At 46.8% G+C, this 139,252-nt stretch overlaps 9 protein-coding genes across 18 annotated transcripts in view; 3 read left to right on the top strand and 6 right to left on the bottom strand.

Annotated features, from left to right (window-relative positions):
• Positions 1-11,915: 11,915 nt before the first annotated feature.
• Positions 11,916-23,990, bottom strand: LOC310851010 (protein RoBo-1-like). Its single transcript, XM_083753036.1, has 5 exons — positions 23,605-23,990; positions 17,080-17,199; positions 16,245-16,400; positions 14,601-14,744; positions 11,916-13,533 (listed from the first exon to the last, which is right to left on the bottom strand). The coding sequence occupies exons 1-5, from the start codon at positions 23,648-23,650 to the stop codon at positions 13,331-13,333; spliced, it is 669 nt and encodes a 222-aa protein (XP_083609162.1). The 5' UTR covers positions 23,651-23,990; the 3' UTR covers positions 11,916-13,330.
• An 8,614-nt stretch (positions 23,991-32,604) lies between these two features.
• Positions 32,605-63,329, bottom strand: LOC310851585 (urokinase plasminogen activator surface receptor-like). 6 transcript variants are annotated; one of them, XM_083754148.1, is made up of 10 exons: positions 62,396-62,548; positions 60,855-61,436; positions 43,485-43,941; positions 41,166-41,279; positions 40,265-40,300; positions 39,820-39,966; positions 38,667-38,804; positions 37,368-37,544; positions 36,053-36,184; positions 32,605-34,025 (listed from the first exon to the last, which is right to left on the bottom strand). In XM_083754148.1, exons 3-10 carry the CDS (start codon positions 43,564-43,566, stop codon positions 33,823-33,825), a joined length of 1,029 nt encoding a protein of 342 aa, XP_083610274.1. In that variant the 5' UTR covers positions 43,567-43,941; positions 60,855-61,436; positions 62,396-62,548; the 3' UTR covers positions 32,605-33,822. The 6 variants fall into 6 exon arrangements, with proteins under 6 accessions (XP_083610274.1, XP_083610276.1, XP_083610271.1 ...); XM_083754150.1 differs by lacking the exons at positions 60,855-61,436; positions 62,396-62,548 and adding an exon at positions 63,308-63,329; XM_083754145.1 differs by lacking the exons at positions 60,855-61,436; positions 62,396-62,548 and adding an exon at positions 60,549-60,845.
• Positions 45,777-59,864, top strand: LOC310851602 (urokinase plasminogen activator surface receptor-like). The gene is made up of 7 exons (XM_083754173.1): positions 45,777-46,845; positions 49,928-50,056; positions 52,187-52,324; positions 53,373-53,516; positions 54,704-54,850; positions 55,708-55,839; positions 57,370-59,864. The coding sequence occupies exons 1-7, from the start codon at positions 46,797-46,799 to the stop codon at positions 57,585-57,587; spliced, it is 957 nt and encodes a 318-aa protein (XP_083610299.1). The 5' UTR covers positions 45,777-46,796; the 3' UTR covers positions 57,588-59,864.
• A 671-nt stretch (positions 63,330-64,000) lies between the features above and the next one.
• LOC310851601 (phospholipase A2 inhibitor NAI-like) lies at positions 64,001-82,974 on the bottom strand. Of its 2 annotated transcripts, XM_083754171.1 has the most exons (8): positions 82,499-82,952; positions 81,040-81,236; positions 79,303-79,422; positions 77,945-78,079; positions 75,676-75,816; positions 74,177-74,320; positions 73,410-73,547; positions 64,001-64,945 (listed from the first exon to the last, which is right to left on the bottom strand). In XM_083754171.1, the coding sequence occupies exons 2-8, from the start codon at positions 81,086-81,088 to the stop codon at positions 64,740-64,742; spliced, it is 933 nt and encodes a 310-aa protein (XP_083610297.1). In that variant the 5' UTR covers positions 81,089-81,236; positions 82,499-82,952; the 3' UTR covers positions 64,001-64,739. The 2 variants fall into 2 exon arrangements, with proteins under 2 accessions (XP_083610297.1, XP_083610298.1); XM_083754172.1 differs by lacking the exon at positions 77,945-78,079 and having other exon boundaries at positions 64,118-64,945; positions 82,499-82,974.
• A 2,149-nt stretch (positions 82,975-85,123) lies between these two features.
• LOC310851447 (interferon-inducible GTPase 5-like) lies at positions 85,124-93,761 on the bottom strand. Of its 3 annotated transcripts, none has more exons than XR_014567746.1 (4): positions 92,517-93,501; positions 91,147-91,774; positions 86,881-89,432; positions 85,124-85,776 (listed from the first exon to the last, which is right to left on the bottom strand). XR_014567746.1 is itself a non-coding variant. In XM_083753887.1 (3 exons), exons 1-3 carry the CDS (start codon positions 92,629-92,631, stop codon positions 88,229-88,231), a joined length of 1,947 nt encoding a protein of 648 aa, XP_083610013.1. In that variant the 5' UTR covers positions 92,632-93,761; the 3' UTR covers positions 85,124-88,228. The 3 variants fall into 3 exon arrangements, 1 of the variants encoding a protein (XP_083610013.1); XR_014567747.1 differs by having other exon boundaries at positions 86,859-89,432; XM_083753887.1 differs by having other exon boundaries at positions 85,124-89,432; positions 92,517-93,761.
• Positions 93,762-94,487: 726 nt separating this feature from the next.
• On the top strand, positions 94,488-102,607 carry LOC310851454 (interferon-inducible GTPase 5-like). The gene is made up of 3 exons (XM_083753897.1): positions 94,488-94,550; positions 96,522-97,224; positions 99,484-102,607. Exons 1-3 carry the CDS (start codon positions 94,526-94,528, stop codon positions 100,649-100,651), a joined length of 1,896 nt encoding a protein of 631 aa, XP_083610023.1. The 5' UTR covers positions 94,488-94,525; the 3' UTR covers positions 100,652-102,607.
• Positions 102,608-104,148: 1,541 nt separating this feature from the next.
• Positions 104,149-109,862, bottom strand: ZNF576 (zinc finger protein 576). Its single transcript, XM_083754280.1, has 3 exons — positions 109,645-109,862; positions 108,510-108,735; positions 104,149-107,148 (listed from the first exon to the last, which is right to left on the bottom strand). Exons 2-3 carry the CDS (start codon positions 108,727-108,729, stop codon positions 106,631-106,633), a joined length of 738 nt encoding a protein of 245 aa, XP_083610406.1. The 5' UTR covers positions 108,730-108,735; positions 109,645-109,862; the 3' UTR covers positions 104,149-106,630.
• A 2,786-nt stretch (positions 109,863-112,648) lies between these two features.
• On the bottom strand, positions 112,649-117,865 carry ZNF428 (zinc finger protein 428). 2 transcript variants are annotated; one of them, XM_083754254.1, is made up of 4 exons: positions 117,637-117,865; positions 117,083-117,196; positions 114,508-114,606; positions 112,649-114,010 (listed from the first exon to the last, which is right to left on the bottom strand). In XM_083754254.1, the coding sequence occupies exons 2-4, from the start codon at positions 117,168-117,170 to the stop codon at positions 113,445-113,447; spliced, it is 753 nt and encodes a 250-aa protein (XP_083610380.1). In that variant the 5' UTR covers positions 117,171-117,196; positions 117,637-117,865; the 3' UTR covers positions 112,649-113,444. The 2 variants fall into 2 exon arrangements, with proteins under 2 accessions (XP_083610380.1, XP_083610381.1); XM_083754255.1 differs by lacking the exon at positions 117,083-117,196 and having other exon boundaries at positions 117,637-117,784.
• A 20,209-nt stretch (positions 117,866-138,074) lies between these two features.
• The window catches only part of LOC310851605 (basal cell adhesion molecule-like), a 27,980-nt gene continuing 26,802 nt past the window's right edge, over positions 138,075-139,252 (top strand). Inside the window, exon 1 of the mRNA XM_083754177.1 lies at positions 138,075-138,198. The gene's annotated coding sequence lies outside the window, so the exon portion shown is untranslated. The remainder of the gene's footprint in view (positions 138,199-139,252) is intronic.

Consider the following 139,252-nt stretch of genomic DNA (forward strand, 5'->3'; position numbering starts at 1 on the left):
AGATACTGGAAGAGAAGGTGGGGGCTTCCGTGCTGGGGAAGGGGGAGGAGCTTAGTCCGGGCAACTCCATCTTCTAGAGAGGACGATGAGTAGAGGAGCTCCGACCTAGTTTGTTGTTTAAGCAATAAATCTGAAATAACTAACAGCCAGAGTAATTTCGTGTTTGTGAGAGAGACGAAGCCATAACAATTACTGATTTAAATTCTTCATCCTTTGTATGCCATTCTAGCAACAATTTATACATTCTAGACAGTAACTTCTCCTTATTTCCCAATAATTCCTTTTCAAACCTTGAATATTCTGTACTAAATCCTATTTTCTTACCTGCTTTAAACACTTCAATTGATCATACTGCAACAAATCTGTGACTAACTGTCTTATATCTTCCATGTTTTTTAATTTTAATTGTTGTTCCCCCTCAATGAGCAACTCTTTATAAATTACCCAATCCGCTTTTGCATTAACCTTTTTCAAGGATATTGTTTCTATTGGGGAAAGCCACCATGGGGTTTTCTTTTCCAACAATTTTTTATATTTTTCCTATACACCATAAATTGCTTTTCTTATTACATGATTCAAAAAACCTGTATGTACTTTGGTCTTTTCACACCACAAATATGCATGCCATCCGAATCTGTTATCATGACCCCCAAGGTCTAATATCTCTGTATTTTTTAGAATTATCCATTCCTTTAGCCAGCAGAGACAAGACACCTCATAATACAATTTTAAATCTGGCAAGGAGAAGCCCGCTCTTTCTTTATCATCTGTTAATAATTTATATTTAATCCTTGGTTTCTTCCCCTGCTAGATAAATTTAGTTATATCTTTTAGCCATTGTTTGAAGTGTCCATCCCCACTGGACACAGGTATTGTCTGAAACAAAACTGAATGTATTCTTGGCAATACATTCATCTTTATAACAGAAATTCTTCCCCCAAGTGATAAGTTTATACTTTCCCAAATTTCCAAGTTCTCTTTCCAATTTGTATCTCTTTCCAATTTGTTTCATAATTATCCTTAAATATATTTACGTTTTTAACAGTTAGCCATACACCCAAATATTTCACCTTTCTTCAATTGTTAGTTGTGTTGCTAGTTGTAATTCATTTATATTTTCTTCAGTCATATTTTTTACCAATAATTTCATTTTATTTTTATTTAACTTAAATCCCGCTACCTGTCCAAACTCATACATTTTGTTGAGTACCCTTGGTATGTTCATAAATGGATTCCAGAGCTACCATTTCCATGAATTCTGGGAAGAGGGTTTGATAGTTAAACCACTCTGAGAATTAGGCTTAGCCAAGCAAGGATAGTTAATGATACTCTGCTGAGCAAGACAAGCTCTTGTGACTCACAAAGCTTAGGCAGCTTGTAATCAGGCCCAGGCTACTGCTGTCACCCCCAAAGCCAGACCAAGGTTGGGAGTTTGTAATCCACAATCCTAGTTCTCCATCACTCCATCACTAAGAACTAGACCATAGAGTTCCACTCAAACCCAAAGTGTAGCTGAAAGAAAAGACTGCTGTGTTAGCAAGTCTAGGGTGCCCCAGGGTGGTGGACAGCTGCCAGGAACATACTGGTGACAGTCAGTTGCATATGAAAATAAAGCATCCTTTATTTCCCTCGTGGCTGGGACAGCTGTATATTAGAGGAAAGTGTGCACAGAAGTGCATCTATTAGTGAAGAATAATTTACAAAATACAATTAAGTGGGGAATCCTAAACATAAGGAACCAGTTTCAAGCAGGCCTTCATAAGAAGTTGGCATAAAATACACCAGTTCCAAACTGCATTTAGTTGGAGCAGATTAGGGAGGAAGGACATGAAAATTAAGATTTCAAGATTCTTGGAGTCTTCTTCTCTAAAAAGCTGGCGTTGGCATTGCCAAGACTGCCAAATAATCATGCTGGAGTGGAGGGTTCTTTCCCTTGGAGAATTTCCAGAGTGTCACTATTTTCAGTTGGGATTGAATCACACACTGCCAAATTCAGGTTGTACAATTAAGGCTGATCTGGAGCTCATGTACAACCAACCCACTTACAAAGAACAAAACAAAACAGGAAATGCACTGCGAAGTGTGACATAGCAATTGCTTTGCACAATGTTTTTTAACTTCCCCACAAACAAATCAAAATAAATGCTCAGTAGATAGCCAATGTTGCCTAACCTCCCTGCAAACATTCTGCAACCAAATGAGAGTGGATGCTCAAGCAAGTTGCCTGGAAGCTACCCTAGAGCAGGCATTGTTAGTATTTTCCACTGCCACTATTGCAGAGGGTCACGTGATCCAATGATTTCATTTCTTATCACTGTGTGTGTGAGCGGAAGTCAAGCCGACAAACTTCCATTTTTGCTCTCTGCCCAGCTAAGGGCTAGAGAGGATCTGTGAGAAGGAGCTCACACAAAATGCCATGTTTCTTTTGTTTCTTTTGCTGTAAATAATAAAATACTTGATGCCACAATTCCGGCACAATTTTGCTTTTGCTGGCTCTGCTACTACACTTTATATCGTGCACATGTCTTTTGGATGTGTGCCGATGCTTTCTACGGGACTCCAGCAAGAGTCACCTCCCATCAAGCATGTCCAAAGTCCGGCCCGCGGACCAACAGCAACCTGTGTTCCGGTTTAAAATGGCCCATGCAGGCTGGCAAGAGGGGAGGTATCACTTGCCATGCGTGCGTGTCCTGCCTGAGCTGATTCTGGTGTGAGGACCAAGGGCAGGCAGGCAGGCAGGCAAGCCAAGGACATCTTTACCATTGGGCATAGTGGCGCAGCGAGCCAGGGCACCAAGCAGTGTAGGGCACCAGGTGGAGAGTCCGGGGAGAATCTGGGGAGGGGAGAGCAGGAAGGTAGGTGAGGCGGAGTGGGGGCTTGGTGCCTGCGTGCCTCCAATGCCCATCGGAGGCAGGAGGCTCTGGGTGCTTTCCCGCAGTCCGGAGCTCTCTCCACTGGCTCCGAGACACACCACCTCCTCAGCTGTGTAGTGTATGCTTGCATCCCAAGTTCTGCGCATAATAAACGTGACTCTACCACCGCTCCTCCCGTCCACTCTACCTCGAAAGATCCCGGTGCTCAAGGCTACATGCTGCAACTGCTGCCCCCAGCGCCCCTCTCTCCTTCCCTAGCTTCTCCACCGCCTTGCTCAGAGCCTGCCTCCTCCCGCTGCCCACACCACCTCTGCACTCCTTCACATGAAACTCATTTCCTTCCCCTGCCCAATCCCTTCCCAGTCAGGCTCTCTCCTCCCCCCCCCCCCACTTCCTCCCAAAGTAAGGATTGCGAGACTGCAACTGAGTGAGTGCGCTTCTCTGCTGCGGCGACGCAGATGGCCCAGCTCGCTTCGCCTGTCCCTGCCCGGACGAGACCCCCACCTGCCTCCCCCATCGCGCCCGGCTGCCCAGCCCCACACCAAGATCCTGTTCGTTTCTGTTTGCCACTGAGCAGCTGCTTAGAGTCACAGGACTCTGTTTACATTCCAGACATATTCCATACTATTGGAAGTCTCACGGGAGACGGGAGACAGGATGTGACGTTAGTGGTTTCCTGTTTCCTTTGTTCCTTTGTTTCAGTTGCTCTCTGCTTTCATAGAGAGGGGATGTGTTTTTTGTCTGTGTAGCTTAGCAATGTAGCCCAAACCTCTTGTCTCTTTCCTGTGCTGGAAACTCTGCTGAAGAATGTGCCTGAGGCCTTATCAAAGGCTCAGGTTGTTAAACACGTCGGGAAGTGATTCCGAAGCACAGGGCAGCAGTGTGAGGGCAGTAGCAGCCTTTCCTAAAAAGGGTAAACAACGTTAAAAAACGTCAACAATTCTGGGAAACAAGGGGGGCACTGGAGGGATCTTTGCACCACGGCACCAGATATGCTTAGGCGGCATATGCCCTAGCCTGAGTTTTGTCTCCAGTGTGTGTGCAAAATTCCCAGCACTGGGTAATCAGCAACCAATCATGCCATCTTCTCTCCTTTGAGCCAAGCTGGCTGTGCGCGAGAAAGTCGAGGGGTGGCGGAGGAGAAATGACACCACCCAAAAGAAACACACACCTGTGTCTGCCAAGTCGAGCGCTCCCCTGGATGATATCCCTTGCCGCAGGTGGCAGCAGCAGGAGACAAGAATTGGAGGGGCGGGGAGGGGGAGGAGCAGGGGAATGGGCTGCTTCTCTCTTCTCGATCCACTTGGTTCGTTTCTTATGGGGGGGGGGAGAAGAACCCTGAGAAAATATGCTGGAGACGAGAAAAGTTAAGATGCCTTTGTTTGAAGCGAGTGGGGATAGTTCCGTCTTCTGCCCAGATTTTCACCCTGCAGGCACATTTACACAAGAAAGGACCCTGAGATACGCCTTTGAGTTGGGATGTCTCTTTTTTATGGATCGCTGGTGAAGTAGAGAGGAAATGCAAGAGAGCAACTTTAGAATCAATAGCATGTTTTTTGTTTTTTGTTTAGCAACCAGGTGCTTTCATATGACTTGCAGGGTTCGTTAGAAATTAGGCAGTTGTGAATAATCCCCTGGAATGATTGCTACCATCAGCACAAATTGCATATTCTCTTATGCATGCATGTTTCAATTGTTCAAAAATTATCAGGAGTACCCTTCACAAGAGACCTGCGAAGTAGGTTAGGATTTGTCCCAGCCTACTTCACAGGACTGTTGTGAAAGGTACAACAGTACAAATTTTGAACACTAGAACCATGCATATTTAAGGGAATGTGTAATTTTGCAGGTGGGACAGGGAACTAGGACTAATGGAATGGCTTGCTTGATGACATAGTGTGAACACGACATGTATACCTGGTGTTATGTTCCTGTTAATATTTTTTGAACTTAAAAGTTGACAGACAACCTTTATTACAGTGGTACCTCAGGTTACATACGCTTCAGGTTACATACGCTTCAGGTTACAGACTCTGCTAACCCAGAAATAGTGCTCCAGGTTAAGAACTTTGCTTCAGGATGAGAACAGAAATCATGGTCCGGTGGCACGGCAGCAGCGGGAGGCACAATTAGCTAAAGTGGTGCTTCAGGTTAAGAACAATTTCAGGTTAAGAACAGACCTCCAGAACAAATTAAGTACTTAACCTGAGGTACCACTGTACCAATAATGTGTAATGTATTTTACAGTGTTCCTGACATATATTTCAGCTTCCTGGATATATTTTTTTCATCCGGCCTTCAGATATGAAAGGCAGAGTGATTTGTCATCCATGTGACGAATGAAAAGTATGCCGTTCGCAATGAACTTTGCATAAAATAGTTAATTTGCATTTAATTTTAATGGTTCAAAGAATGTCAGGCAAAATGGTCAGCCCTCATGCATATTCACTTCATCAGATCTGGCCCTCTTTGAAAAAAGTTTGTGGACACCCCTGCCTTAAAGATTTGGAGATCCTTGGTTCTTTTGGAGGAAGGGTCTGGGGGGGGGGGTGCTGGAGCAAGAGAACAGAGCCAGGACTCCTCTAACAGAGGTGGAAAAAGTGAGTTTCAGAAGATCGGGAAGTGAGAGCCAAAGCTCGTACATCCTTTCTTTCCAACTTGGGAGATTGCAGAGTCAGGATAGAAACATTTCTATCTGCTTCCTGTGTTTTTAGCTGGGTATCACTGCTAGCAAGACTGCCAGGCACACAAGCTGAAATGCATAAAATACTTCCAGCCAGAATAATAAACCAAGTTGGTTTCTTATGGTGCTACAGCACCCTCTGGTGAATGTCTTGGGAGGGTTCTGAAAAACCCTCCCATCATGATTCCCAAATTCTCTATGGATGGTTGTGCTGAAAAAACTAAGCACATTTTAATTTAAAAATATGATATTGTGAAATGGGCTTGATTAAAATGAATTGGATGGAGCTGAGGCATTATTTTAAAATTGTGTGCAACTGTCAGCGATGTTAAGAATTAGCACAGGCTCATTGTCCTCTGCTCTGAGATCCCATAAATATCGTAACTAATTCAACCTGTCTGAACGGACCCAGAGTCAGTTTCTCTCAGGGACCTGGTTGTTATTACCTACTTATTTCCTCTCACTTTTTTATTTTCTTAGTGCTGCTTGGCCTCTTCATTTTTATTTTTATTTTATAATTTTTATTGAATGATTTTATGTTACAAAAAAAAAATACAGCCATACTACCACTAAATATAATTAAGAAATAAAAATTACATACATCAATATTTAGTTTGTTATTTGTTATTTACTGTCTTATTTCCTCCCAATCATTCCATACAAAAACACACATATGTGCAGACACCCACACACCCACACCCACACCCACACACAAAATGATAATAATGAAAGTAAATATTTTTTCCCCTTTTATCTTCCAAAATCTTTTCTTCAACTTTGACTTCCTGTCAAGTCCCTTTGCATATATTTTATCTTGCAATCGAATGTACACAAAACAATAAACCTTTCTATATAAATTTTCTAATACATTCTAAAACCATAATAAATCCTTAATTGTTGTCCACCTCCTTTTAGTTCCTTTATCACTCGAATGCTAACACAGAGTCAAAACTATTATTATATTTCTGAACATATATTCTATAACCATCCCATTTTTCCACAAATTTTTGCTTTGAGTTTCCTCTGAGTTTACTAGTCAGTTGAGCCGTCTCCACCAATTCCTGTAATTTGATTTGCCAATCTGTTATTTTTGGAGCCTCGTGATCTTTCCATCCCTTGGCCACAAGTATATGAGCCGCTGAGGTTGCATACAAGAATACCTCTCTTAGATTTTTTGGGATCTCTTTATCTAAAATACTTTATAGAAATGCCTCTGTTTTTTTAGTAAAAGTTTAGCTTGGCCTTTTCAAACACAACAAATGAGAGAAAACCCATAATTAAACCCCTCCCTCTTCTCTGCCTCCACTCCACTCAGGAGGAGAAAGTAGCAGGAACGACTTAGAGGCTAATCCCCTGGCCCAGATTAAGGAAGTAATAAAATGAACATAACCTGCCACTTAGAAAGATATTTTGCTGATTGGAACTTACTTTTGTAGGTAAGCGTTGCAAAAGGATCTTGTCCAAGGTATGAGTGGATAATTTATAGGATGTTTTAAGTGAAGCCAGCACTTTAATTCTGCTTTGAACTCATTCCACACACACACATGGAGAGATGGAGAGAGAGAGAGAGAGAGAGAGAGAGAGAGAGAGAGAGAGAGAGAGAGAATGGAAATAGCAGGCAAGATGACTATGAAATCCAAGAGATATCACATGTGACAGTTCTTTGTAAAGCTTAAGTATATAGGGTGATCTGAATACACATTCAGAACTGGTAGCATAGTGGCAAATTCAGAAATGCAGGGTCCCTCCATGATAGTCATAGCCACGCCTACAGGGAACCAAGCAGAGGGCCTTCTCGGTAGTGGCGCCCACCGTGCGGAACACCCTCCCACCAGATGTCAAAGAAATAAACAACTATCTGACTTTTAGAAGACATCTGAAGGTAGCCCTGTTTAGGGAAACTTTCAATATTTGATGAAATGTTGTATTTTACTATTTTGCTGGAAGGCACCCAGAGTGGCTAGGGAAACCCAGCCAGATGGGTGTGGGATAAATAATAAATTACTATTATTGTTCTAAGATTATACAATAATCTTATGGAATAATAATAATTAGGAATGTATTACAATCAATGCAGATCTCCATGTCTTAGCTTTCAGCTAGATCTTCTCTTTTCTGTGCACCTATCTGGGCAAAAGGTTTGATATGCTCCAATATCATCTTTCAGAGTGGTTTAAGTTGCGTTTTTCTTGAAATTCCATTGAACGTGACAAAACGTACATGTCATTGTCTTCAAACGGAAGCACCTTGCATTGTCAGTGTTCTTAAATGCTTAGTTTTGGAGTGCACAGAACAACAACTTCTTCATACTTCCTACATACCTTCTCCAGAGTGACCCTTGAAGCCAATCCTCAGTGGCTGACGCACCTCTGGAAAGGCTTGAAGGATCGGAGATAAAAATGGATATAAAAACATTTGTTACAGAACAGCTTAATAAGCAACTCCCAACCCTTAAAATACATCCAAGTGACGTAGATAAGAATATACAGGGTCCCCACCTGTCAATCATCTGTATAGCAACAACTGAGGGGTATTATAATTAAGACAGCATGATTGTCTTTGAAGAGGAAAGCTATAAACACTGTTGAGATTCTTCTGACCTGCCTATGGAGGGACACAAAATCTTCATTTTTAATGACTAAGGCTGCTGCCTTTGAATAAGCCAAGAGAAGATAAAATGGGTGTGGGAGCCTTGTAACAACAGCTTTTGGCATCAGCAGAAGGATCCCAGCATAAATTTTTGACTTAGTAGGTTGCTCTATACTGAGTCAGACCTCTGCTCCTCCATCTCGCTCAGAGCTGTCAATACTGTTTGGCAACGGCTTTCCAGGGTTTCAGATAAAGATATTCCCCAGACCTATCTAGAGGTGCTGGGAACTGAACCTGGTACTGCCTGCATGCAAACTGTGTCCTTAACCACTGTGCCAAGGAACTTCCCCCACCCACAGACTTAACAAACTTTTTGGATTTGAAATCTGAAAAGCAAGGCCCACATATTGAAGGCGGGGGCAATTTCCGATATATTCGTTGTTTTATACTCTTTGTAAACCACTTTGCGTTTCTATTACAATCAAGTGGAGTATAATTTTTGTGAGGTAATAAATTTAAGTGGGGGGGAGGGGGAATTGTCGGAGGTTGTATATAAATTCAACAAATAATAATAACAAATGCCATGCCCATTGGAATTGCCATGTCACATGGCATAGCATCATTCTGAGGGGGGGTTTCTGCAGAAAAAATGGTGTACCTTTCACCTAGGAAGCATGACATAATATGGCTCCTACTGAAAAGAGCTCTGCTGTTGCTGTTCTTACTTCAAGATGGCCGCTGGTTTGTCTTACATCCAGCTGGGTGGTGGGATGTTTAGCTGTGGTTGCCTCGGCTTCTTGTCCCTCTCACCCACAGCTTTGTTTTAGCTATAATTATATTTGTACACCACTTAGGGGTGGCAGTTCATAAATCTTTAAAGATTTTTTTTTAAGGCTTACAAATCAATCACTATACAGTGGAACATTGGTTCCTGAACTTAATCCATTCTGGGAGTCCATTTGATTCCTGAAACGGTTCAGGAACCAAGGCATGGCTTCCAATTGGCCACAGAGCTTCCTGCAGCCAATGGGAAGCTACGGAAGCCACACCAGACATTCAGCTTCCAAAGAATGGCCCAAAACCGGAACAATCACTTCCAGTTTTCGATCGTTCGGGAGCTGGAACATTCAGCTCCCAAGGCATTCAGGAGCCAAGGTTCTGCTGTACAGCTTTGGGCAAATGTTGACAATGCTCTTCTCTATGCCTTTGAGACCCATGAGGTGTCTCAATGTGTCTTTGACACCTGTGAGATGTATTTTCAGGGCCCACCTTACTCCTGTGTAATTTTTCGGTTATGAATTTTCTGAATTTCACACTGTTAATTGTTTAAATTTCTATGTTGCTTCACCTGGCTTTGACCCTTCCCCACAACAGCCTCACCTTCTCCACAGCTCAGAGAAACACCATGCAAGAGAATGTTGGCCATTTGCTGCTTCATTGAAGAAAATCCAGCCAATCCAATGGAATAGACAGGAAATGGCTTCCCTCCAAGAACTTTATTAATTATGACATAGGCAGCAATCGGTTTTCGCAAATGTCAGCCAAATGTCACGTTCCACCAGGTGAACAGAGAAGAAGAAGAGAAGAAGAAGAAGGGTTTGGACTTGATATCCTGCCTCTCACTCCCCTTAAGGAGTCTCAAAGCGGCTAACAGTCTCCTTTCCCTTCCTCCCCCACAACAAACACTCTGTGAGGTGAGTGGGGCTGAGAGACTTCAAAGAAGTGTGACTAGCCCAAGGTCACCCAGCAGCTGCATGTGGAGGAGCAGAGACGCGAACCCAGTTCACCAGATTAAGAGTCTACCGCTCTTAACCACTACACCACACTGGGCAATCATGGCTGCCCCACAGGAGAGGCGGGGAAGCAGCAACTCCAAAGGAAGTAGGGAACAGCCCTTAGTCCATTCCCAGAAAAGCAGAACGACATATTCAGATCTGTAAGAACAAGTGGAGCAGTGGCCAACCTGTAGTTCCAACATCATCATGGGTGGCACAATTCCCATCATCCCTCACAATTGGCCATACTGGCTGGGGCTGCTGGGAGTTGGAGTTCAACATCATCTGGAGGACCACAGGCTTCCAGATCACTGCACAAGAGGAGCCTCAGGCCCAGGGACCAAATGCAGCCCTTTGGGCCTCTTTGCCTGGCCCTTGGGATTCTCCCTAGACCTTTCCCTAGTCACACCCCTCAATGGCCTTGGTTCACCTCCAACTTGAATGTTATGGCCTGGCTGGAATATGCCCTTATACTAACACCAGCTCCCTCGGCCTGAAAGTGAGATGAGCACCACAACCCCATAGTCGCCTTTGACTGGACTTAACTGTCCAGGGGTCCTTAACCTCTCAGAATGACTCTTGCTTGTCTGAATGGACAACAGAGAAGGCTGTGCAATTGTACATTGAAACTACCCTTCCATACAATGGCAATGTCAAAAGAGATTCTGTAGAGCACATCAACCAATTAACACACCGTTCATCCAAAGTGTGGGGGGGGGTGCATTAACTTCCAACTGGTGCAGAATTAAACTGTCTCACAGAATGTGAGCTTTCTTGTTTTATTTGTATTCTGCAATGCTTTTGGGAGGCTGGTGTATCAGGAAATACACACTGGCTCTGCAGGTTTGAGAGGCTTTTGGGGCGGAAATTGTTTGCTATGTTTCCAGTAGATGCACAGCCTTTCAAAACAGATTAACTTAGGCCAATAAATTTACCATATGACAGGCTGAGAAGCCATTCTAGTGAGTGGTGGTTTTCCTTTCCTACAGACTGATTTCACTCGGTGTAATACCAGGTGTAAGGAATCGGTGGCACTCCTGGTATGGCAAATATGAGGTATTATCCAACAACACCTGGTGGGTCATAGGTTTCTCATCCCTGATCAGTGCCCCACCATATACATAAAATGCGCATTTGACAGATTTCTGAGAGAACAGAATCTGGCTGGTATTTCTTTTATTGCTTAAAAAAAGTGCAAGTTAACACACATGTAACTTTGACATACACAGAGAAGAGAGGGACAGCATTTCTGCAGTACTGAGTGTGATTTTTAAGCAAATGATTTTTAAGCAAAGGGTTATATGGATTCTGTTCTTTCATTCCTGCATATCACAACCTTGTGCTGCAATAAATCTACCTTCTGTATAGCCATCCCTTTTTTTAGTCATTGCTTTTAAAAAAAATGCAAATATATATATATTTGTGTATATTCTGCCGATAGCTGAGTTTATGAAAAAGAAGCAAACAGATGCAAAAAGTGTGCCTGATATATATATATATATATATATATATATATATATATATATATATGCTTTCGTAGATTTTCACGGGTACAGGAATGCAGGTTTTGGTGTCCTCGGGTGTCTTCCCGTGTAAAAGTTGGGGTGTCTAGGCGACGTTTCGACGAGGTCTCACTCGTCATCTTCAGGCTGGTGCTTTCGGCTTCTTGTTACTGGAACAGAGCGGGATCTCAATGTTTGAGTTCCTATAAATACTGTAGAGGGGGTGTGGTGTCTAGCCTCCAATGTTCTGAACATTGGAGGCTAGACACCACACCCCCTCTACAGTATTTATAGGAACTCAAACATTGAGATCCCGCTCTGTTCCAGTAACAAGAAGCCGAAAGCACCAGCCTGAAGATGACGAGTGAGACCTCGTCGAAACGTCGCCTAGACACCCCAACTTTTACACGGGAAGACACCCGAGGACACCAAAACCTGCATATATATATATATATATATATTTCCGCCTGATTGGCCAATTTCTTTTATTTCCTTGTTACTAACATTTTGTCTGGGGGAAGGAGGGGCACAGAGCATGCACCACTTTTCTCATGGGAATCTAGTACTAAGTGGAATCTAACCCACTTTTATAGCTTTGCACTTCGTTGGCTGCACATATTGATTTTCATTATTTGCCCCACCCAGTGATGCCATCAGGGCAAGACATTTGGGGAAGAAGCCCGGGGCCTCATGCAGTAAAATGAGCAGCAGGGTCCCCAAACACAGTAGAATTGACTGACTTTAAAATGTGGTGATTCAAATGATACACATTTCCATTAAATCCAAAGCCTATACCTAACTGAACCAACCAGAGATTCTACCCTTCCTCCAAAGGTTTCTCAAGAGGCCCTTTTCCTCTTCGTGTTATTGGTATAGCAACCCTGAGAGCAAGTGACTGGCCCAAAGTCACATTGTGAGTTCCATGGCTGTGCAGGGATTTGAACCCAGGTCTCATAAGAAAAGCCCCTACTGGGTCAGGACAAGGGGTCATCTACTCCAGTGTCCTTTTCTCACAGTGGCCAGTCAGGTGCCTATGGGTAACCTTGGTCCATGTCCTATGCTCTGTTCATCACACTGGTGATGGCTCTGATATATGAGATGAGTTTGTTGACCTTCCGTAGGACTAAGGTCTCCCCCCCATAGTCATTAGCAATACACCCTTCATACAGGGGATAGGTGGAGAAGGCCTGGACACAACACAAAGCTCCTTCCTTCAAGGTGTGATGGGCTTAGGTTGAAGTCAACATTGGCAGACGTTGTGGGGCTGTGAAGAGCTTTCTGACTGTACTCAGTCCATAGCATCAGTGAAAGATGTAGGGCAACATGCAGAAATATTCCGAGAGGGGAGATATAAGTAGGGGTGAGCAAATATGTCGGTTTCAGTTTCTCTTCATTTCTCATTTTTCCAGCCTTAAGTTCAGTTCTTCACATCAGTTCATTGTTGTTGTTTTTAAAAAGGCCTTGTGAAAATTCAGCTACATTTTATTGCAAATTTCATCCAAATAGACCCCCGTTTGTCTGCAATTCTGCATAACGTACACATTTTTGCAAAGCAATTTTCCCTTACGTGATGCATTTTGACTGATGTTTTTACAAACAGGTGCATTTTATGCACATTTTACCTGAGCGCATGCATCTTGGCACACATTACTGGGCTGGAGAACTTCACTGCAAAATTCAGAGAAGTGCAAAAGCTCGCAGAATGGCTGTGTTTTGGTGTGCTTATTGTTTTGGAATTTGCAAATCAAGTAGGATCGCCTCTAAATGCAAAATGGATTGAATTCCTCTCCCGTTCCTGGCTGGAATGGATGTCTGGGGTGGAGAACTGAAGGAAAACTTACAGGAGAGGAAGAAAAAGCAGGAGAGGACCAACAGAAGAAAGTTGTGGGAGGGAAGATATAAAAAGAATCAAGACCAACGGGCAAGAAAGAGTAACCCTGCCAGGACAGACAGGGCCAGACTATATTGGGAGGGGACTCCTGGTGCACTGCTGCACAGGTTGACCTTGACTTTGACATTGCGGCCAGCAACAAACAGCACTTCGGCTCCCATTTCGCACATGGTCTTGGTGGCGCATCCTGTGAAGGCGACCTGTTGGTGCTTGGATTCCTCTGTAACAAAGGAGAGAAAAGTAGAGTCGCGGAATTGCCCGAGCAAAAAGGAGGGTGCAGATTTGTATAGAACTTCCATGTGCTAATTTATAAGTAATGCCTATTTAGAAATCATTCCTATGGCTATGTACGTGCAACATTTTGTTCTAGAATCAATGGGGAGCAAGTTCTCTCTCTTCCCCCCCCCCAACCTGGTCAACACAATCTAGAGTTGCTGCACATTGCTTGCTCCTGAAAAGAGCTTCCTGAGAAACTGGTTTCATTCCAAAAATGAAAGCTTGCTGCAATTGACTCTGTTGCCCCACGACGTGTACGTTTGAAAACAGCCGTAGGCGGTCCCAGCAAATTGGAGGGGTATCCACACCTGCCCAATGGCACTGTGGGTGGGAGTATGCAAAGATTGCAAGGGGAGAGTTTTCGAACACATACCAAGTAACCACACCCACCTGCATGGAGAGCAGGATCTACACTCAACCTAGACTGAAAGCAGCATTTTGGGGATGAGCATGAATGACCCTGTACTGAGAAAAACTGTGTTTTTGTACTACAAACAGCTAAGTGTGTACGCAGCCTCAAACTGAAATAGAAATACAATATCACTGTTGTGGGGTAAACTGTCCCCAGGTGACCTCTAGGTTCCACTCAGTCTGCTGTCCTGGTGCTAATTTTGTTGATGGGCAACTTCATGTGAGGCACAAGGAGCTCAGCGCAGTGCGGATACAGTGACAGCAGCAACACACCTACCCTACGTTGAGCTCCCTCTCAGGAACCAGCAGCAACACTCAGCATTGGGAAGCCAGGTAAGCAACACTGCCCTGCCTTGTGTCACCCTGCCAACCAATTACTCTACAATTAGGGTGGAGCGAACCTTTCTGTCATCATCTAACCATGGGATACAATAGGGTGCCCTCTGAAGGCTGCACTCCAACTCCCAATAGCCCTTGCCATCATGGCCATCAGTCAGAGATTATGGAAGTTGTAGACTACTGACATTTGGAGGCCATTGCATTGGCTACCCCGATCTAGCCCAATACCGATTACCCCTCCAGTATTACTTCTTCACTTACCGTTTTTGGCAGTGGTGGCAAAGTGCATGCACTGTGTCAGAGTCCCAGTGCAGGCCAGCTCCGTGTTGTTCAGACAAATATCAGAGCCAAAGACAAAGCAAGAATTGCAACGAACGCCGTTAGGCTGCTGTGACGCTTTTTGTACTGTGGATAGAGGAGAGAAAAGGAATGTGATCTCCTGCCATGTTCAACATCTCTAAAATCTAGTTTCCTTACATATGATAGAGTAGAGGGAAGCCTTCCTCAAGCTCAGGATGTTTTGGAATACAATTCCCATCAGTTGCGCTGCCTAAGGCTCATACAGCCGATGGGAGTTGTGGTCCAAAACATCTGGAGGGTGCCAGGTTGAGGAAGGATGGAGTTCATGGCACCCTTCTCCACACACAGAAACGTTAGGTTTAAATAGGTTCTACATATAGTGGCGCTGTGGGTTAAACCACAGAGCCTAGGACTTGCCAATCAGAAGGTCAGTGGTTCGAATCCCCATGATGGGGTGAGCTCCCATTGCTTGGTCCCAGCTCCTGCTAACCTAGCAGTTCAAAAGCACGTCTAAGTGCAAGTAGATAAATAGGTACCGCTCCAGTGGGAAGGTAAACGGCATTTCCATGTGCTGCCCTGGTTCGTCAGAAGCGGCTTAGTCATGCTGGCCACATGACCCGGAAGCTGTACGCTAGCTCCCTTGGCCAATAAAGCGAGATGAGCGCCACAACCCCAGAGTCGGCCATGACTGGACCTAATGGTCAGGGGTCCCTTTACCTTACATACATATTGGCCACACTTCATGAAAAGGGGCAGAGAAAGCGTAAGACAGTACACGCATTAGTGTTACCACAGTCAGTATGTTGTCAGTCTTAATATGTAAAACTGTGTTCTTGCCCAGTAACTCTTCAAAGCCAGTGAATTCCAGATTATGCCTAGTTCTGTCCACAATCCACATGGCTTTCAGATTTGGACACGTATATACTGCATTGCAAATACTTTCATATTTCCCTCAAAAAAAATTTTTTTAAATAACTATTTAATAAAAAGCAATTGGAAGGGACCTTTGCCTTGCCCGTGTTTTCACCATTTTGGTCAACATCTCTAAAGTTAACATAAGAACATAAGAGGAGTCTGTTGGATTGGGCCAGTGACCCATCGAGTCCTGTTCTCACAGTGGCTAAGCTATGGATTCGAGCGCAAGAGCACTCTCTTCTCCTGTGGTTTCCAGCAACTGGTTCTCAGAAGCATTGCTGCCTCCGACTGTGAGAGAGATAAAATCTTTTCTCCATCAACTTTCTCCATGCTATTTGTAAATGGAAAAGTCCCAAATGCTGCAACCGTTCTTCCCAGAGGAGTCATTCCATCCCCTTTATCATTTACCTTTTCTTAACCTCGTCCAATATCCTTTTTGAGGTGGGACAAACATCCTTGGAATGGTTTTAGAGAACCTCCTTGTGGTTTTCTTTCCAAGGGTGTGCGCCTACATCTGGACTCTGAGCATGACCACATTCTACACAAAAGGACTCAAGATATTCATAGCCTAGAAGGCTTTCCAACTATACTAGAACTCTGCTCCAAGGTTTAGTAAGCATACTGATTAAACCAGCCCCACACGGAAGTCCTGACCAGTTCCTTTTACACGAGACAACCCCAGTTCCTTACCAATTACTTTGTTGACATTACAGCGGTCAGCCCGGCAGCAACTGGAGTTCCAGCGCATGCGAAAATCCCCCGCCACCAGCCCATAGAATTTGTTGCAGAGGCGATCATCCGAGTTGCATTTCTTTTCATAAGTTGGGTTCTCTATGTCCTGGGACCCTAAGAATGGAAAAGTCTTTTAGACCGAGAAGCCATCCCCTTATCTGTGCATCTGCTTCTCTGAGGTAGAGAAGGATTTGGCCCCTTACTGTAACAACTGGACATGGGGAAATAGTTGCATGTGGTAGTCAATGCTAGTCCTACTCAAAGTAGAGCCGTTGAAATCAATGGACATGGCTTAATCAGATCCGTTAATTTCAGTAGGTGTGTTTTGAGTAGAATTTAGCTGGATGCAACCCAAAACTTTCTTTAAAAGGTGGGTCAGGAATCTTTGGACCTCCAGATGGTTCTGAACCACAACTCCCATCAGCCCGAGCAAGTATGGCCATTGACCAGGGGTGGTGGGGATTGTAGTTCAGCAGCATCTGGAGGGCCTAAGTTTCTTCACACCTGCTTCAGAGCCCCACAGATGTTCCTAAAGACCCTGCACATTGTCGGTAATGGTACATTGCTGGAGCAGAGCAGAATCTCAGAATGTTTAACTTTAGACAATAAATACTGGGACTTCTCACCACTCGAGAAATTGGGGTGAGGATCATGATACATTTTAAAAACAGGAGAATCAGCCCATCTGCATGTTTAAAACAACAGAGGGACTAGATGTAAACTTTAATGGTTTGTAGCTCTCAGAAGTCTGGCAGCAGAGAAAGGTTAAGGCGCAAACTAAAAACCACCCTACCTGTGTCTTCATCCCGGGCAATGGTGATGCAGCTGTTGACTGTGTCAGTGCATTTTTGTGGGGTTGTACTGCAGTTGTAACCTTCAGTGCTGGTGCAGTTGAAGCAGTAGATAGCATCACCTGTGGAAGAACAGAGAGGGGAAAGTGCAGCCATTAGGGCTGAGGCTGACAGCAGAACCATTCAATCACATGCCAACTTCCCCCTGAACCAAAAACCATAAACCAGAAGTGAAACTCAGGGAGGGCTCAAGTTTGTCTGAAAATCACACCCTCACAAATCCCAAAGCCTTTCCTTTCTTAGATCCAAAATATATAGGAGATATTATATTAGATCAAACAGGGTCGTCTTAAGCATATCCAGCGCCGTGGTGCAAAGATCCCTCCCCCCCGCAACTCTAAAACAAAGGAGAGGGTGGTAGAAAATGTCCTCCCTCCCCCACCACCCTGATCCCCGGCTATGGCGGTTATCAAGCAGGAAAACGTGCTGGTGGACATGCTCTCCAGAGTCTGGGCACCCGGGAAGGCTGCATGCCACCTTTTGGTAGGAAGCAGAAGGAGGACAACGACCAGGAGCAGGGCCGTCTTTAGCAGATGCAGAGGCTTGGGAGGGAAGCAGCTTCCCTCCTAAGCCTCTGCGGGGATCGCTCTCCTCCTGTGAAGGCTTGGGAAGGAAGCTGCATGCCCACCAGCCATATAGTTGGCGGGGTGCAGCTGGCAGGCATGCAGGGAAAGGGGAGGCTTCCACTCGCTAGAGCGACCCTGAGAGACCAGCACCCTGGCGCAACAAACCATTAACACCAATGGGAAAGACGGCTCTGAGATCAAATACATATGGGAGATATATATGGCACACTTATGTGATGGCGTTGAAATATGCACTTTTGACATATTCAGAAGCATTCTCTTTCACATTGTTTCACAGTATCCAGAACTGAAATTGACATTCCAAACCAAGCCTTCTCACCACAGAATAGTTGGCTTCTCTCTCTCTCTCTCTCTCTCTCTCTCTCTCTCTCTCTCGGCTCCACACACCAGGATAAGCTTTATGTGCTGAATTTCTGCTCATTCATCCAGCTATTAAAGGATCATGGACTTTGGCGGAAGAAAGAAGTGTCCTCCCTTTTATTCTTTTTTGAAAAATAGGATATGCCTGAATGGATGACTTGTCGGAGAGGTTAATCACACTAATTAAGCAAGCACACACCCATTCCTTTGCTGCTCAGGAACTGGGCCAAGCCCTGTACCAGGCTGCCTCACCAGCCCCCATGGCTGAACCAAGGATTAGACGACTCATTCTGGATTGAAAAGTTCAAAGGACACGATGGCAGAAGGTCCCATGCAACCTTCTCTTCGCCTTTGCAGCATCTGAAGATGAAAAGAAGCTGTATTCGGTCAGTATTAGCCCTTGTATAGATCAACTTGGGTTGCATATCTAATTCAGGGCCTGATCTGGTGCTTGGGATTGGCCCCATTCTGACCCGGGATGGGTTTTTGGAAGACACCTGTGCGTGAATTTGTTTTATGTGTGAAGATCAGTGTGCGCTGACCAACGCACAGTCTTTGCATTAAGGCTCTATTCCCTTTTTTAAAAAAAAATACATTTTTATTAAATTTCCACTATAAACAACAAACAATAAATTTCCACATTCATCTATGCAACTCCTTTTCCACCACTCTGCTGAGCAATGACTTCCCTCCCTCCCAGCCACAGGATTTCTTTTTCAATCTAGATCTCAGTTTCCTGTCCTTTCCAGAAATCCACGTCGTAAGATTTATTTCAGTCCTGCTAATGTCTTCAAACTTCTACAGTTATTACTTATATAGTCAATAAATTTACTCCAATCTCTTTGGAATTTTGTTTCTTCCAGGTTTTGGATCAGTTTTGCCAGTTCCGCATAATCCATCATCTTCGTCCGCCACTCCTCCAACTTTGGTAACTCCTATAATTTCCAGTTTTGGGCTAATAAAGTTCTTGACGCAGTTGTTGCACACATAAATAATCTTTGAATTGCCTTTGCAATTTCCTCTCCCATCAAGCCCAGCAGTAAGGCTCTATTCTGATGGTATGAGTGTCACAAGGACGGGTAGATTCTTATCTGCTGTAGCCTTCATCCATCTTCACAGCCATTGTAACATAACGCTTGTTATCTTTCACCTGTTCTGCCATTGATGACTTCTTGGATCATTCTTTGTCTAGTTCCACCCTTTTGACCTTCCCGCCTTGAGTGACCCTGTTGGGAGTATGAGACTCCCGACAGCTTCGCTCACATGGGCCATAGGAATATGCAAGCCCACTCACCATGACAAGGTGATGATCGAGACCCGGGATAATCCACTGAATTCTGGGTCAACCTGAATCAGCTTGATTTGATTCAGGATCCAAGCTTTGGCCGGAGAACTTGCACAGCTCTAATATCAACACAGGAGGAAAGAGCAGGCCTGCAAGAAGTAGCACTGCCCCCAAAGTTTCCTGCTCCTCTTATTCTCACACCTGCAAATGCAGGTTGGCACTGAGGGATGGCAAGGGGCTTAGTGCTTTTAGCAGCTGCGTGGCAGGCCAAAATTCAACAGGTTCAGCCTTTTCTAGTTCGGAAATACAAACTGTGTGGGAAGCTTCACCCATTTCATAGAATCATAGAGTTGAAAGAGACCACAAGGGCCATCGAGTCCAACCCCCTGCCAAGCAGGAAACACCATCAGAGCACTCCTGACATATGGTTGTCAAGCCTCTGCTTAAAGACCTCCAAAGAAGGAGACTCCACCACACTCCTTGGCAGCAAATTCCACTGTCGAACAGCTCTTACTGTCAGGAAGTTCTTCCTAATGTTTACATTCTGCCTGTCAGACACTTTGTTACCTGTAAGGCCACTGATTTGGTTTTGGTGCCCTCCACTCCACCCAAATAAGAGGACGCTGATTTGCATCCTATGGAAATTTTATGCGAATCTATGCCCTCTTTCATAAGGGGACTGGAGGACCCAACCCACAGTACTGGACCCACAGAAGTTTATGCCACACAAAATCCAGTTGCCTTTAAGGAGCCGCAAGGTTGGCTCCAGATTTTGGAGGCTCCTTCAGCAAAAGACACACTGTGGAGGACTTCACAGGCTCTCAAATTTCAGCAGTGCCTTGAGTGGTGCTAAAATTCAGCATGCGCCCACCCCACTGCCTCTCGCATTCTACAGCATTGTTGTGGCACTCCCTGTAGCACCCAGTGTGGCCCAAAATGTCATAACACCCTAAATCCACCTCTGACACCCACCCATGTGGCCCTCCTTGATGCAGGAAGTACAGAGGAGGTCTCTCACCAGTGAGGCCCGTTACTGAGGCATGGACCCTCTCAGATGCCTGACCATCAGCCACAGGTGAGAGTCTTCATTGCATTTGCTGCTGCAGCTTAACGCTGCTCCCCATCTAAACTCTGATAAGGTGCAGCGTTACTTAGGCTGGGAGCAAAAAGTTTTGCTTCGGTGGAAAAGTCCATGAAGCCAGAGGCTGAAACATGGCAATCTTTGTACCTGCATGTGTATAGCAGATCTTATCTGTTCTTAGTTTTAGAAATTCTTCTACCCTGCAACTGAACCGGGATGGAGGTTAGAAAAAGAGCACGTAGAAAGCAAGGGGAGGCCTGCTCTTTACACAACAGGAAATGTACAGAGAGGTAAGAAAGAGGATAGGGTGCCACCATATGCTCCATGTCATAAAAATAGTGGAGCCAGCACCACACCACCACCACCACTGACTTCTATGTGAATTGAGCTGATATGTGATTGAAATGTCTATACATAAGCCCTTGTCGGTCTGTCGCCTTGAGGAAGGGCCATAGCTCAGGGGTCAAGCAATTGTCACTGAGCTATGGCCCTTCCTCAAGGCTCACTTGCAAGTTCAATCCCTGGTATCTCCAGGCAGGGCTGGTAGAGAACCCTGTCTGAAATCCTGGAGAGCCTCTGCCAATGGTCTGACTCCTATGTTAAGGTGGATTCCTTCCCAGGATGCAGGGAGGAAGAAGGGGGACCCTGCACACTAGCCATGCCCCAAATGCCTCCATCCCAGCTGACAGCACTCTTGACATTTGCCCATAAAGCAGGAAGATCTGATAGGGGAATCTTTGGGCACCTACAGACTGCCAGTATTTTGTAGGAAATATGCAAACACATAGCAGGAAATTTAGAACCAAGCAATCGAAGAGGAATAAGGTGCTCTGTCACCCTAGCACATGGGTAGGCAAACTCAGGCCCGAGGGCCAGATCTGGCCCAAGTGCCGCCTAAATCCGGCCCATGGACGGTCCAGGAATCAGCGTGTTTTTACACAAATAGAATGCGTCCTTTTATTTAAAATGCATCTCTGGGTTATTTGTGGGGCAGAGGAATTTGTTCTTTTTTTTTTTTCTTTCCAAAATATAGCCCGGCCCCCCACAAGGCCTGAGGGACAGTGGACCAGCTCCCTGCTGAAAAAGTTTGCTGACCCCTGTGCCAAGCACAACATATCCACATTCAATCAATCCTTCTCCACAGGGAAAGCTGGGAACTGTAGCTCAGGGAAGGAAATAGGGGTCCCCTTGCAACACCCTTAACAAGCTACAACTCCCTGAATTATTTTGGGGGATCCACAACTGTTTAAAGTAGCATCATAGTGCTTTAAATGTGTGGTATAAATGTGGCCATGGTCAAAGCATTGCTTAAGCTTTGTGCAAGTAAATCAGTATGAAAGCAAAATAAATGGTCCTTTGCACATCCTGATAAATGTGCAATCCATCATGCATACAGGAAATCCACCTTCAAACATCCCTGTTCAATGCACAAAGGTAACCTGCATTACAACACTTCTCCCACCATATGCTAAAGGTGAACACATGAATAAGGCCCTAGTGTTGGAAAGTTACCAGTCCCTCCTTCTGTGCATTTAATAGCTCCTTGGTCTGCAGGCAATAGCAGCTGATAAGCCTTATCCCTTTGCCTTCAAAAGCACCTGCTGGATTCTGTTGAGCAGATAGCTGTTAATGACACAGTGTATTCTCCCTGGTTAGTTGGCAACCCTCTCTCTTGAATCTTCACAATTTTTTAAAATGTTGGTGTGGACCCCCCCCCCCCATTTGCTTAGAAATGATATATCGTTTCTTGCAAACAAATGCTGAACAACTCTAAACCTAAGAAACCTGGGAACTGCAGTTTGTTACAGGTGCCAAGAGTTGCCAGGAGACCCCTATTCCCCTCACAGAACTACAATTTCCAGAGCTTCCTGGAGAAAGGGATTGATTGTTAAACTACTCTGAGTACTGTATTTCTGTGAGTGAAATAGGAGTCACCCCTACAATTCCCAGGATTCTTTGTGGCGAAGCAATGGCTGTTTAATGTGGCATGATACTGCTTTGAATGTACAGTGCAGACGGGACCCCAATGTAACTTAAATAAAACAAGAATGGTTAAGTTCTTTTTTTTTTCTTTTTCTTTTTTGTGGCACCGGAGTGTTTAAAATGTTTCACAACTATTATCGTAATTGTCCTTAAAACACCCCAGCATGGGAGGGCTGCCAGATTTTCCACCAGAGCTGCTCCTGTCCCTTTCAACATTAGCCTGACATTGATAAATTAAACAAACGAAGTCTTTCCTACTTGTTTGGCTCCGTGCCAGGAAATAAGCTTCACTTAGTAAATGTCTGCATGTCAGGCTGTTACTACACCTTGCTAGCACATTTGCAAAGCTAAGCAGGGTCCGGTAGGGTTTCAGATTGGATGGGGGACTGCATGTGGAGATTCCTGCACTGCAGGGGGTTGGAACAAATGACCCACAAGGTCCCTGGTGATTCTATAAGGCATGGCAGAAAGCCAGATTAAAAAGATGGCAACTCTTTCCTTTTCTGTACGTCATTATGCCCATACTGAAATGGAACTGAGAGCATGGACTCTTCCACACTCCTAGACAGCTGCCTTAGACAGCTTCCTTATGGCTAACTGTGTTGAGCCACAGCAGACAATTACCACTGCTATCGCCCATTCTGTTCCATCCCCACAATACTTCAAGCAGATTACTACCTTCACCCGCTAAGCCTGCATCAAAAGGACAGGGTCAAAGTACAACCTTTCTCAACTAGCGTTGCCAACTGGCCGGGGGAAACAACTCTGGCTTGCTCCTACGCCTTCAGGGGGAGGTTCGACAGATGAAATCAGGAGGTGAAGCTCCCCACTCCCCACAAACATTCAACACCTTCTAATCACTAAAGGGGGAGCCAGTCCAAAAATAGGCAACCCTGGCCAGGCACTCGGTAGGCAGGTACAGCGCAGGCACACATTTTGAGAAACTAGAGATGGAAATCTGGAACCCACCTGCAGCTGTAACAGAAACTTGCATGATCAAATTGCATGCTACCGAACTCTTAACGGTGCAGGAGTCCTGCAATAGCCAACTTACAACCCAGAGAATTCACACTTGGAGGAAACTGGGGTCCTTTAATTTTGAGGGGCCAGTAGTAACTCCTTCACCGCTAGGGGAGACACTCTGCAAAGATCAATCCAGACCGTGACTTACCTGTAGCCAACAGAGCCAAGAGGAAGGAAAGAGCCAAGAGAGACATGGTGCCGCAAAGTGGAATCGCCTCTGCTTTCGGGAACCTGAGCCAGAAGCCACCTGTCCTCTGGGGAGTTTATACAGCTGGGACTGGGAGGGACAGGGTTGTGTTACTCCAAGGGCACAGAGCTGGGTTGAGCAACAGTGTGCTTTTGTGATGCCCTGGGCAAAACCAGCCTTGGCCTTTCAAGTTGTCAAGCTGCCCCTCCCATCTTTCCTCTTCACTTCCCTGAAGGCTTCTCTCCTTTTAGATGCCAGCATCCAATGTAATTTCTGTAAATCACACCTCCCTTCTTAAATCCTTTACAGCCACCCTCCTCCCCATAATGCGTCACTCTAAGGAGGTCACATTTACTATCTGCTTCCCCCTCCCTTCAAAAAGTCACAGATTAAAACAGAATGCATGCTTAATGCTTGTCCTTTACTGCATAATGCTGTTGTGTAACACCCAGGGAATGCCTTTTTCATTATTGTCTTATTAGACAAGCTGTTGCAAGTGAGTAGAAAGAAATCTTCCTTCTTAGGCTTTCCAAAATGAGTGCTGGTGTTTGCAGCAGTGCCACACTCTCGCACAAATCAGTGGGTTCCTGAGACAGCACAGCACCAAAAGATGGATATTCCAATTTACATCAGAGGAATGCTGCAGAGTATGACATAGAACGTGTAGACGTGCCTCTAAAAGCAGCTTGACATACAGACCTTAGCAGGAGCCATTGGGCTACAATAGTCATAGTTTTGTGATTTCTCTGAGCCGCTTGAGTTTGTTTGGCCCCTCTCATTTTCATTTTTTTAAAAAAAAAATCTTTATTAATTTAAAATAAGTACATTTATGAGAAAACAGATGTACATACAAGTAAAGAAACATACAGTCAAACAAAAAAATAACAAAAAAATGAAACAAACCACCACACTATAAGATACAAGATTAATATAATTATCATCATATATACACCTGATACTGAACACAATTATAAAACTTATAGAGAAGAAATTTAAAACTGACTTCCAATTAATCTCACTGTACTTTATCTATCCATTACTTTATACCGCACAGTTACATATTTCTTATATAATTTCTTTTTACCTCCCTACGACCTCATATTTATACAATACAGGGATCAGTCTAATTCTGCCAAGATGTTTCCTTTTATTCCATAGTTTTCTAAATATTCTTTAAAGATTCCCCAATCCTTACAGACTTTTTGTTTTGGTTGGCCTCCTACGCTTCCTGTCGCTTTCGCTAGCTGCAGATATTCTATCATTAGGATCTGCCAATCTTCTGTGTTGGGTATTGTTGTGTTTTTCCAATTTCTTGCTACTAAAATTCCAGCCACCATTATTCCATACATGAACGATGTTCTTTTCGATTTCCCGATTTCTTTTGGCAAAACGCTTAATAAAATTATTTCTGGCCTCTTTTTGAATGTTAATTTAAATATTTTTTTAAGTTCTTCATAGATATTACAGTGGTACCTCGGGTTAAGTGCTTAATTCGTTCCGGAGGTCCGTACTTAACCTGAAACTGTTCTTAACCTGAAGCAGCACTTTAGCAAATGGGGCCTCCTGCTGCTGCCGCGCCACGGGAACACAATTTATGTTCTCATCCTGAAGCAAAGTTCTTAACCCAAGGTAATATTTCTGGTTAGTGGAGTCTGTAACCTGAAGCGTATGTAACCCGAGGTACCACTGTATTCCAAAAAACACAAATATCTGTACATTCCCACTACATATGCAAATAAGACCCAATTTCTTTATTACATCTCCAACATAGAGGTGATCTGTTCTTATACATTTTAGCAAGTTATTCAGGAGTTTGATGCCATCTATACATCATCTTCATTGTGTTTTCCCTGAGATTGTAGCACGGCCCCTCTCACTTTCAACTCTGCAGACACAGATGGGCAGTCACTGCCAAGCTGCATTTCGTACACCCAGTTCTTCTCTTGGGAAAATAAATCTTGCAAATTCCATGCACTGCACGGAGTCATGAGCCAAAACAACCAAATCATGTTCCCATCACCCAACATATTAATCTCTTTTAATCCACTGACAAGGCACTGAATCAGAGTCCCCCAAAGCTGGCACCACTCCTTTCTGAGACTCACATTCTTCACTGCACTGTTTATGCCAGCTCACTGCAAAGAGCTTGGATTAGAGAGCGCACAGCTAAACAATGGAATGCACTCCTGCAAGTTTGACATGAGGAGGATAATGTTATCAGCGGCTACTAGCCACAATGGCTATTCTCTGCCTTCACAGTCAGAGGCTGTAATTTTTCTGAATACCAGTTCCTGGGAATTGCAGGTAGGCAGAGTGCTGCAAAACCATCAACTGCCCCAGAAAAACCGGAACATCCCATTTTTGTGTGAGAGTACAATGGCCACTGGGAGTGCCTTACTCTCACATGATTTCAAGCCGAGATCTCACCCCGAAGAAAGCAATTTTGGGTCCATGATCTTACATGGCACCCCAGCACATGTGCTTTAGCGCACCATACCGCACCCGCCAAAAACTTTTTCTGGGTCCACAATTTTGTGCAGGTTACATGACACGTAGGATTTTGGACCTGGAAGACGGTGTGCCAGATTCGGATTGTGTCGTGTTGGAGGGTATGAATGCTGTTGTGCTGTTCCGCTTGCCGGTATCTGATTCACCAAAGTGATTGGCACTTTGATTTAATAAAAAATACCTTCATGGCCAATCAAAACATCACAAAATACTGAGCAAGCTTTTTGGGACAACCTGAACTCTGGTTTTCTATTGAAGGCATAACGTCTGCCTTGGTCAACCCAGTTTTGTTTTGTTACATAGTCTTAAAGCTTATCCCCACTTACCTTTTGCCCCACTCTTTCTGTGCTTTAATATTTCCATGTCCAAGCAGCGTTGTTGGTTTGTTTCCTTTTGATTTTGCCCCAGAGATTTCCTCCACAAAAACCTGCTCTTTAAAGCTGAATTGATGCAAACATTTATTCGGGTTTTTAAATTGAGCTTTAAAGAGCGGGTTTTTGTGGGGAAAGCTCCAGAGCAAAGAAAGAGGGGTGCTTGGACACTGAGCTTTAAATCTGTGCCTGGAAAAAGCAGAAGAAAGGTAAGAGGTAAGCATGAGCTCTTTCAAAGGGCACAAGACAGCATATTGGTGCTCCCAAATTCGAAGGCTGCCCTGCAACGTGCCCCAATGAACAGACTGTTCCATCGGGGCTCAAGAGAAGTCTGAATTCTTTTTCAGATGATGAAACATAAGCCTTTCGTCTCTGACAGCTCCAGATGAAGCCACCCCTCCCCAATAAAGCAGCGGTGCAGAAGATAACCGAGAATCTGGGTGGACCAGTCCAACCAGAAAGATTATTCTATACCAGTCTGGGCAAATCAAGGTCGAGTATGTAAGGTGGGTGGAAGAATCTGATTCCTTGGGGTTCCTATGTTCTATGTGGACTTCAATGGAAAGTGGGGGTGTGCAATCCACTTTTAAAAGTTAGAGTCCCATATTGTCAGGGGTTCAGAAGGAGAGACACAGGAGGGGGAGCAAATGGAGAGTGAGGAGGAGGAGTACGAGGGGGGCGCAGGCAGTGACAGTGGCCAGAGTTATTCCACAAGCCTCTCTAGCGAATCGGAGGACTCACAGAAGGGAGCGCCGGTGGCCAGAGCGAAGGGGGGTCCAGGGGGGAAGCCCCAGGAGGAAGGGGCCAGCGGGGAGTCCCTGAGCAGCAGCTGGAGATCAGGACCAGCGTCTCCACCAGAGCGCAGTGGGGAGGGGGAGTCCCAGGAGTCGGGACCAGTGTCCTCACCACCAGAGGGAGGAGAGGAGTCAGGTTTGGCAACACCCACATCAGGAAGCGGGGAAACGGTCAGAAGGAAAGTCACCGGCTGGGCGCGCGCGCCAAGTTCAAATGTACAGGAGCGCGGCACAGCGGGGAGCCCGGGAAGGGAGCCAGGTCCTAAAGCCCGTCGGAGGGAGGGGCAAGACTCAGGAGGCTCAGCGTCAGAGGAGTCCAGGAAGGAGGGAACCCCAGAGGGCAGAAGGACCCAGCGCAGGAAAGAGCAGCGCAAGAGGTGGAGCCGGGCTAGAATCTTAAACTGGTGTGGGTGGAGCAGTGAGTCAGAGGGGACTTAGCCGGTCTAGCGTAGAGACGTGGGTCTGCGCACCCAGAGCTTGGAAATGGAAACTAAACTTTAATAAAGACTTTTGTATATAACATCCACTGGGCGTTGGTCCTCTGTGAGCTGGGACCTAGCGGCAGTCCTGACACATATGCTGGGACATGACAGAAGAAAGAGACTTACAGAACCTTGGTAGGCTTTTGAACATGCAGCCCTGCTTTCCCATGCATTTGGAATAGTCTGTGCTCACCAGAGCTTGGCAGGAAACTGTGAGTTGGAGGCGAGTTTCTCCCGTATGCTCAGAAAGTAGATTAGTTCCAGCAGAAACTCCCAGAGTGCAAGAATATAATTCAGCCCAATCCACCTTTCTCATCTCACATGCATTACAAACCTTCTCTCGCCCCTTTTGGCTAGAAGCTATTGATGAGGCTGGGTTAACCTCTGGGCAAAAAAAGAGCCCATCGTTTTCCTGGCTTGGGAGATGCAAACTATATACACCTGTGACATCACCTTGAGTTGCTCAGGTATGTTTTCCTCTGGGCAGCTGAGAAGTCCCCCTTTAAGAAGAACCTAAGACTAGCAATGCTGGATGAGGCCATGGAGCATCAAAGTCCAGCATCCTCTTCGCAAGGTGACCACCCAGATGCTTGTGGATAATCCCACAAGCTGGACCTAAGCAGAAGAGCCCTCTCCCTTCCTGCGGTTTCCAGCAACTAGTATTCAGAAGCATTTTCATCCGCGTTATTTTATATGTGATGCAGGTGGCACTGTGATCTAAACCACAGAGCCTAGGGCTTGCCGATCAAAAGGTCAGTGGTTCCAATCCCGGTGACGGGGTGAGTTCCCATTGCTTGGTCCCAGCTCCTGCCCACCTAGCAGTTCAAAAGCATGTCAAGTGCAAGTAAATAAATAGGTACCGCTCCAGCAGGAAGGTAAACGGCATTTCCGTGTGCTGCTCTGGTTCACCAGAAGCGGCTTAGTCATGCTGGCCACATGACCCGGAAGCTGTCTGTGGACAAACACCGGCTCCCTCAGCCTATAGAGTGAGATAAGCTCACAACCCCAGAATCGTCCATGACTAGACCTAACAGTCAGGGGTACCTTTACCTTTACTAGATTCCAGCCTAGTATCCCTACAGCTCCCTCCTGTGGGAGTGAGTTCTGCAGTTTAAATTTGCACTCTTCCCTCATTTGATCACTGAGACAATGCCACCTTTGGGTGTCTGCAATGTCACCTTTCGGTGCCTGTATTAGGCTAGTTTCCTTCTAACACCCCTCTCTATCCTGCATCCAAGCAAGCAAAAGTTCAAGGATACCGTACTTTTCTGTGTATAACATGCCTGTGTATCATACACCCACACACATACGATTTTTGGGGGCTCAAAATTAAGAAAATGGGGGGGAGGAGATTCCCCAAAGTTGTTGAGCTTTTTTGGGGGAGGACTGCACAGAATTTTTGAACTTTTAGCTTTTTTTAGAGAGAGGATTGCCAGCAGTTGTTGAGCTTTGGGGGGGGGGGGCAAATCAAAAACAGCCCTGGCAGATTGAATTGATGGACTATGCAGAATTGGATAAGATGACAGGGAGAATTTGAAACCAGCAGGGCCAGAAATTCTTGAAAGATAGGAGTAAATATACGAGTTATTTGAAAGACAATTGTAACCAACTGACTACGCTTGTAGGACTACAAGAAGTTTTGTAAGTAGAACTATATGAAATATTGCAGAAAAGATTTATGAGAATGGGTTTTAAGTTATGGATTATTAAAAATAATAGGATAATAAATGTAAGATTAAGAGATGAGGTTTGAAAATCATTAGAGGCGGTTGATGGAAGTCTCAGGCTAAAATAGCCAAAATATTGTATAAGATGAGATGAGATGAGATGAGATGAGATGAGATGTTCTGTTTGGAAAATATATGTAAAAACTAATAAAAATGTATATAAAAAAACCAGCCTTTGCAGCAGCCACCAATAACAATCTCCAACTCACAGCAGCAACCTATCCCACAATGCACTACCCATGTATAAGACGACCCCTAATCTTCAACATGATGTTGAAATTAAAAAACATAGTCTTATACACGGAAAAGTACGGTATACTCTGAACAGGTAAAAAAAGAACTCAAGCAGGGTGTGAATTAAACCAGTGAGGGATGTGGCCTGGGGAAAGACCAGGGCTGGATTAATGATTAAGCAAAATAAGCCTGTGCTTAGGGCATCAAGGGAAGGGGGGGCACCACAGAAATTTTCCATTGCCAGATTTTTAACATCAATGGTCACAAATTGTTCATTTTCTCAGTTGAAGTATATTTAAAGAAAATCCTAACAGAATAACTATGCAGCAAGGCAGGCTTGGTGCCTTATCTCTACTCAGTATAGAAGCAGGTGTGTTTTATAAGATTAGCTTTGAGGATCTGACCAAAGACTTTGCGATTAGAAAAAGTAGGAGAGAAAAAATTCAAGTATAAAGAAAATGGAAGTATACCAAAACAACATTACTTTCCATCATGCTGTAAGTTTTGTTTCATTTCGAAAAAATAAAATTTTATTTGAAGGTTTGTCATTCTTTTATATTTTGAATTAGATATACATGGAGGCACCATGTATTAAGTGCTTAGGGACTCTAAAGGTCTTAATCCGGCTCTGGGAGAGACCCAATGGCCAGACAGAGAGGCATTTGGCTACATTTGGGGCCAAGGCCTGAAGTTCCCCACCCTGGTTATGGCTTAGGAGTAGAGTCTGATGTTCTGAGTAATTCTTTGCTGAAACCTGTGACTCCTTAAATATGACGCAAACACACACACACTCCCTACAGCTCACAACTATTCCTATGCATTGCTCTTCCTACAGATTCAGCAGGATTTCCCTTCCTTAGCCAAAGAAATAAGAAAAAAGTAAAACCTGAATCCTTCCTGTTGTGTAGATGGCAGGCTAGTCCTGCGACAATAGCAAGAGAGACAGAATTTTAAAATCTTCGTTCTCCTCTTGTAGCAACTTACCTTACCCACCACAAGGGGGCAGAGAAGTTCCATCAGAGCAGCCCATGCCCAGAAGCTTTAAGCAACAAATTTCAAAGGGGATATATGATGCAAATCAGAATCATAGAGCTGGGAAGAGGAAGCCTCAAAGGTCATCCAGACCAACCCTCTTCGGGTGCAGGAAATCTACTACAGAATTCTTGCTAGGTGGCCATCCACCTTAAAGACTTCTAATAAAGGAGAATCCACCATAGAGTTGTCACCCATCCCATATAACACAGGATTGTCCCGTATTTCAATGTAAAAGGCCATGTCCTGTATTGATTCAATACAGTAAGTATTTTTTTCCTGTATTTCCTCTCTCTCTCTCTCTCTCTCTCTCTCTCTCTCTCTCTGTCTGTCTGTCTCTCTCTCTCTCTCTCCTTTTCCCCCCCATACCCTCCAATGCTTTGAAGCCAAAATCCGGGATGCCATCTTGCCATTTTTTGTGGCGAGAGCATGCCGCCCATTTTGGTTGCCATGATCATGTGCAATTTTGTTCCCCCCAAAAGTGCTTTTTCATGTACGGTGCCCACAAATATGCGTTTTCAGGGCACTGCATGAAACTGCGGTCCTGAGAAAAAAAGACTTTGGGGTGGTGAAATGCACTGCAAAATTGCGTGAGATCATGGCAACCAAAATGACTGCCATGCACTCATAATTAAAAAGTGGGGTGTCCCAGTCTAAGACACTTGTGGGGTGTGCAATCCCCCACCCAGTCCTGTCCTGTATTTTGGCAGACCAAAGGTGGCAACTCTAATCTACCACCTTCTTAGGGAAACTGGTTCCAGTGTCACATACTACTGTCACAATTTTCTTCCTAATGTTGAGTCAAAACTCCCTTGTCATTTTGTGGCAGTGGCCCAGAGGGCCACAATAAATGTGATCCCTGTGAATTGTGCTTCTAATAAATGTGATCCCTTGAGTGTGCTTCTAATAGAGAAGTTATGGTAGCCTGTTACTTTATGAAACTGATGGTTTTGCAACTTACCGTCCCATTGGGGCAGAAATACAGCTAATATATGAATCACAAAGATACAGCTCAAAACTGGAACATATGTTGCTACACGGTGCAAATGGCTACATGTAACACAGGTTCCCAACATGCCCACTAACACAATGTAACAGAAAACGGTGGGAATCAGAACTTATTCAGCAGAAATTGCCAGTGCTTATTGCGCATGCGTATTAAATATGAAATGAGGTAATGATGTATATGATTGGTGAAAATTGAAATGCTTTGTTCGAAATTTTATAAATACCGCTGCCTGGATTACTAGGCGAGGTTGCAGTTTTGCGGAACGATCCGACTGTAACCTATTGCTTTGCAATAAACAACATTGGACTCCTAACTCCTCCCATTTCCGAGTTTTATTGACATAAACTCAGGAGATATGCTATTTTTGGCTTACAATAGTTTGAAGTGAAACTGTGAAGCCATCAGATTCTATGCTTTGGAGCCAAAAGGCTTCACCAGCCCGGTTTGCCCAAAGGTGAAGTCCAGTGCCCAGGTGGAGGGTTTCCCTTATTAATCCCCTATTATTAATCCCAAGACCTCTTCACTGCTGCTGCTATGGGCAGCCTCCACTGTTACTCGATCAGTTCCTGCTGCTCTCAGGAGGAAGGACATTTAGGTTTGTGCAAGTATTAAAACACCACTGTCCTGGGGCAGCGAGATCCAATTAAAAATGAAAACAGACTTTCTGTGGTTAGGAATATGACGGGAAAAGCAAACTTCAAGCGTGGGATGAGGAAAAGATGAATAAGAAGACGCATAGGCAAGCAAGTCAGGATAGATTGCTGTTTGTTGTCTAACCTCCCCACGAGCAAATCAGAACAAATGTTCAATGAAGACGCCCCAGTTTACTGTGCACTTGCTGCATTTCCAGGGCTGGATTTTTAATGGATTTCACACTCCCTTGTCCAAAATACATACCCTGTACTTTGTAATAGAACACTACTGTTTGATGTGTTACTTCTCAATTGAGCTTCACTCCGACTGGAGTCCTTAAGCTGGTCCTTATTCATCTCTAGCCAAGGTGGGACCACCTTTGCATAGTGTAAAGACCACCCTGCCCTTTCAATACCCCCGGGTGTGTACAGAAACAGAAACGAATCTGACATTAATGAAGCTGTGCTGATGTGGACAATGCCTGGCGGGAGAGAACAGCTGTATACACTGTGGGGGACAACTTCACCGCACTCTAAGGCGCTAATGTGAGCACACTCATCAGGAGTGCCAACTTGGCCCCACGACCGTGGGTGCCTGGAGCAATGGGTGCCATGCAGCATGCATGGCCCTGGCACAGAAATTTGTGGGTGCCCAGCCCCTTCATGGGGAATTTTGTGAGTCCTCGGGCACCCAGATCCCCAGGGAGTATGACACCCATAGTCTAACTTCGGCATTAAGCTTTACGCAAGCAAATCAGGATAAGTGCTCAATAACCACTCCACTCTTCTTAGGCTTTAGTGCAGCAGGCGAGAGATGGAGGTGACTGCTTAAAGGTCTTCCATGGACAGTAGCCATGCCAAGTCGCTGTTGTTTGTGTCCTGCCACCACACCTGGAATGAAGGAAACAGTTCTCTAGTTTCAATCAGGGCAGCGAGAGAGAAGGAAGCCAGGGCTTCTGAGGTTGGCAGACAAGAAGCAGTTGCGAGGGTGTGTGGTCACTTTGGGGAAGACTGACATTATTTCAGGACTGGTACTACAAGTCTGGGTGTCTCTGCCAACCTATTGCCGCCATCCTGGCATTGTTTGTAAACAGATCTCTCTTCCCTCGCAAGGAAACTGACCCTTCCCTGAAAGTTCCAGTCTGGGAAGCAGAAGTCGCAGAGGGTGCCGTGGAATCCAGCCTTGCATGCAACACTGCCACATTCTTGGACCAGATGCTGCAATGCACAGGCACCCGCGATGCATGGCAGACGAGAGCAACATTGCAGGTGACAAAAATGCCGCATTGGCTGCAAGAATACAACTGCACATGCAGTGCTGGTCAAGTGTTTCCTGCCCTTCTCCTGTCTTTGGCCCTTTCGGTGGAGTCCATGCATCCTTAGGTGTCCGTCAGAGCAGCCGCATCATCATCATCAGGAGAGTGGGCAGCAGCAAGTGCAGCAGCATAGCCCCCGAGGTCAGCTCCGTGCTGCGGTTGCAGAGGGAGCCAGAGCAGCATCGGATGGATGCATTCCGGCTCAGGCCCAGCAGCTGTGGCTTCTCCCAGCAAAGCTTCTCCAAGCTGCAGCCACGTAGCAACGTCTGGCCTTCCTCTAGAAACAAACACAGATGAGACGTCCAGTATAGAGGCACAGGAGGGACTTGCAGATCATGTAGTAGTCGTAGTAGTAGTAGTAGTAGTAATAGTAATAATTTATACCCTGCCCATGTGGCTGGGTTTCCTCAGTCACTCTGGACAGCTCCCAACAGAATATAAAAAACACAATAAAACATCAAACATTAAAAACTTCCCTAAACAGGGCTGCCTTCAGATGTCTTCTAAAAGTCAGATACAGTGGTACCTTGGGTTACAGATACTTCAGGTTACAGACACTTCAGGTTACAGACTCTGCTAACCCAGAAATAGTACCTTGGGTTAAGAACTTTGCTTCAGCGACAGCAGCGGGAGGCCCCATTAGCTAAAGTGGTGTCTCAGGTTAAGAACAGTTTCAGGTTAAGAACCGACCTCTGGAACGAATTAAGTTCTTAACCCAAGGTACCACTGTAGTTGTTTATTTCATTGACATCTGGTGGGAGGGCATTCCACAGGGCTGGCGCCACCACTGAGAAGGCCCTTTGCCTGGTTCCCTGTAACCTCACTTCTCACCAGTGGCGTAGCGTGGGTTGTCAGCACCCGGGGCAAGGCAAGTAATTTGCACCCCCTAACCCGTGGATTTGCGCCCCCTAACCCGTGGATTTGCGCCCCCTAACCCTAACCCCCAGATGTTGCGCCCGGTGCAGCCGGCACCCCCTGCACCCCCCATGCTACGCCACTGCTTCTCACCGTGAGGGAACTGCCAGAGGGCCCTCGGAGCTGGACCTCAGTGTCTGGGCTGAACAATGGAGGTGGAGTCGCTCCTTCAGGTATACATGGCCAAGGCCATTTAGGGCTCTAAAGGTCAGCACCAACACTTTGAGTTGTGCTCAGAAACGTGCTGGGAGCCAATGTAGGTCTTTCACGATTGGTGTTATATGAGGATCCTCTATTGCAGGGGTGATGAACCTCAATCCCACAGGTTGAATGTGGCCCTAGGGCAATGCCACTTGCAAAATCCACACCTCTCACTGGTCCTGCTCAGAACTAGTGGTTTTATCTGGCTGGAATCTGTCAGTGGTGTAGCAGCCCAGGACCTGCGGTGAGTTGGAACCCCTTTGCTATTTCTGCAACGGAGTCCCAATCTCCAGCAGCCTACAGCCACCCAAACAGCACAAAGGGGGAGCTCTGCACCCACTGTCTGCACCAAAGCTGACCATTTAGGAACATTGAAAACAGAAGGTGCTTCCATTTCAAGAGAATTTACCGGTACATTGTGTACAGTGGAACATTAAGGAAAACACAACTTAAGACTGCTCTGAAAGAAGACATTAGAGCAGCCCTCCGAATCATTTGTGTGCACCAAAAATAGTAGATCTATCCAAAAGGCAATGCATGGAAATCTGCACTGATTCCTACGTATGGGTCCCTTATTAAGGTCCAGAGATTGCATACTCATGGGGGTGGTAGGTTGCAGATGGAGGATACTGAGTGAGAGACAGGGAAAGGTTGGTCTCCCAGGACAAGAGGCAAAGGGGGAGAATGGAAAAATCCCCTGTGAGAGCTGTCATGAGCTACTGTCTTCTGTGAGTGTAAGAGCTAATAATTATTTTTAAGAGAGGACTCTGTATTTGACTTATTCTATTTGTAGTTTCTTGTAGCCGAAAAACTTTAATAAAAATCTCATAAAGGAAACCTGCACTGATTGTTACAGTGCATCCCAGATTATTATTACAGTGGTACCTCGGGTTAAGTACTTAATTTGTTTCAGAGATCCTATCTTAATCTGAAACTGTTCTTAACCTGAAGCACCACTTTAGCTAATGGGGCCTCCTGCTGCCGCCACGCCACCGGAGTACGATTTCTGTTCTCATCCTGAAGCAAAGTTCTTAACCCGAGGTACTATTTCTGGGTTAGCAGAGTCTGTAACCTGAAGCATATGTAACCCGAGGGACCAATGTATTATTATTGCATAACTATAAGATCTCTAATGGCATCACCTCAATCCCACCCGCTTCCTAGTACCTACACACACATAAAGCTCACCTGTGACATTCACACACATGTTCTGGTCCCCAACGCACTTGACATGAGTCCAGTTCCCTGTGGCACATTCCCCTTCTCCTGAGTCACAGCAGCTGGCACATTCCAGGCCATTTTCAGGCTTCCGCTTGACTCCTGGGAAACAAAGAGGAAACTGGGCTTTGACTTAGAGCAGGGGAACTCATTGACCATTCAAATATTGTTGGACTACAACTCCCATCATCCCACGCTGGTGGGGGTTGGTAGGAGTCCAACAATATCTAGAGGTTCCTGTGTCCTTAAGTTCCTTCCAAGTTACAGGTCCTCTGTCCCTGAGGACCACCCCTCCAAACCTAGGTCTGAGCACCACCACCAGTCCATCCTAGAAGCCAATTTCAGGACAGCAGGGCCAGTCTACATGGATGCAAAGGGCCAGCCTCCTGTTCTAGCCCATACCTCACTGTGCCAGTTTGCTGTCATTATCCTGTTAAGTATAATTGATTTAATTCACACTGAAATGGGAATGGCTGTGTGTATTGGTGAAAAAGTTAAGTGGAAGATTCCATTGAAGTATGCTAGGCTAAATTAAGAGCAAAAAGGGCTCTCTGCTGCCTTGATGAGTGGATTATTAACCACTGTTGTTTTCTGCTAGCTAACATGTGAGTGTTTAACCTAAGATCACACTAGAGGTGTTGAATTGCTTTCCAGGTAAGCAGCCTCCAGCAAACTGCAGGCTGCAGGGAGAGACAGACCTCTGCTTCTAGGTCTGTTGAAATTATGTCATATTTTGGAAGAAGAAGAAGAAGAAGAAGAAGAAGAAGAAGAAGAAGAAGAAGAAGAAGAAGTAGTAGTGGAGGAGTAGTTTGGATTTGATATCCCGCCTTTCACTCCCTTTAAGGAGTCTCAAAGCGGTTAACATTCTCCTTTCCCTTCCTCCCCCACAACAAACACTCTGTGAGGTGAGTGGGGCTGAGAGACTTCAGAGAAGTGTGACTGGCCCAAGGTCACCCAGCAGCTGCATGTGGAGGAGCGGAGACGCGAACCCGGTTCCCCAGATTACGGGACTGCCACTCTTAACCACTACACCACACTGGCTCACACACTGGAAGATGCTGAGCTTATGCCTTGGACAGACATACGCCTTATGGAACTGTTTGGATGTATTGTTTGGCGTTTCTGTTCTGTTTAGAAGAAAGTTCTGCATGGAAAGGTTTGAATAACATCTAATGGGTCTGGACAATGCTTCATTTTCAAAAGGGGTTGGTTTTTATGTATCCAGTTGCTTCAAGCTGCACACTATTAATATCTGCAAAATATCCAGGAAAGGCACAAATGTTACCTTGCTCTGAAAAGTGGCTGCAGATGCTCTTCTGTCCTGGCCGGCCATCATTACACAGCGGGGTGGAACAGCAGCTGATGTCCAGCCTTCCCGAGAGCTCTGGGAGTACGTACTGACGGCGGCACAGTGTCTCAAGGCCGCACGTCCGGTAGGTCATTTTCCAGGCACCGTCGGTCACTGGGAAGCAACATTCATTTATAAGAACAGCACATTGCAGCCTGCAAGCAGCTTAGAACAGGGGGTCTCAGAACTTGCCTGCTGCAAGCCAATGTACAAATTTCAGCCTTCCTCACTCCTTTAGGCTCTTGGCCTGCCTTCTCCAACCAAGTGACCTCCAAATGCTTTGGCCTACATACAACTCCCAAGAGCCCCAGCCTGCTGGGAGTTTATAGTCCAAAAAAATAATCAGGAGGACACCAGGTTGACAAAGGCTCTCCTGGCCTGGTTTGTTTCTTCCTTTTGTGCCCATCATCTCTCCCAGTTCTCACTTCCCCTCCTCCCTCCAGCCTTTGCCTCTTCCCCTCCTTCCTCTGGACCACTCATTCTTCCATCCCTCTATCATTAGCCACTGCTGCTTCCTCCTCTTCATTTCCTAGGGCCCAGCTGCTTCTACCTTTGCTTCCCAAATACCTTCCTCACCTGCCTAGGTCTTCAGTGCAGAGCAGCTCTGCTAGTGGAAGCCAGAGACCTGTCTGCCAGCCACATCCCCACATTTTGCAGAAGCACATCCCAGGGGTTAAGGGATGTGCTTCTGCAAAATGTGTATTTTGTGGTGTATACAACAGTTCCTCAGAGTTACAAATGTGCCCCCATCACCAGGTACCAAAAGGTTGTGGGACTCCTGTTTTGCATATTCATGATCCTCTCACGCTATGACAAATTCTCCCCACGTCCTCGAAGCACATCCCTTAACCCCTGCTGGTCTAGCACTATTGCTAATAAATTCCTTCCCAGCAAATGCAACATCCTTTTTGAGGAGGAGGGTTAATTCCTTGACACTATATCAAAACTTTGAAAGTCTACACACACAAACATACACCCATTTTTACTATATAGCAGGAGGGGGCACACTTCTGCCAACAGAGCACCTTGGATTGTGCAAAGATCTACAAGGTGCAGGGAGTAAGCAGGATTTGACCAACTTGGTGCACTTTCAATATGTATTGCAAGCAGGGCTTCCTTCTTCCCAAACCACTTTCACATTCCTTTTTTTTCTCCCCACCCCCAACAGCCTCCCATTCACACTCTGTCCTTTCAATAGCCTCTGGTATACATATTCCAAAAGAGGCCCCATCTTACCAGTAAAATCCATGCACTGGTTCATGTCCCCCAAACACTTGATCCGGGTGGCATTCCCTGGAGCACACTCTCCAGTGCCTCGATCAAAGCAGCTGTAACACTCCATGCCATTGGGCAACTGGGGAGAACTGGCTGGAACTGAAAAGGCAGAGAAGGGTGACAGTTTACTGTGTGATTTGCATTGCATTGCATTGTCTGTAATCCCAGGTCAGATTCCAACATACAATGCAACTCAGTTTTCAATATCTTTAAGTAAAACAAATAATAATAATAATAATAATAATAATAATAATAATAATAATAATTTTATTATTTATACCCCACCCATCTGGCTGTGTTTTTCCAGCCACTCTGGGTGGCTCCCAACAGAATATTAGAAACACAATAAAACATCAAGCATTAAAAACTTCCCTAAACAGCTGACTGCTTTTAATGTAAGTATTTTTTAGCAAGGGCACAGGAAGCAAGTTGTTGCACATCATACAAACAAAACTTACTTGAGAAATAAATCATGTTCCAGTTCTAGTAGGGTTTCTCTCTCATGAAACCACTGTGAATAACCCAACAGTAGCCAATTAACTCTGTACATCCGGAAAGAAATTTGTAGCTAGATAAAACTCAAATCGGTGCCCTGGACTAAGTAAGCCCCACTTTTGCTGGTGTGTCATCTCTTTTTTAAAAAATCTCATTTTTCTTCAACAGCCATGATTTCATCACCTCTAAGCTGATGCTTTGGGTCTCTTTCTGCATAATATTCTGGCTCCTAGCACTTATAAGTGAAAACAGAATGCTTTAAACAAATTACCCTCCTCTCTATTATTCAGTTGTTCTCACTTTCTCAGATCCAAGCACTACTGCATCAGTCTAGAGGTCAATAACAACAGTGGATCTCACTGAGGAGGATGTGAGTTGTTTCAACTCCAGATGTTTGGGGTTACACTTCCAGATGTTTCAGGTTACGACACCAGATGCTGTGACTCAATATTTGACTCTCACGTGGAGGAGGCACACGAAGAAGGGCCTCAGTGATGAGCGCAGAGTCCGGGTGGTTTATATGGGGAGAGGCAGTCCTCCAGGTATTACGGTCCTGAGTTCGGGACCTGCTATCCCCTACAAGAAAACTCCCCAAAGGGTTTTGCTTCTCCCCACTCACCGCCTGTGAAACGGATGTTGCAGAGGTCTGAGTCACAGTAGTAAGTATTGTGCACCTCTCGGTCATCTTCAGAGTACACATTGGCTGTGCGGTTGGACACACCCTCCCCAGAGCAGCCTTTCATGACGTATTCGGCTATTTCCAGGTCTGGGGACATAAAATGCAGGGAATTGGAAATACAGAGAGAAACAGCCAGATCAGTGCATTTAGAGCCAATAGCCCTGGAGGAAATAAGGCACCATAACCTGAAAGTTCTTGAAGCATCTGCTCTACACCATGTCAGGATGTTTACTTAGGTATCCCATCCGCATGATAACATGTGAAGCACTATGATACCACTTTAAACAGTCGTGTAAACATCCTGGCAGGAAAGAGCAACACTCAGGTTTGAGCCTCGGTGTCTTTTATTAAGTAAACAAGCAAGCAAGCAAACAGTGTGACTCACCTGGCAGCATAAAAACTCCAGAGTAGTTGTTTGTATCTGGAAGACAATTGGGAGGCAGATGATCAGTAAAGCGGTCTGGGGCTCAAATGAGGCAGAGTTGCTTCTTTCGTTTGTTCTACCAGAACGTTTCACACCAGGCATGCCAACTGTAGGGAGCCAAAGGCACCTTGGCCCCCTCAATATTTGTTTTGAGGGGACTGAACCCTCTCAGTCTTAAGGTGCCCCTGCATGCGCCACATGCGTGGGACACAACATGTGTCACAGGCACAGCAGTCGGCTCCTCCAGAGCACTCAGCCTCCTGCCAAGGAGTGTGGTGGAGTCTCCTTCTTCGGAGGTCTTTAAGCAGAGGCTTGACAACCATATGTCAGGAGTGCTCTGGTGGTGTTTCCTGCTTGGCAGGGGGTTGGACTCGATGACCCTTGTGGTCTCTTCCAACTCTATGATTCTATGATTCCTGCATCAAGCGTACCTAGCACATGCGTCATAACACGTGTGCAACATGTGTGACATCACACGTACACCTCATGTGCCAGCCCCCCCCCCCATTCTTAGGGGCAACCCAACGTCTTCACCAGAGATGGAGAACCTATGTCCCTCCATAACTTCCTGGACTCCAACTCCCATCAGTTCCAGACACCATGGCCAATGGCCAGGCATGATGGGGCCTGTAGGTCACATTCGCACTATACAGTTTAAGCACTATTATACCACTTAAGCAGTCCTCCCCCAAGGAATTCTGGGAGGTGTAGTTTGTCAAGGGTGCTAAGAGCTGTTGGGAAGACCATTGGTTCCCCTCCTAGAACTACAATTCCCAGAGTGGTTTAACAGTCAATCCCTCTTCACAGAGGACTCTGAGAACTCTAGGTCTGGGAGGAGACCCGTGCTTTTTTGTTCTCTTACAGAAGAGCTTGATGGTGGATGAGAAGCAGGAGCGATCTCTGGGCGTACAGAGCTGCTCGGACTGGACGCATTCATGGAACATCCCCACGCACTGATAGCACCGCAGGCTGCTGGCTGAAAGGGTGAAAACAATAGATTAGCCAAACAAAAACCATGAACACTGATGGTAGGAAAGGTGGGGTTCTGCCACTGCTAAGGCAGCACACAGGGTGTGACCCCAAGACTTCCATGTTATTTCCTCTCTGGGGAGGGAGAAGCAGTTGCTGGTTGCTTTCAAACTGCTTGTAGATTTAACAAAAAAATTCCTTCCAGTAGCACCTTAAAGACCAACTAAGTTAGTTCTTGGTATGAGCTTTCGTGTGCATGCACACGAAAGCTCATACCAAGAACTAACTTAGTTGGTCTTTAAGGTGCTACTGGAAGGAATTTTTTTGTTTTGACTATGGCAGACCAACACGGCTACCTATCTGTAACTGCTTGTAGATTTATAATTGCTTTTCTATATTCCAGTGTTTTATCAGTGTTCAGCGCTGGATGACTCAGCAGGCAGACTAAGCTTGTGCTTAGGGCTAACAAAAACGATACGAGAAGGGGGGTTACATTTGATATTTTTTTATATAAAAAAGCATTAAAAGTAGCCATGATGGGGAAGAAATCAGAACTTTGTTAGATTTCCTCACACTCTTTCCTCATTTTTATTACTTCTACCCAAATTAACCAGGGGGCGGCCTAGTAATGTTTATTGAAATAATGATCCTGTTATGTTCTGCAATAAATCTATTTTTTTGAATTTTAAAATTTTATTTTATGGTTTACTGTTGTTTTTATTTTGAATTTACATTGTAGGAGTGGCCTATGGGGGTTGTGTCCAATGCTAGTTCAACTCAGAGGGCTTATCCACACTTGTCCCATGCCTGGAAAGTACGAGTCTAAGCAGTTTTCCCCTTGCCCCACTCCTTTCCCAGGGAAAACCCGCTCTCTAGTGCTAAATTGGAGCAAATGTCAGTCTGGAGAAAATCCAGTGACATTTGCTTCGATTATGCACTAAAGAGTGGTTCCCCTCGAGGGAAAGCCGCAGAACAAGAGGAATTGTGGGTCAGCCCAGAGTAAACTCATTGAAATTAATGGGCATGACTAACTTAGGTAGAATTTGGCAGGAAGGAGGGTGGGGCCAAAACTAAAATTGATTGGCTTTGCCGGCCATTGGCTCTGACTCCCCCTTACTAATTGCCTCGCCCCGAAACTTTTGCAGGAGCCAATAGTAATGAGCGTGGGATTGCATATACCCACCATGATACCACAGCGAGCGCAAGTCATCTGTTTGTTCGTTTTTACAACATTTATATACCTTTTGATTGTAAGCAGAACCTTTACGCGGTTTGCAAATAATGAAACAAACATTAAAATTATCAATTAAAGTTAAAAAAGAGGTGTTTGGAAAATTCGAAATGCAATTCAAATCAACAGTTGAGCTTTAAAAGAGCTTAAAACACACATCAACTTCTGTATGCCTGGATAGACTTGCCGGAACAAAAATGTTTTTAGCAAACACCGAAAATAGTAAAACAAAGGTACTGCCTGGTGGTGCACAGGTTTTTCCTTCCATCCGTTCACCTGTAGAACAGGGTGGAGGAGAGCAAAATCTCCACGCAACCTTCCTCCACCCCCAGTACAAGATGCAGGAGGGAGACAATGGCAATGGCATTATTTTTCATTGCTTGCACTGGTCCTGGGCAGGTTGGGTTGCCTGGCAGATCAGCCAAAGAGGATCTGCTATGGAGTCAGAATATCCTGGTTTCAGTTATGTGGCTTCTCCAGGTAGGGCTAGGAATGTCCCTCTGCCAGAAACCTTTGGTGCTAGTCAGTGTAGGCAATCCTGAGATACTGTATTTTTCGCTCTATAAGATGCAGCGGACCATAAGACGCACCTAGTTTTTGGAGGAGGGAAACAAGAAAAAAATATTCTGAATCTCAGAAGCCAGAACAACAAGAGGGATCGCTGCGCAGCGAAAGCAGCGAACCCTCTTGCTGTTCTGACTTCTGGGAGAGCTGCGCAGCCTGCATTCGCTCCATAAGACGCACACACATTTCCCCTTACTTTTTAGGAGGGAAGAAGTGAGTCTTATAGAGCAAAAAATACGGTAGTTGGCCATTTGTCTGACTCAGTATAAAACTCTTTCTGTGTTCCTGCAAGAAATATTCTGCGGGAGAGGGGGGGAGGGAAAGAATAGAAGCCTCCCCCCCCCCCAAGCCCTGCTTTGCTCTGCCTTATTCCACAGCAAAAATCCACCATTAAGCAACTTAACAAATAGATCTTACCTGCAGCCAACATGGAGAAGAAGACCGTAGCTATCGCCAGCACAGCCTGGCTCCTGTGCCGGGACATCTCCTGTTCTCTCATCCTCTTCGTGGGTTAGGCAAGTGGCTGTTTTCCCTTTCCAGTGAAAAGTGTATTTGCAACAGTCGCGTCTGGCTAGGTTTAACTGGAAGATGCGTCCTGTAACCTAAAGCCAGCTGGAGGTTTCTGGGAACTCCTGCAATCCACTCTCCAAAAGCCAAAGAGGCTGGGTTTGGCAGAAGACAAGGTGCAAGATACAGTAAGTTTCTCTTAGGAAATTCACCACCATTTGATTTCCAGAGTACACACAGGAGGCTTGTTTGGAGATTCCAGCTTAACACAACCTTTGGGGGTTTTTTAACTGCATAGCAAACAGAAGGGTTATTTCTGTGGACTTCAGACTCCAGAGATATTCCCCAAGCAGCCTCCTTTCATCCCCTGGAAAATCAACAGAAACGTAAGATTTAGATTCATTCATCTGTATATGTAGTCATCAGGGCAAAAGATTTTGACAGTGCAAAAGTAACACAAAGGTGACATTGATAGAAGTCAACTCAGACCCAAACAGGCTGTGATGTAAATGAGCTTAAAGTGCTAATGTTCCCTGGCTGATCGTAGCATGTCCCTTTAAACAAAGATATTTCAAATGAAAATGTTAAAGAAAAATGGGATGAAATAAAAAAAGGAATTAATGCAAACCTGAATGGAATTAGGTAAAACGTACATGAATGAAAGCATAAGAAAAACTTACAGTTGTGAATCTCCCTGACAAGATATGGCAGAAACATAACGGGCACATTGAGCCCATTAACTTTCCATGCAACGCACTGCTGCTCTTCAGGATTTTGGTTCTCCTGACTTGCTGGCCCCTTCTGAACACAGTCTAATTTCTGGGTACCCAACCATAGGGAAAAAGTCAAAAAGTGGGTTGAGAGAACCACAGTGCACTGAGGCTTCTGGGGACACCCTTCCCACTGCTGTCCTCCAAAGAGTGCTCTGGAATGGGTTTTCGCTGGGATCAAAGTATCAGATCTGTAGTACTGGAGTCTGGGGGCAAATGGAAATGCTGCCAGACCGCACTGGAGGCTGCAACAAAGAAAGCTTTTTTGCCCTTCTCCTTCTGCTCCCAAGCCAAGAAGGCCAGCACACCCCCAAGCTAGCCGCCCAGGCAAGGAAAACTGCAGCTGCCCAGCCACTGACGGTCCAACTGAAAATTATTCACACCTGACCTTCCATGAAGGTCTCTCATGCTCCACCTCTGGGTTTGGTCAGCCTCCCATTTAAGAAATACTGCTGTAAACACAAGCACATGACCTCCGACATTTCACAAAACAAAAACAGAAGCATGTTTGTAACACCCTATTCTCACATCAAAGATACAACATAGGGTTCCCAGACCTCCAGGGCTGACCCCAGGTTGAAAAAGTTTCCCCACCCCTGAACTCCCAAAAGATGGATATCCAATTTCTGCTTAAATTCTTCCAAGGAAGGAGAGTTCCCTGTTAAGTTCTTATTTAATACTAGGGGCTGCTACCTGTCCTTGCTTCATTCACCAGTCGGCAACTATGCAGTCCTCAGCGTGACGGCATCCTTACAATTCATTATATAGATAGATATGGCAAGGTTACTCACTTTGTCGACCCAGAACAAGAGGCTGTTTATTAAGGCTAGCACACAACAACAATGGAAAATGAAAATATGCCCCTGAATAAAAGTTGCTGGGATTCACTAGTAGGGGAAGTGTCGTTGCATTCTAGTCCTGCTTGTGAGCTCACAAGCCCATAGGTTAGCCACTGTGGGAACAGGATGCTAGACTAGATGGGCCACTGGACTGTATGTTATTAACTATTAAAGCAAATATGACTGTTTGTAGCAATTTTTTTAAAAAAAAACTGCCTCCCAACACAACACACCTCCCTGGAAGCCTGAGCAAAATTGGGCAATGCCATCCAGGGGGTGAAAAACACTCCATTTATTAGGAAGCCATGTGGGTAATGAAGCGAGACATTACCTTAGGTGTTTCACAGTATATTTCTGAAGTTATGCCTCATAAATTTTAACAAGCTTCAGTTGTAAAACAGCCAGCTGCCACACTGAGGCTGCACTCCCTAACCTTCGGTGACCAAAATTTTCCACTCAGTCTGCTTGCTGCTATTGCTGTACCCACCTGCCTGGTGTTTTCCAAGAGCTATGTTGTTATTATTTGCTACTGCAATCCATGCCACCGGGAAGCCAAAATTCTGCAACTGTGCGACGGGGAAACAAATCATTCTGCAATGGCTACAGATTTGCCATGCTCATGAACTATGATTCCAGCCTTCTTTTTTTAAACACTGGCCTTAGAAGCCCCTTGCACGGCCGCCAACCTGGAAAGTCAGAATACTCTTAGCTATTGGACCACCTAGTTCAGCATTCCAGGGTTTCCGAAACTTGGGTCTCCAGCTGTTTTTGAACTACAACTCCCATCATCCCTAGCTAGCAGGACCAGTAGTCAGGGATGATGGGGGTTGTAGTCCAGAAACAGCTGGAGGCCAAAGTTTTGGAAACCCTGGTCTACACTGTTTACACTGAGTGGCACCCAGTGTTGGTTGTTGCCCATTGGGAGCCCAAACAGTAAGGGGAGCCAGAGCCAATGGCAGGCTCCAGTTTTGGAGCCATCCTCCTCCCTGCTGAGTCCTACCAACAAAGGCAACAAGGAGACTAAAGAAGGAGGAGAGGAGGAGGAGGAGGAGGAGGCAACTGACAGCCAGGGCCATCTTCTGGCCAGGTTGTAAGTAGATATGTAGGCAGATGCGGGGCTGGCTAAGGGGACACTGTAGACCAGCCTCCACTGCTTTCAACATCTCTCCAGGATTTCAGGTGTTCCCTGGGGATGGCGGGTGGGGATCAAACCTGGGACCTTCTCCATGCCAAGCAGATGCTCTAACACTGAGTTCTGGCTGCACCTTCCATCTTTCTGTCTCTTCCGAACCACTTCCCTAGGAGCCCTGCAGCCCATCTTGAGATCTGCTCTTCCCACTTTTCACACTTTGGCTCGTCCATTCTGTCCCATCCCCAAGAGTGCTGATTTCATCTGGTCCAGAGGGAACTGGCCAAGGTTCCCAGGGCAGCATCTTGTTGATGAATGGATGGGTTGCATCACCCTGTCCTCTCCCTTGCCGAGCAGGTTTTAGGACCAAGCTGCCTTTCCCAACCAGAGGCAATCAGGACAGAGAGCTGGGAGTGTACACCTCGCCAAGCCAAGCCGGAGAACAGGACAGACCGGAGAAGTGATTAAAAAGGGGGGGAAGACAATGAAGGCGGCCATAGAGCTCACCATCCTGATTGCCTTGTTGGCCACAGGTGGGTTGCCACCAGGGGAACTCCCTGCTGCTCCGAATAACCTTTCTTCCCCTTACACCCAAGAGAGAAGGCAGTCGTTCTGACTCCCGGCTCCCTCAGATAGAGTAACCGAGGCTGCGTACACATCATGGACTTAAAGCATTCTCCCCTCCCCTTCCAAGAATCCTGGGAACTGGAGCTTACCTCTTCTCAGCACCCTTAACAAACTACAGTTTCCAGTATTCTTTGGGGCGGGTATGCTTTAAAAGTATGTGCAGCTTCAGAGCAACAGGGACGAGGGCTCCTGCACCTAAACCAATTGCACTGAAGACAAAATTTTGGTGGGGATTAGCTTGTCCTCTCACAGTGCTACAGAGTGGAGAAAAGCTGTCCCCCACAAAATTCCCTCTTCCATTCCAATATTAATGGTTCCACCCTTAGTAAGGGACCTTCTTTGTATCAGCGCCTTACTTACTCCTTTGCCTAATTCTCAGATAGAAATACGGCAACCCGTGGCTCCCATCCCTCCAATTTTAACCACAGAGTTCCTCTCCCACATCATGTACTGGAATCCGACCAACCACAGGCTCATCTTCTAATTATCTTCTACCGGTCCCTTTCTGAGCTGGAAAAAGTAATGTGTATCCCTGGCTTTTAGCAGCACCCGTCATTGACCCTGTTCGCAGCATTCGATTCTACTGCTCCTTTCCTCCAGGTGGAAAGTGGACCCAAATTGGTTCTGACCCACAGTTCTTTCCCTCAAAAGCAGGTGGGGAATAGGGCCAGCTCCAGAGCTTGGTAAGGTCAGGCATTTGCCAAGGGTTGCCAAAATTAGCAAAGGGTCACTGCCCCCCATCTTCATTTGCACTCTCTCTTTTGACATAGAGCATTCAAAATAGGTGTCTGAAAATTCTGAATTTTCACCCTGCCTATTCCAGATATCCTATTCATTGTGCATTCAAAATTATTTGTGCTCATGAAGGTATCGACAATGTAGTTTTCCTTGCAGTTTTCAATACAGGTTGTGCCTTCAGAGTTTTCAGGGCAGACACGCAGCATGGCTTCCAAACCAGTACATGTTCCAGAACATCCTTCTGTTATCCTGAAACTCTTTATGCAGTCATACCTTGGCTCCCGAATGCCTTGGGAGTCGAATGTTCTGGCTCCCAAAGTGAGTGTTCCAGTTTCCGAACATTGTTTTGGAAGCTGAACATCTGGCGTGGCTTCCACTATTGCTTCCGGTGTGCCTGAGCAATCAGAAAGTGCACCTTGGTTTCCAAACTTTTCAGAAGTCAAACTGACTTCTGGAATGGATTCCATTCAGCTTCCAAGGTACAATTGTACAGTAATTGCTCTGAACTGTTTCTCCATCCCACTTTTGTTGCTCTACACCGCAAGAGCAGCCCTCCAGATAGAAATAATGCAATAATACTGGACAACTTCTAAAGCAGAATGGTGTGAGGACAGGATAAATCCACCACTCATGCAACTGTTATTGTTGCATGAACGACGTGTTGCAGAACACATACAAACACACACAAAAACAGACCAGGTGGAAAGAAACCCCCTGCAGGACTCCCTACAGGTGCCTTGCCACAGAGTCACCCCCCTGCCACAAACACACACACACACCAAACTTTCAGATGGTACCACCATGGAATTAAAATCCAGGATCCCTAGCTTTACCTGCTCCAATCGCTTCTCTTGCCGAATGGTTTCAGGGAGGCAACTCAGGAATCTCAGCCTGCATCCTGCCTTGCATATGAACACATCGCAGTACAACCTCAGAAACACCAACCTACCCACACAAGTCAGTGGGAAAACTTTAAGTGAAAGATAATTAACTCTTCCTCCTCCATTCCTCCACTGCCCTGGGCTGAAATGGGCTTATTGGTCAGCTTGGTGCTTATTTAATATACATGGGTTCTTGGTTTCCACAAAGTCCATCAACACTTTTTGAGTGGGCCTTAGGCTGTAATACGAGCCCCGCATGCCAGGCAGCAAAGCCAATTTAATTCTGAGTGGATATAGCTAGGATCATGCTGTTAAAGAACAACTTGCTTTTTATTGTTGCTCAAAGTGCCTATTCCACAGGTATTGCTTGGTTTTTTTGCTACGGTCCCATCATTCTACTAGGTACTAGTTCTAACAGCATTTTGATGCTGTTTGGAGTGCTTCCTTCCCTTTTTGCTTTAAAACTGAGTTGTGATTTATTTGCTGGTGCGTATTGTTCCGAACTCCTTTGTGAAACTTCTTCTATGAAGAGCAAATCCTTTTTTAAAAAAAAATTAAAAGTTAATCAAATGTGGGTTGTTTTTTTAAAAAATATATATATTTTAAAAACAGTCCAAAACTCACCCTCAATAAAACACAGAGAGATGAGGAAATCCTTGTTCCTTTTTAAAAAAAAAAAGTGTTGTAAGGTAGGCATGTCCAGACCCCGAGAAGGCCCCTGTACATTTAAGGCAGAGGTGGGGAAACTGAGGCCTGGGTCCCAAATGTGGCACTTGAAGCACTTTCGGTCTGGCCCTCACAACACTCTCCAAACCTCCCTCCCTCCCCAGCCACACCCTCACTGTCCCTGCTTCACACCCTCTGTGAAATTGTTTTTTCTGGTTGGAATCTGTCCTTGAACTCTGATCATGCTTCTTGCTTGGCTGGAGGGAGCGGGGTGGGAGTATGTTTGTGTGTGTGCAAATGCACCTTCTATACAAAGGCATTATTTTTTTTACATTTACTGCTTCACCCTCTTTTGCCTCTGGCCTCACCCACCACTGGCATGTGGGTTTTTAATATTCATTTTTGCTTTTCTAAAAGCGAAGGCAAAGTATCCCAAAGAAAGGCAACCTTTTGGCTGGTAGCTGATCTGAAGAAGGGCTTTCAACAGAGGTTAGGTGCCCATCCATCAGGGGTTTTTTCAGCTGCAATTCCTGCTTTTGCAGGGGCTAGATGGCCCCTGAGGTCCCTTCCCATGTTGCCCCAGGAAGGTTCCCCATCGCCAGATTTAAGGGGTGCCCAGTTCCACAGGGACATCTTATCCAAGCACTCTGATGGGGAAATATGTCCTTATGGGGAAAGACTCCTTTGCAAAATGTCATTTCAGCTTTGCTTCCTGAAGCTCGTGGCCTGTCTTGCCACAAGTGCCTGGGGACACGTGAGAATTGCACGAACCAGCAGCAACTCTGTGGCAGCAACGAGACCCTTTGCATGGAGGAAACCCGAGCTACCTACGGTACGTGGCCTGGGGAAGAGGTTGCCAACTGACCTGGCCTGCGCATGTCCCTTGATCTGCAGCAGGGCCGTCTTACCCATAGGCGCTAGGGGTGCAGGGCACCCGGGCGCCGGGCTCTCAGGGGTGCCAGGCCAAGAGTCCAGGGCCGAGATTTGGAGTCCAGGGATTGGGAAGAGCCGACAGCCACTGCCGAGTGGAGCAGAGCCTGCTGGAGAACTGCAGCTCTTCTGCTGCGGGTGAGCAAGGCACTGAGGCAGCCGGCCGGCTCCGCCCTCCTGCGCACCAGGGATTGGTGGACCATCGAGAGGTCTGCCCAGCACACACTGCACACACAAGGTGCCCTGTTTCGCTCAGTCGCTGCCACTGCCGCCTTGGGCCCCTCTGTTGCCAGCTCTGCCGTGCACATCTCACAGGCCCGCCCTAAAAAAAGGTCGACAACCCTAGCGCCACATATGCTTAAGACGGCCCTGATCTGCAGAATGTGGTGCTTAAAAAAACAACAATGTTGCAGAGAGTTGTGCATCACCACCTGCCTGCAATGTAGTGGTCAGAGTGTGGGAGTGGGACCTGCGAGACCTGAGTTCAAATCCCCGCTCAGCCGTGAAGCTCACTGGGTGACCTTGAGCTAGTAGTCACCCCAAATCTCACCCTAACTAAAGTACCTCACACAGACTGTTGTAAGGATAATGCAAAGAAGGGGAGGAGGCATGTGACCACCTAGAGCGCTTTGAAGAAGGCATAAATGCAATAATATACAAAATAAATCCAGCCGCTGCACAGGCACAGTGACACACTGAAAGGGTAGTAGCCCTTTGCTGTCCCAACAGGAAAAGTTGGTCATCATTCCCTCTAGATGCCCCACTCACCTTAATGAACGGGTTCATCAAGCCTGTGTTTGGGCTGTGTTTTGCCCAGTGCGTCACAATTTCTACAGGCCCGATTTGGAATAGTCTTATCTCAGATCTCTATCACTTAAAAAAAAAAAGCATATGTGACCTTGGCTGGTTAGCTTTGTCTCCAGGCAAGGAGGGTCATTAGCTGCCCGTTTAAGGGCTTCCTGGCCTGGCATTTAACATTCAATTTGCTGCTTCAGAGGTTTATGTGTTTGTTTAAAGGAAGCATATGACTAAGTAGGAGAAGGCACTGCTGTAGGTTAACATCGGGCAGGAAAACAGTGGTCAGTTCTGAGAAGCCTAGAGGCCTAGTTCACTACCTTTTAGAACTTTTCTCTTTGCAGAACTCAGCAGGGAGGAGGATGGGTTCAAAACCAGAATCAGCTGGCTCTGCCTGCCATTGGCTCTGGCTTCACCTATTGTTGGTTTCCCTGCTGGGGTGGCACATCTTGTTTTGCAACTTACTGCTATGCATACTTACCCCTAATATAGGGTTGCCATACAGTCGTACCTCGGAAGTCGAACAGAATCCATTCCGGAAGTCCGTCCGACTTCCGAAACGTTCGACTTCCAAAGCACAGCTTCTGATTGGCTTCAGGAAGCTCCTGCAGTCAATCGGAAGCTGTGGAAGTCCCATCAGACATTTGGCTTCCAAAATAACATTCGAAGACCAGAACAGTCACTTCTGGTTTTCAATCGTTCGGGAACAGGAACATTCGACTCCCAAGGTATTTGGGAACCGAGGTATGACTGTATTTCAAAAAGCAAAAATCTGGACACAAAAAGTTGTTGAGGGGTTTTTGGGGGGAAATTGCCCAAAAAGTTGTTTGGGGGAATCGCCCAAAAACAACACTTCCTGCTTCTGTTTTCAAAAAACCCAGACATTTTGCCTATTTTTGAAAATTCCCCCTGGATGGTAATTTTGCCATTGCAATCCCAGACGTGTCTGGAGGAAAATGGATGTATGGCAACCCTACCTAATATATGCCTTTTTATAAGTATTGTTTAGTTAGGTAACTGCATTGCAAAATTCGGATAACTGCAAATTCTGAAGGATGGCTGTGTTTCGTCTCCTTTTTTTTTAAGTGTGGATTTCATAAACTCACATTTAAACATGAACTGAAGCAAATTCCTTTCCGCCACCATCACCACCCCGTAGTGATCCGTGGGTTACTTGCTGTTCGTCAGCCTCATCATGCACCTTAGCTACCATCTTGCTATGTCTTCCCTTCTCTAGGCCCCATAAGTGAGACCCTGAAGAGAGGGTGCACCACATCCCAGTACTGCCAGTCCTACTTCTCCACCCGCAGGGGCTTCATATCGCGAAGCATCTACTGCTGTTCCGAAGACCTTTGCAACGATGTCCCCTACAATGGTAAGAGTCCCCAGAGTATGGTCAACCCTGAAGTGGAAATGATCAGACCTATGCGCTCTCCAGAGACATGTGTGACACACTGGAAAAAGAGCTGACTTGCTTACTTTCATGAGCTACTAAGTATGGCCACATTCACACCATACATTTAAAGCACTATGATACTGCTCTACGCTGTCATGGCTTCCCCCAAAGAATTCTAGGAGCTGTGATTTAAAAGTGCCAAGAAGAGACCCTTGTTTCCCTCACAGAGCTACCACCATTCCCTCTTCACAGGGAGCTCTGGGAACTGTAGCTCAGGGAGGGAAATAGGGGTCTCCTAACAACTCTCAGCACCATTAACAAACTACAGCTCCCAGAATTCTGTGGGAGAAGCCTTGACTGCTTAAACTGGTATCATAATGCTTTAAATTTATGGTGTGACTGTGGCCTATCTCCTGCTCTCTGTATGGGACAGTCAGTGATGTCAAATATTTATTGTTGTTATTTTGGTTTATTACCCATCCTTGATCAGGAGTCCCCAAATAGGTCACAACCATTTAAAACAACAACACTGAAAACAGTTTGAAACAAATTCCAATCGCAAGAGTAGGGTGGGTCCCAAATATACATATATCTGTCAAATGTCAAAGGCCAATGCAAACAGGAGTGTCCTCTGCAAATGACCAAAATATGTATAATGAAGGTGCCAGACGCACCTCTCTGGTGAGGGAATTCCACAACTCAGGGACTGCTGCAGAGAATGCCCTCTGCCAGGTCACACTCACCCCAAATTTCTGAGGGAGGTGGAACCATCAAGAGGGTCTGTGCGAAAGGAAGTGGCCTTTTAGATATTTGGGGCCTACATTGTTTTTAGGGCTTTAAACATTGGCATGGGCTCCTTGACCACCTTCTGGACTACTGCTGCCACCGAAGCTCCTGAGGGAGGTAGAACCACCAAGAGGGCCTCTTAGAATGTGGATTTTTGAGGTGCTATTTACTGAAGCCTTCCACAAGCAGTGCTCGTGGGCCTCAGAATTGGTGACCCTTCTTTTTTCTTGCCTTCCCGCAGTCACGTACAGCACCGAACGCAACGGAGTGGAGTGTTACAGTTGCATCGGCAGTTTGGAGGAGTGTAATGGGACCAGCATTCCCACAGCCCAGTGCAGAGGTAAAGAGAACCGCTGTGTGGAAATCTCTCGCCAGTGGCTGCCAGGTAATCTATCCGAGAGGTGTTTTTGTGCCCTTCCAATTTGTCACTTCTTTCAAAATTCAGGCCCCCACCCCACCCCTGGCACAGTTGCCCCAAAGCTATAACTGCATCTATGGTTCCCCCGCTTTGATGTCAAAAGACATTTTGTACGTCCTCAAGCCTGCTGGGAAAAAAAATCCATTTAAAATAATAATACAGTGGAACCTTGGTTCTCAAAAGGCTTAGTTGATTAACAAATTGGTAAGTGTTCCGGTTTTCATACGTTTTTCGGAAGCCGAACGTCCGAATGGGCTGTCAGCTATTGTTTCCGGGGCGCCTGCACCAATCAGAAGCCGCGCCTTGATTTTCGAACGTTTCAGGAGTCAAACGGACTTCCGGAACAGATTACATTCAAGAACCAAGGTTCCACTGTAATAATAATAATTACTAAACTGCTCCCATCAGTACCCCACTGTGATTCCAAAAGGCTTTGGGGGATGGACCCCACAATTTGCCCTTAAAAAAAAACAGTTTAAACGTTGTGTGCGTGTACGCATTTTACCAACCACTTCTGCAGATCCTCGGCTGAGGTTCTGGGATGCCAAAAGGTTTTTGTGATTCCCCGACTCCCCACAGTGTAAAGAAAAGAAAATGAAAGAAAAGCCACACTCACTTTGCACTTTGGTATGTTGGCCCTGCCCATCTTGGCATGGGGGCAGCAGGCCCCAGCCCTTGACCCCAAAAATGATTAGCCAGCCCTGATAGAAACAGAGGTGTATCTGCTGAAGAACCCCTGCTGGTTTTTGTGGCAGAAGCCATGTGTGCATTGCAAAAGATCTCAGGTTGGATTCTAGAGTGCACTCTCAGTTCATGTGGGGCAATGGCCTGGCCTCTCCAATGTCCCGTGAGAACTGGCAGTGTGCTGGTGGTGCCTGGTGCCCATTGGAACTGGAGGAGCAGAGGGAGAGGAGACCAATGGAAAGTGGAGGCAGAGCTATTGAGAGGTGGAGGCATCCCCTGCCTGGTTGTATGTAAGTGCACACTGTACTGCAAGAGAAGCTCAAGGAGTCCTACACGGTTGTCTACTCGCTGCGAATGCATTGAGCTCCTCTGTAGTGTGCTTGGCGTACAGAATAGTCCAGCCCTTTGCTCAAATACATTCCCCAACAGCCATTGGCAAGGATCTTTGACACCCTCCTCTGTTTCTACAGGAACAGGTCTGGTGGAGCCCATCATCAAAGGCTGTGGGAATTACCCCAAGGAGGAAACACTCTTGGCATACAGCATAGGAGGCAAAATCAGCTACGTGACCATTCGTGTCTGTGAAGGTTCCAGGTGCAACAACAGCTCTTTCACAGGTAACTCTGGGTTGCAGGTTTCTTGGGATGACCCAAATTGGAGCGGCAGGAGTCCAGAGCCAATTTCAACTCAAATGTGCATGCCAAAATTAAAATAAAACTTTGGGTGCTTTGTGTTTAAAACTCCTTCCCCACTGAGGACTTTAAAACCAAAATTTGAAAATTGCAAAAAAAACTCAGAAGTCCGGGGTTTTTTTAATATCTCTGGATTCCATAGATGTATTTTTGAAGTCCTTTTGGCTCACATGCTCCCCCCCCTTATAAAAATATCCTACCCACAAAAAGCAGCATTATTAGGCAGTAAATATCTGTGGACAAGACTGGGAAATATTTGTTATTATATTTAATAATAAAACTGGGGGGCGGGGCAAAGCAGTTCCCCCAAATGTGGGTTAACTACCCTCCTACAAGTAAGTACAGAGGCAAGAATCCAACACAATAGCTTTCGCTCTCCCCCCCCCCCTCAGCATCTCTGATCCTGGAAATAGTATATGGTCATCCCTGAATAATAGCCATGAATTTGTCCAATCTTTTTTTAAGTCCTGCATTACTTCCAAGCTCCTCCACTCTCACTGTCTCAGTATGACTGTGTCAGAAATGGAATCCATGAATTTCTGATTCCAAATTTTGTCCCGTCCCACATCATTCTGGCCTCAAAAAATGCAAATGGCAGCTTTGGGGAGATGAGGTTTGTGTTGGGGCTGGAAGAGAAAGAATTAAGCTCCTCATTCCCACAGTCCAGAGGCTGCTCAGCTCTCCTAACAGCTGCTATTTGCAGAACAAACAATCAAAATCATGGTAATTGTCACACCTAATTTGGCCCTTACTGAAAAAGACTTTTGTCTCCTACCTTTCAGAGTTTTCTGTGAGGGAACTCAACGGGCTGGTGTGTTACAGCTGCCTAGATACAGGAAATGATGAATGCAGCGCAGGGAATCTGCAACTCATGAACTGCGTGGGAAACATGGACCATTGCATGAATGTCATAGGTAAGATATGGTGCAAGATTTATAGTGTTGTACTAAAAGCTAGGGCTGTCACATGTACCAATCACGGTACTAGCCAAGGTAAGTTCTCGTTCCTAAGGCCTACAGATGGAAAGCCCAAATGGTTTAAGAACCCAAAGCATACATGCACACCAATTAATACACAGCATGATAATAAATGGCCTCAGCCCAGTCTACCTGAAGGAGCGTCTCCACCCCCATCGCTCAGCCCTGAGGTCCAGCTCCGAGGACCTTCTGGTGGTTCCCTCACTGCGAGAAGTGGTTCCCTCTGGTGGCTCTGGTTCCCTTCTGGTGGTTCCCTCACTACAGAGAACCAGGAAGAGGGCCTTGTCGGTAGTGGCACCCACCCTGTGGAATGCCCTCCCATCAGATGTCAAGGAAATAAACAACTATCTGACTTTTAGAAGACATGTGAACTTCCTGTATCAGGAAGTTATTAGTGTTTTATGTTTTATCGTGTTGTTAATATTCTGTTGGAAGCCACCCAGAGCGGCTGGGGAAACCCAGCCAGATGGGCAGGGTATAAATAATAAATTATGATGATGTTGATGATCCTACAGCCAGGGCCGGTCCAAGACATTTTGGCACCTGAAGCAAACCACAAAATGGTACCCCCCCCCCACGCCCTGCCCAGGGAAGGAAGTGTGAGTGAAGATCTACATCAGGAGCAATCGGGGAGACAAATCAGCCTTGTTCAGTGCGGGATGTGGGAGTCAAAGAGTTTCACAGCAGGGAAAGGGGCCCATTCTGAATCATGCCAGGCAGGTGCAGAGCCCAGGAGAGCCCATAGGGCAGCCTGGAGACATTCCCAGCTCTATCTGAAGATGTCAGAGACTGAACCTGAGACCTTCTGCATGCAAAGCAGATATGGCCCTTCCTCAGAGTCCTGTCACATTCTGGCCCTTCCAGCTTCTGGTTACAGGAAACTGAGTAAGTTGATTTGCCCCAAACACAAGTAATGCATGATTAGGATTCAGATGAAGGATGGATGAGAAATTTGATTCAGGATGCATTTAAAGCCGAATCAATCAAATTTGCACTTTCTGAAACAATACGCAAACAGAAACACAGCAATCCTACAAAATTCACACTTCTCTGAATTTTTCAATGCAGTTCTCCAATCAAGCAATGTTCATAAGAATACATATATTAGGAGAGAGTGTGCATCGAAATGAAGCTATAAAATGCACTGGATACGAAAATGCATTAGATTGTAGGGAATCACTTGCCCAAAATGTGTCACATTAGTCAAAAGTGCCTGGAATGATGTCTTTCTTAGGAGAAATTTGCCCTGAAATGCTGGTGAATGTGTGTGTGTGTGTGTGTGTGTGTGTGTGTGTGTGTGTGTGTGTGTTTGCAGCAGAAATGTGACGAACTGAATTTAAGATTGGGAAAATGAGTAATGGAGAGAAATGAAATTGACCAATACTCCTGTCCCTACTCATATGATCTGATCCCTTGTCTTGGGAAGATATGCAACTCCCTTCCCTCCTCTCCTCTCTTCCAACGCAGATTACGTCCGCGGTGCCACCCTCCGAGCTGGCTGCGCCAACCAGCAGCTCTGCCAGGATACAGTCTTCTATGGAACACTGCTGCCCAAGCTTCCCGTCAGCTACGTGACCTGCTGCCAGGGCCCCGGCTGCAACAGAGCGGCAGGCCAGGGTGGGAGGAGAGGCGAGGGCATCCTCTTTGCCCTCCTGGCAGCCTCATTGCTCATAGCCCTGAACTGAACCGCAAATGCCTTCTTCACCTGTCTGCCCCCATCCCAAATGCAAAACACCTGTAGATTAGCCTCCATGGAAAGACAATCCCTTTATCCCAGGTCTGGCAGTGCCCCACCTGCGTCACCAAGGTGTGTCTTTCTTTGGGAACATGATGGGAGCAGGACTTCTGGAAGTCTTCCTACCCACAAGGCCCTCCTTCTTAGCCCTGCCAGGTTTCACTGAACTTCGCCAACCCTCCCCCAGCAACTCAAAGGGACGCAGCCTGCAAGAGGGCAAGCTGCTTGCTTCTTTAACTTTCCACCCACGTCCGGTGCAGCCACTCGGGATTACTTGCTCCGGGAGCTTTAATAAGATTATATAATGGAAAAAACCAGGCCATCTCTCATGGCCCCTGAGCCACCCCCTTGAGTGTGAAAAAGGGCTTTTTAACGTCACGTTTTGTATTTCCCTTTTTTGTAGCGGTTGCCTCTCTCAACTCATCTCAGAAGGTTGAGAGGGAGGGGGGAATAAGCAAGCGGAAAACCAAATAAATGGCTTGGAAAGCAGTGGCGCAGCTGGGTTAGTTCCAGCCTCGGATCGAGGGAGATTAATTTCTAGTTCATTTCTGCAGATTTCACGCCAGTGGCTGGTCTGTTTGTTGGCAGGACCATCTTCAGCTGTGGCAGGTTGCAATTTCCAACCCTGCAGTGTCTCTAGTTTAGCCAGAAAAGGCAAGGCTTTCGATATACAGTGGTACCTCAGGTTACGAACTTAATTCATTTCGGAGGTCCATTCTTAACCTGAAACCATTCTTAACCTGAGGTACCACTTTAGCTAATGGGGCCTCCAGCTGCCACCGCACCGCCACCATGCGATTTCTGTTCTCATCCTAAGGTAAAGTTCTTAACCTGAGGTACTACTTCAGGGTTAGCGGAGTCTTTTATCCTGAAGTGTTTGTAACCCAAGGTTTTTGTAACCTGAGGTACCACTGTACTCTTCCTGGAGGATTTCCCCCCTAATTCTCCCCAACTCCCACAAAAAACTTTATAACATTTGTTATAACCCCAGATGAGCAGGGTAGAAATAATAAATTATTATAATTATAATTATTCAGTTGAGGGGTTGCACAGGCAAATGAACTGCAATCAGATTGAAGATGGGTCATCACAATACAGTGGTACTTCAGAAGTCGAATGGAATCTGTTCTGGAAGTCCTTTCGACTTCCAAAACGTTTGGAAACCAAGGCGCGTCTTCCAATTGGCTGCAGGAAGCTCCAATTGGCTGCAGGAAGTTGGATGTTCAGGTTCCAAAGAACATTCACAAACTGGAACACTCACTTCCGGGTTTGTGGCGTTTGGGAGCCAAAACGTTTGACTCGAAAGGCATTCGCGAACCAAGTTACGATTGTACATCATAAAAGCATCTTTGGGACAAAGGAAAAGTGGGAGGATTGGGGAGGCCCAGGGCAATCCAGGTTCCTGTTCATCCTGAAAGCAAATTTGGTGATGTTGGGCCAGATTCTCACTTTCAATCCAGCCTACCCCATAGGGTTGTTGAAATGATAAAACAGGAGGTAGACCATGAACAGTGCTCTGTGCTCCATAGAGGGAGGACAGGAGAAAAATATAACTACATAAATGAATGAAGATGGATGGAGAAATACAGAGAGGAAGCTGACTAAGGCACATCCACACTCCTGCTTGTCCCATGCCTCGAAAGCTTGGGTCCAAGTAGTTCTCCAATGTGCTTTATAGGCATGGAACTGAGCAGTTTTCTGTTTGCCCTGCTGCTTTCCCGGGAAAGCCTTCTCTTTAGCGCAGAATCAGAGCAAATGTCAAGCAGTAAAGGGTGGTTTTTCCCTGGGGGGGCGGGATGCGACACAACAAGCAGAAGTCTGAATGAGCCCAGAGGTCACTTCCAGGCAGGGGATGGTGGTGATTTGCAATAATTTAACGTGCAACATTAAAAATGGCTTAAGACAACTTACAGTAAAAGGGCCATTCACATATTGCAAAAGTTTGCTTGTTTTTAACTGAAGGCCCCAGAATATCCATGCACATGTACGACAATTTGCGCTCGTGCTGCTATCAGGGTGGTCATACGCAATCGTGCTTTCAACACTGGTTGTGCCCCCAAGGTTTTGGGGTGATCATATTGCTTCCTTTCTAAGCAGTGCCTATCCCGCAACTTCCTTGTGAAATACCGCAACTTTTTACACCACAAATGTTCTTGTTTGCCTTCCTTCTGCTTTTTGTTATGCCATAGCCCTTCTGGACAGCAATAATAAATTCACCACAAATGCACTATTATTGTGTCAAGACTGTGTTGCAGAATGCATCCACAGTAAAACGCCAGCCTCAAGGGTCCCTTGCTTGATTTCTCCTGGAAAGGGTAAATTCAGATTAAATTGCCAACAATGTCCTGCAGATGCTGTTTTTTAAAAAATGTTGCACACATGAGGAGCACCCATGATAGATACCTATCTGGAAGCACCCAGAGAGAAAGGGGGGTGGAGGTGACCGGTTAAGCCCAAAACAGCACACGGAATAACAATATTTAAAACAGTTGCTATATTGCAGGTTGGTGGGTGGACCTTGGCTTTGAAGCCTGACACTTAGTTTTCTGTGTCTGTTCCTCAGAACTGGGGTTGGGGGGTCCTCATAAGCTTGTCAACAGTTCCTTGTTAAGGGCAAACAAGGGCCACATTCACACCATACATTTAAAGTGCTTTGATACAGCTTTAAATAGCCATGGCTTCTCTCAAAGCATTCTGGGAGCCATCGTCAGTTAAGGGTACTGAGAGCTGTTCCCCTCCCAAAGAGACCATACCCAATCCATCTTCACAGAGGATTCTGGGAATTGTAGCTCTGCAAGAGGAACAGAGGGCCTCCTAGCAGCTCTCAGAACCCTTAACAAACTACAGCTCCCACAATTCTTTGGGGGAAGCAGCGCCCTAGGTTCCTCCCTATCCAAGGTCTCTCTCTTACCTTGGACTCTGCTTTCAGATGCAAGGCTTCCTGGCTGGAGATACCATCCTCTTCTCTTCAGGAGTGACTCAGCTTCCCACTTCCCTGCATTCCTTCCTCCTTTGAGGAGGAAGGGCTGAAACCGCCCTAAAAATAACCAGATGCCGGCGACTGTTCCGGAGCCAACTCCGCTCTGCTTTGCCAGAAAACACCGCTCCGATTCCAATTTCTCGGCATGGTTCCCACAGTCATTTTTCATCTTCCAGAGTTCACGAGGGCCCTCCCCAAATCCAGCAGGTTGCTGTGCCTCATTATTATCCTAATTACCTTGCATCATGGGAGGGTACGGCCTTTTTATGAAACATGCTGTTTGACTGCAACTCAGCCCTGATGGTTTTAATTCACATCCGTAAGCAAAGGAGCAGCTTCCAGAGGAGTGGAAGACGATGCATTAAGGCTCCTCCTGACTTGCTTGTGCAAAGACTACACCGTGGTTAGATGCCAGGTACTTCCAGAGAAATTGTTTGTCGATCATCCACCCTGATTTGTTTGCGGGGAGGTTGGAGACTGTGTTGGCTCCTTAACGAGCATCCTTTCTGTGTGAAGGTGTGATGCCCTTGCATCACAGGAAGTGTCAGTCACTTTCCAGCACATCTTCCCATCACTTTCCTTCTTGCACAACCCAAAGCGGGTTTGTTATGCAGGACCTCCCAATCAACTTCTCTCGCCCTTTTAAGAATGGTTGCTAGCCAAGGTGACTGTTCTACACCCACAGTAAGCCTCTAAACGCCAGCTTCTGAGATGCATGGGTGTGGAGATTGCACTTGTGCTCAGGCCCAGCTTCTTGGCTTCCCATAGGCATCTGGTTGGCCGCTGTGAGGTTAGATGGGCCTTTGGCATAGCTGTCAACTTACAGATTTGAAAATAAGGGACCAGCAGCCTCGAAAATAAGGGATCGGCAGCCAAATTTTAGACAACCAGCCGAAATACGAAGTTAAAAGGGACCAGATAATTTTGGAGAGCAGCGTCGGCTTTTGGCCCTTCATTTCCAGAGGTTGCTGCTCAAGACACCAGGTGATGAAACACTGCAAAATAACTACAAGCTGCAACCACTTTTTGCACAAAACGAAGTCCAAGCTACGAAGATGCTGCTGCAGTTCTGTATCTTTTCTCTCATGCTCCATCTGCAGCTCTCAGTTCCATCAGGCGGGGTGGGAGGAAGAGGGGGGGAAATAGCGCCCGAAGTTAACCCGCAAATCAGACCATCTATGCTAGTCTACCACTACAAATCTATGGGAGAAGCACTTGCGGTCCTTCCTCCGCTCTCCCCCTCTATGGTTAGCCCTTGGAACACCTGCCCACGCCTCTGCCTCCTCCTCTTCCTCCTCTCTCTGAACTGCTTTCTCTATGGTTGCCCTCGCTCTCCTCTCAAGGCTCCTCAGCAATTCATAGGCCACGCCAGGCTGCCCATCTCATCTGGGTCCTTTGTTGGCACAGCCACAGTACGGCCTAGTGGGAGCGGCGGCGGCGGGCAGAGGGGAGATCCCAGGCAGAGACGCTCAGTTTGGTGGCTGTGAGGAGGATGGCGGCGGAAGGGCCCGAGGCTCCCGCCAGTCCCGGCAGGGAGGGGCTCCCAGGGGCTGAGGCTGGTGAGAGGAGGCCAGAGGGGGGTGGGCCGGGCAACCAAGCAACACAGTTGGAGCCTCCCTCCTCCCTGGCCGACAGGGAGAGAGGGAGAAGAGCTGCTTCCTTTGAAACCCAGGAAATTTAAGGGACATCATCAATAAGGGACAGCAGTGGGATAAAGGAGTTTCCCGCCAAATAAGGGACGGTTGACAGCTATGGCCTTTGGTTTGATCCAGCAGAACTCTCTATATGTCCTATTGCTGGGGTGGAGAACCTCACACCCAGGGTGTGTGTGGAATGCAACCTGCCATGTCTCTCTTTCTGGCCCTTGGGTCTCTCTCCCCACCATCATTCTTCTCTCCTAGCCAGCTAGAAAGGATCCCAAAGTGACAAGGCAGGGAAAGAGCTCCGCCAGAGATTTAGGAGAGTCCTTGTGCACTTTGGGTTTTGAAAATCCAAAAACATGTCCTTTGAGTGGGAGTGGAGGAGAGAAACATCATTTAATAAAATAGGACTATAGGAGGCTGCTTCATATTGAGTCAAATTACTGATTCATCTAGCTTAGTATGTTGGAATAGCTCAACCAGTAGAGCATGAGACTCTTAATCTCAGCATCGTGGGTTCAAGCCCCATGTTGGGCAGAAGATTCCTGCATTGCAGACGGTTGGAACAGATGACCCTCGTGGTCCCTTCCAACTCTGCAGTTCTGTAACTTGGTGATTCTGCAGCAGCTGTCTGGAATCTCAGACAAGATTCTCTCCCAGGCCTCCCGAGAAATGGCAAGGACTGAACCTGAGACCTTCTGCATGCAAAGCAGATGCTAAACAGGAGGGAGGTGTGCCTTTGTAGCTGCAGGTGAGCCTATTTTGAAATTAATACTTCTGAAGGTCTTTGGCAAAAGCTGGCATCGGATCCCATGGGAACACATCCTCTCTTGGCTTGCTAACATAACACAAACAAGTCGTAATTATTTTCTACTGCCAAATGTTAGTAGGGATGGTGTATACCTCTGTGTGTGTGTGCGCGCGCGCATGCATGCACACACATGAACATGTTTAAGAAATTTAAGGGCTGCAGCTCAGTGACTGAGCATCCACTTTGCATACAAAATTCAATTCCTGGCATCTCCAGGTGGAGCTGGGAAAGTCACTTACCTGAAGCCCTAGATAACTGCTGTCAGTCAGAGCCATAGAAAACACTGAGTTAGATGAGTCAATGGTTTGTCTCCTGGTATAAGCAACCTCCCGTGTTCTACACACACCCCTGTCTCTCTATGTGTGCGTGCGCACACACACACTTATATCTTACCTCATACACACAAACACTTTCAGAACTAATTTCTTGGGCTGGCGTCTCCGTCAGGTTTTGCTTGCCATAATATATATGCATAATTCCTTAGGCTCGCTGTCACTCTGGCGAAACTGGTTTTGCAGGGTTTTAGAGCTGCAAAATTAAAAACTAACGCAACCCGTTTAATAAGAGGCAAAAGTACACACTGCCACCAGTGATCCTTCTTTCAAGTGGCCTTCAGTTCTCGGGGTGGGGGTGGGAGGTTGAAGCCTCTCCAAAAACGGGACTTGATGGCAAACAATGCTGCACTCAGAATGGCCCTCTCTGACAACTTGAAGGGTTTTTAAAATCAGGATTTGGTTTTTGTTGAGGTGTCCCTTAACACAACCACGTTTGAGACTTGTGTTTGTGAGCCTGCACAGATGTCCCTCATGCAGGCAGTGAGAAGATGAGACTCTTAAAAATCAAATGCCCACTCTAGCCAAGAAAGGGCATTGCATGTGAACAGTAGGTATGGGAACTGCCCCTCCAAAAACACCCAATTTTGATATTGTGTGTTTTGTTTATTGTTTATTTAGTTCATAAAATTTCCATACCTCTTGATCGTAAAAAAAACACACGACAAAATTATCAGTAAAAACAGCTACTTAAAATATTCCCCCCCCCCAAAAAAAAACAATGAGCTAAAAAAGATGATTAAAATACACTTCGACATTCTATATATCTGGGTAGCCTTGCCTAAGCAAACAGGGTCTTAGCAGGCACTGAAAAGAGTACAATGAAGGCTGCTGACTGATATCAATAGGCAGGGGTGCTGCCACAGGAAAAGGTCAATTTCTTACAAATATTTTGTGGCATCTGTAATTGAAGCGGTCAAGCAGGCATACAATATGTGGGGTAAGACGGTTCGCAGGTAAACTGGTCCCAGGTTGTTAAGGGCTTTATATACCAATAGTAACTCTTTGAACATGGTCCAGCAGCAAATTGGTAACTACTACAGGCCTCTAAACAAAGGTGTTCTCTGTTGACCGGGGTCTTAACCTTTTGCCGCAGCATTCTGCACTAACTGCAGCTTCCGGATCAAGCACAAGGAAAGCCCCGCATGCTGCACATTGCAGTAATCCAGTCTTGGCATGGCATATAGACAGTAGGGGAGCAGTGCTTGAGTGCCACCTCCTTCCAGGCAGATAAAGGAGCCCCAGCAGCCGGCGAGCACCTATTCCCATGTATGCAACCAACCTTCAAAGTCTGGCCCGATCCTTTATTGAAGGCTCACCCAAACAGCCGCCATTGTGGTCAAGCCATCCATGCCAGCCACCAGGCAGAAGCAGCCACCATCAGTAGCATCTGTGGACCAGAAAGGTCTCCGGCTTCGTTACAGAGGGACGTTTTGCAACACTCAGCAAAGGAATGCAGCCCTATCAGTTTGGAATAGATATCTTCGTAGCTGCTGCACATGGTCTCGGTGGCACAGCCTTTCTGAAAGGTCACAGTTCTGTTCTCTGGAAAAGAAGGAAGACAGGGTTTTTTTGATTTTTCGAGGGCCATATTCCATTCTGGGCAATCTTCTGAGGGCCGCATGGCAGCAGTGGGTGGAGCCAGAGGGGAAAGTGGGCGGGGCAACTAATGGAAGCTTCGCCTTGTAGGGTAGGCTAGTTTCTACCCACACTTAAACAACCCTCTCTGTTATCGAAGTTCAAGAACAGGCAGAAAAAGAGAGGGACATGGCCTATGGAAAGTTCTGTAGAGCATGAAACTCTTAACCTTGGGGTCATGGGTTTGAGTCCCACAAGGAGAAAGATTTATGCATTGCGGCGGGGTTGAACTATATGACCCTTGTGGTCCCTTCCATCTCTACAATTCTATGATTCTATGAAGGCCAAATAGAGATACAATCGTACCTTGGAAGTCGAACGGAATCCGTTCTGGAAGTCCGTTCGAATTCCAAAACATTCAAATACCAAAGTGCAGCTTCTGAATCTTCTGCAGCCAATCGGAAGCCTCGGAAGCCCCGACGGATGTTCGGCTTCCAAAAATTAGTGCTTTTTTCTGGGGGGATGCGGGGGGACGCATCCCCCTAAACATTTTGTGACTCTAACCTTGGCCTCATTGAGGGGCAGTCTTTCTTTCTTTCTTTTTTAAATGCTTTATTGAAATTAAAAAGAAAGAACGAACAAAAATTCATCCAAAAAGTAAAAACAGTAATCTATGTTATATCAGATCTTGATAAATTCTTCTTACATCTATAACTTAAGAAGTATTTCAATATGAGTAGGAAAAGGAGAATACCTCTAAACATTTTTTTAGAAAAAAAAGCACTGCCAAAAATAGTTCGCAAACCAGAACAGTCACTTCCAGGTTTGCGACGTTCGGGAGCCAAAACATTCAGGAACTAAGCTGTCTGAAAACCAAGGTACAACTGTACCTGGTGGCTCCCCACTCCTAAATTGGAGGTTTTTAGAACAGCGTAAAACCTGCATCACATTCCACCTATGGACACTAGAGGGCGAAATGGTCCTCTTATACTAAGACATATCCTACAAGTAAAGAATGAGTGAGAAATTGAGGGGCCCTCCAAGAAACGATGTTTTATTGCAGGTGTATTCTGCAACATGTTCTCAACACAAGGATGGTGCATCTGTGGTGGATTTGCTCTATGATGCCTCCCCAATGCTGCCACATCCTTGCCGTCCGGAGGGGCTTTAAAACTCAACCAAAGCAGGACAAAAATAAACCAGAACATTTGTGGCATACGGTAAATAGTTACGGAGATAGGCACTCATTGGAAGTGAAGCAATGTGGTTTCCCCAAAACAGATGCAATGCTCGATCTTTTGAAAATGGGATAGCGTGTGCAAATGCCTTGATAGCATCAGGAGCACAAATCAATAAAGTAAAGGTAAAGGTACCCCTGCCCGTACGGGCCAGTCTTGACAGACTCTAGGGTTGTGTGCTCATCTCACTCTAGAGGCCGGGAGCCAGCGCTGTCCGCAGACACTTCCGGGTCACGTGGCCAGTGTGACGAAGCTGCTCTGGCGAGCCAGAGCAGCACACGGAAATGCCGTTTACCTTCCCGCTAGTAAGCGGTCCCTATTTATCTACTTGCACTTTTGACGTGCTTTCGAACTGCTAGGTTGGCAGGCGCTGGGACCGAGAAACGGGAGCGCACCCCACCGCAGGGATTCGAACCGCCGACCATGCAATCGGGAAGTCCTAGGTGCTGAGGTTTTACCCACAGCGCCACCCGCGTCCCAAGCACAAATCAATACGGAGGTGCAATTAAAAGGATGTCTTCAGGGGCCGTGAAATTGACCAGAATCTGCATGCTTCTGTGCTGGACCCGGGGGTAAGGTACTGTGGGAACAAGCAGAGTCCACACGAAGAGGGGCGAGGTCCGAGGCGGAGAGCCGGGCGGGGAACAGGAACGCTGGAACAGGAGGCCGAGCAGGGAACAGGAACACCGGATGGTCAGGAACAGGAGACCGAGCAGGGAACAGGAACACAGGAAGGTCCGAAGCCAACAACGACGTTGCTCCCGCAACCTGGGGCCGGGCTGACTGGGCTTTTATCCTCTTCTAAGGCCAGGGGCGGTCCCGGCCCCCAGGAGTCCCGCCTCCTCTGACCTTAAGGCGAGCACTCCTCCTGGGAGCAACCAGTTCCCTTCGCCTCTCTGCCCTAAGCCTCTGCAGATCAGGAGAGGCCGAAGGGTTACTGGGCCCTGGAGGAGGCTCACCTGTAGCCACTGAGTCCTCAAGCCCCTCTGGGGCCAGAAGGGTTTCACCTGGGGCCAGCTCCTGATGCTCTGCCACAGGTGCAGGCTCTTCAGCATCTAGGCCTTGCCCCAGTTCAGCCGGCCCTGGAGGCGGGGACTCCTGTGCAGGCTGGGATTCCTCTGGTTCGTCCTCTGAATCGGAATCCCAGGCCATCACACCATCCCCCCTCCCAGGCCCCCCCTCAACCGAGGGTCCGGACCCGGCTTGCCGGGGTACGTCGCATGGAACTCTCGGAGGCAGGCAGGTGCGTGGACGTTGGCCGCTGGTTCCCAGGAGCGGTCCTCCAGTCCGTACCCCTTCCAGTCAATGAGATACTGCAGCTTTCCCCTGTGGTAACGGGAGTCCAGGATGCGTTCCACCTCGTACTCAGGCTCTCCCTGAACCAACAATGGCTGCGGTCGGGGACGGTTCGGGTGGAACTCGTCGGGTGGGGCCACCGGACTCAGAAGGGACCTGTGGAAGACCGGGTGAACCTTCAGGGTTGCGGGCAACCGGAGACGGAATGCCACAGGAGAGACTTGGTCCACGATAGGAAAAGTGCCGGTGAAGCGGGCGTCCAACTTCCGCGAAGGTCGAGAGGGGTGGAGGTGGCGAGTGGAGAGCCAAACCAGGTCACCGACGCGAAGTTCCGGCCCCACCTGGCGGTGGCGGTCGGCCTGGGCTTTGTATGCTTCCTTGGCCTGGTGCAGTTGCTCCACCAAAAGCTGTTGCTGGGACTGGAGCTCTTGAAGCCACTCCGTCACCGCCGGGACCGCGGATGCCGGCAGCACCTCTGGAAACAGCCGTGGATGATAACCGTAACTGGCCTGGAACGTGGTCTGCTGGGTGGACGCATTCACCGCGTTGTTGTAGGCGAACTCCGCCAATGCCAGGTGGTCGACCCAGTCATCCTGCTGGTAGCTGCAGTAACACCGGAGGTACTGCTCCAGCACCGCGTTCGCCCGTTCCGTCTGGCCATTGGTCTGTGGGTGGTAGGCTGACGAGAGGCAGACCTCTGTCCCGAGGGTCTGGTGTAATGCTCGCCAGAACTGGGATGTGAACTGAACGCCCCGGTCGGACACCACGCGCTCAGGTAGGCCATGCAGGCGGAAAACATGCTGAAGGTAGAGCTGAGCGGTTTCCTTGGCTGTGGGTACAGATGGGCAGGGAGCGCAGTGCACCATCTTGGTGAAATGGTCGGAGAAAACTAGAAGGCAGGTACAGCCACGAGATGGGGGTAAGTCCACTACAAAGTCCAACGAAACCGTGTGCCAAGGGCGTGGTGGAACTGGCAATGGCTGAAGTAGGCCGGGGGGTCGCCCGGTAGGGCCCTTGGCGTGCCGGCAGACATCACAACCAGCAACGTAGCGAGCCACGTCAGCCTTCAGGCGGGGCCACCAAAACTCGCGACTTACCAGATGGGTGGTCCGATACCGTCCAAAGTGCCCCGCTGCTGGGGCATCATGGGCCATCCGGAGAACCTCCAGCCGCAGTGGCCCTGGCGGGATGTACAGACGACTGTGGTGCAGCAGAAGGCCCTGATGCAGGACCAGCCCTGGATACTGTGGGCTGGACCCTTCAGCCAGCTCCCGGAGTCATTCCTGGGCCCAAGCGTCGACCCGCTGCTGTTCCCGCACCCGAGCCTGCAGTGGCTCCGCCTCCTGGGTGGCCAGGAATGCAGCTGGAGGTAGGACCGTGGTGGGTTCTGCTTGCTGTACCGTGTCTGCGTTGTCTTCAGGTTTCCGGGACAGGGCATCCGCCTTCTGGTTCTGAGAGCTAGGGATGTAGCAGATCCGGAACTGGAACCGGGAAAAGAACAACGCCCACCGGATCTGTCTTTGGTTCAGCTTGCGGGTGGTCTGGAGGTACTCCAGGTTCCGGTGGTCGGTTCTCACCTCCACCGGATGTCGTGCCCCCTCAAGATGGTGGCGCCAGACCTCAAAGGCCACCTTGATGGCCAGTAGTTCCCGCTCCCACACAGTATAGTTACGCTCTGCTGGTAGGAGCTGGCGGGAATAGAAGGCACAGGGTAAGAGTGGCGCTTCTGGTCCACTCTGTTGAGACAAGACGGCAGCGAGAGCCGTACTGGAGGCGTCGGTCTCCACCACAAAGGGTCGAGAGGGGTCAGGATGTTGTAAGATTGGCACCCTCTGGAAGCAGGCCTTCAACCCCTGAAACGCCTCCTCTGCCTCCTTGTCCCAGGAAAACGGCGTCTTTGGGCGCAGTAGCCGGGTCAACGGGGTGGTGCGATGAGCATAATCTGCGATGAAGGTCCGGTAGTAGTTGGCGAACCCCAGAAACCGCTGTAGGTCCTTGCGGTTCCGGGGTGCCGCCCATTCTCGAACCGCTGCCACCTTCCCAGGGTCCTTCTGACCCCATCTGGAGAGAGCCGGTGTCCAAGGAAGTCCACAGTCCGCTGATGGAACTCGCACTTGCTGAGCTTTGCGTACAAACGGTGCTCACGCAAGCGCTGCAGCACGGTCCGGACATGTCCCTCATGGCGAGCCGGGTCACGGGAGTAAACCAGTATGTCATCCAAGTACACCACCACGTACTTGTCTAACAAGTCCTGGAACACGTGGTTGATGTAGTGTTGGAACACAGCAGGCGCGTTGCACAAACCGAAAGGCATAACCAAGTATTCGAACTGCCCGTACCGGGTCCCAAACGCTGTCTTCCACTCATCCCCGGCTCGGATCCGAATCAAGTTGTAGGCCCCCCGGAGGTCCAGTTTGGTGAACACCTGTGCCCCTTGCACCCGCTCCAGCAACTCCGAGATAAGGGGCAAGGGGTACCGGTCTGGGATGGTAATTTTGTTCAGGGCTCGGTAATCATGGCAAGGGCGGAGTTCCCCACATTTCTTCTTAACAAAGAGCACTGGTGCCGCGGTAGGCGAGGTGGAAGGCCTAATGAACCCACGCTCCAGGTTCTTGCACAAGAAGTCCTGCAAAGCCTCGCGCTCTGGCTCAGTTAGAGAATATAAGCGACTCACTGGTAAGGGCGCTCCGGGCTGGAGGTCTATGCCGCAGTCAAAAGGCCGATGCGGCGGCAGCTGGTCTGCCCCCCGTTCCTCGAACACGTCCTGGTAGTCCTGGTACACGGTTGGGAGCGTGGGTGCTGCCTCCCCCGTGGGCGCGGCCACCAGCGTCTCGGATTGAGCATGGGAACATGGGTCTGGGAAGTGCACAGTCCGTTTGACCCAGTCAATCTGAACGTTGTGAGCTTCCAGCCAGTCCATCCCGAGCACTAGGGGGAACCGGGGCATAGAGGCAATGTCCAAAGTTCGCAACTCCCGGTGCTGCTGGAGACACAGGACCAGGGGCTGGGTCTCCTGAGTAACGGCACCTGAACGCAGAAGCCGTCCGTCAATTGCTTCCACCTGGACCGGTTCTGGCTTGTTCCGAAGTGGCACCTGATGATGGGCAGCAAAAGCAGCGTCCATATAGGAGCGGGTTGCTCCTGAATCCACCAAAGCATGAGTAAGAATCCAGGGCCCACCTGGAGGGTATAAACGTACCGAAACCATAAGATGTTGCAAATCCATTGGTGCGGGCCCATTCTGCGCTGTTTGGGACCCCCGGTAGCTAGGGCCATCAGCTACTGGGGTTGGCGGTTTCCCCTGCGGCTGGCGTTTCTCAGGGCAGGACCGAGCGTAGTGTCCGCTTCCGCCACAGTAGAGACATAGATTTCCCTCCCGACGCCGCACCTTCTCTGCGGGGGTAAGGCGTGGCCGCACTGCCCCGAGCTGCATAGGCTCCTCCGTTAACTCAGTTGTGACCGTGGGGCTGCCGGAAGAAACTGGTGCCGAGAACTGGAAGTGACGGCGACCCCGGGCCTGACGACGATCCTCCAGCCGGTCGTCTATCTGCAGACTCCGTTGAATGAGAGTGTCTAGCGTGGTGGGGCGTTCCATTGTGGCCAGCTGGTCCAGTATCTCGTCCGAAAGCCCTTCGAGATACTGGTCCCGCAGTGCCGAGTCATTCCAGGTCAAGTCCTGTGCCAACAGCCGAAACTCCGTGGTATATGCGGCCACCGTGGACTTGCCCTGTTTCAACCGCCGAATCGCCCAGTTGGCTTGACTCCCTTTCTGGGGGTTGCCGAACGCGGCCTCCAAAAGATTGCAAAACCCCGTATAGTCTGCCAGCAAGGGGGAGTCTTGCCTGAGTAGCGGCAACGCCCACTTGGCCGCCTGGTCCTTTAACAAACTAATCAAAAAGTGCACCTTGGTGCGGTCGTCAGGGAAGTTCCGGGCTCGCCCCTGAATATACAGCTTGGCCTGGGCAAGGAACATGGGAAAGCTGGCCGGGGCCCCATCAAATTTCTCAGGCAAAGCCACTGGGTACTTGCCAGGAGCCGGGGCGTCGGCCCCAGGAGCCGGTAGGGCTTCCAAGCGCTGCTGAAGTGCCGTAACCGCGTCGCTGAGCTGCTGCACGGTGTGAGTCAAGGCCTGGTTCTCCTGGGCCAAAGCCACCAGCGCAGCCGCCTGGTCAGCCATGGCCTCTGGCTCTTCCCGAACGCACCCCAACGAAGGGGGAGTGCGGGTGTGGCGGGAGCAAACTGTGCTGGACCCGGGGGTAAGGTACCGTGGGAACAAGCAGAGTCCACACGAAGAGGGGCGAGGTCCGAGGCGGAGAGCCGGGCGGGGAACAGGAACGCTGGAACAGGAGGCCGAGCAGGGAACAGGAACACCGGATGGTCAGGAACAGGAGACCGAGCAGGGAACAGGAACACAGGAAGGTCCGAAGCCAACAACGACGTTGCTCCCGCAACCTGGGGCCGGGCTGACTGGGCTTTTATCCTCTTCTAAGGCCAGGGGCGGTCCCGGCCCCCAGGAGTCCCGCCTCCTCTGACCTTAAGGCGAGCACTCCTCCTGGGAGCAACCAGTTCCCTTCGCCTCTCTGCCCTAAGCCTCTGCAGATCAGGAGAGGTCGAAGGGTTACTGGGCCCTGGAGGAGGCTCACCTGTAGCCACTGAGTCCTCAAGCCCCTCTGGGGCCAGAAGGGTTTCACCTGGGGCCAGCTCCTGGTGCTCTGCCACAGGTGCAGGCTCTTCAGCATCTAGGCCTTGCCCCAGTTCAGACGGCCCTGGAGGCGGGGACTCCTGTGCAGGCTGGGATTCCTCTGGTTCGTCCTCTGAATCGGAATCCCAGGCCATCACAGCTTCAATGTGGGAGGCTTATCTGGGATCAGGGCGACCTAAACCCTTTGCTTTGGCGCTTTCTACACTTCTGATGTTGGAGAGGCACACCTAATCCATCCAAAAAGGAAGACTCCAGAATGTTTGTTTACCCACACTTTTATAACACTTTAACTGGCAAGGTTTCCCCCTCGCCCGCCGAGAATCCAGAGAACTGTAGTTTGTTAAGGGTACTGAGAATTGTTAGGAGACCCCCTCCTACCACCCTCACAGGACTACAATTCCCAGAGTGGCCCAAGTAAAAGGGTTGGTTGTTAAAACCACTTTTAAATCCATGGCGTGGGTGGTACAAAAGCAAGAATCTCCTGTCCTCAAAGGAACCCGGCTCCTTGTGTCTCTGCATGAATAACCAAGTTCAGATGTCGATAAAAGAAGGGACACCAAGAACAGTGACTCACACAGAGAAGCGATGGGGCACCTCACCTGAGAACAGCTCACTTGACTGCATCCTCTCTGTCAGGAATTATTTCCTACCTGACGGAGAGGTGTTGCAGAATTAATTGCTCCTGGCACAGTGGTACCTCGGTTTTCGAACGTAATCCATTCCGGAAGACCGCTTGACTTCCAAAGCGTTTGAAAACTGAGGCACAAAGGGCATTCTGCAAATTCAATGGAGAAAAAATGCTCAGCAGAAGCCGTTCAACTTCTGAGGCATGTTCGAAAACGGAAGCATTTACTTCTGGGTTTTCAGGTTTTCGGCGTTCAAAACCGAAACGTTCAGCTTCCAAGACGATCAAAAACCAAGGTACCACTGTAGATACTAATTGGGATGGATCAAAGCCGGAACAAAGATGTAACAAATAACCTCCTCTGTGTATGGAGACTCTCCTTGTTTAAGGTAATTTCACATGGCCCTCAAGTAGTGTATCCCAAAGGGTGGATTCCTGTAGCAGCAGTTTTTCTGATCCATGCTTCTCTCTAACACTTTGAGATAAGGAGTTGTGCCCTCTTTAGCATCTGATCAGGCCAACAGGCATGCTTCCCAGGCCTCTGTATACACACTCTTGCCACTTTCTTACCTCTGTCGATGACACGTACGCACTGATCCATGACTCCTGTGCAATTTAAAACTTGCAGTCTGTCCTGAGCGCACTCCCCATGCCCAGACTCCTGGCAGGTATAGCATTGCAGCCCATTGGGCTGTCCGGAAGTTATGACTGTAGAGTAAAAAAAGGGGGGGGCTTTAGTGATGATGATCTATTCAATTTCTTAAGTCACCTTTCTCCAAAATGCCTCAAGGAAATGATGGGTTTTATGCAATGCTGCACCAGCAGGGTTCTGCTCTGGCCCTCTCCTCTGCGCTGGGCTCAACACTCAGACTCCCCCCCTCCCCCCGCCCGATGATGCAACAACATACACATGAAGTCACAGAAGTGTAAAGTTGAAAAGGACCCCACGGGTCATCTAGCCCAACCCCCTGCAATGCAGGAATCTCATCTAAAGCATCCCTTACAGAAATAGTGCATGCAATGCGCACCAGTGTGTGACATGCGCTGGACCCCCTCAATCTTGGGCACAAGACAGCACCTCTATCTTCTGAAAAATGAGTGCAATTTTTACCTAAATTAAACATTCTGTGGATTTCCTATTTTTCAAAATATTAATTTGGAAGAGGTGCAACGACTCTCCTGCAGCTCTCCTGTTCATTCCCATGGGGCTTGCGCTGGGGGGGACTTCCCTGCAGACTGTGTCCTAGATTGTTATTAATTGGCATACAGGCAGAATCCTACACCCAGGCAGTACCTACCTGGCAGAAGGTTATCAAAGCACGATGATTGTCATTTACCTGGGAAGCTCCTGTTGTTGCAGTTGGAACTGCTGCAGACCTTTTGCTCAACAAAGGCAAAATCTCTCCCGATCTGGTATGCCACCAATGTGTCCTTAAAGGAACTGCCTCCACATCCCTTTATGATGGGTTCTGTTTCTTCACCTTGGAGAAGCAATCATCAGGTGATGTCCACAAACAATAGGACCATTTTTGGATATAAGAAATGCAGCTAGTAGATTGTCTCCACTTTTAACTCCATTGGCGCTGTGGGTTAAACCACAGAGCCTAGGACTTGCCGATCAGAAAGTCGGCAGTTTGAATCCCCGCGACAGGGTGAGCTCCCGTTGCTCGGTCCCTGCTCCTGCCAACCTAGCAGTTTGAAAGCATGTCAAAGTGCAAGTAGATAAATAGGTACCGCTCCAGTGGGAAGGTAAATGGCGTTTCCGTGTGCTGCTCTGGTTCACCAGAAGCGGCTTAGTCATGCTGGCCACATGACCCAGAAGCTGTACGCCGGCTCCCTCGGCCAATAAAGCAAGATGAGCGCCACAACCCCAGAGTCGGCCACGACTGGACCTAATGGTCAGGAGTCCCTTTACCTTTATTATCTCACTAAATACATATTACAGCATCTCCATATACTATGTATGTTTAAATTTGCATGGTGGGTGATATTTTGCTGGTCCATGGAACAGCTTCCACAGTATCCACTGCCCTTTAGCATTGAGGCAGTGTTCCTTTTTTGCAATTAGCTGGAAATGCAATTAAAACAGATTTCACACAGAGCTTAATATAGTTCTATATTATCCAGCAATGCCAATGGCCAAGATCCATCTATGTCTACTCAAAAGTAAGCCCCTTTCAGCAAAGGTCTCTTGTAATTTGAAGTTTCCACTTAAGTGGCTCCACTCATTTCATTGCATGGATATGGGGTAGTGGTGCATTGCCCCTTAATTGCCCCATATTTGTCAGCTTCCGTTCCCCACTGTAGTGGAGGAGAGTAGCAGATTATTTGCTTCCTGTTTTTTTCTTTCCTTTCTTTTATGGCTAAATAGCTCTCTTTCACTATAAAAGGAGTATAAAAATATGCAAGGAAATTGGTAATTAAACTACTGACCCACCAAGCAGGAAACAGAAGCCCTCTAACAAGGGGCAATTTATCATGAATCCAGCAGGAAGACGTAAAATGGTGAGAACAAAAAAACAGAAAGCATTTAATTAAAGGAACAGTTGCCTCTAAAGGTTTTCATAGTGCTTTGCCCGTCCAGCCTAGAAAGACCAGCTCTGCAATTGCATTTTATTGCAAAACACACACAGTCTTAAAAACATAGGAGAGCAAGCAACTCAGAAATATGTTTTTCCAACACCATGTGCATCATTTGCGGTGGTGATTACGCAGCAGGTTGTGGTTGCAGAGGTTTCCCTGCACCTATTGGCTAGTGACCATCTCATCCTTAGCGATGCTTTAGTCTCTCCTATCCCTGTGCGCTTTGAATGCTTTGGTACCCACTTGGCAATACCTGGCAGGAGGTGCTGGGAGATCTGCACGCACTGGTCTTCACTCCCATAGCATGGCTCTGTGGGCGCATTATGGCCACATTCAGCTGCGCTCCCGATGCAGCTTTGACACTGCACACCATTTTTTGATCCATTTCTGTGAACTGTTGGAAGCAATAGTGAGCAGCAGTGGGAAGAGACAGAGATCATCAGTTTCCAGTCCATTTCGCCACCTGAGGCAAAATGGAAATTGCTGCCTGCCACCCCCCCTCTCATCCATATGCCCACCATTTCTACTGCCTCCTCCCAGCTCTCAGCAAACTTGGCAAAAGCAAGAGCACTCCTCAGAGCATTGCCATTCGACTCCTCCCCGCCCCAGGGAGGGGTCACCTGATCAGCAACATGGCATGCAGGAACACCCTGGCTGTCACCAAACTCAGCAGGAGCCAGGGTGCTCCTCAAAGCATTCCACCTGGGGAAGATAAGCAGCAACACTGTGCACTGTAACACCTCCCTCTTGGCAGTGGAAGAGGTGGGGTGGGCAGAATGCCGCCTCTTGCACTTCTGCCACCTGAAGTGTATCTGAAGTGTATCTGAAGAAGTGTGCATGCACACGAAAGCTCATACCAAGAACTGACTTAGTTGGTCTTTAAGGTGCTACTGGAAGGAATTTTTTTTGTTCTGCCACCTGAGGTGGACTCTTCACCCTACCTCATGGGCAGGCCGGCTCTGTCACATCCCCTAATTGGGGGATGTGTTTTCCCTCTGGCAAATGATGTGAGATGATGAAAGAATGGGCCTTTTCTGTAGCCTGTGGAATAATATCCCCATGAAGGCTTGCTGGGCACCAACACTGATAACTTTTCAGTGTTAACCTTTTTCTTTGCTGCAGTTGGTGATTGGTTTCTTTTTCCTTGAGGAGCTGTTCTGTGGTGGCCAGACCTATGTTAGGGGGGTGGAGGGGTTGGGTCGCAAGTTCTCCATTGATTTTAGCATGTCTACTCAGGGTAGGACTGGCTTTGGATACAACGCAATAGGTTTTGGCTTTCAATTGTTTTCTTTTTCGTGTTCTGTATGGCTTGCTTTGCTCTGTCACTTTGAGGCACTTGTGCAAAGAGGAGAACATGAAGAAGAAGAAGAAGAAGAAGAAGAAGAAGAAGAAGAAGAAGAAGAAGAAGAAGAAGAAGAAGAAGTTGTTTTATTATTAGGAATTCATTAAAGAAAATGTTCCATCAGCACAAGTATTACAGCTTGCTCTGACAGAACATTATTCCCTCTCCTGCCCCTGAATACTATTGTGCCGCCCACAGATTGCAAGCCAATTTCAGGGAGCACACCAAGGGAAAGGAGGGGCAAGCCCCACTCTGCTAGCAGAAGTCCTTGCATGGACGTCCACTAGCGGGACTAATTAGTTGAATAGGCGACTAAGTTTATATATATATATATATATATATATATATATATATATATATATATTCTGTCTCTGCTTTTTAAAAAGCAGAGACATCACCTTGCCAACAAAGGTCCGTATAGTTAAAGCTATGGTTTTCCCAGTAGGGATGTATGGAAGTGAGAGCTGGACCATAAAGAAGGCTGATCGCCGAAGAATTGATGCTTTTGAATTATGGTGCTGGAGGAGACCCTTGAGAGTCCCATGAACTGCAAGAAGATCAAACCTCTCCATTCTTAAGGAAATCAGCCCTGAGTGCTCACTGGAAGGACAGATTGTGAAGCTGAGGCTCCAAGACATTGACCACCTCATGAGAAGAGAAGACTCCCTGGAAAAGACCCTGGTGTTGGGAAAGATTGAGGGCACAAGGAGAAGGGGATGACAGAGGACGAGGTGGTTGGACAGTGTTCTCGAAGCTACCAGCATGAGTTTGACCAAACTGTGGGAGGCAGTGGAAGACAGGAGTGTCTGGCGTGCTCTGGTCCATGGGGTCACGAAGAGTCAGACACGACTAAACGACTAAACAACAACAACAATTTTAACTGTTGCTATATCTGTATTGTCCCTGATATACCTAATTGCAAATTCAAATGTATCCCTATCATGTTTTATGACTTCCTTGATATTGTATGTGGGCTGGAACTGGTCTGTGACTGAAATAATAAATTCATTCATTCATTAGTTGAATAGGCTTATTATTATTATTATCATTATTATTATTTATTACTGACAAAGCACTGAGGTGATGTTTTCATGAAAGTGTTTATCACTGCCCCCAACATAGCCTCACCGCTAATTCAGATCACATCAACATGGGCATGCACCATTTCTGTATCACATACCATCACGTGTCAGAGGCTGGCATAGATTGAAGGAGCAACAAATCATCGACCAGCTTAAAGATCCCCTGTTCCTTCTCTGATAGCGGCGGCACAAATTTGAGTCGCCGCAGCCCAGTTTCACTGTTCCTGCATCCACTGCAAACAGAAGATCAAACAAAGGAGTTAACCCACTGCCAGCGTAGGTCGCTATCACAAGCATCATTTTAGATTTGCAAAGGATGTTATGTCTGGTCCAGGTCCAGTGTAAATGATTTTGTAAATAAACTCAAAGAAGAAGAAGAAGTGAGGCCTTGAAATTTCCCACTGCTGGTGAGCAGACTGGCAGGTGCACAGGTCCCCTGGTCAGTTTCCACCTCTAGTACTTTAATTAAAGTACAGGGATTTTTACATGATAGCAAGTATTTAAATTATGGGAAATACTTGAATTATGGGACTAAGCTGTCTCAGCCAGAGGACCACATTCTGGGTAACCTTCCTTCCACAGGTCACATGCCAGTGGTGGATCGGGCGAGAGGCAAAAGTGAGTGGAGAAGCAAAGGCAAATTTCACCTTTGTACAGTAGGCAAGTTTCTGCATGTATTCACACATCCTTCATTGTCCTTCATCTGAGGAAGCATTATCACGGTTCAAGGACATATTCCACCAAAGCAGACACACTCAAGCATAGTCTGGAAGGGCTGTAGCCTCAGAACAGTTGCAAGAGCCAAAGAGAGAGTAGGAGACTCACATTCACCCCCTGGGGCTGAGATTCCCTACTGCTACTCTATAGCCTTCCATGACAGATGCTCAGAGGCCTGCTGCTTCCAACCATCAATGATCCTGGAGCAATGCAGAGCATCTTGCCCAACCCCATTTCCTCACCAGGCATTGGCCAGCTGCTGCCTCTTGTTAAATTTTGAGGAATGTCCATAGAGAGGCATGAGCCCCAATCAAATGGTCGCTAATGCACTTCTGATCTCCTGCCACTGTCTGAATAACAGTGTCCACCTGTCCCTATTTTCCAGGGACAGTCCCAGATTTACAGAAGCCGTCCCGGTCTCCGATTTGGTACCCGAATGTCCCTCTTTTTCTTAGGATGCCCTTATTTTCATCAGAGAAATTTTGGAGGATGTGGGGTTATGCGATCCCCAAGCCAAGTAACTATACAACCTTTAGAAGGCAGCCCTGTCTAGGGTAGTTTTTTTTTAATGTTTAACATTTTATTATTATGTTTATATATTGAAAGCTGCCCAGAGTGGCTGGAGCAACCCAGTCAGGTGTGTGGGATATAAATAATGAAATTATTAATGTTGTTGTTGTTGTTATAGGATGGGACATCCCTATTTTCATCGGAGGAATGTTGGAGGGTATGCACTTACAACCAGCGTAGTCCTTGGTCTCAATGAAGCAAGCATCTTGAGACTGCTCACAAACCTCCGCTTCGTTCTTTGCACACTTCCCGTTCTTGCTCAAGCACTTCTGACATGTCAAGCTGTCGGCTGGAGAAAGACACAAAGATAATGTCTGCTTTTTCCATGCTACATTAACCTGCGCTGGGGATGCACAGGCCATCTCAGAGGCCCAGAGAGGCCACTTCCAGCTTTTGAGTTGCTAAGTCATAAGAACAGCTAGTAGTGGTGTAGTGGTTAAGAGCGGCAGTCACATAATCTGGGGAACCGGGTTCGTGTCTCCGCTCCTCCACATGCAGCTGCTGGGTGACCTTGGGCCAGTCACACTTCTGTGAAGTCTCTCAGCCCCACTCACCTCACAGAGTGTTTGTTGTGGGGGAGGAAGGGAAAGGAGGTTGTTAGCCGCTTTGAGACTCCTGAAGGGGAGTGAAAGGCGGGATATCAAATCCAAACTCTTCCAAACTCTTCTAGTAGCTTGTTCATATAGTTAACTGATTTCATCACGGAATAAGCTTTGCCATCTGAACGGACATATTTCTCTTTATACTATATTTGCACCCATCTGTCATCACCCTGCTTTCATGGGCTGTCTTCCAAGGTTCTAAAGGTGGGGAAAGGAAGAGGGGCAGGAAGAAAAAGTAGGGGGATCCATATCTGTAGTAAATGAATTGGAGAGGAAGTAAGGTCCCTGCATGTGTGACAGTTGTAGTCTTCTGTGGACGTGGGGCGGGGCGAAGGGAGGAACTGGGGAAGAGGCAGGTGGAATTGGGTTAAAAGTGGCATTTGGAGGAATGGGATGTAAGGAGGAAGGGAGGACAATTTCAGGGCTCTGGGTAAGAACTGCTTGTCAGTTTCTTCCTCCTTGGTCTCAAATTCCTCTAAGGAAGAAGAAAAGTATGGGCCAAAGCTGGCTTAGTTGCCCCTGCCTGTCATTGCCTCTGACTCTTTCTGTATTGGGCTCTAGCGCCACCTACTGTTAGGCTCCTTGCCTTCTGCCCTACCAGTCCAATGCAAACCAACCACCACTTCTGCTTCGACTAATGTTTCAAGCCCGCCCCTCTGATCTTGGTGGGATCTGGGCTCAATGACAGCTTCAGTCTTATGCACCATCTGAGAGTAAGCACTGTAAGTGCTGCTTCTGGAAAAGAAAAAAGTAGCATGCGTATGATTGCATTGTAAAGTTAGCTATATGGCGGTCAAACAAATTTACTGTGGCTTTTGCAAACTAAAGTTGAAAGCTAAAATTTTGTGGGGGGTGGGGAGAGGCGGAATAGAGGAGCCCTTAATAAAATCCAACGCCCCCTTTCTCCGGCCCACAAGTTTTAGCCATATTTATGACCCCCTCCTATAGCTGGTGACACAGGAAGTCCTATTGAGTTCAATGGGACATACTCTCATTTCAATGTATATAGGATTTCAGCCTAAGTGAGACAACACAAAAGGTAGGGGGGATGAAGCTATTTTCCCCTTCCCCTGTAATCTAAGTACCACAAAAGTCCACTTCTAGAGGGCTAGAGAATTAATTGCAATATATTGAATAGCTGGATATCTTTCAGACATTTTAGTCCCCATCCACCCAAATTGCCCTCTATGCAAGCCTTGCTGAAGTTAACAGGGCTTGGCCGAAGAGGTGCTCTCAGTAGATCAACCCACTTAGTTCCCACATCACACAATGTGCACATGCGGCCAGATGCACCTGAGACTTACCTGCGCCAAGGCAGAATATGAAGATCACAAGGGACACCTGAAACTTCATGGCAGCTTTGATGTTCAGATGAGGAGGAGCAAACCTGGCTTGCTTCAGAGGTGAGGGCTTGTCAGGAAGCTGACTTCAGAAACATAGAATGAAGCTTGGGCAAGGATGTGTTTGAAACCTTCAGAACAGGAGATGATGAAGGGAAAAGCTGGAAAGAACAGGGGGAAACCAGCGCTTTAGATCTTTTATTGCGGGAAGGAAGAGCACTGCAAAGATGCACAGATGACTCTGTCTGTAAGCGAATGATACAAATTTGCATTCAAGCACCTATTTATTTATTTATTGAGTGCAATTATATCCTGCTCTTCCAATTCAAGGAGCCCAGGGTGGCAAACAGATATACAATTTAAAAACAATGCAAAAAAAATTACAACAGTTGATGACATTCTAAAAACAATTGCAGTTAAAAACATTTCAAAGCAGTTACAATTAAAAACATACTTCCAATCAATGATCTCAAGGTTGTCAGGAATAGTATCAGCCACCAAATGCCTGGGTAAACAGGACTGTTTTCAGATTCTTCCTGGAAGTTGGTAATAATGGAGACAAGGTACATTGCACTAGGGAGGTCATTCCACAACCGAAGCACCACCACTGTAAAGGGCCTTTTAGATGCATAGGCACATCTGGGCAAATTAAGATGCCGGACTGCTGAGCTATTGCCTATCTGCAGTGCCCCCAGACATTCTGTAAGCAAAATAAAACTTTCTAATTTTTACATTTTACAGGGAGGGTCCATGGAAGTGGCCCAGAGAGTCACCCTCTAACAGCACCCCCAACAGGGAAATCCAGTTTCCCAGCTAGTTTTCATCACCCTCCTTACAGAACTTGGGGTAGAGAAAGTTCCCAGCAGTTGCTATCTCAAATAAGAGACATTGAGCTAGCAACACCTGTCCATTACAGACTCAGGTGGTACCTGTTCACTTAAGACTCGGGAAGAGGGAGAAATTGGATTCAGTTTGCATCTGAAGGCAAAACTAATCACACTCTGTGAAACAATATGCATTCCGAAAACCAATCACCCTTCCACATTTTAATTTTACAATGCGATTCTGCAAAAATGCATATGCTAAAGTGTACATTCACTAATGTGCTTATTAGTGAAGCTAACATACTAAAATGCTGCTGGGTTTTCTAATTGCAGACTGTTGTAGAAATGCGGAGAACTGAATTTAAGAGTGGGGAAACGGGAAACTGTAATTGGCCAATTTGCCATTCCCTCTTACAGTTTAAATTAAATGAAGATGATTTCTTCTAAGTTTTATCCAGAACAGACCCATTGAAATTAACGGGCTTAATATAATCATGCAAATTAATTTCAGTGGTCTGCTTTGAGTAAAACTTAACAGGATACCACCCAATGCTACTGAAAATGACTTAATCGCTGATCAGCTCCACCCCAACACTTACCAGTTGTGGTTGATTTTTGAAGGCACAAATGGATCTCCCTGCAGGTCAGTCTCATTGCCTTGTGGTCCATATGCTGTTATGTGCTTATCCCAAACCCGTCTCCGCGCCTTATCTTCTGCCTCCCATCCACACAGGGGCCTGGCCATCTTGCCCACACCCCTTCCTCCCCGTCATCAATGCCACTCCTGCACTTCCATGAATCGAGAACGTTTATCATATCCAAATACGACCGAGTTCACTGCACCAAGTTGGAACATGTCATTTCTGAGGAACTGGATTGTTGCGACATGTGCCGCCACTTGGCCAACACACGAGGATTGGGAAGTCTGGTCAATCTTGAAAAACCTCACCAGAACAGTTTCTGTTTAGCAGCCACAGACCAACAGTCACTAATTATCCAACTCTCTTTCTAGCGGCCTTAAAATGTAAACCCAGGTCAGGGGCCCAGCGTGGCCCTCGTGGTGTTGCAGAATTACAGAAGCTGGCCGGCCCTTCTATTAGGCAGACTGAGGCAAAGACCTCAGGTGGTGGGGTGGACATGTAACAGGGTAAAAGGGTATTGGGAAATGATATATAATGAATTGGGGGGGGTGTTTAAAAGTACTTTCCCCCAAAAAAGTACTTTGGGGATAATTCAGACCGAAATCCCCAGGTGTCAAAAAAGATTAGAGTGGTGCCTCGCAAGATGAAATTAATTCGTTCCGCGAGTCTTTTCGTCTTGCGTGGTTTTTCGTCTTGCGAAGCACGGTCAGTCGCAACTGCACCTCTTCAAGTGGTTTTAAGAAAAAGGGAAACAAACTCGCAAGACGTTTTCGTCTTGCGAAGCAAGCCCATAGGGAAAACCGTCTTGCGAAGCAACTCAAAAAACGAAAAACCCTTTCGTCTTGCACATTTTTCGTCTTGTGAGGCATTCGTCTTGCGAGGTACCACTGTATTTATGTATGCAACAACTGTGGCCTGTGTTTTGTTAGCCTCAAAATGGAAAACGGGCGAGGTCCCAACCAAAAAAGAATGGCAACTTAAGTTGACAGAATATGCACGACTTGCAGACTTAACATAGAGAATAAGAGAACAAGAAGAAAATATGTTTAAAGAAGATTGGAAAACGTTTATTGAATATATGGAAAATAATTGTGTACAGCTGAAAACGCTGGCAGCATTGACTTAAATTCAACAGTCCAAATACGTTTTGATGGATGCAATAATGGAAAACTGATTGGTATAGTGTTTGTAAAATATGCAAGGATTTAAGATATGTAAAATGAACCATGGAACGAAAAGAAGCGATGTCATTGATATCTTAAGGATGTAAAATGAGTATTTGAAATTGAAAAACAGAAAATTTAATCCAGAGGTGAGGCCCTCCACCTCCAGCTCCTCCCCTGTTCTAGGTAGGACCAATGGGGTCCTCAGAGCGAGGAAATCGGGACAAGGTGGCCATATAAGTGCTTGTGTCACCATCACAGTTTTTGCTCTAGCGGTTAATTGTGTCTAAAATTAGGGCCTCGTACTAAAGCAGAGGCAGAAGTGAAAGTCCCCAAAAAATGCAAATTCCTCAGACAGAAGCGGAGTGGGCTGACAGTTGAATCTCAGCCCACATCCACATCTTACAGTTAAACCATTATCATACCACTTTTAAGCAGACATGGCTTTCCCCAAAGAATCATGGGACTTGTAGTTTGTTATGAGTGCCGAGAGTTGTCAGGAGATGCCTGTTTCCCATTCCCTGAGCAGTTTAACCATGAATTCTTCCACAAAGGGAACTATGGAAATTGTAGGTGATTCTTTGAGGCCACTGATTCAGCATAGGCAGGTAAATAACTGGAGCCTAGCCAAGTTTCCAGGGGCGTTTTCAACGCCAGAATAGGGTGTTACAGGAACCTTGAATGCTCGCCCTAAAAAAAAAGTCCTGCATTTATTTCATTTTCACTCATTTGGCTGCCTCTCTCAGTAATTTCTTTGTGTACATTTTTTAAAAGAAAAATTCTTCTTTGCTAAGAGGCCAAGTCAGGAATCATGTAACCCGTTAAGGTTTGCAATACCAAATCAGATCAGAAGAGCAAGCCATGCTTTCTATCCCCACTTTGAATAGAACATTTTCACACAGATCTGCAACCCTCCCAAATTATGGCCGATGTGATTCTCAGGGGATGTTTTTCCCCCTCGAAATCAGCACACCGAAAATTGGCTCAATTCTAAGCATTATATTTTGCTGGAGAGCCAGTGTGGTGTAGTGGCTAAGAGCAGTGGACTCGTTATCTGAGGAACCAGGTTCGAGTCTCCGCTCCTCCACATGCAGCTGCTGGGTGACCTTGGGCCAGTCACACTTCTTTGAAGTCTCTCAGCCTCACTCACCTCAGAGTGTTTGTTGTGGGAGAGGAAGGGAAAGGAGACTGTTAGCCGCTTTGAGACTCCTTCGGGTAGTGATAAAGCGGGATATCAAATCCAAACTCTTCTTCTTCCTCTGTGAGCTACTAACTTTCACGGACTTATTCACAGGCTAAAGTGTGTTGCTTGGTTATAAATGGCAATTTCTAACTGAGGGTTTTAGAAAAGCTTTCCACACCTAAACAGCTCCAGATGAAATATTCAAGAGACTTCACAAATAAGCATGAGGACGACAGATAATGCCTTAACAACTTTATTAATGGTAGCAGGGAAATATGAGTTTTACACCACGGGAGAAAATGGGGAAGGGGGAGCTACGTAATTAGAAACTGCCAGATTTGGCAATTTCCTCAACATGCATTTTCTCACGTACAAACACACACTCCCCTTTCCCTCTCCTTCCAATGCAGCAAAAGGATTGCAAGTAAAACTTTTGCAGGTGTTATTCCAGAAACTGCATGGCCCTGCCCTCTAGTGGCACGCTGGGAAAACTGCTGTTAGAGGCACAACATTCCTCCCCAACCTCCAGCCCATGCCTTGGATTGGATTCTGAAATGATCATATGGGATTTTCCCTCATGGTCCAGGTAAGTATTTTGCCCTCCCTTTCCCTCACCTCCTTGCACACTGTAAAATGAGCCGCTTTCTGATGATGTCCATCACTTGCAGCCAGCGGTCTGTGGACCCACCGAGATCATAGAATCATAAGGGTAGAGTTAGAAGGGACCACGAGGATCTGTCGGCCAGCTGGCAAGCCCCAGCTGGGCCATCTCCTTCCAGCAGGAGATGCTCTGGGTCGCTGATTTACGTCGGAGCAGAGGCCGTCCTGCTGCTCCGACGTAAATCAGCGACCCAGGATTCTGAGCCAGGGCACACTATCAGCAGATCGAACTGCACACACAGAATAGGCGTGAGGCTTGTGGAAGCATACTACAACTATAGATTTATTAATCATAAATCAGGACAAAGAAATATGTCGTCTCTCTCATCGTCTCAGAGAGAACGGGAAAAACAAAAGCTATACACAACTGAAGTTCCCAGAAAGCTGTGCTGGAATGTTTACAGGCATGTGACACGCAACAATGCCACACATCTGCTCCTTAAGGTGGAATGGAAATATCAACAGGATCTAGTCCAATCCACTGCGACGCAGGAATCGTTCACCCAACGTGGGGCTCAAACCCACAGCCCTGAGATTAAGAGTCGCGTGCCCTACCGAGCTAAGATGACTTCATTGTTAGACTTGCGACCCCAGTTAAGTGGTCAGGGATAATGAGAGCTGGACTCCAACCATATGGACCACTAGCTACCCCAAAGGGTAGCTCCTTTGCAAGGTCTTAAGACAGAGGCCACTGGAAGCTCCGCTTCCCAGGATCTTCTAGCCCAGCCTTATAATTCACTGCTAGCCTGGTCGCCGCAAGTGACTGGGAATTCCATGCAGATCAAGTGACCAGGCAGGTGGAGGAGAGACAGAATGCTCCATCCAGTAGTGACTGGGATTGGTAGGGCAGGAGGAAGGGAGCCCAACAGGAGGCAAAGCCAGAGCCTGTAGCAGGTTCCTAATAAGAAATATGTGTACAGCCTATTTTCATAGAATCACACAGCCCGATGGGACCCCCAAAGTCTATCCCCCAGCAATGCAGAAATATGCAGCTGTCCCTTACGGGGAATCAAACCTGCAACCTCGGTGTTATCGGCACCACACTCTAACCGAGCTATCCAGCTGAGGTGGAGCCGACTAATCCCAGGTCTGACCCACACCAACCTCCCTGCTGAGTTGCACCAGGGAACCCCTGAAAACTAAAGAGGAGGCAGCTGGAAGCCAGCGTCACCTGATAGACTGTGTTGTGAACTGCCCTGAGATCGCCAGGTGAAGAAATTTAATAAATAAATAAATAAAAATAAGTAAGGAGGTGACCAACAGGGTGCTGATTAGAGGTGAGCAGGGCAGTGTGCCAGTCACCCTAATCAACCAGGCTTCATGGGGCTCCATACTTGCATCAAGCCGCTCTTTCGATTCCGCCAGCCAAGTGGACTGGGCTGCTGCAATACACCGAATTGTCTCAACTGCCATGGAGCTCCCCTCCACCAGGTGGCGCTCTGACTCCACTGCTTCCAAGGAAGTAAAGCACATAGACACCAGCCCTTTGTTCTTAAAGGGCCAGGCCGCATCCTTCCAATTCCACCAGGCTTAACTTCTGCCCCTGTTTCAATCATGTGCATTTATAAGGACAACCACATGGGGAAATCCCTAAAGTGTTAGCAGTGTGACGTTTGCCGCTTTTGAAACCTGCAAAAAGTATCGTTTTTGTTCTATGTTTATTTATACCCCACCTTTTCCCCTGATGGGGACTCAAGGCAAGCTTACAGACAGAAGTAAGAATAGCTAAAAACATAGCAGCATCACAGCACTTAACACGTTTTATTGTGGCCAGGAAAAAAGCATGTGAGGGCCAGAGTCCGATTCCATCAGCTGCATGAGACGGTGTAGAAAGTTTGATAATATGTTAGTTTCCTTTCCTACACACCCTTCTCCACCATGGACATATCTCTAGGAAAAATTCCAAATTATGTCACGTATCTGAGGCAAAGTGAGCTCCAGTTTCCAAAAGCTGAAGCTACCACATCTGTTACTAAACCTGCCACTGAATGCTTAACGGCACAGAACAGACAAGTCTTTGGTCCTCCAGATGTTGACGGACTACAGTGTTAAAGGACTACAACTTCCATCACCCCAAGTCAACATGGCCAATAGAAAGGGAAGATGGGAGATGTGGTTCAGCAGCATCCAGAAGGCCACAGGTTAGTCATGTAACATTATCATAAAACAGTACGGGGAACCAATTGCCTTCCATCTGTTGGGTTACAGCTCCCATCAGCCCAAGTCAGCATGGCTTACACCAGGGTTTCCCAAACTTGGGCCTCCTGCTGTTTTTGGACTACAATTCCCATTATGCCTGACCACTGGTCCTGCTGGCAAAGGGATGATGGGTGTTGTAGTCCAAAAACAGCAGGAGGCCCAAGTTTGGGAAATCCTGGCTTGCATGCAGCGGTGATCAGCAACATTTGGAAGGGTTGGCCGCCCCTGAGTAACAGGGAACTGTGGAACCTTCTGGGACACTGCACAGAAATTGTTCGTCTAAATCTTGCTCTCGTTGCAATGAGGGATGGCGGCCTCATGCAACTCCCATTCGTCAAAACCAGGTTCCAAAACAAGTTCATGGTCCCATGACTCCTTACACATCAACAAGAAGATGAAGCTAAAGCAGGAACATAACAGTGCTAAGGCATCTGAGGAAGAGTCACAGAGGCGCCTAAGGACTGCCGCCTTATTCCAGCTGCCTCAGACTTCACTTTCAAAGGCCTTCATGAGGACTCTTTGGGAGTCATTGGCCAGCTCTTCCAAGCACTGGCTCAACATGTAGTAAGTAGTGTGGAAGGAAATCCCGCCGGAAGCCAGGGCTCCGTAAATCGGGATCCGGTGGATGAAGAAATTGGCCACCACCAAGCCTGTCCCAGTGGCCTTCCCCAGCAACCCAATGACCACATCCCTGTTGATGCTCCGGCCTAGAGTGCTGTGGACTTCGGACCTCAGGACCTCCAGCGGTTTCCCCGACCGCTCGGCCAAACGGGTCAAGGACGCTGCATCAAGGCCAAAGTCCTGGCGGTAGGTGGACAGCTTCCTCAGCAAAATGGAGACATCACAGGTGAAGGCCAGGCCCGGCAAAGGGACAGCGGCCACCAAGCTGGAGATCAGAGCTACCTTCCATACCTCCTGGTGAAGGAGCTGCCTCTTCTTGTCAATGATGACCGAGGAGACATTGGGCAGCGACAGCAGGAAGGCGTGGCGCTTGTGGCTCGGAAGTTCTTGCTCCAGGGTTTCCTCAAAGACTTGGAAGTCAAACTTGTCAATCTCGAAGCTGCTGAGCAAGAAAACCTTGGTGTCTGCCAGCCCGGCCTTGGCGAGCTTCTCCCGGCAGTCAGTCCGGATCTCCTCCAGGACTTCCTCTTCAGTTGGAGGGTTCTTACGCCTCTTCATGGACTCCAGGTCGTTGTCCAGCTTGGTGCGCACAAAATAGAACCGCTTGCCTTCTTTGACAATGGCCTTGGCCAAACGGACGTGGTTCTCCTTAAACCTCTCTGAGGCCAGGATGATGAAGAAGTCGTAGCGAGAAAACTCCACCGCTTCTAGGTAGCTTTCGGCCTGGAAGTTGGGCGTGCCAATGCCAGGGAGATCCCACAGGATGACGTTGGGGTGGCCGGGGTAAGGATATGGCGTAGGCTGGGCTGTGGTCTCCGTCACGCCCGTCTCCGCAGCTCCCTCCTCCTCATCGCCCACACCCCTCAAGGCGTTGACAAAGGTGGATTTCCCAGCGCCCGACTCTCCCGTGACGCCAATGTCAAGTTGGGCATTCCAGAGGGTCTCCAGGCTGCACTGAATGCGGGTCACCACTTCCGAGAGGCCTCCCAGCTCATAGGCCTCCTGGATCTCTGCAATCTCCTGCTCGCTGATCACCTCGTAGTCCAAGCGAGTGGGCTTTAGGACCCTGTGAGGGTAAACAGGACACGGCAAAGGATAGGGAGGAAGAACTGGGATTAATATTGTTAACTATAATTGATATCCTATTATATTAACATCATCAGTATCCAATGACTAGAATTAATATCATATGAAATTAAAGTTGTATTGTGGAGTGCTCCATTCCATTTCCCATTCCCCTTCCATTTCTCATTGGTCAGCAGGCATTCCAAAGCAATTAAGCTCATTCAGAGGTTGCCACCCTTTTCATTTTTTGTATATAACTTTTGTTAAATTTTCCATTTTACAATTTTAAACACTCATTTTTACATCCTTAAGATATCAATGACTTCCCTTCTTCCCTGGTTCATTTTACGTATCATAAATCCCTGCATATTTTACAAAAACTATACCATTCAGTATTCCATTATTGCATCCATCAAAACCTATTTACGGTACACTGTTGAATTTATCTTAACGCTGTCAGCATTTTCAGCTGTACACAATTATTTCCCATATATTCAATAAATGTTTTCCAATCTTCTCTAAACATATGTTCTTCTTGTTCTCTTATTCTATATGTTAAGTCTGCAAGTTGCCTATTCTGTCAACTTAAGTTGCCATTCTTCTTTGGCTGGGACCTCACTCGTTTTCCATTTGGGAGCTAACAATACATGGGCCGCAGTTGTTGCATCAATAAATAACCTTTTTTGACACCTTGGAATTTCAGTCTGAATTATCCCTGACAGGAAGGACTTTGGTTTGGGGGTGGGGGGAATACTTTGAAACATTTTTTTCAATTCATTATGGATCATTTCCCAATACTCTTTCACCATTTTACAGGTCCAAAGAGGTAGAGGTAACGTTATTTCATATGTGGTGGCCTTGTAAAAGGTTGCCACCCTTTTTGGATCAGTGGACACCTTTGGAATTCTGAGAAAGTCAACACTACGCTACACCAGATTTGCACAGCTTCATTTGATTACAACTCTGGGTAACAGGAGCATCTTGGCGGTAGGGGTTGTTGCTTGTAAACAAACACTGTTTCCTCCACAGGGAAGGCACAGAGACCAACTAGGCCACTTCTCTGGTTGCTTTGCTCCGAGCAAAAGTCCTGATGACACTCGAGCAAAGGCCGCCAGGATATAAATATCGGCCTGCGGCTGTAATTTACATTCCTTGTCATGCTACAAGAACATCAGCCAGAGGCCCTTGTCCTTATGAGCGATGTGCCCATGCCCGCAGGCACCTGGCCTCAAAACTCTGTTCATGAAGTCTCTGTAGGTCTTCTTCCATTAAACGTAAGAACCTAAGAGCCTTGCTGGATCCGATTGGCTGACTGGCCCTGGAAACAATGCCAACAGTCGAAACGGACGTTCGGCTTCCAAAAAACGCTCACAAACTGGAACACTTACTTCCAGGTTTGCAGCGTTCGGGAGCCAAAATGTCTGAATACCAAGGCGTTTGACAACCAAGATACGACTGTATTATGACTATCCACTTTATCTGTGTCACACTTAATTTTACTCACCTCTATCATGTCCTCTCCCTTTAATCACCTTTTTTTCTATACTGAAAAGCCCCGACCCTCATAGGGGAGTGGCTTCATCCCCTTGATCGCTTCAGCAACCCTTTTCTAGCTCCGCAATATTATTATCGTCGTCATGAATCTTAGTCATGTTCATTTATTGATAATGATTCTATGTTCCTACGGTTCGCTTAAGCTGGTTTGCCTGACTTACCTCTCATATGTGTGGACATCCTCCAGCAACACTTTTCGCAGCTGGGGGCAGTCCAGGGCGTAGGGTTCAAAAGCAGAGATCAGGAAGACAAAGGGCTCCCCGAGACCGTGGGCCCCCAGCGACTCAGCACAGACACCCCGCAGGGCCTGCAGGGCCTCGGGTCGGTTGTAGCACTCCCCCATCAACCGCTTGAGGGTATGAAGATCCAAATCGGCCTTGGTGCGGGCAAAATAGACCTTCTTGCCAGCGGCCCGGGCCTCCCTGGCCAGGTGGGCGTGAGTCTCATCAAACTTGCCATCTGTCACCACGACAAAAACGTCAGCCTCCTTCAGCCACCGGTCGGCCTGCCCCTCACAATCCAGAGCTAGTTCCCATATCAGTAAATTGGGGTGGGATGGGTCGGGGTACATGACAGGTCCCCCAGATTTAGGCGGGGCCTCCAACGGGGCACATCCGACATCGTTTTCGGTCATCCCACGCAAGGCATTGAGGAGGGCCGATTTTCCCACCCCGGATTTTCCCACAAGGACCACAGAGACATCCCCTTGCTCCGGGGAGCTCAGTGCAGAGCCCTGGGGAGTCTTTAGAGCCATGTTGGGTGCAGGGAAACAGGGCTTCTTGAGGGATGCTGTGGAAAGGTAAGGAAAGGGGAGAGATGGGAGGAGAGAGAAAAACAACATTACTCAGAGGCTGTAATTAAACACAAGGAACTTGGCTGTATATATTTTAAGTCCACACACACACATAAACAACCACCAAAATGGAGTAAGCCAGGCCTCAAGCTGAGGACTGCAGCCATGGCGTTTCTCCCAGGTAACCTGGTCCTGAATGGTATGACCTGGCACAATCTTGAACCTGGGTAGCAGATCGGCAAGCGGTACAACTCCCGCGAGCAAGGTGTTATATGCTGGCGGGGGGAGGCGGTTTCACCCCAAACGGGCAGCCGGTGCAGATCTCTGAGCAGGAGTGCTATGTGCTAACAGGGCCTCACTCGTGGACAATTCTGCAACTTCCAGATCAAGTTGCAAGAGAAGCCCCACAAAAAGAGCATTGCAGTAATCCAGCCTTGAAATCAACAGCCCCTGAAGTCGGTCACCCCCCGTCAGCAAAAGACGCGACCCTTCGCCTATCCTAGTTTTGGCGTAAGGGTTGTGCCTATGGCATAAGAGGGCTGCTAATTCCTAGGCAAGAAAACGGGTTGATTAAGCGATCTGGCAGACACAGCGGCGCACTAATGCGGAAAGAGGCCGGAAATTATTTTTGCCTTTTCCATCAGGCCGGGGAGAAGCCAGAACGACCCGCCGTCTGACACTTCGTTTTTTGGAAGCTGAAGAAGATGGGGAGACACTCGCCGGCCTGTGCTTGCTTACCCGCTACAAGGCTGCGCCCCGGGACCGTTCGCTCGGCTTCCCTGGCGTTGTCCCCCTTTGGCTGCTTCCTCTTCCCACCCACCTGCCGTTGCTCTGATCTGTTTTCCCTGCGCATCCCAGAGACGTCAGACGAGCCTTTCCGCCTGCCAAGCACAGCCAGCCGGGAGGAAGAGGAGGATCCGCCGTCTCCGCCCCCCTCCAATAGGTTTCTATTTCCCAGCTTTTGCTTTGCGCGTCATCTGGAGCCGGGGCGCAGTAGCATCCAAGCCTCGCCGCGCACGGAAGACCCGGAGAGGCAGAGACAGACGGGTAGGTCTTGCCCCTGGGACGCCTCCCTTTTCATTTTGGGGGGCGGCCGGGTGGGGTTGGCTGGCTGGCAGCCATCCAGAACTCCTGGGTTCCTTTTGTTGGAGGGAGAAGGGGAAATGGATTAGTTGGTGTTTTTGCTTTTGTAGCAGGCATTCTCCCTATCCTGTAAGACCAGAACAGGAGTCGGGGGTGGGGATCCGGGACTCGCTAAAGAGAGGATATTTATGCACACAGCGCTTAATTAAAACTGTTTTTTAAAAAATAAATTAAAATATAAAAATCATAGCCGCGTTTGTCCAGGATCCAAAATCCTCACGTTGATTTTACCAACCCCGCAAAAGATCACAAAATAGTGAGCAAGCTTTTGAGCTCTTCGGCGTTCTTCCGCATCAGGCTTGATGTTCAAAAACAAACGGAAAGAGAGCAGTTAAACGAACAAGGGCAATTATTGACGGTGTGTAGTGCTCAGAAAGGCCTGCATCTATCAAGATGGAGGCCGGCAGGCTTGTTTTGATTATTAAACGTCTCTCTCAAGGTCTTGGTTTACAACCAGGATTCTGTGACAAAGAAGCCGTTGGCTGACCCCCATGTTTTGGAAAGTCTAGCAGTTCCCCAGATCTGCCTCCAGCAAAACACACCTGTTCTTACGGCATTTGCTGTCACGGAGAAGGGCTTGTAGCTCAGCTGGTAGAGCATCTGCTTTACAGGCAGAAATTTCCAGGTTCAATGTCTGGCAACATCTTCAGGTAGGCCTGGGAATGAATGTCCTCTGGATAGCTGCTGCCAATCAGTGTAGGCGCTTCTGAGCTATGAACCAACAGCTCTGAGCGTGATGTGGCCACCAACTCAGAATGTTGTGACATGTTTCCTGGCAGGGGTGAGACCCTGTCAGCCTATAACTCCTCTGCTCTGATATCTGCAGTGGCGGCCAGTTTGCTACTGGTTAGTTTTGACATGCTACTACTAGCATATGTTGTTGTTGTTGTTTAGTCGTTTAGTCGTGTCCGACTCTTCGTGACCCCATGGACCAGAGAACGCCAGGCACCTCTGTCCTCCACTGCCTCCCGCAGTTTGGTCAAACTCATGCTGGTAACCTCGAAAACACTATCCAACCATCTCGTCCTCTGTCGCCCCCTTCTCCTTGTGCCCTTAACAGCTTGGGGCCAGTTTACCTGCAGGATCAACCTCATCCCATAAATGCTTTGATCTGCAGAACTGGCACTCTTGCAGGTGCCAAGTGACATAACACTCTGTTTGCACTAGTTAAGAAACCAGGCTTTTAGGGGCTGTTTTGGTTTAATGTATAAGTCGCTTTTTGAGTTGCTTTTCATTTGTTGTTTTTTAAGTGACCGATAAGTTCGATAACTAAATAAAGGATTAATAATAATAATCCCTATAGAACTGATATTCTGCTGCTGATCCTGAAAGTTGCATATAACGATTGTGACCACTGACAGTTTTCTCCTCCATTAATTTGTCTAACCCCCTTTAAGCTGAAAACACGTACATATTATATATAATATGCATCGGATAATTAAAAGCCGAAGACCAGGCAGAAAAGAAAGGTTTGTGGCCTGTTGCCTAAATATAGGTAATGATGGGGAGAGTGTTCCATAACTGGGGAGCCACAACTGAGAAGGCCCATTCTTGTGCTTATTGCTCTCACTTCACCCTTGCAGGCTTTGGTGTCTGGTTGGCCAATGTGGGAACAGGCTTCTGGACTAGGTAGGCCTTACATGGTCTGATCCAGGAGAGTAGTTCTTAGTTCTTCTCTTACAACCTCTAGGTTTTCCCCAGGGGCTAAGGAGTATTCCTTTAACAAAATTTAGAGTTCTATCCAGTGCTGGTTTGCTCAGAAGTAGACCCATTGAAATTAATGGGATGTGGCTAACTGAGGTCCATTGATTTGGTTGGAGCTGCTCTGAGTAGAGGTTGGATGCAGCACTTAGTTTTTGACAGGAAAAAAGAAACCAAATATTTGATTTTTCTGTTGGGCTCGTGGGCTGGCTTTGTTTGTTTAAAGTGGGCAGAGGTGGCTTTGCTTTGGAAACAGGACTCCTGACTGGGACATATTTTTAGTGGTCTGATGCTGGAGCCAAAATCTTCTTTCTTTATATAGGCTGACTTACTTTTTCTAGGCACTTTTCCCCTGTCATTTGGGGACTGGTGCATTCCTTACTATCCAGTTTCCTCCCTTTTGACTCTGGTTGCTATTAGATTATAAGCCTGCTGGCAGAGCTTTTAACTGCAGACAGTGCCTAGCAACTATCTGTTGTTGTTGTTGTTGTTATTGTCACTTATATAAATTTGCCTTTCTTCCTCTCCTTCATCCGAGGACTATAGGGCAGCTTACAATATGAAAACACCAACAAATACATAACATAGCAACAAGCAAAAACAATAGATTCCCCTCACAGTTTTAAAGACCATAGATTGTTTAATTAGTCAAAGGCCTGGTTGTACAGGGACTTGGGTGGCGCTGTGGTCTAAACCACAAAGCCTAGGGCTTGCCGATCAGAAGGTTGGCGGTTCAAATCCCCGTGATGGCGTGAGCTCCCGTTGCTCTTGCCAACCTAGCAGTTCGAAAGTACGCCAGTGCAAGTAGATAAATAGGTACCGCTGTGGCAGGAAGGTAAATGGCGTTTCCGTGCGCTCTGGTTTCCATCACGGTGTCAGGTTGCGCCAGAAGCAGCTGGCCACATGACCCAGAAAACTGTCTGTGGACAAACGCCAGCTCCCTCAGCCTGAAAGCGAGATGAGCGTCGCAACCCCATAGCCGCCTTTGACTGGACTTAACCATCCAGGGGTCCTTTACCTTGTACAGGAACGTTATTTGCTTGGCACCTAAAGATATGGAACAAAGGCGCCAGGTGAGCCTCCCTGGGGAGAGCAGTCTACAAAGAGGAATCTAACCATACTACAGACATAGGCATACTGTTATATATTTTTCTTTGGGGGTGTAGGGTAGGATATGTGCCTGAGTGCCCTTCTAAATTCCTGGATCCAGCACGGCATTCATTTCCTGGAATAGCCCAGGCTAGCTTCCTGGTGAGATAATGGCCCTCAAAGCATGGACCATTAAGGTAACCAAGGAAGTGGCTCTGAGACAGATCACAAATGGGTGGCCCCCCACTTCCTCAACTCACTGTATGGATGGTCAATACATATGTGTGTGAGAGAGGGAAGGAGGGAGGCAGGCAGAGATAAGCATCTGCCCATGCATCCCAAAAGAGCACACAGAGAACTGCAGAGAGCGTTCTCCCCCCTCCCCCCGTCCTCTTTTTTTAATTTATTTAATCATTTTTTCAATACAAACAGCAACCGCAAAAGACACGTACAACAAAAACCATAATAACACTAATAACACAATTTGACAATTCAGATTTGAATACACCTATGACTACACCTTTTTAACAATATTTTCCCACCTCTCTCTCCTTCCCCTACTTCCCACCACTGTCCGCCTTATCGCTTAAATATTCCTTCCAGATTTCTTCATATTTATCCATTCTTAATTTGCGTCGACATGCAATTCGTTCGTATGTAGCTAATCTGTCCATGTTATCAATCCATGTGCTCAATGGAATCTTTTTGCGGCTCTTCCAATTCGTCAAAACAAGTATTTTTGCTTCTAATATAGCACGGTACATCCATATTTTTTTTGACCCCTTGTAACCTCCCACGTCCTCTTTGCAGCTCCAGCCATGGCCGGTTCCTCGGTCCTGGACGAATCACACCTGAAGATCCTGAAGGCCCAGTATGAGGCCCAGAACGCCAGCGGAGCTGCTTCCCAAATCCAGGCTCTGGTGGACTGTGTGAACACCCTCAAGATCCAGGTCGGGATCCTGGGGGAGCGTGGCTCAGGGGTGAGCACTCTGGTCGGGGCTCTCCTGGATAAGCCCCGCCGGGTGACGGATCCATGGGCTTATCTTCGAGAGGCCCCTGAGACCATGAAGCAGCCGGTTGTCCACGCTCACCCCATCTACCCTGACCTCACCCTGCACGACCTGCCAGGCTTCGAGGCATCGGAGAAGCCATCCGTCTACCTCAAACGCTTGGGCGACCTGAGCAAATTCAGCTGCTTTGTGGTGGTGGTCGGGGCTGGAGGCTTGAGGGACAGCCACCTCCAAGTCCTCAAGGCCATCAAGCAGAAGGGGAAAGGCCTCATCCTGGCACGCACCAAGGTGGACTTGGACCTGCACACAGCTGAGCGGCGGCTCAGATCCAGGTACAATCCGTCCGAGCAGCTGGGGCTAATCCGGAAGGAACTGGCAGGTGTTTTGACCAAGCATGGGATGGACCCCAAGAAGGTATTCCTGGTGTCAGGGCTGGAGACGGACAGATATGAGTTTGCACGCTTTGAAGACAGCCTGGAAGGAGAGGTGCTCAATTTGAAGAGGTGAGTCGGGAAGAGGGTGCCTCTCTTGATTCACTTATTTATTTGTGAGTTGCCTCCAGTATCTTACAGAGATATCCTTAAAAACAGCTAAAATAAAAAGAGCGCGAGAACAACTAAGTATGGGGTTTTTTAAAAAAAAATATGATTTTTTTAATTTAAATCAGATTTTTTTTTTTAATTTAAATCAGATTTTTAAAATAAATACTTTTGGAGGAAAAATCTTTCTAAATATAGTTTTCTATTTGGGTTACATTATAGTTCAAAGGCTATTCATCAGGAAATAAGGATTTGTTTTAAGTTTTTCATGTGTGCTAAAACTCAGTCTAAGTTTGTTTGTTTTTTAATTGTTTAACCACATCAGTTAACAAGCATGGATACATATGCTATAATGTTATTGTTTTAGTTAAATTGTTATCAAGGAAATGATTATTTTTCTCCTTCCAATAAAGCACAGGAGAAAAGTTGTCCAAATATAAACAGTTAACTTATTGAACCTCAGAATAATTTCATAATTATCTGTCTGTGTATTTCTAATAGTATAACCAAATCAGTAATTTTTGATATAACTGTAAAAACGACTCTGAAAATTTATTATTCCAAAAATGAAACCTTCATCTGGTTGTAAATATTAAGATTACACCAGCAAGAATGAGTCTTTCTAGGAAAAAAATGATTTGAATCAAGTCTTCCTGCATAGTGATTTCAATTGTGATTTAAATCGATTTGATTTAAATCAAATCCACCCCGGTTTTAAAAGGCAGAAACCTTTTAAAAGGCTGTGTCCCATCAGAATGGTCCTAGCAAGCCCTGAGAAATAAAAAATAAATTATGTAATGGAAGACTCCTGTGAGTCCAAAGTACTCATCTACAAAGGAGGTTGCCTATTGCATTTCTGAATGAGTTGCTGTCCTGTCCTTTCATCCAGGCGCTCCTAAAAACAGATAATTCTGGTGCAGCAGCACCATGGGAGGGATCATTCAGCTGCTCACAATGTAGAAATGCAAAAGTGTTTGTTCAAGCTACGAGTGGTTAGGGCTATGTAGCCAAAACTGTGCCACCTTCGAACAAGAAGAAGATACTAGCAGGCTTGCACGAGCCCTAACTTTTTTCAGTAGCACAAAAAAAAATATTTACCCGGGGGGGAAGGGAACCTGGGTGAAGTGTGTGCTAAAGCTTTGGGGTCATGAACTTTTTTTCTCGCATAGGACCAGTGGAACATCAGAATGCTAGAACATGACAGCTGGCTTAGCTAAGGCAGGGATGTGAAAAAGCAAGAGGTGAAATAGACTAGGATAAATTCTTGGAAATGGGGTTCCCTTTCATACCGTTCTGTGAACTCTGGAGACGGGGGAAAGCTTCTCAAATTTCGTTTTGGCGGTATCTCATAATCTGTGTCAGTGACAAATCTATGGCATGGGGTGACACAAGACCAGGAGTGGGGAACTTCAACTCCCATCAGCCCTAGTAGGAATGGCCAATTGCTAAGGATGATGGGAGCTGTAGTTCAGCAACCTCTGGAGTACTGAAAGTTCCCCACACCCGTACTAGATTATGCTTTGCAAATTCTGCATTGTTTACCTCCAATGAAAGGAGCCTACCACCTCCCGAGGAAGCCTGTTCCACTGCCAAACAGCTCTTACTATCAGAGTTTTCCCCCATGTTTAGTCGGAATCTTCTTTGGTGGAACTTGAATCCATTAGTTCGAGTCCTGCCCTCCAGAGCAGGAGAAAACAAGCTTGCTCCATCTTCTTCTATGTGACAGTCCATTAGATATTTGAAGATGGCCCCTCACAACCATACTCTCTTCTAAGACCATGCCAACCATCTTATAATTATTTTACAATAATAATCATAATTAGGGATGCATTGCAACAATCAATGCAGAACTCCCATGTGTTGCCTTTTAGCTAGATCCACTATTTACAACTTTTGGAGTTGTGTTTCCTCGAAGTCCCATTGTACTTGCAGCCCATTCTCTTGAAATGGGAGCACCTTACCTTTTCAGTGTTCCTAACTACTTCACTTTGGAGCATACCGTAGCTAGAAAGCTCCCCTTTCCTTCTCATTGGGTGGCCCTAGGAAGCTGGAGACAGGGAGTGCTGGGACCCTGCTGCAGAAATACCAATGGGTCGGCTATCCCCTCTGACCCCAGACCACTACACCACTGGCTTCGGCTTTGCCAACTGCCAACGTGCAACTCCTGAGGAAATGCAGCCCCAGACTGTGGATATTTATTATTCTGTTCTCACTCCTCTCTAGAACTCACGATGGAAGCCTGGAGGATTTGAACAAAGTGAGCCAGAAGAAGATCAAGGAGCTGTACGCGATCTGCCAGGACGGCACCTTGTCAGAAGTCCCAACTGTGATCTCATCCGTGTTGACGGACCCCACACAAATACGACTGGATGTCGCTGTGATAGGTGAAGTTGGCTCAGGGAAGTCCTCGCTGGTTAATGTTCTGAGACGGGTGGGCTGTGGGGAACCAGATGCGGCCCCCACTGGGGTGACTGAGATGACGAAGAAAGCCGTGCCCTACCCGCTCCCAGCTGTCCCCAACCTTTACCTTTGGGACTTGCCAGGAGTGGGGCTGACAGAGGAAGACGTGAGCCACCTGGATCTCAGCCGCTACGACTTCTTTCTGCTGGTGGCCTCGGAGCGCTATAAGCACACCCACAGCTGCCTGGCCAGAGCCATCACCTCAGCAGGGAAGCAGTTCTTCTTTGTGAGGAGCAAGATAGATGTGGATGTGGAGACCCGGCCTGGGAGCCAACCCGTCGCCAGAGAGGAATTGCAGAGTCAGGTGCGGAAGAGCTGCGAGGAAGCTCTGAAGAAGGACGGCGTGGACTCCCCACAGGTCTTCCTGGTCTCCTGCCTCAAGCCAGATGCCTTCGACTTGCCGCTCCTCCTGGGAGCCCTCAGCAGCAACGCTCCGGACTTGAAGAAGAAAGCTCTGAGGACGGCCCTGCCAACCGTCCTGTCCCGAGTGGTTAGGCGGAAAGCCAAAGTGTTGATGAAAGATGTGTGGGGGAAGGCCCTTCAGAGCTGCCTCTTCTGTGTGGAGCATCCCCAGCCAGACATGGTCAACAGCCTCACCACCACCATTGCCAGCTTCTGCATAGAGTTTGGCCTGGATGAGGCCTCCTTAGAGTACACTGCCCAGGCTACCGGCACAACCCGCCGGCTGCTTCAGGCAGTGATCCAAAGCCCCTTTGCTAAACCACTGGACCCTGCGTACGTGCTCAGCCTCATCACCAAGCCGACCTCCCTGACCAGCTGGGCATGGAGCTATGTGCCCTATTTGGGGCGGGGTGTCAAGGTGGAGCCCGAAATCTCCTTTGAGTCCACCTACCAGATGTTGAGGCGAGCTGTGGTGGAACTGTCTGAGAATGCAGAGGCGGTGCTGCAGCTGGCCTACACGGAGAACTAGAGCTGGGTAGGAACTGATTTAGAGGGTGCGACGCTGCACACCACCCTTAACAATATAACCTATCAACATAGAGCATAAGGAGGATGAGATGGAACAAGACCAAGGCTCTCCAAGGAGAATGGCATTACGATGGATTTTAAAAAGTAAAGTGTCCAACTGCCTTGGTTATATACCATCATGACCATCTGAGACCAAGACTTGTGGCAGAACTTGGCTATGAGAAGGGGCGGGGGTCTATTTGTTGCTGAGATGAGAAGCGACACACTGGGTTGCATCACTTTAGCCAGGGAAGACAGGGGTGTCACACGATTCACCGCAACTATCTGCTGAGGCAGCTATGCTAATTTCTTGACAACACCAGCCTTCTGTTGGGAGGGGAGGGGATGAAGAGTCAGTTCTGTAAGCCCCCAGTGGTATAGTGTGCACAAAGTTGTTGAGACCCCAGAATTGTTGAGCTTCTTTGGGGAAACCTCCCCCGAAGATAGCTATTTTATGCTTTTTGAGCTGTTTTTGCTGTTTATTGCATTGCATTGTCATACATCCAGGTTTTCCCTGACATTTTGCAGATTCAAGATTTTTGCCACTTTTACACCTGAAAACCAGGACATGTCTGGAATGTTCCTGACATATGGCAAGCCTAGTACAAGGACAACTTTACCATCTTACATGATATATTTTTTTTAACGGAGCCAGTTCAAAACAAATCCTTTTTGAACTCAGCTCATGCATTGTTAAGCATTGCCTGTGAGAGTCATTCATTGCCCTTTTGCAGTGCTTACCGATCCATTGGGCTCACACTGGTCTTGCCTTGAAAATGTCCCCCTGAAAGGGTGCCGGTTCTCGTTTTAGGACTGTAATGAATGGAAGAGGGGAAGATTGACATATTAGCCTCAGCCACAGGGCAGAGCCAGCTGGGTTCCTGTTCCCTCCCTTCCACCTCTCCTTGTATTTCCTTGTCTTTGGTTGCTTATTGTGTGATCTTGCTGTTTCAATAATCTTATTACAGCGGAGGCTGGCACAGGTCAAGTGGAGCACTGCCTCACCAACGTTGAGTGCACCCACCTGCCTGCCACCTCCTTTTCAAGCGTTCCATGGCTGCCAGCTTCCTTCTCCTCAGTCAGTTTCAGTGTTGGCTTTGCGTAACTCAACAAAGGGAGGAGGAGGAAGACAATTTTATTTGGTGCTCATTGGCTCAGGCTCCATCTACTGCTGGTCTAGCTGCCTTCCATCCCCAGTGGGCACCATCAGCCACAACTTACTTGTAAATTCAAGAACCCTCCGAAGAGCAACTTTTGACTAATTGTTCTGATTGAGAGTAACTTTCAACATGCAAAAAGCAAGTTGCCTTAGGAGCACTGCTTGGCCTTGGTTTAGAAACAAACAAATACCTTAAATCACAGCCCAACCTTTGCTTGGCTTTGAATGACAGACAGGGAGTGGAGGTGGGAGGGAGAATGAAAGTGCAAAACCTCTTTGTTTGCACAGAACTAGGTGTGAATCTTTTCTTCTGGGACCCTAATCTATGCACCCAGAGGGGTTGACATGTGCTCTTCCTTTTCAGAAGTATTTGTTCTTTTGAGGAACAGAAGAGCCACTGAGCCTGTATTGGGAATGGACCCTCAGAGGCTTTGTGTTGTTCAAACTAACTGTTTTTTTTTTAAAAAAATAGGCAAATACAAGTTGTTGATGGGCACTAGGAAGAGTTATTAGTCAGCCACTCATTATCTATGGCTTATTATGTATTTGTTAAGTCATGCTGCAAGATGCTGCCAGAACAGCCTGCCATTCCTTATTGCTTGCTCAGTAATAGGATGCTGATGCTGGGGTGGAGCCCAAACAGCTGTTTATTCGCGAGTCTCTCACCCGGCACCTGCTCAGCTCAATGCAAGAACTGTTGTTATGTGGCATCGCTTGCTGTTACCTATGTGATAAATAAAGTTGTGAAATGGTGGGAAATGTTGATGTTATGTGAAGGTGAGATTGAAATCTTTACTTGGTTATTAATTTTACACCAGGGTTTCCCAGACTTGGGTCTCCAGCTGTTTTTGGATGGCAATTCCCATCATCCCTAACCACTGGTCCTGCTAGCTAGGGATGTAGTTGTAGTCCAAAAATAGCTGGAGACCCAAGTTTGGGAAACCCTGTTCTGCACCTACTATATATAGGGTGGTATCTTATCTTTGACCTGCCATGGCCACTAGTGTGTAATTATGGGAGATGTAGTCTAGTCCCAGGTTCCCCATCCCTGCCTTGCTGACCAACCCGGACAACATTTTCATTGCTGTACAGTCATACCTCGTGTTGCGTTAGGTTCATGTCGTGTCTTTTTGGCTTGTGAACGCAGCAAACCCAGAAGTGTATACTTCCGGGTTTCTCCTAGCACACATGCGCAGAAGTGCGCTATCACACTCTCTGCTTGCACAGAAACTCCACTCTAGTTGCGGACTTTTCAGGGTGCGAATGGCACCCCAAAACAGGTGGTGTCCACAACGAGGTACCACTGTATTGAGATAGCAAATCATAGAACTGTAGAATTTAGAGGGACACGCACACCCCGGGGTCATCTTTGGATTACTTCCAGAACAAATCCAATGTTGTCCTGAGTAATGTTCCTGCCCTCTTAACTTAAAAAAACCCAGTAGCTATATTTATACATCCCAGAAGCCACTATTATTTAAAAGTTCACAATATTGCCATAAGACTTTGGGGAAACTTACTGTAACTCTTGGCTCAGATAGGAGCAGGATACTGGTGACTTTCTACCCATCCATCTCCCTCCCAAAGCATGCTAGACTCTTCTTTTCCTACAACACTAATGTGACATAACACAAATCCAAACATTATTTTCTTGTTGGTGAACATAAATCATTATTTATTTCCAGAGGAGATCTAGGTTCTATTTAAGTACTTGTGATTAGCTATGCGTGCCATCAAGGAAGCACTTTAAAAAAACAGGTTGTGTGTGCTTTGATCTGGAAAGGTGTGTGTGTGTGTGTGTGTGTGTGTGTGTGTGAGAGAGAGAGAGAGAGAGAGAGAGAGAGAGAGAGAGAGAGAGACTTCCTGGCTTGTTCGCTCATGCAGAAGGAGAACAAAACCGTCCCACACAGGCAAATATGGGGAGCATAGGAAGCTGCCTTCTACAGAGTCAGAACCAATGGTCCATCTCGGTTAAGTCTTGCCGAGATGGGTGGGAAACAGCTCTCCAGGATTTCAGACAGGGCTTTCTCCAAGCCCTACCTGTAGATGGATGAAGACAGAACCTGGGACATGCACCCAGACACTTCTAGTAGCCCTACTATTTATGAGCACAGCATACTTCCCTGCTTTTAAGACACATTTCATTGCTAAGCAATTTTCCTCCTCCCACTAAAATATCCATTGTGTGCTGGGTGGAATGTGGCTGAGCGAGTATGGCAGGCACCTATTGGCTAGTGTCTGTGTTATCAATGAGTAAAGAGCAACAACTCATTATCCCACATTAGACATGTGCACGCAAATCATTGTTAACATTTTTCAGTTTTATTTTGTGAATTCAGATACTGAGCTTTCTGCTGTGCTCCTCTAGCACAGGAGTACTTGTATAGCCCTGTAGCAATATATGAATAATGGCAATGACAAGCTGTAAATCGGGATACAGCTCTCTCAAGACAGCCACACAATTCATTTTAATGGGAAGAGCCATCTTTAACTACTACTACTAATACTACTAGAGTTGCAATAGTGGGGAAAGAAAGAAAGAAATGGGAAATTATAAAATAAAAAGGACCAGGAGCTGAATTTGAGGCTCCATAAGCAGTATTATACTACTATAAACAGACATAGCTCTTCTCCAAAACATCCTACTTGGTTAAGGATTCTGAGAGCTGTGAAGAGACCCCGATTCCCTTCACAAAGCTATAGTTCCCAGAGTGGTTTAACAATCAATCCCTTTCTCTAGTCAACTCTAGAAATGTAGCTCTGTGATGGGATTAGAGATCTCCTGACAACTCACAGCACCCATAACAAACAACAGTTCCCAGGATCCTTTGGGGTAAAGCCATGACAATTTAAAGCCGTATAACACAGCAGGTTGTCGTGCAGGAGGGGCCCAAGTGCCTATTTGGGCAAGCAAAAGCCATTCCATGTGATCCAGCATGGTTTAGCAGTGTTCACAGCTCAGTTTTGGGAGAACGGAAGGTCTCATGTTCCATCTGCAACATCTCCAGTTTAAAAGGCTCTGGGATTTGAGAATGTTCTGAAATGTCAGGTGGCAAAAACAGTACTGGACCAAGCAGACCAATGACTCAGTATATATAGTGACTCAGTACAAAGTAGATTTATTTGTTAGTGTTAGGTGCCTTGGAATGGAGACTATGCTTTCAATTTCTAGCTGGCAGTGCCACCAAGTGGACAGCATAGGGCTGTCACATTTCTAACACATCGCACTGGCCAGAAGAGCCAGCGTAATCTGTTCCATGCTTGAGTAGCAAACAAACTGGAGTGTAAGAACTACAGTGGTACCTCGGGTTAAGTACTTAATTCGTTTCGGAGGTCCGTTCTTAACCTGAAACTGTTCTTAACCTGAAGCACCACTTTAGCTAATGGGGCTTCCCGCTGCTGCCGCCGCGCCGCCAGAGCACGATTTCTGTTCTCATCCTGAAGCAAAGTTCTTAACCCGAGGTACTATTTCTGGGTTAGCGGAGTCTGTAACAAGGGACAAGGAGGGGGATGGAGAAAGGGTAAAAGGTAAAGGGACCTCTGACCGTTAGGTCCAGTCACGGATGACTCTGGGGTTGTGGCGCTCATCTTGCTTTACTGGCCAAGGGAACCGGTGTACAGCTTCCGGGTCATGAGCCTGCATGACTAAGCTGCTCCTGGTGAACCGCAAGACGAAGAGACTCGCGGAACGGATTAATTTCGTCTTGCGAGGCACCACTGTACTTCCCCCAGCAGCCTGCTGGGTGGGGAAGGAAAAGGAAGGAGAGAAGAGAGGTGGCCCTGCCCACTTTTGACTCTGCCTCCCTCCCTCAAGGGAATGCAGCCATCAACAGGAAAAAGATTCTCCACTGATGGCCTATTGAGAGCCTAAGAGGTGCTTCTGGTATTGTACATAGAGCTGTGAAATGTAATTTATATTGTCTTCTGCAGTGCTTTTCCTCTTAAGGTGCCAGTATTCACCATGAAGTTGTTACAGTAAGTGCCATGTTTTTAACCACTGCTTTTCTTCTAGGAAAAGAAAAGGTGCCGGTACTGTGTACCCTCAAGTACCCCCAGGGAAGAAAAGCACTGGTATTCTGCCTCCCAATCAGCCGTACTCTCACAAGTAGAGAATCCAATCAAGATACTCACAGCTGAAGGGGTTGGCTCAAATCCAAAGCTGTGTGTAGTTCAGGTTTAAAAAGCAAGAGAATATTCTCACTTGAATTCTCCTTTCCCTATAAAAAAGCACTTGTAGGGTTTAATCAGCTGACTTAACTTCTACTCTGCACCCTCAAACATTTAACTTTTCCCAACCTTCTGCAGGAAGCAAGCAGGTTCTCTGCAAGGCTACCCAGAAATTCCAAGCTTGGGCAGGTGGGAGTGCAAAAAATGTGCCCTTCATGACAGCCGAGCATCTAGAAAAGGCAAAATACTGATGGAAGCTTCCCTCCCCTTTGACCAGTAGCAAATCTTGCCATGAACTAGGTGGAAGTCAGCATCTCCTAAAAGAGACTATTCCCATCCTCGGTCCTTCAGTTATCCTCACTCTGTGGACTCAGCACTTCCTCTAAGGAAAATACAGCTTTGCATATATCCCTGTACCAACTATTCTTCCTGACTGGAGCAAAACCAGGTGTGACACCTCCTGAAAATAGCGGCTTCCCCCTTCGTTTCTGAACCAGAAAGGACCCGTCAATTCTGTTCCTTGTCTCATTCTGGCTCTTCATCTCACACAGCAATGCCTGTCATCTTCCTGCCTCCATCTGGATCCAGGGAATAGATACGAAGCTACAGCTTATATTAGAGTTCCCCGCGGGCATGGCGGATGTAGTGTTCATGCAGCCCAGCCTCCTGGTTAAAGCTCTCCCCACAGTCCATGCAGGAGTAGGGGAGGGAGGGCAGCAACTCCTGGGTCTGCTGGTGGAAAGCCTGGTGCCGACGCAAGTTTGAAAGCTGTCGGAAGCTCTTGCCACAGTCCGGACACTGGTGAGGCAAGCTGTGGCCCGCGGCATGGCCCAGGCGGTGACGCTGGTAGTTGGCCAACTGGCTGAAGCGGCGGCCACAATCATGGCAGTCAAAGGTAGGGCGCAAGGAGTCAATAGGGTCGGAGGGCGGGGCTGGCGCATGGCCCCGCTGGTGGCAGATGAGCGCACGTGAACTCTCAAAGGCCTTGTTACATATGAAGCAGACAAAAAGAGCATCACGCAGATTGGCCTGAACGAAGTCCTCCGGGTGTTCCCGCTTCATGTGCCGCTCCTTGAACTTCTCATCTGGGAAGGTGATCAGGCAGTGAAAACACTGATTGGCACCCAGGCTGTCTGGAGATGAAGAGAAACAGAGGGAATCAAGCAGGGCCTGGCAGAACCTGCAGCTTACTTTGCAAAACCTCCCTGAAGAGAAGGAGAAACAGGTGGAGAGAATGCCATGAAAAGTCTGCCTTTCTGGCAATCAGTTTTTCATCAGCAGGACACTATTCATTCTCACAACCTTTGGACTACGCAAGCTATGTGGGCTTAAGTCAGCATTGTACACAAACTACTGAGGAGGTGGTTGCATAAGCTACACTCTCCTTCATCAGCTGTTGATGAAGTGTGACATCTGATAGCAGAAGTGGGGAGAGGGGAGATAACAAGCAGCAGCTGCCTTCACACACTGTTGTGTTTCTCCAGTCAAGTAATCACTGTGGAACACTTTGGCTGTTCCCCGGCAGGGACAAAGGGAGAATGAAAAGTTGATTAGGAGAAGGGACTCACATGCAAACTATCAGGATGCAAGTGACATAGGCAATAAAAGTGGACAGGCATTCCTCACCTAGAGGCGGTGGTTACTTACCTGAAAGTGAGCATTAAATTAAGTAGCAGTTTTTAAGATTTTCCTCTATAGTCATGAGAGCTAGAAGCTTTCCCCTCATTTTTTAATGAAAGCTAGGAAACTGCAGAACCTGGGCAACACATTGGGTTGCATGCATAGACCTAGAGCTGGCTGTCTGCACTGCAAATGGTGCCATGCAGAAAACCTGTGTCTCATGATGCCATGCAGTCACTGTTACGATATAGAAGCAATGCAGCTGCAAACTGCTAGCTTGAAAGCAAAACATAATGGGAATGTTGGGACTCTCCGTGGGAAACAGAGGGACAATCAATTCACAGTGCGAAGCACCGGAATTAGCTCAGAGTGTAATATGAGCTCTTCCGTTTGTTCCTGTCCAGGAAGTGCAGGAAGTGTTTGCCACTAGACTGCTGGAGTTTGAAGAGAGCAGTCGTGTTTTTTGTAATGCTGCAAAGACAGAAATAAGGGCATGTAAATACGTTTCTACCTCTTTCCCCTGACAGGGGGGGCAGGAAAGAGGGTGTGTGTTCTTCTCACGTTTGAGAAGAATCACCTATCGCGACCTAGCCTGGATCTTGCTGGGGAATGCAGCCAGGGAGGTCAACAGGGAATCAAGCCGGGTGCCTGGGATTGTTGCCAGTTTCTCCTGATATGGGCTTGATTTCCGACAGTCACATCCTTGTTCATATTTCAGAATGCTGGCAGAGAAACATGATAAAAGGAAGAAGATTATGACTTCTAATGCAAATTTTTAATAATTGTTTATAACAGGGTGCTAGAAACTCTCTTTCACCCTTCAGCTGGAGAATCGTTTAAATTCTAAAAGCAAAAACAAAACCATAGTACTCACAGATTGTACTATTGCTAGGGGGTCCTTTTTCTCTGTCATTTGTGCCTGGGCAGACAGGGGGCAGCATTGTGGAGCTCACCTCCTCTACACAGATAGGCTCTGGCTTACAGATTGTTGGATGCTCCTGGCCTATTGAAACATCAAGCCCATTGCAGTCCGACACCTTTGTAAGAAGATGCTCAGTCAACAGTGGCGTACCGACTGCAGAAGAGTCAGCCATTGCTACCTGTAAGAATGAAACCAAGTTGTGAGCAAAAACCCCTATCCCGCTTGGCTCCCTTCCTCATACACAACTCAAGTTATGCCCATGTGTGATGCACTCCTTTTTAAAGGAGATGCTCCTCATAGCTTCTGCTTCCAGGAAATGTAAAGAGCAGTTAGTAAAGCAGCTTTTTTCAACATACTGTTTCAGGTCAACCAAGTGAAGAGGCACCTGTAAACCAGAAAGACAGGCGGACTCTTGTTGTTGCTGTTTCTGTGCAAACGTTACTCAAAGTGTTGTCTCCCAAGGAAAAATACATGCACAAGCATACAGTTGTTGCTTTTTTAAGACACCTGTTGTGCTAGCAAAAGTATATGCGGACATTCTAAGAGGCTATTACCACTTGTTTTATGGACTAGCTTACCAGATTATTGGTAATCATCATCACCATTGTGTTATTTATTATATTTCTATAACACACTTCATCCAAGGATCACATGGTGCTTTACGAACCGAAAATGTGAAAATATATAACATGCTAATAAACACAACAACCACCACCCAACGTGGCTTGAAAGGTTGTTTTAACTAATAAAGTGCTATGCATCTGGGCCTGCCCCCAACATTTCCTCCTCGCTGACCGTTTCCTAAGAAGAGCCTCCTCCCTCCCGCCCACCTCACCTCTAGCCCCACAATATCACCTCCACCAAGCCGGGAGGGGGAGAGCCCTCGTGGGACTACAACTCCCACAAACCCCAGCCATGGGTCCCGCTGGCAGCCGCCGCCGGGAGCTAGAGTCCCCGAATGGCCTGCTGTGGGAACTATAGGCTCCGAGCCCCTCCTCTAGGCTAGCGGCGCCCCCTCCCCACCTAGGCGGCGGCTCGGCCCAGAGCAGCCTCTCTTCCTCCCTCCGCCCGCGGTCAGGTCTCCCACCTTCGCCTCTCGCCAGTCGCTCGACTGTTCCAGCTCCTCCTCAGGCACTTCCCTCTGCCACCTCTCCACTCCCGGCCCTTCAGAAACAACGAAAAGCCTTTCTCGAAAAGGCACGCTCGGCTCCCCTGTCAAACCATGTCAACGCGAAAAAATAAAAATGCACATCTCAACCGTCACCTTTCTCTACTTTTTTCCCACACTGTGTTTTTTTTCCTGCTTCCGGGGACCTTCCTCCTCCTCGCCAATTTCCTGTAGAGTGATGTCTACACATCCGCCTGACTAATATCCATGCGCATACTTTTATCTCGTTGCCGCTGCAGCTTTTTATTCGTAGCATACATACAGGAATAGACTGGGACTGGGGAGTCTTCAAGCGTTTACCCCTCTGTGGTCCCTAGACGGGCACACTCCGTGATTATTTTTTCAGGCAATATTTCAGGCAGCCCTGGTGCGACGTAAGGGGCGCGATGCGTCCAAATAAGACGTTGACGATAGGTGGGAAGGCTCTTTTACCATAGAGTTATGGGGTAAGCGCAGCCACCTCAATGAGGTCGCCTCCGATTCGTCCAAGGCAGTCTATGGTGACGACCATAGATTTCGTCGCTTTGTTGAAAAAGGGGGCTTATGCGCATGCTCTTTCCTGCTTCCGATCCCAGCCGCGAAGTGGAGGGCTGAGATGGCGGGGCGCATGCGCTGGCTTGATCAGCCGAGGCCAGCTCTGCGCTTTTAATAGCAAGCATAACGGGAACATGTTCAGCAGGTGAAGCTTTGCCCAAAGCTGCGGATAGGAAGGAAATCTTCACCGGCTGACATTCTGCCTGGTTGTTCCTACTGCCGTGCCAAAGCCAGGGCAGCTCTACCATGCAACATTCTCTTATTTTAGCCCCCGTTTTCCTTGTTTTCATTCACACACACACACACACACACACACAGGGGGCGGACCGTGAGATCGTGATGAGGGTTCTCATACTTTCCACAAATTGCATGATTGCTCGTTTCGGGAGCGAGTAGAAAAGTATTTAATAGTCGTCCTCATCATTATACCCCTTCTTACATGGTAAACAATTTCCAGAGGGGTTAGATGTGTTAGGACTGTTGGCACCAAAATCAACAAGTCTTGTGGTGCCTTAAAAGACCAACAAGTGTTTTTTTTTATTGTGGCATGAGCTTCCAGGAGCCAGAGTCCACTTCCTAACAGAAAAGCTCTGCTGGATCAGGCAAATGGTCCATCGGAGCCCAGCATCCTGTTCTCACTGTGGTCAACCGCGTGGCTCTTCATGTAAGCCTGCAGCTAGCTGTTTGTTCTACCCAGCAATGGGTGAAACCAGAACATGTTTTATAATGAAGGCAGAACTGAGCAGATTTAAATCCGTTTTGGTTCACGTTTAACAACACATTGTTTGGTTGTTTGTTAAAAACAATTGGAGGCAGGTCCAAAAAGCAATGTTTTTTAAACAATAAAAACTAATATTGTGAGTGGTATTTTGTTTGTCATACCTATCCTGAAAACTGAAGTTGCTGTCTAGAATAAGGAACTGGAATGATGGAAGTCTCATGAAAATCTGGGTAATCGGGAGAAACAAATCACTCTTGAGACAGCCTTGCAAACTTTCAAGGTATAGCTATAGAGCAGGGAGGAGGAAAGCCTACAACTCCCATCATGCAAATTTACTTGTGAAATCCCACATACTGGGACTTGCTTGACAGGAAGTATATAGGATATAGTAAAGGTAAAGGTACCCCTGCCCGTATGGGCCAGTCTTGACAGACTCTAGGGTTGTGAGCTCATCTCACTCTAGAGGCCGGGAGCCAGCACTGTCCGCAGACACGGAAACGCCGTTTACCTTCCTGCTGGTAAGCGGTCCCTATTTATCTACTTGCACCCGGGGGTGCTTTCGAACTGCTAGGTTGGCAGGCGCTGTGACCGAACGACAGGAGCGCACCCCGCTACGGGGATTCGAACCGCCGACCATGCGATCGGCAAGTCCTAGGCGCTGAGGCTTTACCCACAGCGCCACCCGTGTCCCTTATATAGGATATAGTATAGGATATAGTATTAAAGTATTTAAGGATATAGTATTTAGTGAAGGGATTTGCCACCCAACGGAGCTGTAAATATGTGCATCTGAATTAACAGATTCTGACAGAAGGAAATGTTTGCCCAACAGTTTCAGTGCTTTTTTGAAAACTTAAAAATAAAGGAGTACGTTCATTCTGTATCAAGAGCTACCTGGGAACTATGCCAAAGCAACACAGCTATTTCCTAATATGTGCTTCAAGTGCATGAGACAAGCGTGTTCATCTTTCCTAACAGAGCTAAACCACCATACATATGGCAGAACTGTAGCTCCTAAGCTATACTACAGATCTATTTAGCTTCTCCCTCAACTGTCACCTGGCAGCAGCTATGCCATCAGGCTGCAGCAGATGGAATAAAGGGAATGAGGGCTCCTCCATCAGCTCTGCTGGGAGACCAGTTCCATTTGGCTCTTCTGTTCCCAATTCCAGCTATTTAACTTAATAATTGGTGTGCAAGTTGAAATTGTTCCTCTTCTGTCCCCATCTCTTTTCCTTTTTGTGTTCTGTCACGTAGATTCCATGCATTGATGGTAGCATTTTTACTGGTGGTATGTAAACTTCCCTTTGCTTCTGTGTCTTCTCCCTGTACTTTTGGCTACTCCAAAAGCAGCTTTAAACAGGAACTGGACGTTAAGGCTGCATGGTGCTCTAGTTGTTTCTCTAGCAGGGATTGGGGACCTCTAAATAGTGTTGGACTCCAATTCCCATCAGCCCCAGCCAGAATGGCCAGTGGAAAGGGATGATTACAACTATCTTCGTCCCTGGCTATGCTTGCTGGGGCTGATGAGAGTTGCCATTCAGCCAACACCTGGAGGGTCAAAGAGTTCCCCTGCAACTGAAATAGCCCCTCATCCATCTCTGCAGCCAAATCCAGTGCCATTGAGCTTCCCCCATTCACGAAGAGAGAGATGGGCACAGTGAGAAGTCACACATACAGAATCACCTTTATTAAACCGACTCTCCCAGCTACTGCGAAGAGAGGTTGTTAATATTCATGATTGATGCTGAATGGATGCCGTCTCTAGAAGCCACTCTCTTTAAAAAGCCAAACACACGCACACGCACACACGGAGACAGACGGAACACAGCTTCGGTTCAGCATGGACCACCCAGGTGCCAAAGATGGTGACAAGCGAGAGGATGGGCACCTAAATTGGGAAGGGGACTGTCTACACAGTAAGAGGATGGGCAGCAGGGATGCAGGATCCTTGTGCACAGGACATGCCGTTCTAACCCAGCCCCTTCCTCCTCCCTCAACCTTGAGATAGGCCTGGAATAAAATCTCTCCTGGTTCAATTGTTTAAAAATGAGCAACACGCCCAATACTGCTTAGTGCTTCCATTGCAAAAAGCCCATTGACATGGGCTCCCTTTGGGGAATAGTTAGCTAGGACCTACAGGCGCCAGACCAGTAGATAGCTCCTCTCTCTGGGGCAGGGAGAAGGCAACAGCTCCCTTCCCTGCAGGTGGGCAGGGAGCTCCTGCGTTTGCTACACTTACTCTGAGGAGGCAGGGCATTCAGGGAGGATTGCTCCGAAGCAACCGCGTACCCTCCCAACTCTCCTTTTAGAAAAATAGAATGAAACTAAAAGAGGACCTCAAAAAATAAAAAAATGAAGGAGGCTTCACTTCTCTCCCAGAGTCCTGGCCAGACAGATCCCTCGGCAGGCCCCACTGATTAGATTAGGGAGTGGGATTGGGGAGGGGTAGAAAAGATGTGCTCTACAGCTCTCCTCGGGCATGGAGCATGTAGTGCTCGTGAAGTTCTGACACCAAGCCAAACTCCCCCGGGCACTCGGTGCAGTGGTACGGTCCGTCGGCCCCATCTATGTCCTGGTCCCCGTTGGCCTCCCTCTGGGTGGGGGAGGGGGGGAGCTTGTTATGGGGAGCGGGCGGGGGGCTCCAGCACCAGCCGTGTTCGCAGCGATGACCCTCCAGGGTGGCCGGGGAGGCAAAGCCCAGGCCGCACTCGGCACATATGTAGTGAAAAACTCGGGCCCGGCCAGAGGTGGGGGCTGCTCGCCCTTCCTGGTTGTTGGGGTTACTAGGCAGGATCAGAGGCGGTGGCTGTTTGGAGGAAGAAGAGCCGCTGTGTGGCCGCTTGCGCCCCTCGTGGTAGCTGCGGTGCACCTTCAAGGCGCGCGAAGTGCCGAAGCCACGGCCGCATTCGGGGCATTCATGCCACTCAGGGCTGGGAGCCAGCGAAGAGCTCAGCTGATCCTGCCCAGCCTCTCCACCATCGTCCACCGGCTCCCCAACTGTTGCCTGCGGCTCTTTGCTCCGGGGGCCTAATAAAAGAGGCAGAGGAAGGGGGGAAATGCAGTGAGGTACAAACAACAACACCTCCAGGTTTTGGAGTTACAGCAAGTTCTTCCCATCTGCCTAATATTTATTTTATTTTTTTGCACATCAGCTTCCGTCATTCAAAGCGGGTGGGGGAAGTCAAATCCTGGAGCTGGGGAAGTTCTGGGGCTCAAAGCCAGCCTGAAAGCCACACCCTGTAATCCAGAAATTCTGCTAATTCCTCTAAAATGTGCAAGGATGGCAAGGGCTACAATTAGCAGTATTGGAAGTGCACTCCTGAAATGCTCAGAGGTGCTTTCTTCATGACTAGCATGAGGCTGATGAGCTGAATCCCTGGCACTGTGAACAGGTGGCTAAATCCAGACTCAAATTGAGCCCCAGCTCCAACACAAGATCCACCTTTAACAATCTAGTTCAGTCATTTTGCTACACAGCACAGGGAAAGTTTGCTTTGTAATATGATGTTTTCATGTCCTTGTACCTGGAAGGCTTTGGGCTGATGGGGTAGGGGGGCTGCTGTCTCCGGAAGATACAGATGTAGCTTCAGATTCATCCTCTTCCTCGTGCATGGTGGAGACACCTAGAAGAATCACAGTCCATAACTGGCAGAACCTCAGACAGCTCTAGGCTAGTTCATCAGAGGAGGAGGCTTGAATACAGATGCATTCAAAAGTAAGGACTCATCCCAAATATCCCAATGCATTAATGATTTTCTATCTCCACCTTCCCTCCCCTTTCCACACACATAGCTCCACATCCCTCATGACTAACTACTCTTTTGTAACCTCAAATATGTTTCATGCACCTATTTATATAGATATAATGCACCTTTATCCACCAAAGGTCTCATTTGAAATGTACCTTCAAAATATATTCTTAAAAATTCAGCTCCTTTGTGTAACACATTACCCACCTTTACAATGAAGTAGGATATTGACCAAAATAAGTAACTAGTCAAGATACTCAACACCCCTTGAATCAACTCTGGCTACACCCATGTCTATTTTGCAGGTGGCAAACTGAGGTTGAGACCATTTTGTGAGCTGAGATTTTAAGGCAGGGCTCCCCAGGACAAAAGACACTTCCAAGGCCATGTTCTCAACCTAAGGGACTAGATATAAGCTAAGACTGAGAATACTAAAATCTGTATCTAGTTCCCATTGTCACACTTTCCATGTGCTTGTGCAGAACTAAGAAAGACACACAACCTTGCCTGAACCCTCATTCCACTGAAAGGCTAGCCATCATAAATGAAAGCCCATCAAAAGGTCTCACAAGAGTTTTCTGCTCCTGAATGATGCTCAGGCTTGCACAAGTTTCCAGGAGAAAAATGTATATTCTGCAACTGCCTTTTTACAAGTTCTAGGTGTCTGAACTGGGTCCCTGACATAGGGTGGATGAGCAGACAGTGTGGCTCAACTGCTGTGTTTAGACTGGGAGAAGGGGGGAAGGGGGGAAATTCAAAACCCTCATCATCTGTGAAGCTTCATTCACTTACACCTTCTTTTGCAAGTTTGTTGTTGGGTTATTGCATATATTTATTTCTTTTTTTAGCCCACCCTAAGCTCCATGGTAATATAATATGCCTAAATAATGAATCAAAATGATGATTTTGGCTCACAATGAACCAAACAGATCATACATCTGTATGCTATAGAGGCTGGCCACAAACTGAGCACTGCCATGAACACATGCCAGCCATGCAGAAAAGATCACCATAAAGACAAGTATCTCCGCCCCAGTGCCTACTCCAGCTCCACAAATGTCACCTTTCAATTGGGAACTGGGATTTCAAGGCCAAGAGGTCTATAGACTGAGAGAATATAATATACAGAGATCCCATCTAGCCCAATATCCTGTTCTCACAATGGCCTACCACATGGCTATGGGAAACCAGGGAGAAGGATCCAAGCACAAGAGCTCTCTCCCCTTCCAAGGTTTCTTGCAAGTGGGATGGATATTACCTCTGACAGCCTTATACTCTGCCCCTTCTCCATGAACCCACTTGGTAGAAGGCTTTTCTTTCCCCCGCAGCCCCCCCCCATGCCCCGCAGTCTGCTAAGAAGCTACTATTCTGCACTGGAGAGCCAGTGTGGTGTAGTGGTTAAGAGCGGTAGTCTCGTAATCTGGGGAACCGGGTTCGCGTCTCCGCTCCTCCACATGCAGCTGCTGGGTGACCTTGGGCCAGTCACACTTCTTTGAAGTCTCTCAGCCCCACTCACCTCACAGAGTGTTTGTTGTGGGGGAGGAAGGGAAAGGAGAATGTTAGCCGCTTTGAGACTCCTTAAAGGGAGTGAAAGGCGGGATATCAAATCCAAACTCTTCTTCTTCTTCTTCACTTTCCATGCTGCCTGCAAAAGAAGGCACCTCCTCTGCTCTACAGCCAGAATGGAGACACAAACCACTCCAGTAGACTACTAACAAAATACTAGTAGCTTCAATGGGCTTATTTAAACAGCTGTGCTACTCAGCTCTCGGGAGGCATTCCAATAATAGCCCACTAACAACAGGTGGGGTGTGGGGGGGTGGATCATGCCTACTATGAAAACAAACCAATACTTAGTACTCAGCAGTACCATGGTTAGAGAGTGGGACAAATGTTCTCCTAAATGTTCTGCAACTGCCTGTGCTCTTTCTTGTAGGATACCACCCCCTAGTGCCCTGCTGAAACAACTGCAGCCAGTGGGAAAGTTAACGGTAACACCAAACCCTATGCAGCCTAGCTCTACAGGATGCTAACATCCAGCCCTCTCATGTGAACAGAGACTTGCTATTCTCAGGGCCTCCCTTGGATGTAAATCAATTGTTACGCTGCTTAGGTGGGCCAGCAGATCTGCAAGTTGGCAGGAAAAGGGCACCTGGAAGAATTTTATTATGCTCCCAGTCCCCCTAGCGCAGTGGGTCTGGCTCCAACCTACAAACCAAGGCTCCCTCTACCTGACCACACAGGCCTACTGGCAGGAGGCAGGGAAACTCAAGGACCCCCCATACCCTACCCTCCCACCCCCTCAAAGTAAACAGGAGTTCTCCCTTGCAGCTCACTACACTCTGCTCACCGGTCGAAGTCCCCTCCTCCTCCTTCTCCTCCTCAAAGCCAATGTCCTCTGAGCTCCCAGCTTCCACATGCTTGGGTACGTCAGACATCACCCCTTAATGCCAGCAGCCCAAACCTGGAAGAGGAGCAGAACTAGTTATAAATGTCTGGCAAGGGCTCCCCGGCTCGCAACATGGATGGAGGCAGTGGGGACCTGGGGGATTTGCAGGGAGTAGGGGAGAGAGCACAGAGAGCACAGGAGGAGGAGGGAAAGAGTGGGGGGCTCAAGGGGAGACTTCATCCCACAATGCACTGGGGCTGACACTGTATGGACCGCTCCCATAATGCTCTGGGAGAGCAGAGGTCAGCCCCTCGCCCCAGGTATGGAACAGAACTGAGTTCAGTCCCCATAATGCCCATGGACCACAAGAGGAGCCCACAATCCCATACTGCACTGCGACTGGAGGGGTGGGGGGGTATTAAGGACCATGGGGGAAGGGCAGGCAAACAAACAAAAAATCTGCCCCTTTCCCATAATGCACCGGGGGCGGGCGCACACGCACACCCAACACTCACCGGTTCCTCCGGATTTGGGGAGGGGCAGCCCGGTCCCCTCTAGCCACAGGACCCTCGCTGCGCAAGCGCAGACAGGGAAAGCAGGCGGGGCCTGCCCGCTCAGCGCTCGTCTCCCCTTGCGCGTGCGCCGTTAGGGCCTCGACGGCGAAGGCGAAGCTATTTGCGACTCTGCTCTGCGCATGGGCGGATGACGGCGAAGGGGCTCGGCGGCCAGCGCGCCGCGCATGCCCGTCTGGCAGGTCGCGGCCTTGGGCGGCTTTCCGAGTCGTGTGGCCGCGCTTGCGCAAGAAAGGCAGCTGTCGCGCCGGGGGAGGCCTTGCGCATGCGCTTAGGAATTAACCCATTCGATGCGGGGAAGGGGAACGGGAGAAATAAGTAAATAAATGTGGATATTGCAGCGCATCCCTGAACGTGCTCACTCGGGTGCAAGGCCCCATTAAATTCAATGGCCCATGCGCAATGTAGGATTACTTACATGGGACTAAGTGAACTTTCCTGCTTGTCTTGGCGCAGCCTTACCCAGCCCTCCAGATGTGCGGTAAGGCTCCAGGCACCTGGATCCATTGATAGCAGGCAGGCTCCTCTACTGCACACTTTTCGGCACCTGCCGAAAATATTCTTATTTAATAAAGCGTGCCCGGATGCTTAGAAGAACTGCACGAGTTTTCATTCGTTTTGGTCTAATTTTATTGTGGTTTTAAACCTTCTGTACGGTTTTTAAATTATGGTTGCAATTTTTCGTGCGTGATGATTTTATTGGTTTCGCTTTTTTGCAAACCGCCCCCTGAGGTTTTATCTACAATCTCCACCCCATCATCCGTGAGCTTTGGCCAACCGCCTGCTGGGGCTGATGGGCTTGTAGTCCAACAACACCTGGAGGGTGCGACAGCCAGGACTAGCTTAATGTTTTGCAACTACGAGGAATACCAGTGAAGTCACAGGCCCTAAGGACCATCTCCTTCCTTTCCCGCATCCAAGGTTGTTCGCTCTATTCATCACTACTGCCATCACTTTGGGTAATAGAGATGCCTACCTACCCTCATTTGTAAGGATACTTTCCTTTCATAGAATCATAGAGTTGGAAGAGACCACAAGGGCCATCGAGTCCAACCCCCTGCCAAGCAGGAAACACCATCAGAGCACTCCTGACATATGGTTGTTAAGCCTCTGCTTAAAGACCTCCCAAGAAGGAGACTCCACCACACTCCTTGGCAGCAAATTCCACTGTCGAACAGCTCTTACTGTCAGGAAGTTCTTCCTAATGTTTAGGTGGAATCTTCTTTCTTGTAGTTTGGATCCATTGCTCCGTGTCCGCTTCTCTGGAGCAGCAGAAAACAACCTTTCTCCCTCCTCTATGTGACATCCTTTTATATATTTGAACATGGCTATCATATCACCCCTTAACCTCCTCTTCTCCAGGCTAAACATGCCCAGCTCCCTTAGCCGTTCCTCATAAGGCATCATTTCCAGGCCTTTGACCATTTTGGTTGCCCTCCTCTGGACACGTTCCAGTTTGTCAGTGTCCTTGAACTGTGGTGCCCAGAACTGGACACAGTACTCCAGGTGAGGTCTGACCAGAGCAGAATACAGTGGCACTATTACTTCCCTTGATCTAGATGCTATACTCCTATTGATGCAGCCCAGAATTGCATTGGCTTTTTTAGCTGCCGCGTCACACTGTTGGCTCGTGTCAAGTTTGTGGTCAAGCAGGACTCCTAGATCCTTTTCACATGTACTGCTCTCAAGCCAGGTGTCACCCATCTTGTATTTGTGCCTCTCATTTTTTTTGCCCAAGTGCAATACTTTACATTTCTCCCTGTTAAAATTCATCTTGTTTGTTTTGGCCCAGTTCTCTAATCTGTCAAGGTCGTTTTGAAGTGTGATCCTGTCCTCTGGGGTGTTAGCCACCCCTCCCAGTTTGGTGTCATCTGCAAATTTGATCAGGATGCCCTTGAGTCAATCATCCAAGTTGTTGATAAAGTTGTTGAACAAGACCGGGCCCAAGACAGAACCCTGTGGCACCCCACTAGTCACTCTTCTCCAGGATGAAGAGGAACCATTGATGAGCACCCTTTGGGTTCAGTCAGTCAGCCAGTTACAAATCCACTGAGTGGTAGCATAGTCAAGACCGCATTTTACCAGCTTCTTTACAACAATATCATGGGGTACCTTGTCAAATGCCTTGCTGAAATCAAGGTAGGTACAGCCACTGCGTTCCCTTCATCTACCAGGGTTGTAATTCTGTCAAAAAACGAGATCAGGTTAGTCTGACATTACTTATTTTTCAGAAATCTATGCTGACTATTAGTGATCACAGCATTCCTTTCTAGGCGCTCACAGACTGTTTGCTTAATGATCTGCTCCAGAATCTTCCCTGGTATTGATGTCAGACTGACTGCGCGGTAATTATTTGGGTCCTCTCTTTTCCCCTTTTTGAAAATAGGGACAACATTTGCCCTCCTCCAGTCTGCCGGGACTTCGCCTGTTCTCCGGGAATTCTCAAAGATGACTGCCGGTGGTTCTGAGATCACATCTGCCAGTTCTTTTAATTCTCTTGAATGCAGTTCATCTTTCAACGTTGCTTTCCTCCCCTGTGATAGGAATTTTATGGACTTAGATATATGGTAATGTTCATAAGTGTACCAACCAAGCACATACATAGATCAGCACAGGAAGGCCAACCTGGAACCATTTCGATTCCTAAACTGAGCAAATGTTTTCTCTGCAAGGTCAAACTGGAAAAGCCTCCCCATTGTCTTTTCCTTCACAAATCCTGTCTTAAGGGTATGTCTGCGTTTGAATAGTGTGTGAGCCTGTGACATGGCCCAGGAACTAAGTATTTATCACTACAAACGAATGGCCAGGCTCCCCAGGCAATCCAATCAAGTAACCTGCCAGACAGGAGATAAACAAGGACAGGAGAAAAACAACATTCAACTTTTCTGTTTTAGACCGCCTTTTTTGTGATGTAGGTGTGATGTATCTGAGGGGTGGACTTAGGTTACACCCCTTCTGTGATGTATGTATGATGTTTCTTGGGGTGGTCTTGATCTACAGGGTGGCAATTTCAAAAGTCCTTATAAGGCCTTGCACACCATTTTTCTGGGTCCCTCCTCTCTCCTGCAGGTGAGGGGAGCACCCTGTTGCAACAGATCAACAAAGGCCAAGCCTACAGGCTGCTGTTTTGCTCCAAGTTATCCTGGTTGGTGTCTTTGTTTTTTGTCCAAGGGAGCCCTCGGATTTTTCCGTTAACACCCCTTAACATCTGGAGGGGCCACAGGTTTTCCCCATCCCTGATCCCAACCATCCTGCGTTCTCTCTGCCCAGCTGACAACGGAATGGCACAGAGGTGTTGACCACATTGGGCAAAAGATCCTTGCATTGCAAACTCCCCTTGAGACGACCATGCTGTAAGTTCTAGATTCCCTCCATGCAGACTGAAAGTGAAAATACGTGAATAAATCATATTTCTTAAAACTACGACAGCCTCTGCTGCATCTTCAATTCTCCGAAGGAGCACAGACGCCTGGAACCACCTGGGATTTTTGCTACCACTCAGCAGAGAGTGCAGGTGGCGCCCAGCTTTTTTAACGGTATAAAATTCGGGAGTCCTTGAGGCTGCATCTAGCAACAATCTGAAGGATGAGAAGCCTGCAGCCTTCCAGATGTTATTAGACCTACAACTTCCATCAGCCCCAACTAGCATTGGCAACAGGCAGGGACGATGGGAGTTGTAGTTGCAACGTCTGCATGAGAGGGAGGAAAGCAATGTAGAAACGAAAGGGGGTGTCCTTCTCAGCTCCCCAGAGTTGCTGTGATGCCACCTCTATTATACAAAGTAATTGCCACTGGTGGTTGTGGTGTCCATATCGGCAGAGGGAAATGGGAGTTGGAGATCAACAGAAAGCCACAGATCGCCTCCATCACCTGTTTATTGCTCTCCCAGCCGGGTATATTTGTCAAAAGCACAGGAAGAGGAACAGGGTCTTGGTCCCTTTTGCTAGAGGTTTGCAATGGGGGTGCTCAGAGAGACGCTCTCCTGCCTGGGTTTTGCGGGCAAAAATCGAGATAGTAAGGGGCTCATGGTGGGTTAGAAAACAGGCAGACAGCAGCCACGAGAGGGAGCTCGTGTATCAAGCCAGCTGCATGAGAAATCCAGCCTTGGGCGGGGGGAAGCGCGGCTGCATGGCGCTGCTTTTACGCTTCAAGGGTGGCAGCGCGCACCAGTGGTAAGCGCGTTGGGGCTTGCAATAGGCAGATGCGTGGCCTGGGGCGGGGGTTGTGCGGGACCTTAATTATTATGGATCTACTCTGAGGCAAGCTTAGTGGGATGCCACACGCTGTCCCGACGACGTTTATTGAAACATTCATTCAGGGAGACTATATATTATAATAGGACATCGTTTTCCAGTGCATTTTTCTCATGGCACCCCTTATCGCAAAAAAAAAAGTCTGATCTATTGGAGGGAAGCGACTTCGCTTCTCAGGAGCACGAAATCCACTGTAGTTCTTCGCCTGGAGTTTGCCGGTATGTGACTGAATCCAGCCCGTGAAATAAGCAGCAAAATAGCTCCTAAAGTAAACAGACGCAATTTCCCGCTGCCCCTTTAAAATAACGGGGAAGAGGGGGAGAGAGAGCGGTTAGAATGAGGGTGATGTCATCTTCCTGGGGGGTCACGTGGGGCTGCTGATTGCTACTGAATGAAGTCAGATTTATTTTTATTTTATCCCCCCGCCCGCCCCCAGCGGAGGTATGGAATGCAATCCACCTATGGGAGCTTTCCGCTTGGGCTGCTGCGTCTCTCTCGTGTTGCAGATACTTTAAAACGGTCAGGGCTCATGCAACGTCTCACTGGAGCGAGTCCTCTGGGCGGAGGGAAGGTTTTGCAGGACTGCGCAGAGTTCCAGCCAGCTGCTAGATGGTGGGGAAGGTGATCCAGTGATGGACCGGGAGGAGCTAGATCAGGCACAGGAAGCCTCTCCCACCAGCTGCATGGCCAATGCTGGTCTGCGGTGATGGTACCAGCAGTTCCAACATCATTTAGGGTCACAGAGCCTGAGCTAGAGTTTGTTGGGCAGCACCCACATGCTCTGACACGTCGAGCGATGCTTTCTCTCCCCCCCCCCATTACGTTTTATTAAGTTTTAACATTTTTAACATATACAATCAAAAGAGAATTTCGTCTTTTCTCTTATTTTTAGCAACTTTCCATCCCTATTTTCCATGGAGTTGCGCTCTCTCCCCTGCTGCCTTGGTTAGCGCAAATACAACATTTATTGTTTATACCCCACCCATCTGGCTAGGTATAAACCCACATTTACACCATACATTTAAAGCATTCTTCTACCACTTTAACAATCCTGACTTCCCCCAAAAGAATCCTGGGAGATGCAGTTTGTGAAGGGTGTTGAGCAGGCTTCCTCAAACTCAGCCCTCCAGATGTTTTTGGCCTACAACTCCCATGATCCCTAGCTAGCAGGACCAGTGATGAGGGGTGATGGGAATTGTAGTCTCAAAACATCTGGAGGGCCGAGGTTGAGGAAGCCTGGTGGTGAGCTTACAGACCTACAGTTCCAAGTATCCTTAAACTACAATGCCTAGGATTCTCTCCATGACTCTTAAAGCGGTATAAGAGTCCTTTAAATGTACGCTGTGGGTGCCTAATTGATATGCCTGACATTTATTACAACAGATGGCGGGGAGAGGGCAGGAGGCCGTGATATAGCTGGTTGCTTCTTAGCGATAGCAGCATTTTTGCAGTACAGTCCCCGTGAAATTTGGCTCTTCCTCCTCGTCACAGATAAACTCGGGCCTGAAAACAATTCCTTTTTAGAGGAGGAAGGCATGTTGCATCTTGAATTTGCCTTTTGCACCTTCCAAGTCAGCGGTGGCCTTCACTACATCTGTAGCACCCTGCTTGTGGTTAACGCTTAGCTGGAATGAAATATTCAACGCAGCAATAGAGAAATTAAAATAATAATTTATTTGTCAGACAAATAAATGAGAGGCTCAGTGGTATATGGTTACCAAGCTCTGGCCTGGCCTCTTGCCATCCTGGCCAGCACTTATATTCCCTTAATCCAGCCCCCTTTGCTCCTCCTGTGGCTGCCTCTGTCCAATCAGCCTGGTTGAATATTCCTATTGGCTGTTTGCTAGAACCAATCACAAAAGATACACCCATATCCTCCTGTCCTTATAAGGGAGACAAAGAGCTATATATGTGACAAATAAGTAATAATATATCTTACATGGAATCTTAATTACCAGCTCACCTCTTGCCCTCCTTGCCCTATTGCCTTCTAAAACAAATGTTTAATCTTACATTTTTATGTTCAACAGATGTCAAGGATCTTGAGTTTCACATCAATATTGAAAGATTTCCTTCATTTGAAAGTTTCTAAACAAATGCCTGACAACCATATATCAAGAGTGCTTGGATGGCGTCTTCTGTCTGGCAGGGGGGCTAGGCTGGTGGCTGACTTAATTTCAGGATAAATACAACTCTTACAACCATATGAAATAAGAATCTAGCATTCCTTAAATCCTTTGCATAATTACATTTAAGCCAATATATTTAAGCTAATATATTTCATTCACTTATCATAGGTAGCCTTTTAAAAGAATAAAGCCTTTGTAAAGTAAAAAGGAACTCAGTAAAAAACAGCTTTTAAAAAGAAGCCTCTTCAGTTTACACCCCTCCTTTCACCCCTCCTTTCCAGCCTCAAAATAAAATAGAAAGAAGCTTCTTCTCCAGCCAAGCCAGTTGCCTTTTTCACTGCTCTTGGCCTTTCAACCTTAGAAAGAAGATCTGGCTCATTTTACTGGGAGGCACATTGGTATTATTTTACTATTTACCCTTGCCTTTAATTGTGTTTTCTCAGTCTGCAAGGGCAGCATATGTAATTCTCCCTTTTTATGACTTTGAGAATTGTTTTTCTACTATAAATCAATGGGGCCCCCTTGTCTTAGGAGAAAAACCTCTTGCCAAGGTTCTTTCTGCCTGGCATGAAACATTTGAAAATCCTTTTTTTAAGCTCATTTTTAAATACAAGCCTTGATTGCAATATATAAGCTTTGATAAAAATGCAGGCTTATGATTAGGTGCCTCACATCAGCACCAGCAGGACTACTCAGTAGGTAGTTGAAGCAAAGGCATGTATACAAAAATAGGTTGGGGGGGTTATATTAAAAAAGAACTTGACGTTTGATTATTTTTTAAGACATCCGGAAAGAAGTTATATTAATTTCAACATACCTTTAAGTTTTGCATCATTTCAAAAAACAAAAAGTCATTTTACAGTTTTGAATTGCTTTTATTTTGAATTGCATATGGGGTGCGGAATGACGGGCACCACACACACACACACACACACACACACACACCCTTGCTGCGTCATCTCCTCCATTTGAACTCTCGTTTCTCACTTGCACCCATCTGCCATTGACACCAGCCCATCCGTCTTCCAGGGATCCGTTTGAGTTTTTGTGTTTTTTTAATGAAAGAAGATGAAGAAAAAGCCGAGGTGAATGATTTATACAAGAGCTGTGAAGCGCTTTGAAGGATTGAACCATGCGACACAGAAGCAAAGCATTATTTAGAAGCGCTCCTTCCCGCGCCAGGAACAGGAAAAGGGACGCCTTAAAATTGGCTACCCAGTGACGCGCGCGGGCCCAGAGTTACGACTTGCCCCAGCCCAGCCAGGAGAGCTTTGCGCCTCCGTGCCAAAGGAACAGCCAGCGGTGCGTGCAAAAGGCTCTCCGACGCGCGCTCACACCTGCACCGCGTCTCCAGCCGCCGCCTCCGCCGCTGCGCTTTCATCCCGTCTTGTCCGCGCTTGTCCCTCCCGGCCTCTCCAAGGAGCTCCTGCGCGCTTCCCCGGGCACTTTGCCTGCGAGCCGGCCGAAGCCCTTGATCTCTTAACAAGCCGAGTTCAGAGCTGACAGTGCCGGCCCCGAGCAGGCGCTTTGGTTCGCGCTGACCCAGGTCCGCCCGGGGAGTTTTCTCCAGCGCGCTTTCCACTTTTCGGTGTAAGGTTAAGATCCAAGCAGCTCCTTCTTTACCTAGTCCTAGGTCCTTCAAGGGCTGGGAGGGAGGAGGGGCACAGGTCCGGGGCTGGAATTTGCATACACTTCGCATGTGCTAATTTACTAGCTATCGGAGCGGTTTAACAATCAATTCGTCTTCCTAGGAAACTGTGGGTACTATAGCTCTGTGCGGGGATAAAGGACCTCCTAAAAATTCTCAGCTGCCCTATAATCAGAAAAGGGTATTATTTTATAACATAACATGAAAAGGAACCAGGAACGGGCTTTGTGATCCCATATGCACTATACCGACGAAGCAGTATTATATTACTATAAATAATCATAGCTGTTCCCCAATTAATCTTGGGAACTGTAGTTTGTTAAGGGCGTTGTTAGGAGACCAGTGTATTGCCATCACCCTTATAAATTGCAGAGTGGTTTGACAATCCCCTTGAGGGATAGCTCAGTAGAGCACGAGACTCTTAATCTCAGGGTCCTGGGTTCGAGTCCCACATTGCGTGAAAGATTTCTGCATTGCAGGGTGCTAGACTTGTGGTCACTCCCAGCTCTATTATTCAGTCCCTCTTTCCAGGGAAGTCTGGGAATGGTAGTCTGTGAGGGGTGGGGAGTAGCCTAACTCTCAGCCCCCTTAAAAAACACGCTATGGTTCCCAGGATTCTTGGGTGGGGGGAGCTGTGACAGTTTAAAGTGGTATGAAACTACAGTGGTACCTCGAGTTACATACGCTTCAGGTTACAGATGCTTCAGGTTACAGACTCCGCTAACCCAGAAATAGTAGCTCAGGTTAAGAACTTTGCTTCAGGATGAGAACAGAAATCGTGTGGTGGCAGTGCGGCAGCAGCGGGAGGCCCCATTAGCTAACATGGTATCTCAGGTTAAGAACAGTTTCAGGTTAAGAACAGACCAACGGAACGAATTAAGTATTTAACCCGAGGTATCACTGTACTTGAAACGTAAAGTGCAGATGGGGCCTTGTGGGGATGTGACAAAACATCATTTGTTCTTAAGTCCACATCCCAGTTAAATGCACTCCAGTGGACATCATTGCCCAACCCCAACAATAATTCTCTCTTATAGGCCTTGTGGTGGAGACTGGAGAGGGATTAGGAGATCTGTCCTTGTCTACAGATTTTGTCCTAATCAAAAACAGCTACTTATCAGCAACAACAGAAACGCAATCACGGAAGATTCAACTAACTGGAGCCAGCCTTGCCCGCCCCCGCCCCCCCCCATATTGGGTAGCATGATTACAAGACCCAGCAACTAAAGCCATGACATCAAGGACTCGTCCAGCTGCTCATCTTCCTCTGTCACCTGCCAGCAACGCTCATGACAAAACATGTTGGTCTCTCTGTGCAAAAGAGGATAGGCAGGCACAAAAAATGATACAAGGAATGTCTACATTTAGAAATCAGTGGGGGAGCATTTCAGTTTCCCAAGAGGACATTCCACAGCAGACTAGAACATTGCCCTTGTCTGCCGGAGGAATTTTAAAGGGAAACATTCCAGTGCAAAATAGCCGAATTAGAATGTAGCACAGAGTTTTATTCTATCTGTTTGGGCTTGAATAGAGGCGATGGCTTTGTATCCCATTAGAGATTAATTAACACGGCAAATCAAGAACCACCAAGCACTGCTGTTGTGAATGGTCACTGTGTTTATTTTGCAAATATTTAAGGTTTAATTGAACTGCCACAGTTCACTCGACATGGCCATTTGACCCCACTATTATTGCACACTCAGAAAATCATAGAATTGGAAGGGACCCGGAGGGTCGTCTAATTCAGCCCCCTGCAATGAGGGAATTCTGCCCACAGCCATCCCTGAGCAGGCTCAAACTACAGTACCAACCTTCTGGTTGGCAGCCAGACACAGTGATTCATTGCACCACCACCACAACAACAACTTTATTACTTATAGCCCAGTCTTTAAGGTGCCAGAAGACTCTTTGTTTTGTTGCTTTAAAAATACATGCTTGCGAAACTACAGTGTGTAAGAATCGGGTCTCTGCATCGGCCAAAGTAAGCAGCACCTAAGGCAGAATCAGTTCCAGACCCAAAATTAAAATCACTGCAGAGACAGAGGGCACATCTTGTGGGGCTATTGGCCTCAAGTTTCTTTTTTAACCTGTATCGTGGGGGAAATGGACTAGAATAGTAAGTGACTAATAAGTCTATCAGCACCTTCATTGTACAGCTTTAGATGTATCCTGAAGATACAGGTCTTTCTCCTGGCCTTTGACGCTTACATTTTTAGGACCTGTTCTAGTTCTGACTGTCATTAAAAAAAACTTTAAAAAACCTCTTTTAATGCTGCATTTTATATTGCTGTAACCTGCCCAGGACCCTCTGGTGAACAGCAGAATAATAATAATAATAATAATAATAATAATAATAATAATAATACTTGCTTAAGAACTTTCTTTAAATCATACCTGTCAGCATAAGCTCACATTTCTGTATTCTGTCTTTTTGAAGTGTTTCGGTTTATTCTACTTTTGTTTTGTTTTGGAAGAGGCAAAGAATACTCGGAAGCTCGAACACAGCTTGTGCTCAGATCCTGGATTTCTTTTCATTGTTTTCAATGGGCCACTCACATTTCTGCTATGAAGCAGGCAGAAGGTGTGGGAGGGGATTCCGAAGGACTCGGGGAAGTTTAATCTTCAAACAATTTGAATTGCATCTCCAGCCTTTTCCTGCTGATGTTGCCCAAGAAGTTGTTAGGGACCAGCTAAGATTTCACACTGCTGACAGCGTGTGGCATCCAACTAAGCGCTACTCAGAGTAGACCCATTATCCTTAATGGACTGATGTTAATGGCAGAGCCATACTAATGTTGTGTCAAACGCACTATTGTTCACCTTTCACCGCAAATGGGTTTTTCATTTATCTTTTTTTCTGACATACAAGATCCAGCTTCTTCCAAAACAATGGGATGATGGAACTGTTACAAACGTACACTATACTGGTTGGGGTTTTTAATGTGCTTCGTTTTCAGAACAATATTGCAAGGTAGGTTAGGCTAAAAGATTGTGATGAGCCCAGACTCACACTCAAGAGCTACGGTGGTCCAGCGTCTGCAGCATGGCCCCTGCCTCCAGCATCCTAGAGTCACCCAATCATCATGAAAGGGGAGCATTTTTAGCCACTGAAGAAGTGGTCTTCTCATCATCTGAACTGATCAGAGCCAATCAGAGTGAAAGGAGGTGAGTCAGCCACTGAGGATTGGCTCCTGGGGCCACTCCAGAGAAGATGTACAGGAAGAACAAGAAGGTGGGGCCCAGCGACAGAGCATATGTCCACGCTGGCCAGGGTGGGCGCCCTCCCGAGGCGGGCGGGGGGCATGGATGGTGCCCCCCCCCAGGTGCGGGATAGCCACTTGGGTGCATGGAGTGGTGTGCGTGCCCTGCAGCCAGGGGTGGAATGAGCCGCCAATGGCTCCACTGAGAGCTCGGGGTAGGCTTGGAAGTCATGGGTGGGCAGCGCGCCAAATGTCACCCCCCTCAGCAAAGACACCCGGAGCAGCCCGCCCCCACCACACCTCCCTTCCTCCACCCCTGACGGTGGGCATCTTCTGTATGTTTCAAAGCTAGGCAATTAGGAACGCTGACAACAACAAGTGCTTCTCTTTCCAGAGAATGGTGTGCAGGTTCTGTTACGTGCAATCGAACTTTGTGGAAAGCACAACTCGGGTCAATCCAGATTAAGGTATTGGAGCACTCAAAATCCTTTGCCCAGCTTCGTGCACAGAAAATAGCAGATCTAGCCAAAAGGCAACACATGGATCCCCTATCATTAGTACTGTATAATAATGTATATTATTGTAAAAAGGTAAAGGACCCCTGGACGATTAAGTCCAGTCAAAGGCAACTATGGGGTTGCGGTGCTCATCTCGCTTTCAGGCTGAGGGAGCCGGCATTTTTCCACAGATAGCTTTCCGGGTCATGTGGCCAGCATGACTAAACTGCTTCTGACACAACAGAACACGGTGACAGAAGCCAGAGCGCATGGAAATACTGTTTACCTTCCTGCCGGAGCGGTACCTGTTTATCTACTTGCACTGGTGTGCTTTCGAACTGCTAGGTTGGCAGGAGCTGGGACAGAGCAAGGGAGCTAATTCCATTGCGGGGATTCGAACTGCCAACCTTCCGATCAGCAAGCCCAAGAGGCTCAGTGGTTTAGACCACAGTGCCACATAACTTATAAGATTATTGTACAGGCAATTTTCATTTTGCATGGCGGTTCCGTGCTGGACTCCCGTATGTGTTGATGCAGTGTGCCTAGAACCATACCATTCTATTATTCTATGACCCCATCTGAAACCCAAACAGCCACTGCCGGTCAGTGTAGGCGGTACTGAGATAGCTGGACCAATGGTCTGTGTTATGTACTGAAGTTCTCACCCTGGGCCAGCAGGGGGATACTGTAGATAGTTTTCACTCAGGTCCACATATGCAAATAAGGAATTCAAAGTGACGTTCAGTGGGGGACTTCCGGAGGCGGCGCGAAACAGCAATGGCGGTCCTCTTTGCGCTGTGAAGAGGGGCTCCGCGAAAAAGGGTCGTCCGCTGCGGCAAAGCGGAGACCCATCAAGAAAAACCGCAGGCAGAGCGAGCCTGCGGCCGTGGGACTCGGCGGGCGCCTGGAGCCCCCCCAGAAGCGGGGAAGGAGCCTCGTAAGAGGCTCCGGAACGTGAAAGGGGGAGCGGTGCTGTGAGTTCATCGCTCTTTTCGTGGAAGCAAAGCCGCGCTGCTGCTGCTGATGAGCGCTGACCTTTCTTCTTGAAATTATCGGAATTGGAGCAACATACCCGTGAGTAAGGGATCTAAATTTTTAATTTAAATTGAAGAAATTCGGCTGAAAACGGGAGGCGAGTAACAGGAAGTCCGCCTCCCGACTCTGCTAATTAGATCAAAGCAAGGGCTCGGAAACGAGCTGAAGTATTTAAAAGGGACTGTAAAAGTGGAAGAAAGAGTGCATTGATAGACTCTGCATTTTGAAGATAAAAGGGAAAGAACCGTGTGATTTATAGACTTTTATTCTTTGGAACTACCCTCCTATCTTTGGGCTAAACGGGGTTGAAAGAGATAACCCCGTCATCGGGCTGCCAGTGCATAGAAAAAGAACTGTCAAACTGCTGTCAAATTGACGACATTGTTGCAGAGATTGAAATTGTTGCATAGACTGAGACATTAACATTTAACATTGTTGCATGGACCTACTTTGATACCTTGTGGCTGGATTTTAAGAGATTAGAAGTACTGGAAACCTTCCTTTTGTGTTTGGGAACTACAAAACTTAACATGGGGAATAGAGGAACTTCAATGGTGGAAAATAGTTCCTTTCTTTTTTGAAACTTTGAAATACTCCCCCTATAGGACTGTGGAAGTATAGTGGCATGGGAATTGAGCTTTATTGAAACTTTTTGTGGTTTAATTTGTTTATACTTGGGACTTGTCTTTCCCATGGGACAAAAGATCATCTGACCTTGAACAGAGGCAGGTGTGGAATGAGCGGCACAGGGAGAACAAGAGCAGCTAAAGCCAAAGATAAAGAAAAAGAGAAAAAATCTGGGCAACTTTTGCAAACAACTTTAACTCATCACCGCAGATCATCTGTCCCAACTGTGCTGACAGCACAGGAGGTGGAACTTGTGCAGCCTGCTGCAGAAGATATGGCAACTGGAGGATCTGAAACAGTTTTGAAACAAATTTTGGAACAATTGGCAGTTTTAAATCAAAAAGTGGACAATCAAACATCAAAGATTGACCAAGCTACATCCTCTATTGGCAAATTAACTGAACAGGTTTCGCAGCACACTCAGGCAATTGAGAAATTGCAAGGAGCTACAGCAGAAAACTACAAATTAGCTGTGGAAGCCAATCAAAAAGCAGAACAGGCGAATTTAAAGGTTGATGAAATTAAAGGAGAAGTAAGACCTCTGAAAAGGCAGGTAGGGAAACAACAAGCCTACCTGTCATTGGTTGAATTGAAAAGTAAATAAAGTAATCTCAGGATAAGGGCTATCCCGGAACTGGAGCAAAATAATTTAGAGGGATTTTTGACACTTTTGTTCTCCAAATTCTGGGGAATTGAGGAAGAAAAGGACTTTAAAATTGTGACAGCCTTTAGACTGGGAAAATCAGTAAAGAAAGACAAGCCCAGAGACTGTTTAGTTGCTCTGAGATCAAGAGAAGAAAGGGATAAGATATTAGGCCTACATTTTAAGAAATCTTTGGAGATAGAAGGCAAAAGGGCCGAAATTTACAGAGATATACCCAAATATCTCTTGGAACTTAGGACTACCTATATAGATCTGACCAAATTGTTGAGACACAACGGAATTCCTTATAGGTGGGAGTTTCCACAAGGACTTTCATTTACTTACAAAGGAAGGAAAATAAAGATTAAATCACCTGAAGACCAGCAGAAGTTCCTACACGACCACGAGGAGGACCTGCAAAAAGGAGCTGCAGCTTCTTGGCCTCCACCACCACCGGGACCACCTCCAAGAGTTATACCACCTGGATCAGGACCAGCACTACCTCCTCCGGGATCGGGGGGAAGCTTAGATACCCCATTGTAGAACCCGTCAATTGATTCAGGATGTCTCTGCAGCTTCTTAGTTGGAACATAAATGGCGGAAATTCCCCGGAAAAAAGAAGAAAAGTCTTTCACATCTTGAAAAAGGAACAATTGGACGTTATCTGCCTACAGGAAACACATGTGACAAGGCTCCATAGAAAAGTGTTAATTAACAAAAGACTAGGCCAAGAATTTATTTCTTCGGACAAAGTTAAGAAGAGAGGAGTGGTGATATACGCAAAGGAGAGCCTGTCACCGAAACTTTTATTTAAAGATGAACATGGCCGAATTTTGGCGATTGAAATACAGACACAAGGAGAAAAATTTTTGATATTAGGAATATATGCTCCAAATGAGGGAAAGTCGGAATTTTTCAGGAAGCTGCATGAGACTATGCTGGATTACTTGGACTATAGTAACATCATTATGCTGGGTGATATGAATGGGGTTGTGTCTGTAAATATGGATAAGTCACAAAGTGCCAACATATCGAAAGACGGCAGACTACCTAAAACTTTTTTTGAAATGACAGACAATATGGACTTAGTTGACATTTGGAGGGTTAAGAACCCTCTAGGGAAAGAAGGGACTTTCTTTTCTGAAGCTCATCTGACATGGACACGAATCGACCAAATCTGGACAACTAGAGGACTGGCACCTAAGACTAGAAAAGTGGAAATCTGCCCAAAAACCTGCTCCGACCATAATGCTTTGAAAGTGGAATTGAGACTTAATACAACCGGTTCCTTTAGATGGAAAATGAATGACACTTTATTAAGAGATCAGGAGATTGTGAAGAAGGCCCAAAAAACTTTAAAGGACTATTTTGAGATAAATTTGAATACCACCGTGGAAAAAAGAACAATCTGGGACGCAAGTAAGGCAGTTATGAGAGGGTTTCTAATACAACAAAACACGATTAAGAAAAGGTTCTGGAATGAAAAGAAGGAGAAGATATTGGAGAAAATAAGAGAAGGAGAGAAAAAATTAAGATCTAGGCCTAAGTCGAAGGATGTGTTAAGAGAAGTGAAATTTTTCCAGGCGCAATATTCAAAATTGATAAATCAAGAGGTGGAATGGAAAATTAAACAAATGAAACAAAGATCCTTCGAATCGGCGAATAAGTGTGGGAAACTGCTAGCCTGGCAGTTGAAAAAGAGACAAAAGCTTAACACAGTTACAAATCTAGAGATTGAAGGGAGAATGGTTCAGAAACCCGAGGAAATCAGAAAGTGCTTCCAGAGGTATTTCAAAGAACTCTATTCACAAGGGCCGCAAAAAGCTTCAGAGGTGGATCAATTTCTTAAAACTAATGGATTACAAAAAATACCCCTGGAAATGAGAACAAACCTGAACTGTAACATTACACAGCAAGAAATTGAAAGTGCCATTCAAAATCTTCAACTTGGCAAGTCCCCAGGCCCTGACGGCTTAACGTCCAAATATTATAAAGTTTTAAAGGACTATTTGATACAACCTTTGACGGAGGTTTGTAACCAGATAATGGAGGGAAGGAAGGCACCGGAAACGTGGAAAGAAGCTTTCATCACATTGATACCTAAATTAGAAACTGAAAAGACTCAACTTAAGAATTACCGCCCCATTTCACTCCTAAATGTGGATTATAAAATTTTTGCCGATATTTTGGCAAGTAGACTTAAAAAAGTACTAAATGAAGTGATTCATAAGGACCAGGCTGGCTTTCTCCCTGGTAGGCATTTGTTTGATAACACAAGAAACATTATTGACATTTTGGAACTTCTACAAACAAATCTTAATACCAGAGCGGTTTTAATTTTTATTGATGCAGAGAAGGCCTTTGATAATATTTCTTGGATGTTTATGAAGAAAAATTTGGAAGGGATGGGAGTGGGGCGGGGGTTCGAAAATGGTATAGAAGCAATCTACACAGAACAAAAAGCTAAATTGATAGTAAACAATGTGGTGACAGAGGAGTTTAAAATTGAAAAAGGGACACGTCAGGGGTGCCCCCTATCCCCCCTATTGTTCATTTCAGTTCTGGAGGTGTTGCTAAACATGATTAGAAAGGACCGGTTGGTTCAAGGAATTGAGGTCGGAGTGAAACAATATAAATTGAAAGCATTTGCAGATGACTTGGTATTAACACTACAGGAACCAGTCTCTAGTACTAAAAGAGTGTTAGAATTAATTTCTGACTTTGGTCGGGTGGCGGGGTTTAAGTTAAATAAGCAAAAAACCAAGGTTTTAGCAAAAAATTTGACAGTTACAGAAACAGATGAGTTCTCTAAAGAAATGGAGTTGAATGTGGTTAAAAAAGTAAAATACCTAGGGGTGTACCTGACCTCCAAAAATTTGAATTTGTTTAAAGATAACTATGAGAAATGTTGGTCAGAAATCAAAAGAGATTTGGAAACATGGTCAAGATTGAAACTTTCCTTGTTAGGCCGAATAGCTGCTGTAAAGATGAATGTATTGCCGAAAATGTTATTTTTGTTTCAGGCCCTACAGATCGTAGACAAGGTGGAATGTTTTGGAAAGTGGCAGAAGGATATTTCTAAGTTTGTTTGGCAGGGCAAAAAGCCCCGAATAAAGTTTAAAATATTAACTGATGCGAAAGAAAGAGGGGGATTTGCCCTGCCAGACTTGAGGTTATATTATGAATCTGCAGCCTTCTGCTGGTTGAAAGATTGGATTTTATTGGAGAACACTGATGTCCTAGATCTGGAAGGGTTTGACAATGCGTTTGGGTGGCATGCATATTTGTGGTATGACAAGGTTAAAGTGCACAAATTGTTTAAAAACCATATTGTCAGAAGAGCAATTTGGAGGGTCTGGATAAAATATAAAGACTTATTGGAGAGTAAGACTCCGAGGTGGCTCTCACCGGTGGAGGCCAAGGCACGTAAGAGACTTAACATGGAGGCCCATTGGCCTAAATATTGGGAAATAATTGAAAAAATTGGAGACAATTGGAGGTTGCTAAGCTTGGAGAAATTGAAAACTAAGGTACGAGACTGGCTGCACTATGCGCAAATTCAAGAGGTATTTAAAATAGATAAAAAAGTTGGATTCCAGGTGGAAAAATCGAAACTAGAGACTGAATTGTTAGAGCCAAAAAGTAAACTACTTTCGAGAATGTATAACTTGCTGCTTAAGTGGAACACACAGGATGAGACAGTCAAATCCGCTATGATAAAATGGGCTCAGGATGTGGGGCATAACATTATGTTTGTAGACTGGGAAAGGTTATGGAACACCGGTTTGAAATTTACGGCATGCACTGCCTTGAAGGAAAATATTATGAAAATGGTATACCGGTGGTACATGACCCCAGTCAAGCTAGCTAAGATATATCATCTGTCTGACAACAAATGTTGGAAATGTGGAGAGGCGGAAGGGACATTTTTTCATCTCTGGTGGACCTGCCCGAAAGTGAAGGCCTTCTGGGAAATGATCCATAATGAACTAAAAAAGGTACTGAGATTTACCTTACCTAAGAAACCAGAGGCCTTCCTTCTGGGCATGGTGGACCAGAGAGTGCTTAAGAAGGACAGAACCTTTTTCATGTATGCTACCACAGCAGCAAGGATTCTGATCGCAAAATATTGGAAGACACAAGATTTACCCACGCTGGAGGAATGGCAATCGCAGTTGATGGACTATATGGAATTGGCTGAAATGACTGGCAGAATTCGAGACGTGGGAGAAGAAACAATTGAGGAGGACTGGGAAAAGTTTAAGGACTATTTGAAAAAACACTATAAGCTGTATGAATGTTAAAAAATGCACCTTTCAGGAAAGTCTAGCTTCAGCAAATGTAAGTTAATGAAATGAAAATTAAGACACAAGAATTTAGAGGTAAAATAATGAAACAACTTTATTGTGTTTAATACAAAGCATATAAGAATTGGGTTACAGTAAAATTGAAATTAGGGAACATGATAAAATGGAAGTTACAATAAGCTTTGAAATAAGTTAACAAATTGCTGATGCTTTATAAGACAGGGAACGCAGGGTTTGGAGGATGTGGGGAAGTCCTTTAGATTGGATGGAAAAAGAATATGGAAATTTGTTATTCTTCTATTCTATTTTCTCATAACCACTCTTTATTCTTTTTTCTGTATTTTTAAAAAGCAATAAAAAATATTTAAAAAAAAAAACAAAGTGACGTTCAGTGATTGGATAGTTACAGAAAGTTGTTACTGTTGCGTTGTAGTGGAGCTCTATATAAGCAGGCTGGCTGAACCCTTCCGTTCAGTTCTCTTCTGGCCTGTGAATAAACAAGAGCTGTTTGAAGAATCGCTGTGTCGTCTGATATGTTCACCCACAACTTAACAGTCTGACTCAGCCCAAGGCAACTTCCTAACCTACACACTTGATGGACATGTGCTTCCAAGAAAAAGGGAAGCTGGGTAGGGAACTGAAGCCTAATTCCAAACACTAAAAGTTTTTGGGCCGGATTTACCTAACAAACCCAGTACAAAGACTTCTCTTGCACGATGGATCTTTCCCCTTCTTCTTCCCTGCGCCCCTGAGGTTGGCTGGGGGTGGGTTTTTTTTAAAAAAAAAAAAAAACTCCCTGAACAGAGTGTGGAGGGATGAGAGGGAGGATCTTGCCATCTGGCAAGATGAATTGCATGTGCAAACCGAGAATTTGTAAGAGAGCAACATTGAATTCTACTCGTATAGCCTAATATTTATCAAAATATTTCAAAGACAAGCAAGTTAATTGCTTATTATATAATTACCAGTGCATTTTTAAAAAACAATTATAATAACAAATTGTGTCCCAGGCTCTCCCAGCTAGAATGATGTAGAAGCCTCCCCTGCCAGCCGCCTGAAAAAATGTTGTTTGTCTTAATGGCATTCTTTTAACTTCTCTCAAAATCCTCACAGATGTTTTGCTTCAATGGGACTCTCCAGATTTGCTTTGAAATGTGGTGGCAGATCTAATTGTGCTCCTGGTTCCTGCCGAGTAATTAAAGGTGCCATTTTGCGCTTCCCGTTGCGCTTTAATTTGTTGCTTTGCTCCTCTGCTCTTGTGCCTTTAACTGGCATGAAAAGATAAGGAACTGCCTTTCCTCCCTTAACTGATTGCACGACAAGCTGTGGTTAAGGGCATAGGAAGAGGGGCAGCTTTTTTTAAAAAAACAAACATTGGCAATCTCTCTGCCACTCATCCAATTGTTGCTTATTATTCCACAACAACGGCCAATACCCTCCCAGTTGTGTGTTTACAGTGGGGCTCTCGAAGCTTTATAATAACCGCAAATGTCGAGGTGCAAGGCCCCCGGAAACAGAATTGGCACATCACCAAGGGATCTGTTGCCAATTCTGGGACAAAGGCCCAGGTAATTAGCTTCTGGGATACCTGGTTTTATCGTTTGCGACATCTCCAAAGGACCTGTATTTGAGTTTTATTTACATGCCGTCCCAGTTTCCGATTTGAACCCAGAATGTCCCTATTTACAGAGTCCCTATTTTCATCGGAGAAATGTTGGCGGGTATGGAGCTATGTGACCCCCGAGCCAAGGAGATAAGTAACTACACTACTTTTAGAAGAGGTCTGAAGGCATGCCCAAAGGTTTAATGTTTTTATATATGTTAGAATCTACCCAAAGTGGCTGGGGCAAACTAGTCAGATGGCCATAATTAAAAAAGTATTATGATTATCGCTATTATGGAATAGGATGTCCCTGTTTTCATTGCAGAAAATGTTAGTGGGTATGAGGGTCCCCGTGCCACCAGACTTCCTGAGCCAACGCTTCAGCATCAAACCCACCCAGCCTTTGCCCCGCCCACCCTGCTCTGTGATGTCATTGGGACTCATAGTTTTCTAAGGAAAGGACGGAGCCAGCAGCTGCCCAGCCCACTTGGGGCGCAACAAACCAGTCCCTCCATGCGAAGGTGGTGATGGATGGGCCCAGCTTCTCCTTTCCCTCTTAAGCGGTCAGTTTCCTTCTTGCTGTTTGTGGGTAGCCAGGGGATATCCTGAGTGGTTATTTCCTTATAGTGTGCACAAACACAAGAATTCTCATGACACAAAATCACTCTTAAACGGATGTTGCGGCTCACCTCTTGCCGTGTTGACTCTAATAGCTCAGAGCAGAGGAAAACACCTCACACAGGGCTGTGACCACTGTTGTTTTACTATAAAGGTGCCCATATTCATGTCTGAAGCCCTTAAAAAACCGACATCAGCACCAAAAACCTGAAAAACAGCTTCTCTTGGGTGTTAAGATTGTCAGAGGTGAGGGTCCCTGGGCAGTTTTGCTGCCCTCAGAAGTTCAGGGGGTGGCAGGCCCAGGAGAGGGCTTTCTTTGTGGTAGCCCCTCAGCTGCAGAATTCCCTCCCCACAAAGGTGAATCTGCCACCTTGGTTATGTACAGTGGTACCTCGGTTTAAGAACTTAATTCGTTCTGGAGGTCCGTTCTTAACCTGAAACTGTTCTTAACCTGAAGTACCACTTTAGCTAATGGGGCTTCCCGCTGCCGCTGCACAACCACGGCACGATTTCTGTTCTCATCCTGAAGCAAAGTTTTTAACCTGAGGTACTATTTCTAGGTTAGCCAGGTCTGTAACTTGAAGCATCTGTAACCCGAGGTACCATTGTAGTTTTTGTTGAATGCTAAATATGCAAATATTTGCCCTGGCTGTTGACGTCTGAGCTATATAGATTTGGACCCACCCTAGTATCTCGATTGTCGGATGTTTTAAACCTTTTAAATCTCTGTTTTCTAATCACTGTACTGTTGTTGTCAAATTGTTGTAACCTGCCCTAGGATCTCCTGGTGAAGAGTATGTGAGAAGGCATAAAAGTATTAGTAATCATCATCATAGCAGCAATATCATATTTTATCTTGTTAAGTTGCTTTGATATTTTCTTTTCTGCAAAAACAACAAATGTAAACAACAGCAATAATGCTACCCCCATCTTGCAGAGGCCCAGCTTGCCTCAGCCAGAATTCGGACATTTAAGTTTGTCCATTCCCATACTTTTCTA

Source organism: Podarcis gaigeae (assembly GCF_964106915.1).
Source record: "Podarcis gaigeae genome assembly, chromosome: 8".
In the NCBI taxonomy this organism is placed as follows: domain Eukaryota; kingdom Metazoa; phylum Chordata; class Lepidosauria; order Squamata; family Lacertidae; genus Podarcis; species Podarcis gaigeae.

What these genes read in the sequence shown, in the direction of transcription:
- ZNF428 (XM_083754254.1), bottom strand. Translation starts at nt 117,170, where the DNA reads ATGTCTGACGTACCCAAGCATGTGGAAGCTGGGAGCTCAGAGGACATT. An exon ending in GGAGGAGGGGACTTCGACCG is followed by an intron (nt 114,607 to 117,082) that starts GTGAGCAGAGTG and finishes TGATTCTTCTAG; the next exon opens with GTGTCTCCACCATGCACGAG. An exon ending in ATCAGCCCAAAGCCTTCCAG is followed by an intron (nt 114,011 to 114,507) that starts GTACAAGGACAT and finishes CTCTTTTATTAG; the next exon opens with GCCCCCGGAGCAAAGAGCCG.
- LOC310851010 (XM_083753036.1), bottom strand. Translation starts at nt 23,650, where the DNA reads ATGTCTCTCTTGGCTCTTTCCTTCCTCTTGGCTCTGTTGGCTACAG. An exon ending in TGCCCGGGATGAAGACACAG is followed by an intron (nt 16,401 to 17,079) that starts GTAGGGTGGTTT and finishes TTCCATTCTTAG; the next exon opens with GGTCCCAGGACATAGAGAAC. An exon ending in TGCCACCACTGCCAAAAACG is followed by an intron (nt 13,534 to 14,600) that starts GTAAGTGAAGAA and finishes CCTTTGTTACAG; the next exon opens with AGGAATCCAAGCACCAACAG.
- LOC310851447 (XM_083753887.1), bottom strand. Translation starts at nt 92,631, where the DNA reads ATGCGCAGGGAAAACAGATCAGAGCAACGGCAGGTGGGTGGGAAGAGG. An exon ending in GGGGCGCAGCCTTGTAGCGG is followed by an intron (nt 91,775 to 92,516) that starts GTAAGCAAGCAC and finishes ACCTTTCCACAG; the next exon opens with CATCCCTCAAGAAGCCCTGT. An exon ending in GATGTCCACACATATGAGAG is followed by an intron (nt 89,433 to 91,146) that starts GTAAGTCAGGCA and finishes TTACCCTCACAG; the next exon opens with GGTCCTAAAGCCCACTCGCT.
- LOC310851585 (XM_083754150.1), bottom strand. Translation starts at nt 43,566, where the DNA reads ATGAGAGAACAGGAGATGTCCCGGCACAGGAGCCAGGCTGTGCTGGCG. An exon ending in CTTCTCCATGTTGGCTGCAG is followed by an intron (nt 41,280 to 43,484) that starts GTAAGATCTATT and finishes TCACCCTTTCAG; the next exon opens with CCAGCAGCCTGCGGTGCTAT. An exon ending in ATCCACCATCAAGCTCTTCT is followed by an intron (nt 40,301 to 41,165) that starts GTAAGAGAACAA and finishes ATTGTCTTCCAG; the next exon opens with ATACAAACAACTACTCTGGA.
- LOC310851454 (XM_083753897.1), top strand. Translation starts at nt 94,526, where the DNA reads ATGTGGGAACAGGCTTCTGGACTAG. An exon ending in GGAACAGGCTTCTGGACTAG is followed by an intron (nt 94,551 to 96,521) that starts GTAGGCCTTACA and finishes TCCTCTTTGCAG; the next exon opens with CTCCAGCCATGGCCGGTTCC. An exon ending in GAGGTGCTCAATTTGAAGAG is followed by an intron (nt 97,225 to 99,483) that starts GTGAGTCGGGAA and finishes ACTCCTCTCTAG; the next exon opens with AACTCACGATGGAAGCCTGG.
- ZNF576 (XM_083754280.1), bottom strand. Translation starts at nt 108,729, where the DNA reads ATGGCTGACTCTTCTGCAGTCGGTACGCCACTGTTGACTGAGCATCTT. An exon ending in CCCTAGCAATAGTACAATCT is followed by an intron (nt 107,149 to 108,509) that starts GTGAGTACTATG and finishes CTTCATCTCCAG; the next exon opens with ACAGCCTGGGTGCCAATCAG.
- LOC310851602 (XM_083754173.1), top strand. Translation starts at nt 46,797, where the DNA reads ATGAAGGCGGCCATAGAGCTCACCATCCTGATTGCCTTGTTGGCCACA. An exon ending in GATTGCCTTGTTGGCCACAG is followed by an intron (nt 46,846 to 49,927) that starts GTGGGTTGCCAC and finishes ATGTCATTTCAG; the next exon opens with CTTTGCTTCCTGAAGCTCGT. An exon ending in CCATTGCATGAATGTCATAG is followed by an intron (nt 55,840 to 57,369) that starts GTAAGATATGGT and finishes CTTCCAACGCAG; the next exon opens with ATTACGTCCGCGGTGCCACC.
- LOC310851601 (XM_083754171.1), bottom strand. Translation starts at nt 81,088, where the DNA reads ATGAAGTTTCAGGTGTCCCTTGTGATCTTCATATTCTGCCTTGGCGCA. An exon ending in CCAGCCTCTGACACGTGATG is followed by an intron (nt 75,817 to 77,944) that starts GTATGTGATACA and finishes TGCTTCCAACAG; the next exon opens with TTCACAGAAATGGATCAAAA. An exon ending in CGTACGTGTCATCGACAGAG is followed by an intron (nt 64,946 to 73,409) that starts GTAAGAAAGTGG and finishes CTTCTTTTCCAG; the next exon opens with AGAACAGAACTGTGACCTTT.